At 41.1% G+C, this 114182-nt stretch overlaps 2 protein-coding genes across 2 annotated transcripts; one reads left to right on the top strand and one right to left on the bottom strand.

Moving 5' to 3' along the window:
• Nucleotides 1–64352: 64352 nt before the first annotated feature.
• On the bottom strand, nt 64353–85944 carry LOC119646312 (coiled-coil domain-containing protein 170). Its single transcript, XM_038046734.1, has 10 exons — nt 85921–85944; nt 80572–80694; nt 80099–80515; nt 79618–80016; nt 79141–79473; nt 78995–79087; nt 78795–78932; nt 78600–78734; nt 78369–78539; nt 64353–64850 (listed from the first exon to the last, which is right to left on the bottom strand). Exons 1-10 carry the CDS (start codon nt 85942–85944, stop codon nt 64413–64415), a joined length of 2271 nt encoding a protein of 756 aa, XP_037902662.1. The 3' UTR covers nt 64353–64412.
• Nucleotides 85945–102711: 16767 nt separating this feature from the next.
• Nucleotides 102712–109272, top strand: LOC119661791. Its single transcript, XM_038071275.1, has 7 exons — nt 102712–102846; nt 102907–103247; nt 107087–107250; nt 107317–107501; nt 108684–108789; nt 108844–108944; nt 109047–109272. Exons 1-7 carry the CDS (start codon nt 102811–102813, stop codon nt 109143–109145), a joined length of 1032 nt encoding a protein of 343 aa, XP_037927203.1. The 5' UTR covers nt 102712–102810; the 3' UTR covers nt 109146–109272.
• The last annotated feature ends 4910 nt before the right edge of the window (nt 109273–114182 follow it).

Below are 114182 nucleotides of genomic sequence, written 5' to 3'. Positions count from 1 at the left end.
ATCATAAATATCCCCACAAACATACTTTGCCCAGCCGCAAAAAAAGTCGGAACGGCTGGTTTGACGATGAATGTAAGCTAACAACGGAACGGAAGGATGCTGAGAATAGTGACGAACTCCGTCGAGCGGAGAAGCGACTTTACAGATAGAAAAAAGAAGCCTGGAAGAACCAATAGGTCTGTAAACTCGAAAAGTACTGGGAAGAGCCACACCAGGCGCGCAAGTTTTACCAACAAGCATCTTTACACACCTCGATGTTCATCCTTCCGAGACAAAGAGGCAAATCGGATTTCCTGAGATGGAGCGATGGCGTAGGTCAGGACGCCAGACAGCTGTTAGGGATATTGAATTGGTGGACCTCTGGAGTTCCTTATTAAGGCAGGCCTAGACCAGACACTGGTTGTTGCGCCGTTGATGATGATGATGAAGGTATGTATATATAAAGTGTATATATAGAACCTATTAAACAAAAAATTATCAAAATTATGCACCTCTATAAAATCTAGGCTTCAAAATACATTCCATACATGCCAGCTTGATGCTCTGTTCTCTGGTGAAAAGGGGCCAATGTGTAGACTATACGATCGATGTATCAAAACTTCTTAACTAAATTATGACTGGTCATTAAACTACTGTCTGATAGCACTTTTACTACTTTCACGAGGAGGCATCATAGTGGACAACTTCTTGCCAATATCATCGTATGCAGAGCATTACCTTCTTCGCGTTATTGCAATTTTCAAGAATACTTGCGAGATCGTACAATTTCTCAAACTTATCTCAACTATTTTTCACCCATCACTAATCACTGACTTTTCTCTAAACTCGAATGCTTCGCCAGGCTCGTGAATTTCACCTCGCTACCCACATAGGTAAGCAAGCCAGTCAGGCTGGTGAGTTTCACTCCGTAGTGAATTGCATCACTCCCGTACGGAGCCCGGACGAATCCTCGCTAATTAGCTTGTCCCTCTGCATTACTTCAGGCGGCTCATAAAGCAATCTCTTAGATTCAAACTATCACAAAAATAAATCTCCAAACCCACCAATTATCAAAGATTATCATCGATAGTACAGTTCCGTGTAAGGCGCAGTGTTTAACGTCTCTTGGGTCCACTTAAGAGAAACAACTGAGATTGGATTAACCCCGTATATATTATGCTACTCTTCACAACTGGAGTGCGTCAGTGTTTGCTGATAGTTTCTTTCGTCAGGGCAGCGGCAAAATCTTCAGTCACGGTCCCACTTCTTCCTTGCGGAGTAGCGTGATCGAAACCGACTACATATGTTGTTGGTTCCGAATATATAAATTGAAAAACCCAACAGGAGTATGAATTATAATGACGATAAACCGCCGATTTAAAACCTTGGCTAGTCTGAACCGAGACAATGACTCTATTCCTCTCTCAGTGGACCTAAGTCGCCATTAACTTGTTGGCGGACCGCACTAATTTTCTAGAGCAACTTACTGCTTCATTCTAGTGCGACTAGTCAATTTGTACAAAAAAAGGTTTACTGATAGTTTCGTTCTCCAGGGCACTAGACAGAAAGAGTAAGAAACTCATTGCTAAAGCATCCAAAATTTCATTTCCCTCTACGCCACAGTAATCCGATACCCAGGGTAGTTCCACCGTATTGGATCTAGATATAGAATTCAAACAAGGCTTTCATATTCCTTAATCCGTTCTTATGACTTTTCCGCAGCAGCACGCATGAAATCCCATAAGATTCTGTACAAAACTGGTCTTCTTTCCCTCAAAGAACGTATCCAGTATACGGAAAGTTATATAAAAAAAATCTCCTATGATCTACTAAAATTACACTTGGAACTGTCAAGCCAAATAAGCCGGATTTTGGAATACACTAGAGCAAATTTCACACGACAGATAGGTCAAGTTCATTTACAATCCACGGAAAGACAGAAAATTAGATTCGAAAAATTATCACCGTCACCAGGAGGAAAAAATCTAACGTTCACAGTGATAAATTTGTCTAATCAAAACATTGACGACACAGCCATAAGAGGTCCATCGAAAGGACACAACTTTGCCATCGCAACAACAAAAATTCCCGACGAAGAAAACAACAATATACTCCCTCCCGCCCGAAGAAGCTAATAATATATAGAGAAGAATCGCTAACATACTTTGCGAAACAACTTCGACTTTCCAAGACCCAACCTAACAAAACAAGAATTCCACGCATTCTTCTTTTTCTTCAGCCTTTGTCCCGTTCACAAGCGGGGTCGGCTCGTCGTGATCGGTTTCACCATTTGGCTCTATCGAATGCCTGATCTGGGTGCAATCTCGAGGCTTTCAAATCCCTATCTAGCGTATCAAGCCACCGTTGTTTAGGTCTGCCTTTTGGTCGTTTACCATCGACTTCGATGTTCAGACCAATCATGGCAAGTAAATTTTCGTTTGCACGAATTGCGTGACCATACCATCGAAGACGCCTCTCTCACAACTTTTCCACGATCGGTGCAATCCCAAAACGATCGCAGATATCCTCATTTCGGATGTGATCTAAACATGTGACGCCTCTAGTCCAACGTAGCATCTTCGTCTCCATTACCGCAAGACGCCGTTCATTGTCTTTCATAGTCGGCCAACACTCAGAACCATAGAGAGCGACTAGACGGACGACATTGCGGTAAATTTTAGATTTGAGGTATTAAACAGAATCCTCAACATCATCATCCGTCCAACCGACGGCCGACTACGACTCTTTTATCTCAGAACTCCTAACCGATGCTCCTACAGTAAGCTAAGAAAAGACCTCACCTACAAAATATCAAAATATCAACCACACGTCAATCTTACTGAAGAAGTTGCAATTACCAGAGGACACCAGCAAGAAACAGGAATATAATCCATAAACAAACGCCTCACTCAAACCGATTGTAAATGCCGTCGACTCTCCGACATATAAACTGACAACCTACTTAACAGAACGATTAACTCCATTCAGTGGCAACACCGACATACACGTCCAAAAATCATTTGACTTAATAAACAAAATCAAAAATTCAACGATTCAACCAACGGATATACCAGCCAGTTTAGCCGTCGAATCTTTATTTACGAAGGGGCTCATCCTGGAAACCATGGAAACCAAAAAGATATCGAACTTCCCGGTACATCTCATCTCCATTATAGGATATTGTCTTACCAGTACTTACTTCTCAATCAGCAACCAATTCTACGAACAAATATCGGGAACTGCTATACGATCCCTCATTTCGCCTATCATTGCCAATACCTTCATGTAACACTTTGAGTCCACAGCGCTGGCTTAGATATGTCGACGATGTTCTCTTAATCTGACCACATGAACCTCATGAATTCCTGGTAAACGGAAACAGGCTGCAAGCAAACATCAGATTTTCCATTGAGAAAAGAGAAGATGGAAAGTTCTTTATTTGGTGGTATACAGTAAATCAGACAAATCACTAGGCCGTAATGTATACAGGAAACCGACAAACACCAGTAGATATCTACATGCCACCTCACATCACCATCCATCGCAAAAACAATCGGTCATCAATTCTTTCATCCAAGGAGCTATAAACATAGCAAACAAGGAGCGTCTACACTAGAAATTGAAAACGGTGAGGAAAGCGTTCAGCCTCAACAAATATGCATCCAGGAAAATAAATTGGGCTATTAAGAAACAGAAGAGTCCCATAGAGAACACGGATTCACAGAACCAAGTCAAACCAAAAGCAGTCGTGGCACTACCCTACATAAAAGGCACGGCGAAGCAAATCGGAAGAATTCTTAGGAAATACAAAATCCGCCCCATTTCCAAACCCCCTACCAAAATAAGGTAAATGCTTCAAAGGGGCAGCCCTAGCGGAGCACAAATAGATATGGGGGCATCAATTCTCCTTCGGCAGGACCGCGGTACTGTCAAAACTGCTCACATTACCTCCGAAAACATTATGAGGTGATTGGATAAAAAAGCACTCAAACAATATCAACACGGACCAAGGTTATCCCATAAATTCATGATAAGATCGGAATTATAATTTAATTAATTGGGGAATGCATCTAATACAGGCTTGAGCGAAAAATGACAACGTGGCATTTTGTCTCTAGGAAAAATTACGCTTCTCATTTTTACCTGAAAGATAAACCCGTGCTTCAGAGCTTTGTTCTGTTAGTATACCCCGCCAAGCATTCTTCTATTCCGTCCCTTTTTTAAGGTTTTGTGAATTGCAAAGTGCGCGAGTAAGGATTCAAAATGTACGGATTTAAAGTGAGTCAGGACTCATTTTCGGAAACTAGCCAACCCAAAGATCAAAAAAAAAAATAGGATGGTGCGTTTAGATGAAATCTAGGCCTCAAAATATGTCCCATTTCGATATCTTCTCAAATAAATTTACTAACTACTACTAAAAGTTGGTAATATACTACCAGCTTTTAGAAATTTACTGAAATACCCCCCTATTTCATCCTAGGACTACCACACCGAAGACAGTCTCGTGCAGTCTCTGCAGTCTCGCTTTCTTCAACTTGAGCGATAATTCCAACGATATAAGCTGAACATTGTGGATCTAATTGAAGTAAGATAGTGAAACTCCCGAGAGAACTCCCCTTTCTCTTGCGGCAATGTGCATTTGTACTCTAAAAAGCCAAGTGGTAGCAGACGCGAATACGTAGTCAATGGTAGACGGTTTCTAACAGACTTCCGGTTCAGGTTAAGGAGCATCACAAGTGTACAGTGCTATACACCAACGAGAATTCCGATATAGTGGAGAAGGATGACTTCTACGAGTAATTACTAACAGTTCAGGGCAGGCTTCTTAAAGATGACATTGTGATCGTGATGGATGATCTCAACCTCAAAGGTAGTTCTGATAACACCTCGTTTAGACATGTGATGAAGAAACTCGGTTTTGGGAGCCGTAAAGATAATCATGCTAGATTTGTGAATTTCTACAGGTTCCACCGTCTCGCTAGATCAGCTGTTTTTCAAGTGACTGACACCGTACAAGAAATTAGATTGACCACTTTGCGATCAAGGGAGGCGCTGACATGGTCTCGAAAGGGATCATCATCTGATGGGGACTTACCTTCGCTTGATTGTTGTGTCTCCCACTTCTCGCAGGGTTTGCACCCGAAATGGTGTCATAAGATTTGCCTGCTTGCGGAATAATTGCGTGTGATGGTTCCAACACCGAAGGAAATCTTGGGAAGTTCATCATAATGTGCGACGTGACATTGGGCTAGAAAATAGTGCAGAACACAATGATTTCAGAAGTGTTTCCTGTATTACGAAATAACTTGCATGTGGTCGTAAATCTTTCGACGGTGCTAAGAAAAACGTTCACGGGCGGCTGGAAAAAACGCTTCACCACAATTCTTAAACGAATCACATGTGATGAGGTCCCCCTCTTGTAGATGAAATGGTTAGTCGCGGTAACTTCCAGATACGGACTGTATCCAAGCAAAAGAGCAATAATCTCGACCATAAATGCACTGCAACGAAGTAAAGCCGTAGGGTTCGACCTATCGCCGAAGAATTATTTATCGCTGCAACTGCAGTTACTGCAGATCTACTACTTCCAACCATGCGGACATTTTGGGAATCCGGGACTTCCCCAGAGAGTGAAAGGGAATAACTGTTAACATTCCAAAGAAGAGCAACCGTTTTGAGTGTAACAATTAGAGGGTTATTTACGTGCTCCCAGGCGTTGCAAAGATAACAGCTAAAATAATCCTGGAATATATCAAGGAACATCTCTAAATCGTTATCTGTTTCCGCTCCAGATCAGCCTGCATTGCCCACAACATCATCTTACGCATCATTTGGAACTGTGCGAGAAATACAGATGTTTGCTCCACCTGCTCTTCATCAACTTCGTGCGCTTTACGCAGGAAGGGCAGTTCGGATATCAAAGCAACATATGATTGCGCAAAATGTCATACGATGCACCGAGGCACCGACAAATTTAAGGTCGAAATCTGAGCCCGTCAGTGTTTCATCTTCTCACTGATATAATTTCTTCTTATTATTGGTGATTTTTTTCATGCTGCGTCGCGCAAATGGCATTAGGACACAGGGTCTCGGTCTTGTAAATCTTTCGTTGAAGATGATCCTAACCTCCTAACCTCCAAATCCAATAAGTACAAAAATTTTGTTAAACTCAAACAGAAGTAGGAAGATATAACAGCAATCTTGCTACTTTGCCGCTTGTTACCAGTAGAATGGAAAAGATGTTGGCATACTGTAGATTAATTTGACTAAACTTTATGTTTTTTGGCAGGATTGTCTTATATGTATTGAACAATTACCTCTGAATGAAGATTCTGCTACATCCAGTGTGGCTCCCACCAGGATGATCAGCTCCGCCGAGAGTTCTGCTTCTTTGTATCTAATTTGTTTAGATATCGCCACACTTGGTGGTGCGGCACTACTCATGTCCTAATTCACAAGAAGCTGCACCTTCCTCCGGAATATGAATTAAATAGAACGTTCAAAATTGAGGAATTACCCTGAATGGTCTATTGAACATATTTTACAGAGGCAGGATCCAAATTTTCTTGATTATAAATCGAATATTTAAAATTTTTAAGGAAACAGTGGAAGTCGCAGAAGCTACGTTAGAGGTAAAACGAATTTTTAACTTCTTAATCCTGCAGCGGAAGTATCTAATTGCAACTACCTTTATCTAATGTAGGGCACCCACACAGTCTCTTTGTTAATGTGATTTTCCCCTTGATTTTCACTGCTTCAGTTTCATTATCATCATCGTCCCCGATGCTGTCCAAGTGATAATCTCACAGCAGCGAGACAAACACAAACATCCAAGACGACTGGGGTTCAAACCTACGGCAAAGAAGTTGAGAAGCAAACGCTCTACCTTCTCAACCAACGCTCCGTCAATTTTAATCTTATTATTTAGTTATATTATCCTCGAATCATTTAGATATGAAGTTACGCTACTTCACCTGTATTCAGTTGCTGTCGAATCATTACTGTCCTGCGGAAATTAAAATCAACGGGACTAGTGACGAAAGTCAATAAATCCTTTAAAACTGGAGGGAACTTTGAAGGATATTTAGTGGTTCCACTTCGAAACATCTACAAATAGAATGAAGTAAAAAAATGCCAAGATAATCACATTTTTTCCAACATTCACTACCGAACCCTTTATCATCGTAAACAGTGCATAAAATCAATTCCGCTCTACCAGTATTTGACAAGGGTAGTGTCCAGATGTTATAAAAGCTTTCAACATGAATATATTACCCCAACACTGACACTTTGACACACTCAGACAATGTTTGTTAATAGACAAAATCTATTCAAATGATTCAAATGACGGTAAAATAAATTTTGGGTTACATGTAAAAAATATTTCAAAAGGACCTGACACGGTATTTTTTTTTTGGTCCTTTGGGGGCAAATGTCGGTGGTGTGTTTATCAATTGAGACAGGACAAGTGGCATCTTTTATTCATAAATCATATAATATCGCATAAAACATTTCGGAAACATCATTGGGGGCGTTTTGCGTCAGCATGGAAGGATCGGAGAGTTGTTGCACAACCCGTAAAATGAGAGATATTCGTAGGCTGAATGTTTCTGGAATTGAATTCAAGTGGACCAAAAAGGTATCATTATTTTCTTTTCATTACCATTTTATAATAATGTCAGACGTCCATCATTCAATTAGTTCGAAGAGATTCGACTAACCTACATTTGACCTCCTCGCTAGACTGGAAAAATAACTCTTGAGAAAACCCTGGGATTTCATTCAATTTGGCTATGTGTTGAGGTGCTTTGTTGGCAAATTAAAAAGTCTCAACAAGTCCAAATGTCGGCAGTATCAAACGACTGCATCCTACATACCTTAAACTTCTTAACGTTTAAATAAGACTGTGGACGAGGATCTGCCAACACGTCAATCACAATTACCATCATTAGGGACATAATAGTTGTCCACTTCGGCCAAGTTGATGTCGTCAGCACCCCCAATTCACTTCAGTGTCGCAACTAATTGTTTCAGCAACAGCAGGTTCGGAAGACACAACGCCTGAGTACTTGCTCTTATTTACCCTTCACCCTATTCTCAGATATCCGACGAAATCGAATGGGGACATTGCGATCTGAAGAAATTCCCTTTAAACACTTACTCATTGTTCTGGATGATCTTGCTAATATGTATATAACTTCGATGAAATGCTTCCTCCCACAATTGGTGACCAGAACACGATTATCGTAATCGGATGCATATTTCTCGTATCCAGAGAACACTTATCGAGTCATGTCGCTTTGAAGATAAACGAAGTACTTCCTGATAAGTTTGCTAACGTTCGCTTGAGGCAGTCATGGTCACGTTTCTAAGATCAACGAAGTCTGGGTGATTTTGCTTAAATACTTAAATTGAAACTAAAGACTTTGCCGACAGTCTACACAAATGAAAATAAATTATGTGTTCTAAAAATAAGATGCAGTAGAGGCGGAATGCCGTTTGGAAGTGGTCTCTTCCCAAGTAGAAACCAGCAAACTATAACATTACCATTATCAGAAGATACAACCGAATAAATCTGTATGTATGTATGATAGTATCCCATTCAAGACAATTGGACACTGTCTGCTACGGAGGCACATTTCATACTGGGAAGGATAAACTTAAGTACTGTCCGCACTAAGTAATAGAATCTATTCCTGAAAGGATGCCGGCAAAGGAAGAAGTTACGCATTTCGGGTAACATCTTGATTTTATGACTGGGTCACAATTTTATGCCTTCCTCTGCCTAAGTTAGTCTGCAGGCGTCTGATAAATATACAAATTAAGATGCGACATGGGCGTTGTTATTTGCTATTTTATTTATAGCTGTTTTTGTTTTCTAGATGGGATAGCAAAATCAATATGATCTGCACCTGCTGCCTGGTCGTAGGGAAATTTTCTGGGTAACATTAATTAATTTACGGGGAGAAATATTGCTTTGCAAACAATAGAAACGGTGGCGACATTAATTTAAATTTATTTGGAATAATAAAAAGGATTTTAAGTTTAATTTGAAACTGAGTTAAAATTTGTCCACACTGTTTATAAAAAAATTAAAATTGATGTTCTGCTAGTAAACGAATGTAAAGCCAATAGGTTTTAAATTCTGGTCTGGTTATGAATTGTTTTTTTTTTTTTGCCTGGAGCTCCATAACAGAGATGATTCACCTACTTATCGATCTATGTAGGTTTTGGATAAGCGAACGCCAATCTAAAACATGAACACTAATAGGCATGTTACCATTTTATATTAGATCACAAACTTACTGATAGTAAGCTGACATTCGTAGAGAACGGACGTGTCTACAAATTAATATTATTAATAAAAAAAATTTTAAATTGAAATTAGATTAACTTTTATCAAGAATATAAAAGACATTTATATTACTTAATTAATAATATATAATGTAAAACTTAATTGAAACTAATTTACTTTTGATTTGTTATCTAAGTTACTTTTTCCTTAAACAAATTTTGAGAAAAAAATCGTTTTTTGGCTTGGCGGGAATGAGCGGCGAGCCGCCGACGGGTGGCGGACCAGACCAGCCCCCCACCATTTGGCCTAGGGGCACTCGGATCGGTCGTGGAGTCCGCAACGAGGAGGATCCAGACTTGATGGATCCAGACTTGAAAAGGTAAGGATAGCCAATCTGGAAAGAAGAAATGGCGAAGACTCTCGAAGATTTGAAAAATCAAATGACAATATTGATCAAGAAAAATGGAAAGCTTACGGAGCAGCTAATGGCTGGGGAGGCGGGCCCGCCGTTTCCAAAGGTAGCCAGGAAAAAAGTGAAGCTTTCTTCGACGATATGAGAGACAGCGAGAACGGTGGCGATGGAAATGTCCCAGAAGAAGGTGCTAACCAGGCAAGTTGTAGTAGTGAAGAGGGAAAACTGGGTGAGTTTTTGCTCTATGTTTCTAAAAAATTAAAGAAGAAAAACAAAATTGAAGAAAAAATGTTAACTAATGCAAAAAATAATGCAAGTACGAGTGAAAATTTAAAAAATGGTCCGACCGGTGATGCAAGTAGCACCCGAAATAAAGAAAAGGGGAAAGGGTGCCCCACATTAATGTTTATGAATTAGGTGGTAGAGATTTAGCCACTCTACTTAATGGGAGCGCGGGGCTCTCGAATTTTGTTATTAAAAAGACGGGGGCGGAGAGAGTCCAAGTCAAATGTAACAAAATTGCAGATTACAAAAAAGCGCGGGAAGTCCTCGAGCGAGTGAAGGCTCCTCACTTCACCTACACGCCAAAGGAAGAGAAGGTGCAAACCCTCCTTCTGAAAGGCTTAGATGCGTAGGAAGAGCCCGATGATGTGCTCAAAATGCTCCGGGAGGCGGGAACTGAGGTCAAGTTCCTCTCAGTGTCACGCTGATCGGCATCAGGTCGCTTAATTATCAGGCCATTCATTTTGAGCGCCCGCTAAGGGGCGAAATAGTCCAGTGCGGAAGATGCCAGCACTATGGCCACTCGGCAGTGAACTGTCAAATGGCCTTACGATATGTAAAGTGCGGGAAAGACCATACCGCAACCGAATGTTCCCTGACTGAAGCAGAGGGCAAGGAAAAAACTTTCTGTGTCAACTGCGGAAGCGGAGGGTATCCGGCTTCATACCGTGAATGTCCTGCATACCGCATGGTCAAGGTTACAAGGCAGTAGGCACCGAGATCGGTCCAAAGAATGAAGGTGTCAGTGGCGTTGAGCGGTACCATCCCTTCGGCACCAATCGTCTCGGGGATTCCATTTGCAGAAGTAGTTCGACAAGAGGGAGCTAAGAAGCCCCAACAAGATGCAAGTGGCGGGATGAACACTATCCTCAATAAAATACTAACCATGTGTGAAAACATGCAGCATACGCTACACGTACACAAAACAAAAATAAATAGCATAACAGAATATTTACACAAACAGCATGCCAGCTGCTAGGTCTGCAGTCACAGCGGTACCACTGGATGGTCTCCGGATCATCGCGATTAATGTGAATTCCATCGTAGGAATCCATCGAAGAGCGGAGCTCCTTGATTTCGCTGTGAGGCAACAGCCTGACATAGTCTTGATTTCAAAAACCCACCTCAGTCCGAGGCATTCGATAACATTCAAATATTTTGAATTCGTGAGGAACGATAAAAGAAATTGTGATTGGGGAGGTGGTACCGGAATATTTGTGGGTCACCATTATCGTTTCAGGCATATTAATAGGCCTGAATTTGAAACCTTTGAATGTATCGAAGTCTCTTGTATTCTGTTTTCACTGCCTAGAGGAGGGAATTTATACATTCTGTCAGTCTATGCAGTGGGAAACAATCGAGCCAAGTTCAAGGAGAAATTCCATTTTGTGTTTACGATACTCGATCTGAATAGGCTGCATAATTACTATATTATAGCTGGCGACATGAACGCTAAGCATACCTCATGGCTAAACGCCACAAACAATCCCAGAGGGGTATTCCTCAAATTTTGGATAGAGCAATACGAGATAGAGTATAAATGCGAATTATATGGGTCAAAGAGTCCAACCTGGCCCAGGTCAAATTCCTATCTGGATTTGTGCATTGCTGGCGCGCGCTTGAACTTTAATTTTAGGAATCCTCAACGGAAACTACAGACTCTTCCTTACGATAGCGACCATAAGGCTATTCTTATTGAAGTTCTGTTTGATGGACGAAGAGTTCGCCTTCTGCCGATGGACAGTGACGTTCACAGGCTGAACTTTTAACAAACAGATTGGAAAAAATTCCAAAAGAGGTTTATTCGCGGATATCGAGAGGAATGCCCGCCTCTTGATGGGGAAAACGATAGTACAATTGCACCAGGTGACAGGAACTTGAGCAACGAGGAAATACTTCAGTATCTTCTCAAGCTGGAGAACTTGACGCTGAAAACAATTGAACAAGTCGTCCCTAAGATTAAACCTCGCAATAATATGGAAGGATATGAAACTGAAGCCATAAAACGGTTGAAAAAAGTGAAAAGCCTTCGCCATTACGTAAATGAAGTGAACTCCCAATGGCGGGAGAAATTAAAAGGTATTTCACAGATTCCATATTTACAAAGATAAATACGTTATTCCGGAAGAAGTCACGAGTAACGGTGACCAGAATTAAAGTCGGTGGTAGCGAGATACAACACCTTATTGACTCAGGTATAGACACCAATAGTGTAACTGCTGATGTGCAAGACATTTACATCGTGATGGATGATGCTCTGAAACTCGAACTTATACTGAACTTTGAATCGGTGCATCGGTCCAGAACGGACTTCGGAAATTGTAGAACGAGATGTCCACAATTTTAAATATAGCCTGAACGGCACCACAGTTCTCCACTTCAGCTCTGCATTGCAGTCTGATCTCATACCGAGTGATAACCTGCTTGATTATTTTGTCTCATGTGTTAACTTGCATATTCAGAAGAGTAAACAATAAGAGATCATCCGGTATGGATGGCGTTGCCATCCGTAATTATTGCATTTTGTTCGATAATTTATTGAATTGTTCTTTCCAGGACAATGGAAGAAAGCCCGAGTATTCCCGATTTTGAAGAGAGGGAAGGATTCATCCAATCCTCGAAGCTACCGCCCAATCAGTTTGCTGCCTAACATCAGCAAGGTGTTTGAGGTTTCGGTATTGAAAGCCTTGAACGGACATATCAAGAAGAAGCCATTATTGTCGAACGCGAAATTCTGATTTCGATCTGGACATTCAACAATACATGCAATAACGAAGGTAACGTCTGATATTTGCTGGTGGATTAACAATGGTGAGTGCGTAGGCGCTTGCCTTATAGACATGTATCATAGAAAGCCTTTGATACCGTCTGGTTGGATGGACTGATTTTCAGGCTCCTGAAGAATGAGTTTCACAGCCACCTCGTAGCGATGATGTGTGGTATGCTGTATGGCAAGAGCTTTGTCATTACGGACGGAAATCTCACCACTAGCAGAGAATTTCATGTTCTGAATGGATTACAGCAAGGGACAGTGACTGCGCCTACACTTTTGGCGGTATTTGCCGGCGAATTACTCAACTCTTTCGATTTTAATAAATCTCCTAAAAGATCGTTGGTTGCTTTTGCTGACGATCTGATAGCCTACACGGCAAGCAAGAAGATAACTGAGGTGCAAGTTGAATGATAATAAGTTCTTCAACAGTTAATAATAATAATAATAATCGTTGGCACAACAATCCATATTGGATCAGGGCCTTGAAGTGTGTTAGAGAACTTCATTCAAGACCGTAACGGTACACTACAGTAGACTGTAGGAGACAATGTGGTCAGCATTGCGCTCGCCCGAGATCATTACCCTGATTTGACTCAGGTACTTCATTCACAGCTGAGACGACTGGTATCCGACGTCAAATCACGATACAAATCCCTCTGCCACCAGCGAGATTTGAACCGCGACCTTCCGTACGACAGCCTTGCGCTCTAACCACTCAGCTATCCGGACACTTCAACAGTTGGCAGATAAAAATCAATGCGCAAAAGTGTGAAACGATTCTGTTTCGAAATTCCTTGGCGTATGCCAGTAGGATAGCTCTGAGCGCATTCTTCATAAGAAGTACGTTAGATACCTGGGTGTGCGTCTTGACGAGCGTCTCCAATTTAACGAGCACGTTAAAGTCGCACTAGAAAGCGCTCGCAGGGCATTCATGTCTCTTCGAAGACTCTTCTATGCTCCACATCTTAGCCGGAAGAGTAAGATTATTTGCTATCTTACTTTAGTTAGACCGGTGCTCACCTACAGGTGTGCTAATTTGAGTGCTGGCCAAATGGAGAAAATAAGAATCTTTGAAAGGAAATGTCTGCGTCCTTGCACCGTGCTCAAGAGGACTGCTTCGTCGAACTATGAGCACTATGGAACTAAGTAAGTGTTGTGTGCAGCTGCTGCTGTGCCAAGAATCGGCACAGTTATCGCCAGATTGATTCGGAATCATATAGTGCGATCTGCTTCGCATGGTGAGAACCCTTGGATTTCGCAGCCGTTCTACCCAAATTATGGGTATTTTGAAAAAACTCTCACGACAGGCTTCATTCCTCCCGAAGCGCTCGTGTATCTTGACAGGAATGGTCTAATTCTTGATTCTGCCGGTGATCCGGTTATGTATCATATACATAGACGGGCCACGGACAAAAGGATAGAATACCCCCCGAATTTGACAGTGGGGGCTCCGAGATTCGACTGGAGATACTCCAGAGCGAAAGCAATTGATATTAAGCGGGATGAAAAAGAGAAATCCTGGTACTGATGGCTGCGGGGTGCCGTGCGCAGTTCTACCATTTATTTCTTGGTGGGACTATGTAAATAATATAAATATTACACGGGTGTTACTTTCACCTCCGGTCGTTATGAATTATATAATATATTTTATTTCGTTTCGCTCATCAAAAAACAAAAAACGATTGTGAAATATAAAAATATCTTTAACTACTTATATCATTCATTTTTATTAGCTTTAAGATAAATGAATTGTATATATTTTTGTACTAGCCTCAAGAATAAATTTAAATTTCAGAAGTAGTTTTTTAAGATGTAAAGTGCAGAATTAGGTTAGGGAATTTTTTTGTTCGTCAATAAGACAAAGCTAACCTTGTCGGGTTTTTGACCATTTCGCGATAACTTACATATTATTTTTCAATGTAATGAATTTTGTTATATTAATTATAGTTATTTATTAAAAAAAACTTTGAGTGCCCACAGTGGCCATAATGTTTATTCCATTTTTCCTTGTTAGATTATAAGATTGTTTTTTCTTTCATTTTTGTCGATCTATATTATTAATGTTCAACATTTGGTTTAAATAAAAATCATTTTGAAAATGAAAAAAAATAACTTACTGACTAATTGCTACTTCATTACTTTTATTAAAGTAGCCCCTATTACCGGATGTAAGATGCGCCGGAATATAGGACGTGTCAACTTTATGAAATGATGTGCGAAGGTCCGAAGTATCAAGGATTGTATGCACCTTTTTGAATTGGCTGCTACTATGCAAACAAGCGCATGTCAAAAGTCATGCACTGTCCGCTAATCTCACTGCCAACTGAAGATACTCGTTCGCCTTTTGTTGGACTTTTACAATTGGAGCATAGTTAAAAGGAGCTCTAACAGCAAACGTTATCTCATTGATAATCGCTATTAAAGCGGCATTCACGGAAGTGAACAGAGATTTTGTGAAGAGGGCTTGTGGGCGTTTCATAAGAAAGGATAAGAATCATGTGACACCGCTTTTATGAGCAGAGTTGGTCATAAACATGTCGTTTTATTCGTCCAGATTTTAGTGATGCACCCCGTATATACTATCAAATGTTTTTTCCTCTAAACTACTCAGTTTGAAGTTAAATCTCTTTTGGCCTATCCGCATGGGTGTAATAAATCGTGTTTCTTCTTGTTTTGATTTTTTCGCTGTGAATCTGTTCCTGCTAAAAAAAAGGTAAGTGCTTAAGTTTGATTTCTGCTCTTGCATCCAATTAAACCTTGTAAGTAGAAATCTGTTTCTGTATTCTTTGGTGTGTATTTTCCCCTGTAAACAGGCATTTCTGCCTCAATCAAGATAGGCCATGGAAGTTAGGGAATGTGAACTCCCGGACAAGGGGTCTCCGTCTCCCAGATGCCAACATCTCCTCAGGCACCTGTAGGGCCACAGTTCAAAAGCCCAACAGAAATCGGTGGCTATGTCCTAACCAGGAAAGAGAGAAGGGCTTCGAGGAGCCTGTCAAGATCCCCAATTCAATCTCCCACGATTAGACAGCAAAAGGTTTCTGGAATTCTTTCCTGAGGTTACCCAGTCTCAGGACCTGAACAAAACCCTTTCTCCAATGGAGAAGCAAAATATAGTTCCTATGGAGCAAACAACCCTAGTGTACAAATACATCGAGAACGTTCAATGCGTATATGTGGAGAGAAGCAACCCCACGCCATACATAGATAAAATTAATGGACAAGAAATAATTAAGTCTTTCAAACTCATCAATTTCCATAAACTTACGAGGCGTCTTAATCTCAAAGAGCAGGTAATTATGGTCAAGGAAGATGGGCCTACGAGGATAAAAGTTTATTGTAAATCAGCGGTCATAAGAAAGTGGTCATAATTACGGACTCTTTACACGTGTGCCGTCTCCTGGGCAAAGAGTCTACCGCTCACTACATAATCAATGAAATCCACAACAACATCAAATGCATGAACTGCGAAGAAGTAGTCATAATGTGGTATCCGGCAAGGAGTCACAGCAAATTAAATGAAAGTGCACATCTGGCAGCTACTGAGGGCCAGAACAGCGCCGCGCTGATGAACTGTCACCTATCACCGATTGACATAAACCTTAAGGTGGCCAACCAAATAACAGAGGAGTGGGACTCAAGTTATCAAAATGACATTCGCTCCAAAGGGAAATTCTTTGCAAACATTTTCCTCCATGTACCTATAAAACCTCCGAAAGACCTATCCACGCAAAAGGTGTCGCGGATAAAAACTGCCAACAGAATCATATCAGGTCACTCCTATAATAAACCATGGCTCAAAAAAATGGAAATCATAAGAAATGACAGTTGCAATACATGCAACGCGCAGGAAACCTTAGATCACATCCTCTTCAAATGTACTAAGTATATCCAAATTAGAAATAATTTTAACTGGGATAGGTCCATCAACTCTGAAGAGCACCTGCTTGCAGATGACCTAAATAAACACCTACTAGAAATTATCTTTTTCTTGAACAAGCAGAAATAAAACTTTAGCGCTTAAATAAAGCCTAGGTAAAAGCCTACCGCTTTATGGTTATAAGTCAGATAATAAGCAAAAGGAATTTTACTTCTAACTACTCAATCACTTTTTAATATAATGAACATTTACAAAACAATATAAGGCCCAGTAGCCCATATTTTTCGTAGTCATGCTGGCAACATAGACAACAGTCTAGCCAACCGTGTCACGGAGTTATCGTAGGTGGTATCTTGTTTCGCAATTATGTGTGGTATATATTATAGTATGGGTGTATTATATGAGAACTTTCAGCCGTCTTTCTGCCTTATACTAATAATCTCGAATAAAGGAAATAATACCCCGTAAAGCGTTTCGCACAATTAACACATTTTTCGAAGCTTCCATGTTTTTGTCCATAATCGGGCCATCGATTCGGTCAAATAGAAGAAAGTTTCCATTTAAGACATTTCATTCTCCATTTCATCGTAAGATTTTCGGTTTCCTGAAATTCTGATTCTCACTCTTCTATAAACCCTACACCCACGCGCGGATGCCGGTCACGTGCGGGTTTGATCTATCTGCATCGTATGTATAAAAGTCGATCCAACCTACATAGAATAAAATACATGTTCGGCATGTAATGGCCTATAATTTTTTTGAGGAGATCACTGATTTTCCCTAATAGAGTCAATATTCAAGGAAATGTTAAGATAAGCTTAGAATTAAATATCTTTTTACCGTCTTTTATCACCGTTTTAGAGAGGGGCGTGTAAACCTCTCTGAGTGTCTTTCTTCGTTACGGAAAACATCTGAGGCATTGGAAACATGGATCGAGGATGTGATCTGTCGTGAATCCTCCTTTTCGATCACGGCATTCGAGTTGGGAGTTTAACGGCACATTCCTGAGCCTGGCTAACACAGAGACGTGCAAACAACTGTCCAAGGAGCACTTCGGTGGAGCTTTAAAATTTTCAGGCGGACCTCCACGGTCCATTTCGCAATTTTTAAGGTTTTTTGGGATAGCCCATCCCTTTTGATCGTCTCCGACCACTCAGGGTGGTCTTGCGACCTTCGAAAATTCCATGTTTACCATTACAAGAATTACTTTCTTCCTGCGCCCTCATGACTTTTGGGACAAGTTTCGAAAAAGATATTGACCGGAAAATACCACTCCACAATGAGGATCATCTCAATAGTACAGTGTTATACAATAACGGAGACTTCCAATGCAGATCAGAAGGAGGAGAGAAGAAATTGAATGCAGTGTGGGAGAGTTTTTCTGAAGATGACAGTTTAATCTTGATGGGATTTCTGAATTCCAAGGTTTCTTAAACATCTGATTGGGAAACAAGATCTTGGCGACTGTTGTTATGCGTAACAAGAGAAGCGACCTTGTCGTTTGTCTCCGCTTGCAACTCACGTCCGCTGCTTCACGCAGGACTAAAGAGCCCAAATCCAAATAATAATAATAATAATAGTTGGCCCAACAATTCATATTGGATCAGGGCCTTGAAGTGCGTTAGAGCACTTCATTCAAGACCGTAACGGTACACTACAGTACAGAGGGCAATGTGGTCAGCATTGCGCTCGCTCGAAATTATTACCCTGATTTGACTCAGGTATCCATTCACAGCTGAGTCCATTGGTATCCGACGTCAAATTACGATACAAAACCCACTGCTACCAGTGAAATTTGAACCGCGATCTTCCGTACGATAGCTTTGTGCTTTAACCACTCAGCTATCCGGAATCCAAAACCAATGACTTACATGATCCAGCTGATGCTCGACAGTGGGAGAATTATCTTACTAATCCCCTAAATCCCCTAAATTATTTGCAGAAGAGTATTGATGAGTACTGGACGGGCATTAAAAATGCTTCTTTTTTGGACGCTACTCAATTCGCCTGCTACATTCCGAAGGCCATCACAAAATTTGATTGGGTGATTGCTAAGCGGAACGGATTGAAAGTTCGATTGATCGCTGCGTATGACAAGCACAACGCGCTCGAGCTAGGATAGCATGTCAAATTCCTAGAACTTCAGTGAAGTGTGTGCCTACACAAAACAACGCAGACACTATCTTAGTATCTGGAAAGCCGATAGACAGCGATTTGAACGAGGAATTCGATACTGAAGAATAGTTTCCCAACATCTGAGGACAGTTGTCTTGCAAGGCCATCGAATATAAAATAGTTCTCTGTTTTTTTTACATCGAAAAATCTAAGTAAAAAACAAGCAATGGAAAATAAATTCATGAAGAAAACCCTAACAGTTAATACTTACAATTTTCCAAATTAAATTAACGGCTGTCCACACCAAACTCACGCCTTTCCAAATCAAGTTCATAAGTTTCTAGATGAAATTAACTTTCTCCAAATCAAATTAACGTTTTTCCAAACAAAATTAACGTTTTCACAAATCAAAATTACAGGATTAGATTGCGAAGTAATCTAAAAGAAAAATTAAGTGTGAAAAGTGGGAATACAGTCCTCTTCCACACATAGTATTTTTAGATAACGAAACAATTTCACCTTAAAAATTTAATTTGGAAAAATGTTAATTTTATTTGGGAAATCGTTAATTTGATTTGGACAAAAATTAATTTCATTTAGCAAATTGTAAATTTGGTGTAGAAAACCGTTAATTTGACTTGGAAAATTGTCAATTTCATTTGAAATATCGTTAACTAGAGGTGGACATGCTTTTCCTCAAATAGCATTAAATGTAAACCAGTTTTGAAAATTCAACCAGTAGAACCATTATATTAATGAAAAGTTTACAATTCTTCCCCCTTTAAATCTATGTCGTCATAAAAATACTATAAAGCAGATACCATTAAATGAAGTCAATTCTTTAGAAACTCTGTAAAGAGCTAGCAATGCTAGTTTCTTAAAATATCACCGTAAAGGATTTTCTCACTCCATTCAAAATCTGAAATGGGTTGAACACAACACAAGATAATTCCTCAAACTTTCACCATGATATCAACAACAATCCGCACTCTACGATATGTGTACATATGTAAGTACGTAAAAATCTTCTTCGTCTACACTCCGTCTGAGTTATCTGCTTTCATATATCTATGATAGTTCTTTGAATCAGGTCTAACCCCAACAAGATTACGACCATGTTTGAAGCTTTCTCGGTTCATTTATCGAAGGATATATCGTAGTTTCCCGTATTCGTCTATTGACTGGAAGTTCACTCTTTTGTGGACTTATCGTTTGAGTCACATAGTCGAAAGGATTCACCACACCAAGTAACTGACTATCTGTTTGAAAAAGGATGTTGCTTACAAAAACTCGTCCTTCCTGCTCCATTATGGCTTGCTAGCTTTTTAATGAAACTGTAAATAGTTCGATAGTTTGGTTTGCTACTCGTAGGGTAGATGTTTTTTGCACACCAGGCAAATGTTTGACTTTTGATTAGAAACGAGCGCCATTGGCTATTGTGTTCCTTTTGCTTGATTTACTGCTGCAATAACTTACATTGCCTAGCTTAATATCATTTGGACGGGGCAAAGTCAGGAGTTGGCTATGATGTGTTCAGTATATGATGGCACAGAAGCAACTCAAACGGTCCTCTATAGGCTACATTGTTGCACGGAGCCCACTTCTCTTAATGTTGAGGAAGATTGAATATTCCACAACAAGCAGAGTAGCCAGACAACACAGAAAATAAAGTTTCATTTCATATTAAGGACGAGCATTCAGTTAGACGCTCAATTGGCTTTTCCTGTGCAGTAGATTCATGTTGAATAGGAAATTATGGTAAAGACAGCAAATAGACAGACTCTGCAGCTTCTCATGTTCATATATGTATATACATATGTTTGGCGGAATATGTATGTAACAAAATAGGTATCTGCCTTGAATGGAAATGAGATGGTTTTCTTTTAGCGAAATTGGTCTTCATAGTCCAGGGTTTATCATTCTGTCATATGATTACAATATTTGTACGTCAAATGCTTTGCAATTATTCTGATGATAATCCATTTATGTCCTTAATTAAATTTGCGTATTTCCGGAACATGTGCCTTGCAGAAGATATTCCGCGTACATGTAGATATATTCGTGATTGTCTTTATTATATTGCTTACGGAAAACCCGATGTGCATATTTTATACCAATGACTATATTTGCTTGTTTACTCCGAGTTATAATGAAATATTCTGAGTAAATCACCACAGATACTGTACTGTTGATATTAATCAAGCTACATTGAAATAAACTGGAAACCACGAGCTGGAAGCTTCAGGTATGAATGAGTTTACGGTAGTCATCAACAAATTGCGCTCTGTTTGCCGTCCCATGGTTTTTTAGGAAGCGTAAATTGAGATTCAAAACGTCATTAACAAGAGAAGCGCACGAATCTAACTTTCCAGAATTATACCCCATTTTATAGTTTTGCAAAATTTAATGCTCCCCGAATGAACTTAGGAAGAGGTTCCCTGCAAACTTTAAATGTTTTAAAATACTGTTAATGACTTTATTATCTGCTTATTAGGAGGAGATATATAACATTATTAGGCGTCCATTCCATATAGTGGCATTTCTTCTTTTCAGTTGGACAAACTTTGACCGCGAACCTGCTACTGCTTAGAGTGCATCCATTTTGCCCGTATATTCTAATCGATATCAAACATAATACTTACTAGGTTGAGAAAATATTTTCTGGGTTCTTTCCTTTGTTATCCTATGTAAATTAAACCACAACAAGAGTAGAGAGAATGGAAGTCCAGGATCGGCAGTTTTAGAAGTGGACAAGAAAACTTGTAAATGTCTGCCTCCCTGTTGACTACTTTGTAGGGATAGTGTAATGACACTCATTGAGGGCTCTTCGCTCTAGAATTTGAGACTGCTTTTGACCCACGGGGTAGGTAGGTAAATAAGTTTCGACGATTACCTCTTCATCGGCCCTAAATTTTTTTCAAGCGAGCATTCTCTTGTGATCTGAGAACAGGAAAAAGTCGCTGGGGGCCAAATCTGGAAATTATGGTAGATACGGAAGCAATTCAAAGTTCAATTCATGTACTTTTGCCATCGTTTTCATTGATTTGTAACACAATGCATTGTCTTGATGAAGCAGCACTTTCTTTTTCTTCAAATAGGGTCGCCTTTCCGTGATTTCATCCTTCGAATGCTCCATTAAGGGGGTCATCCCGTGTTTCGGATCCGAGGAATCGATTTGTTTTTTGCATCAATTATATCTAGATATAGTGTAGAATATATGGGCAACGTGATTTTTTGATATTCGGAGTCGTTCGGAAATTATAATGTTAAACAGGTAAAATGTCACATGCCAGGTATATGTCAATCGCGGTAATAAAGCCCGTATTTATCGGTCCAAATGACATTCGGATTACTTCGCTAAAGAAGAAGAATTGAATTCAAGGCTTTACATGTGTTTCTTTAAGAAACCTAAGGTTTATGGACTAGGTATAGTAGATTAACGGTCAGTTAAGATTTTATGGTTGAAAATCCCATTCTACTTTTTAAATGCGTTTTTCTCGAAACTGCATGTTGAAAATCGACTGCCACCATAACCCAAAATCTACCCAACGATTATGTTACTTCAATCATGAAATTGATGCCGCCAAGAGTGCACTTACATCTGGCTTAAATTCAATTTTTATGAATGGAAGACTCGGAAATAATGCTAGTGACATTCTTAATTAACACGTACAATTCAATTAGTGCCTACACCGTTTCCCAAACGAATTCATGCTAATTAATCCCATTCAAATGTAACAGAAGAAAACGAAAAGTGCCGCCATATTGCAAATGACGCAACAAACTCTCTCTGACGCAACGCAAAAGTCCGATTTTTCAAACTTTTCTGCGTGCCGCATTGCGCACCGCACTTATTGGATATTGGCTCATACAAGTGAAATTAACTTCACTTGACGGCTCTCTCACTGCGAACGGACGCAGTCACTTCGCTATTGTATTTAGGCAATAAATTCGCTCAGAATCATCAACTCGTTGTTGTTGTTGGTGGATTGTGAGCTCACGCAGCAAATACTCTGAACTTTAACACACGAAATTCCTTTTTATCTATTTTCTTCCAACGAATAACAGTTGTTTCACTCAAAATTCTCTATCGCACAAACTAATATTCCGACAACTCTCAAATTTGTACACGTCTCTTTTGAAGGTTAGGTTTAACTAAAAATCATGTGAATTTAATACTACTGAAGAGATGCGCACGCTAGAAGCAAAAGAAACATTTCCGAGGATGAAGTTGAACAGCGAACTGATGGCTGAATTAGTAAATCTGATGTCTTCTACATTACAACCGAACGATACTAGTACTGCAATAAAGAACCTACGGAACAGAGAGTTATGTCGCGAACCGGGTCACCGGGTCAGCAACCAATCTCGCGCTTAGGAACATATCGGACCCAAAGAAAATCATTTTTATTACGCCTCAAGAAGTATTACTCTTCATGAGTTATTCAAAGATCCTCTATGGACGCAAAATTTTTCTGGTATTTCAAGCCTTTTGAATTAAAGCATACTATCTGAACCCGGTAAACCTTATTTTACCTGTATTTGCAAAAAATGCGGGCTTTCCTTAGGTGCTGGAAGAAGTGAACTAAACTGATGATACACTTGTCTGTTAACTTCGAATGCTAAGCTTACAATTACCATATTTCATAATATCCGTCGCTCCAGACGATGCCATTTGAAAGCAGGCATTGCATTTCCAAATATGCGGCAACAAGCTTCAGTACAATGAGGCAGAAGTAGTTGGCTCAGTCAGTGGCAGCGAGGTCACCTTGCCAGTGGAATAATAAATACCAGGCATTTATAACTGAAACTTCCTGGCGCGACAATATGAGCACAATAGGACCATTATATCAATGAGGACTTTTTTAGGAATTTTGTAATAGTAGTCTCCATTGTAATTGAATACTGATTTATAGAGATCAATTTTTAATATTGGTCGAACCTGTCGTGAGCGTTTAGCTTCACCACGTTGTATATCTTGCTCTGCGGAAGTAGCACCAACTTTGAAAACATATGCTTTTGCTCGAACAATTGTAATTCATACCCCAGGCGGTGATCTTTCGACACCTTTTAAAATGAACGCTGAAATTTGCAGGTTGTTAAGCTAGCATCTTGCTTTTCTTATATTTTAGAAACCCTTGAAATAGAGGCTATAATTCGCTCTGCTTCCAGTCACGAGTCCTGCCCTTCAGATATTTCAGCAGCTCTACTGTCTGACTGTTCCCGTTTATGCATTTTGATCTTCCAATGATCGATTTTTGGGTGGCATTTTTAATCATTTTCATGATTTCAGTCCTATCCCTGGACGGGGTTAAAACTTTGTGGTGGGGGAGATGACGGTTGAAAAATCTCGATGGCAAGTGCTGCAAATGGGGAATATTTTAATATCACCATGGTAAAGTTTGTTCGGAGTTGCACTCCGATACCGGTCGGAGAGGATATAAAGGTAGAAGGAATAAGAAAGTCGCCTCTTTCTCCCTCCGATAAAAACCCATAAAGGTCACTTCTTCCTAAAATGTGGAGGTGATCTGAAGAGAGGCTATTTTCGTTACATTAACAAGTTCATTGGTAGGGCAATCACCGTCGCGATGTGCAAGAGGGATTGCCCCCTGGTCTCTCCACTATTTTCCACACCTTAGCAGGTAAGAGGATGAAGAGGCGTGGGTTAGCCCCTTCTTTAACCTCTCTTGCAATCGCGATGGTGTTTGTCCTACCAATAAACTCATTAATGTTGCGAAAGTAACCGCTTTCGGGGCGCCATAACCTTTCCTCTTTTCACATGCCCTCCTTACCCTCTCTTTCTCCGAGGGTGGCACTCACAAACCAAACCTTGCCGTGATGACATCAAAATACCCCCCGTTTGAAGCGCCTTTACTTTTTAAGGGAGGTACTTACTGCGATTTTTCAACAGACTTTGGGAGAAAAGATCTAGTACTCCTCCATTCACGCTCACTTTTCCACCTGCAAGGATGGGGTTCAAAGTGAAACCTTACATGAAAATAGTCCCAATTTGGGGTTTCATAACATTTCAAGTGGGGATGGCCGTTGCAATTTTTAAAGGGGATAGGGAAAGAGTCTTTCCTCTTTCTCTTGCGTATTCCGACCATCCTTTCTTCTTAAGACGGTGCGGTTGAAAATTGAATTGAATTGAATACCATGACGACATAACAAAACCTACTTTGAAGTGTAGAAGTTGATCTGTCGCTGCGGCGAGCTACAATAACGTGGATGGGACCGAAATATTTTCCACGAAAAAATATGTATATAATATATGCCTATGTACAGGGAACGGCGTATAAGTTAAATCTTTGCAGCGCCATCTAACGGCGAGCTGCAGCAACAGATGTATAAACTTTCTCCATTAAAAAATACATTTATATTTCAATTTTCATAGCGATCGGTTGAAAGGTTTCCTTTTTATATAATAAATGCCTCCAGGTGGATAATACTGCCGTATTCGAGAAGCCGACTGAAGGTCTTTTGACTACTATAAAGTGCAGAAAGAAAGAAATCGACGGCATTAGAAAGGCTCAACCATTTCAGAAGAAGCTACATAGTTTGCATTTACTCTTTGATCACTAAAGTTTGGAGGATTAATGGATGTTACCATATCCAACAATGATAAATATATCCTTGCTAATCCGAGATCATTATGTCAGCCGTGTAATTATTCGAGAAGCATATAGGAATACCAAGCATTCGAAGTAATCACATAAAAATGTGACAATGTATCCTAAATGACCAAAATGTAATGCATGATAAATTGCATCGATATTTTATCCTAGGGGGCCGAATGGTTCTTTTACGAGGGCAGTGCAGCGTCCTTTCATGCCACACATTTTTCTATTGGCTGTAGGAATTCTCTGACTTAAAGGCTCTCTCAACTAAGCAGCGAGAGGGCTAGCCAGAAATAATTTAACAAACGGTTCCAGACTAGTTGTCTGATGATAGATCCCTAATCCAGTCTTCCAGTAGTCCTGAAAATATTAGTCCCACCTTCCAGTATTGCTGAGGGCATTGAATTATTGACTCGTAGCTACTTCCCGATACTAGAGTCAATGAACATATTCCCAGATGATGACCAAACGCAACAATATTAATATCGCCGATGGCACGAGTTGAACTTTTTACACAAGACCTTTTGATATAGATGGTCTCAAGATTATTTATACAACCTACAGACCGTAATTCATAATAGGAAAATGCCAACGGCAAAGTAGACTCTAATTTGTATCCAGAACGTCCATCCTGCACATGTTGGGAGATTTCGGACTGGCAGCGTCCAATAAGTAGGTTGGTATACTGAATTTGTGATCTACTGACTGAGGTCAAAAAAGTTCCTGAGCTGATATCTCAACGTAACAAAGTAATGAATAGTGCTTCTATCTCTAAACTCCGAAAGAGCAAAACCCTACAACGTGATCTTGCAGTTACCTTTAATGAGAATATATCGAAACCACCGTTATTGGCTCCTTGTACATACCAACGCTTTTTTTAATTCAATGATTTTTTACTCTTGATTGGGGCAACGTTAACACAAAATATAACATTGAAGGAGTATGAAGCATTGAAATTATGTTAAAAGCAATAACAGACCAAGATTATTCTAGAAAATTTATGGGTTGAACTAGGCAAACATGCCTGACCAAGCTCTCCTTATACACATTTTATTTAGATGCAAGATTTAGATTTAGATGAAAGATTGTTGAGGTTCTCCACCTACCGGCAATCAAATAATGAAGAAGTGGACTGCTCAAGAAACTGCAAACTACAGTTTCCAACTTTAACAGCGAAGTCTACTGATGATCAGAATATCAGGCAGAGTATCATGCTGAACAATCGAGCAAGGAGAAATCATGCTACCATCTTCTATTATTGAAGGGAATTTAGTGAAAACCTAAATACCGTAATCGAAAAAGATAAGCGGCTGGTTCAGTGAAGTCGGCACAAAAGTTTTGAGTACCGACTCAAAGATTTGAGTAGTGTCTACATAACTCACAGCCGTGGGTTACTAAAAGGAGCTGGATATAAAATATAACTTCCACCTTGTATGGGTCAGACGATTTCGTGCGGTTGGTATCCAGGGGTACTCTTCCCATTGCATGCATTGTAAACAGCAGCAGTAGCACGATACGATACCTTTTTAATCCTTAATTTACTAGCTTTCTAGAATTGAGCTTTGACGGTTTTCCTATGTGACGGTTATTAGAAGGCATTTTTCCTTTTATGTATTTACATTTTGAAAGTAGAATATGTCGAGAGTGTACTGCAGAAATGTTAGAGAGAAATTCTAAATATTTACCGAGTTGCTTACAAAACGAAGAATTTAAACGCATTTTTCTCCAAACTGCATTTTTTGCACCTTACGAGAAGCATAACTCAAATTCCGTTGAACCGATCAGCTGAAATTTGCGCGCATTATTTTGCAGGTCAACAGTCTAGCGCGAGCTACAATGAAGTATTTCATTAATAATAAAACGAGCCGTGGTACGCTCTTTCAACACCTGGTAATATACTGGTGCAGCTCGGTGAGTTCACCTGTAAACAAAACGTTAAAAATGAAAAAATTATTTTCTATGACATTGTATCTAAGTATAATTTCACAGTGTTTCTAGCGATTAAATTATTTGAAATAATAAAAACTTTTTTTTTCTCTTCACTAGTAATATTTGTTAATCTTGCAAATACCGATATTTCGGGAACCGCTTGTTTACTTCATTAGTGCTAATAAGTCTTAAGTCTTTGCCATTATAATTAATTTTCAAGGTTTTGTGTAAACAACACTTTTTTAAAATCGGATTACTCTCTGTCTGTCTGTCTGTCTGTCTTTTTTATAGCTGGAGGTGGAAATGTTAGAAGGACACCACCGCGCTAGATTCCATCAGTATGTAGGATTCTCACCCAGTAAAACCACCCCCACTTTCTCCTCCTTCCCTTCCCGCACAATTGCCGCAAACCATTTCTTCCCTGGGGCTGCGTTTTAAGCGACCAAGGCTTTTGCCATTCGCGTCGTCCTTACGCGCCCAGCTTTGCCAAGTTCGCTAACAATCAATTACAACTTTAGCATTTCGCCGAAGATTATCTGAGAGCTTATGCGCTGGACAAAATCAAAAACAGTAGAACGTGACATGATTCTAGTCCTCAGGTGTGCAACCGCATTCAGGGAAAAGGAGAGAATCTTCCGATCTTAATCGGGACAGATGCTTCTTGCACCCACTATAACCTGACAGGAATTGAGTGAGGTGGTAGACATTGCTGAGTCGAAGTCACAATACGGAGATCAAAGTCCAGCGAACGCTCTGCTGTCCCCAATGTTGCTGCCACTTTTCCAACGATTACCACCTTGTCGCCTTTCAGTATTCTGTATCCTATTCAAGTAGATTTACTCTCCTTTTCTCATCTAGACAGCGTGCCTCACTTACCACAACGCCCATCGAAACCAGTCCCGAAATAGCACACGCTGCCTTGATTGAAATTGTTCTGAAGATTCTCAACACTCTTACGCTGGTATTTGCCGGTATCTCGCAGGCATAGTCCAGGTACTTGAAATTGATCTTCGCGTCAATTACCACCTTCAGATATCTGATAACTGACTCTAAGGTGATGATAAGACCACCAACATGAATACTGATGGCATTCTTTTTCCTACGGTTGGTTATCAAGACCGCCTCCGACTTTCGCTTCCCAAGCTGAACCATATCCAGCCACGCTACACTTCAACATCTTTAGGTTGTTTCTGGACGACAATAAAGCTATCACTGCCATCCCTATATTCTAGGATAGGAGGAAGTCTATTGTAGATAACCCTTTGCAGAATTTTTCCTATGGTGTCTATGATGGTAATGTCCCGGTTGTTTATAAGACTTCGGGAGCAAAGGTAGTTTTTTCCTCTTCCACCGGGTGGGAAAACTCTTTCTCGATTTATTCGAGTACTTTTCGAAACGACTATTAGTTCTAGCATTAATTGTGAAAGGAAAGTGCGGGGCTAGAAAATGATCATTGTTCTCACAGACCCATTCTTCGAAGCTAACCAACCGAGAAAAAAAATGATGAAGCGGATACTATATGATGTCTAGGCTCCAAAATATGGAGTATGTACAACGATATTGGGGAGCAGACTACGACGTAGTAGAGTATCATGCTGAACGCTCGAGTAAAGGCATTCTGCAAAAAAATGAATTCCATAATCGAATCAGTTTACTAGATAAGAAGCTGGTTAAGTAAAGTCGGTACTGAAAGTTTGAGTGTACAACTAGTGTGACAGTCGTAGATTACTGTGAAGAGCTAAATATATAAAACAACTTCAGCCTCGTATGGGTCGGATGATCTCTAGCGATGGGTGTCCGAGGATACTTTATCTAAATCAATCGCATCATCATTGTAATCGTTACTCCACTAGCCTTCCAGAATTGAGCTTTGATAGTTTCCCTATGTAACAATTCCCGGAATATTTTTTTTCTTCTATGTTTATATATATTGAAAATAGACTATGTTGAGAATACTTTGCAGAAATTTTAGAGAGAAATTCAAAATAGTTAGAGGAAACAGAAGAACATGCGCCATGTTGTAGTGCCTACAAAACAAAAACTTTAAAAGCATTTTCTTCAAAACCAAATTTTCTCAAACGAAATTGGTACATATTATTCTACACATCAGTAGTTTTGGTCCGACCACAATTATGTATTTTCGTTAATAATTACTTATTTTTGCACAAATAAAGTTAATAATAGTATGTTACTATAATTTTTAACAGTTGATTTCAACCCCTATTAAGTTCAACCTAGAATCATAAAATGTTTCAGCAAATTAGGCTAAATATGGTGTAAACCACACTATTCTTAACAAAGTTATAATAGGTCAAAGTTGTCTCTGATTATCAATATCACACTAAAGTGAATAATTTGACAAAATACAGTACCAGCGAAAATTAGAAAAAAATGTTTGACCAATTCTAATTTCTTATAATTTCTAATTTAAAAGTATTTTTAATAACAACAAAAATAAGGTCCTTGATCACATTTCAAAATGATTGCTTATAAGATTAGTCGTGCATGCGTATTTATTCAAAGAATTTATAATGTATAAAATAATGTGCAACATATATCATATGGATTAAGAAATCAAGAAATCATTTATTTTAGATTTCCTTTGCCAGCTTTTATGGGCAAGCATAGACTTTGACGCTAACATTTGATAGGACAACAATTTCCGGTACTGATAAGTACCTCTGCTTAGTCTAGCTAAACGAACCGTTAGCAAAATGCATTGCCTTTGCATGAGAAACTCGTATGTTCAATTCCTCGTCCTCGGAACAGGAATATGCCCGCGCTGACATGATATACAGTTCGCTCTGGATATAAAAGCTGATCTAGTGCTAATCAAAAAGCACAGAGCCACATGACATCCCAACAGCCCCCATCTGGGTTCGGGATACCGGCCGACTTTGATTTCGGACCAAAAACTCGGCTTTGTCAGGATGTGCTCTTTGCGAATAACGCTTCACATATCTACCTAACACTGAATTAGACAATGTCAGATTTTCGACATACGCTTGTTGTTTTAAAGGCCAATGTCCTTAGCAAAAATTACGCCCCATAGTTTTGAACATGGGATTCACCCCAGCCTTTCAGCGCCCCGACAGCGAAGAAAGAATTTCTGACGAAACATTGGGGTCGGAATCAGTGGTGTCGTCCGAGGACATGTGGTGAATTCCTGGCAAGCGACCATCAATACATCGCGTTCGAAGTAGTTGACTATATTTCTCGATGTGTACCAGTCAAACGCTCGTCCAGCCCGTGGAATGTCGTAAAAATGAAAAACAGGATAATCGTCGAAGCCCTTCGAACAGACGGGATCGCGCTAAAAGACACATCAGAGCATGATGATACTATTGTAAATTCAGTATGAATCTGATAACGACGGACGGTTTCCATGTCCGGTCCCCCCCCCCCCCCCCCTTCCTTGACAAGCCTTCTATACATTGATGGACGGCGTAAATTGCCAACCAATGAGGGGAATCTCAACAGTTCCGCCATTTTTCGCAACGTTTAAGCAACCGCGAAGAGTTTAGAAAAAATAAGATCACCAGTGGATGCCATCGTAAAGGTTGTGAATGCCGTTCATCGAACAATAAGTAGTGCTCCTCAGCGCTTGATGCCAGAAATTGATTCGGTATGCTAGGCACATTAGAAAATTAATCCTACGTGCCAGCCCACCTCTTGTGGATATTGCGGAATTTTCTGAGGCTAAAGGACCACAAGAGGACGAAGCTTTCGTGGGGGTAATACATGGGTTCATCCTAGGGTCCGACCTCTGAAGGGCTTCTACCGATATTCTGAAAAGACTCGACATGCGAGAAGAATCGTACCTGGTCATTTATTCAAATGATGTTGCGGCACTTGCGTTGCACAAAATGTTGAATTGGCGCAAAGTAGAACTAGCATATTCAAGTAACAGATGGGCACTGCTCATGGTTTCAGGTAAATTGACTAAAGCAGCGAGGTGTTTATAGAGTCAAAACGGTGAAGTACCTTTGATTGACGCTCGAATAAAAGCAACAGCGGACAAGGCCGCAGCAAGAGGTTCCGCTTTAAGCCGACTAATGACAAACTTTGGGGATTCTACTTCTAACAGGAGACGTCTTCTTATGAGTGCAATTCAGTCCATTCTGCGTAGAGGTGTGGGCTGATAATCTTGACAAGGAGGTGAGCCAGTGCTTTGTGGGTTACGACAACGGGTTTATTGAAATAGCGATTCCCTTTTTCCTCTTCCTTCTCTTTAGTGAAGGGAATTCCCTGATTTGAGGGCTGCCTAAAGCGGTTCCAAGCTAGTTCTCTGATGATGATGAAAGTTTAGTTGGTAGTCGCACAACTTGCCATTCCGGCAGTCTAACATTCAGTTCATGGGCGTATTCACCTATCCTACCCAAAGAAACAAACGGGAATATGGTCACAAATGGAAAAAATAGGAAATAAAACATCAGAAAATACCTTCTAAACAAAAAGGAATGTCTAAGCTCAGAAATTAGAACCACTTATTTTAATTTCAGAGCGACATCATCATTAACAGCACAACAACCGGTATCCGGTCTAGGCCTGCCTTAATAAGGAACTCCAGACTTCCCGGTTTTGCGCCGAGGTCCACCAATTTGACATCCTTAAAAGCTGCCTGGCGTCCTGACCTATGCCATCGCTCCATCTTAGGCAGGGTCTACCTCGTCTTCATTTTGTACCATACATATTGCCCCTTATAGACTTTGCGGGTGGGATCATCCTCATCCATAGGGGTTAAGTGACCCACCCACCGTAACCTATTGAACCGGATTTTATCCACAACTTAACGATCATGGTGTCGCCATAGATTTTGTCGTTATGTAGGCTACGGAATCGTCCATCCTCATGTAGGGGGCCAAACATTCTTCGGAGGATTCTTCTCTCGAACGCGGCCAAGAGTTCGCATTTCTTCTTGCTAAGAACTCAAGTCTCCAAGGAATACATGAGGACTGCCAAGATCATTGTCTTGTACAGTAAAAGCTTTTACCCTATGGTGAGACGTTTCGAGCGAAAGTTTTTGTAAGCTGAAATAGGCTCTGTTGGCTGACAACAACCGTGCGCGGATTTCATCATCGTAGCTGTTACCGGTTGTGATTTTCGACCCTAGATAGGAGAAATTATCAACGGTCTCAAAATTGTATTCTCCCATTCTTATTCTTCCTGTTTGACCAGTGCGGGTTGATGTTGTTGGTTGGTTCGTCTTCGGTGCTGACGTTGCCACCATATATTTTGTCTTGCCTTCATTGATGTGCAGCCCAAGATCTCGCCTTAATTGCCGCCTGCTCGATCTGGATGAAGGCAGTTTGTACGTCTCGGGTCGTTCTTTCCATGATGTCGATATCGTCAGCATAGGCCAGTAGTTGGGTGGATTTGAAGAGAATCGTACCTCTTGCATTTACATCAGCATCACGGATCACTTTCTCGAGAACCAGGTTAAAGAGGACGCATGATAGGGCATCCCCTTGTCGTAGACCGTTGTTGATGTCGAATGGTCTTGAGAGTGATCCTGTTGCTTTTATCTGGCCTCGCACATTGGTCAGGGTCAGCCTAGTCAGTCATCAATTTCGTCGGGATACCGAATTCTCTCATGGCCGTGTACAGTTTTACCCTGGCTATGCTATCATAGGCGGCTTTGAAGTCGATGAATAGATGGCGCAACTGTTGTCCATATTCCAACAGTTTTGCCATCGCTTGCCGCAGAGAGAAAATCTGATCTGTTGCTGATTTGCCTGGAGAGAAGCCTCTTTGGTATGGGCCAATGATGTTCTGGGCGTATGGGGCTATCCGGCCTAGCAAGACAGAGGAGAATATCTTATAGATACTACTCAGCAACGTGATACCTCTATAATTGCTGCACTGTGCGATATCTCCCTTTTTATGTATGAGACAGATAATGCCTCATTGCCAATCGTCAGGCATTGATTCGATGTCCCATAACTTGAGCACAAGTTCATGAACCACTTGGTGTAACTGGTCGCCTCCATATTTAACCAATTTGGCTGTAATTCCATCGGCTCCTGGCGACTTATGATTTTTTAGCCGATGAATTGCACGGACTGTTTCTCCTAAACTTGGTGGTGGCAGTATTTGTCCGTCGTCTTCAGTTGGCGGGACCTCCAACTCGCCGATGTTCTGGTCGTTCAGTAGCTCATCAAAGTACTCAACTCATCGCTCCAATATGCCCATTCTGTCGGAAATCAGATTTCCCTCTTTGTCTCGGCAGGATGAGCATCGAGGTGTATAAGGCTTCATTCTGCTGACTTGTTGGTAAAACTTCCACGCCTGCTGCGGTTGCTCCCTGTACTTATCTATTATAGTTCACAGTCTTGTTGGTTCTCCCAGGCTTCCTTTTTCCGTCTGTGAAGTCACTTCTCCGCTCGACGGAGTTCGTGATAAGTCTCCGCGCGTGCCCGCGTCCTTTGAGAATGCAACATTACTCGGTATGCGGCATTCTTCCGTTCCGTTGTTAGCTTACATTCATCGTCAAAGCAGCCGTTCCGACTCCTTTCGCAGCTGGGGCCAAGTATCATTGTAGCCATATCAATGATAACGTTCTTCAGGTGGTTGTGAAGATCATTTGTAGATGCTTCATCTCCAGGACGGCATCCATTTCCCTCTTACATGGCTTCTTGGATGGCTTCAGTGTTCACTCTCACCTGATTGTCAGAGGGGATTGTAGGTGCGTAGGTAGCGGCACATATAAATTAATTGCTTGCTCTAATTTCCAAGATTTTATAATTTTTGCGAGTTCTATATATGCATGTTATGCATTTTTCATACCTGCAACTTTAGATTTACCGACTTGTTTTGCAGGTGATAATCTTATCATGTTTTCCGCCTTAATTTTTTATTTTAATCATTTATCTATTTACTATCGGAGAACAGACAATCAACAGCAATGTTCAATAATCCCCACTATGAACTGCTATTTTAAAGTGAATAACACGAAAGATTTATACAGACATATCTCACTAAAGAAAGATTCCACAAATTGTTAATTAAATTTTACCCCGCAGCAGAATGCGCACGTGCACACATTAATATTACATGAATCAAACCTTGCTAAAATGAAATTCACCAATTTGTTCTGAGTTTACAACACCCGAATATATTTAAAATGTAAATATGTTACTAGTATTTTCTGTAGTTGGAAGAGAAGTGTCCTGGACAAAGTATCGACCAACCAGAGCACCACAGAACACTAACTCCTATGGTGCGTTTTAATGGAAAGATTTTGAGTGAGTAGCTTTCTTGTTAATAAAAGATGGGACTGTGAAAATTCAGGTTCTTTGAATTGAAAAAAACATTGTCTGGAGTATATCAAAGTAAAGTGCCCTTTTTACCACTGCAATAATAAATACTTAAAATAAATCAACAGATCTCAACATATAATAATTGAGTAGAGTATCCTTTTTGGACGGATATTCACCACTGTCCAACAACTTGCATAAGACCAAACAAATCCTTCAAAAGTCCCATCGAATTAAAACTGGCATTAAAAAATAATTAATGAAGCATAATGAGATGGTCATCATTTCATCTTGAGCGGATTATGTACTAAATGCAGTTTCAAAGAGTCTTTTCATGTTGATTCAAATTTGTACAACAGCTAATGCAACATCATTTTCCCAGAACGGATGATAAGCTCCCCATACCTCGCATGTCCTTTCGTAACGCTCTATAAACTTTTTCGTATATAAAATATGCATATCTGGATATGTAGCAATTTAAACTTTATAAGCTTAACCGGATATTGACCTAGTTTATATCTCTAATCATGTATGAAGGTTCCTCTGAAGTGCATAGTAGTATGTACAATGTCCCGTGGTTGTGGCATCCATTCAACCCCAAGCAAATCTTGTCTGGGTTTCATTTATCGGATGACAATGTAATTAAATCCTCGTTTATTTTGATTATGGAGTTATCGTTAGTTGTATTTACCGGATGAATTGTTTTGTACTACGGAGTTGATTTTGAAGCAGGAAAGGTGAACGACATTGTCTTATTCTATATAAAATCTTCAAACTTGACCATTTTCTGCATGGATATAAAACAGATGTTTATATTGCAAATATTCTACTTCAATCCCTTCAACGAAGCTGACATTTAATTCAGGTATTAGTAAAAAGGTTAAGCAATGGAGTGGATGCAGCCTGAAAGGACCACTAAAAGAATAAGAAATCCCATAGCGTCCGAAACTCATATCAAAAATCACAAGCTTCCTTTGTGTGATAACTAATCAAGGTGAGACAGGAGTTTGAATTGACCACTTTTCCAAATGTACAGAAAGGTAATCTCCTAAAACATCCCACTACAGCACAGCAGATAACGGCATCAGTCAAAATAGTCAAGGAAACTAGCCCTCCCTTCCTTATTTGCAAAAAACTCAGACAAGCCTCTTTTGAGGCGAACTTGGTAGCACCAAGAGCGTTTGGCATGGACCAAAAGAGATGGTAATCACTTGATACCAGGTCCAGACTATGTGGTGGGTGCGATGGGACATCTCATCCGAGCTCCCGTAGCTTCTGGCGGGTCATCAAAAATGTGTGAGGCTGAGCGTTGTCCTGGTGGAACACATTCTGGCCGCTTCTGGTCAATCGCCTGCTTCAAATGGTCAGCTCATAGTGGATGACTCCCTTCCAATCCCACCAAATACACAACAAAACCTTCCTGGCCTTGACGAGCTTGGCGATGGAATTCGTTCCGTTTCAGCAGCGCATCGCAGGCGTTGATTTGGTCCAAAAGATTTTTTTGCGTCAACTTGTGTGACACCCAAACCTACAGCTTTTTTGGAATCCAATCTTCTGCAAATGGTTCCAAACGGTTTTATGGTCTCTACCCAGTTCCTGGCCAATCGAGTGAATGCTCACTTGTCGGTCTACTTGGACGATTTCAACGATTTTATCGGTTTCTACGACGATTGGCCTACAAGTACCAGGGTTGTATTTTCGACATCCACTCCACCAGAACGAAATCGATCGAACCAACGCTGTGTCGTGCGAATGGTTACAGAATCGGGCCCATAAACTTCACAAATTTTTTCGGCCGCCTTCGTTGCATTTTTACCTCTCAGTTAGTAAAAACATAAAATATGACGAATTTCTTGCTCGGTGAACTCCATCTTTGACGCGCTATAACTTGAGACTAAAACGTACGATCACAACACTGTCAAAGAGACACTTGTAGCAATCGCCCTTGCAAATACCGGCGGGGTTAATATTTTTCGAAGACCGGATGCGGGATCGGTGATAGACTTTACGTTTGTTGGCGACACGCTATCCAAGAATCTGAATTGGTGGATGAGTGAGGAATACACAGATAGCGCCCATAAGGTTATTATCTTCCAGGTACAGCGGAGGACATGAGCAAAATATACTAAGAAAACTGTAATAATGAATTCATCCCAAGAAACTCAATAAGCAAATGTTCGAAGGAATACTATTGCAGGAGACTATGCCAGTGGCAAATGCAGAAGAAAAGGTGATGCAGATTGATCGGAAAACACAGCACACACTTTGGAATTCCGAAACTGATGAATGTCGTAAAGTCGGCCTTAAAGCCAGAAGACATATTCAATGTAGCAGGAACCCACCTGAGTCTGAAGAGTTGCACAACCGATATAGAAAGCCGAGAAAAGAACTACAAGCAGCCATTTCTAGAAGTACAACCCAACACTTCCGACCCATGGGGAGGTGCATACAAAGCAGTCAGGGCATCAATCAAAGACAAACGTTCACTGCCGATCTCGAACCCTGATTTCCTGCAAGATATCACCACAAGTCCTAAGTGAATCAAACCTGTCCACCACAAAAGAGTTTCTTGATGCCGCGAAGTAGATTGTCGAAAATAAAACTCCATTCTTAGATGGCATCCCGGATAAGACGCTGTTAGTGACAATAAAGACAATTCCAGATTCTCCCAGAAACAATACAATACAAAAAAAGTTAGTGCTAATTCCGAAACCAAATAAATCATTGTGCGATCCTTCGTCTTATAGATCTGCATGTCAATTTAACGGCTACGGTGAAGAAAATTACGGGAACAGCAATGGATGCCAACAAATCCTGTGTGGTAGTTACTCTTGATGTGAAAAATCCTTTAAATTTTGCAAACTAGTGTAGCCAAATTAGACACTACCAAACACCTCGTGCACATAGTCAGTGAACTTTTCCGCGAGAGGCTATTCTGTTACGTTTCGGACTGTGACTAAGACACATCAAACAATTGGTGGGATAATAACGTACGATAGAATGGAATGGAATGGAATGGAAAGTTGTGACCGTTGTCGGTTTCGTTGATGATATCGGTGTGGCTATCGTGGCACAAGACATCAAGGAGGTCGGGGTTTTGACAAGCGAGGCAATTTGGGAAATCAGATACTAGCTATAAGGTGCTCGTCCGACGCTCGTAGAGCATAAAACAGAGGTAGTTCTAATCACCAAATGAAGCAAGCAAACTCGCAATCAGCTCTTATATATATGGGAGTCATGATCGACCACATCTTAAAAGTTTAGCAACAAAAGCAACGCCTCTATGACCCCACTTACGCAATCGGCGAATCTTACACCTCTCGTCGCCAGATGGCACGAACTTAAGCAATACAGGAGTGGCGGAAGAGATGAGACGATTCTCTTAAAAGACGCTGGATTTACAGAGTAATCTGAAATATCTCAAACTGAATTAAACGACGCCATGGATAGGTTAACTGCGACCTAACTCCAATTTCTAAGTGGACACGAAGGGTATCGCACATATTTTTACCGCTTTGAGTGTCACATTGCCTGCTGATATGATTTATGACCATGTGAACAAGTTGTTTTTAACTGACCGAGATTCGCCACACACAGGATGGAAGGTGAAAGGGGGCGGATCCTGCCCCGTAACTTAATACTGAAATGGCAGTCCCGAGGGGTATCCGAAAGAGAAGGAGGTGGTTTTAGTGAGTAAAGTCTCACATAATCGTATAGCAGGCGCTGGGCTAACTATTGGAAGGTCAAAAATCTGTGAGAAAAAATCGCAACAAATAAGTTTCGTGTTCAGAAAGCGGACCAACAGACTCATAAATAAAAACAAAAACAGTCCCAGAAAGCCAGCTACCCTGCTCTCAAATGTCTTCAAAAAACTTCTAGATAGTTTTAGAAATCACACCATGTCTAGTGAAAAACAATTATGATTTCTCAGCGTCAATTCAACTTTCAAGAGAAGCACAGTCTTCTTTTTAGTTTTCATTTTCTTCTTTTGTCCCGTTCAGAAGCGTGGAAGGGAAGCACAGTGCAATCGAGCAAGTTCACAGCATTTTCTGAGGCAATGCGGCAAGGAGTGCACTAGAACATGTAAAATATTCTAATCGATCTTCTTAGAAGTAGCGTAAAGCTTCGATCCAGTGTGGTCTGATTTCTAAAATAACGAAGTTGCCTCTAGTACAGTTGCATTGTATTTTGGAATCTTTTTTCTCTCTTTTACGATTGCATCAAAAAATCTACGAACCCACCAAGGACGAATTGAAAACTGGCTTATAAAATCAAGAATTCATGTTAGCGAAACCAAGTGCCTACAGAATGGACCATTATAAACTATTAATTTAGCAAAAGTATATAGCAGCATACTTTGGAGCTGCACCCAAATCCCATTTATTGGTTTCTATTATAAACAAAAACTCTAAACTAAGACTCGGGTCTAAACCCCAGCTGTACGAAGGATCGTAATGGCGATCAAGATTTACAAAATTCAGCTCAGGTGTTAAACGTACATCTAACCTCGAGTGGTTATCGAGGGCCCAATTCCGGATGCTGCAAATGATCACCAGTAACCTTGGTGTACCAAACACGTTAATGTCCATTGAAACTCCAAAATTGCGACAATAAGAAACCTTATTCTAAACAATACAGTCTAATGGAAGCGTAGTTTCCCACCCTAACCCCTAAGGTAGAGGCCTCCTTTATAAGCCTAGTGCCTGCCAGTTGAAAAAATTAAAATTTTTGGAAAATAAATCAAAGACTAAACAAAATGTCAACACACCATAATTATACTTTGTTAAACATGTAGTTTTTAGGTTTGACGAGGAGTACAAACTTGCACTTAGAATATGCAGTTACAAGAAAAGTAATAATGCCATTTGGGTCCATATCCATTCTCCTAGAAATTTAATCAATCCTTAGCAAAGAAGCTTCACTCCAGGCAAATAAACAACACGTCATATTATTTTTCTTAGCAGTTTTTTCTTTGAAGTCGCCCATGATAACATAGACTCGATAAAACGCCTACGAAGGACTTTGGCGCTCCAAAGCAACGAAGAAGACTAACTAGGCTGACCCTGAGCAATGATTAACACCAAATAAAAGCACCAGGACTGGTTGGCAAAACTTTTACTATCTATAACAGCCTAGGGCAGAGACCTGTCCTTAGAAACTGTGGTTTGTAGCTGGTAAATGAGTGCCAGAGGCATAGTGCTTTTTAAGTTCACCCAACTCGAGAACTATGCTAGCTATATAGATATAATGAGAAGAACAGCCCATTCAAAACAAGCAGTTGGTCTTTGACCTTGAAATATACATTAGCCTGTCGTATGAAAGGTCGCGGTTCAAATCTCACTGGTGGCAATGAGATTTGTATCGTAGTCGAATACCCGTCGACCCACCTGAGTCAACTGATTGTAATAATTATGGGCGAGCGCAATGTTTACGACATTGATTACCACAGGGTACTGTAATCCTGTAGTATACAGCTACAGTCTTGAATGGAGTGCTCAAACACACTTCATGGCCCTGATCTAATTAGATTGTAACACCAACAATTATTATTATTATTATTAATTGAAAACAAGGATAGTGGGACTTTGAAGCCATTCAAAAATCCTCCAATCTACAAACCATTTCACCAGAAGATCGAGACCATCACAATACTGCTTTTACCAGTTCTGCATTCCTGGGAGACTTACCTTGTTAGCAAACTAAATTAAAACTGCTAAACCGCATTCCAGAGAGGAATCCTAAACAGATTACAGGAGGATGGATGATAGCCTATATGAAGCTTAGATGGAACGATAGCGTAGACGAGGACGCCAGATATCTGCTAGCTATATCGAATTGGAGGGCCTTAGTACAAAACCGGAATGTTTGGAATTCTCTAATAAATCAGGCCAAAAGCCAACAGGGAATGTTGCCTCAGCGATTATAATGATGAATTGCAAGGTCTACCCACGGACCCACCAATCATCTTAAAGTTTGACATCAGATTCCTAACAAGGTACTGACATTTGTTTAAGATGTATGTATTGAGAATTGAGGAGGCCTTGCTTAATCTTTAACAAATTAAGACCAAACAGGCAGAACAACGAAAGCGTCGAACCATTTGCATTTCTAGCAAGTATCAAATCCGCTTTCGGTGTTTTGTCCATAATTTGGAAATGCAACTATCTCCACGCCAACATCAGAGTGAGGCTTTTCTGTACCAATGTTCTTTCTGCAGTACATAGAAAGCGACTACCACTCTTACTCAAAACCTGCCAGTTTTCATCAACTCGTGTCTAGGTTAAGTCATTGGAACACTCTGGCTTGATGTGATAACAAACGAATCATTCCTATGGTCCATGAGAAGACAAAAGTGGCAGTGGATAGACGACACATTGACAAAGAGCAACAAGTGCATTGCGGGTTATGCCATTCATTGAAATCTACTACTCCAGAACGGCCGGCAAGCGGGATCGCTCTAGAAGTGCATGGCGCAGAGCAGTGCCGTAAAAATTGTGGGAAAGTCTTAGGGAAAGCAGATGTGGTTGACGCGCTATATGCGGCATGGCATATAAGTGTAGGCCTGAACTGCTTGGATTTTGTCTTGGTTATAATTCGCATTCATGTTGCACTTTCAAATGCATGTAATAGATGGACCAGCATCTAGGAAACAATTTCGGCCACGTTAGTACCAATACAGAAGGCAGACAAAATCGCATGAGTTGCCTATGCCCTGGACGATATCGCAAACTGTCTTTTCCCGGGATGCTGCGGCTTTCGCTTATGCTATTTGGTCCGAAACTTGGAGTCCAATAAGAAAAAAATTTTTGAAAGATGCTCTGCGGGTGAATCTTTTGTTGTTTAATTGTTCATTGGGAAGTTGTTTGCTGTTTCCTGGGGAAAAATTAAAAATAATGATTGGTTTTACTCAATATTCGTTGCTGTTCCCTCACTAGCTATCGTGAGTCAATTGATATTCGACATCCAACTTGCAATACTCAACCGTCTACCAACCAATGAACTTAGTATTTTTGGGCTTCCGTTGTGATAGCTTAGTGCTCTAGAGACTAAGCCTTGCCAACATAAATATTATGCAAAATATCGGCTTCAAAAGAAATTGTCAATACAGAGGTTATTCAGAAACTCATTTTCCACCCAACCTCTGATTTGGTATTCGTTTCACCAATTAAATTACAATATGTATTAAGGAATATCTCCTAGAGTTGCCATTCATCCCCTATTTAGCGGACTTCTCTGCAGATATATGCATACATATATAGTACAACAGTACACTACTCTCTGAAGGTCAAGTTACAAACGATCGAAAATTAACTCCAATCCCTTGACAACTACTTCTGCTATCTATTATGAGCTGACGTCAGGTAGAAAGGTCATCGGATAAGTTAATCTGTACAGGTGCGATTTCCTTGCGAAAATCGTCGAGTAAATTGTGTTCATAACTTATCGTTTATCAATTTCCTGAAGGCATTCTTAGAATTTCTTCCCTTTTCGGACCTATCGTTCAAACTCGAGCGGATATCAACACTGTCGGAAATAACAAGGCAACCTTGAACTTAACTCAACGTCAATCTCACTTTCTTCCTCCTGCATTTCTCCGAACTGCCAGTTCTACGTGTTTTCATTTCATCCTCTTGATTTTCCTATAATTGGAAAACGTAACATTGACTATAGGTGTGTCATCAGAAAAAAAGGTCCGCCACATGCTTCATTTTCCAGCTATTTTCCTGACAACGCTAATGCGAAATGGAACATGACCTATTCAACTGCTTCCTAAGGACAACAACAATGTGGAAAAACGTGGAGAATAAAACTTTCTAATATTAGCAATTTCACATATAAAGTCTGCGTAGATATGTATGTTATGTGTAATATGTAGGATAGCATAGATACTCTGTTAGGAACTGTGAAAGGTATGGAAATTGCTCGCAAAAACGGAAATAACATGTTCAAGAGTATCAGCATGAGTATCTTCTACAAAGTATCTTAAATTGAAAGGAATGCAATTAACTGACGAAAATAAGATCAAATTTTACATGAATGATTATAATTCGAAAAAATATAGCAAGGAGCAGAAAATTAAATTCACAAAGAGGAGTAGAGTAGAACCCACTTCCTAGACTTTCATGTTTTCAATTCAAATTTTCCTGAGTATATTCTACCCGAATTTCTGTCTAAATTGAGTAGATAATGATTCCTTTCCGTGCTCTTTCAAGGAAGTATTTAGGATCTTTTGAACTATTCAAAAGTCCAATATTAAAATGAGAAGTAATAAGTCGTTTCCATGCGAGTCACACAAGGCTGCCGTACGGAAGGTCGCGGTTCAAATCCCACTGGTGGCAGTAGAATTTGTAACATGATTTGACGTCGGATACCAGTCGACTCAGCTGTGAATGAGTACCTATTCAAATTAGGCTAATAATCTCAGGCGAGCGCAATGCTGACCACATTGCCACCTATATGGTATCCTGTAGTGTACCGTTACGGTCTTGAATGAAGTGCTGTAACACACTTCAAGGCCCTGATCCAATATGGATTGTTGCGCCAACGATTATCATTATATATGCAAGTCAAAGACAACTGAAAATCTGTGTAACGAATGCCGATGTTGGGGTGATCAGAATGCAGGTCCGCTTGCAAACCTTTGCGACAGCGAGGCTCAGGCGTTAACTTCTATGCGGTATGCCCTTCTGTAGGAATTGATTTACCAATGGTATTGTGTAAGAATATACTGCGGATGGCAAGCAGACGACCGGGAAGCAGGAAGAGGCTCTTTCGATAATATCACCCGATATTGTGTAGGTTTTTAGGTCCTTCGCATGTTCAACACCTAGAGAGCAATCATTCCGGTGTGGACCCACGTATCGGTTAAAGGACACGTATTTGCGGGCGGACCTTCACGGTCAGTTCTGATATTTTTCTTTTTTTCTGGGTCTTAGGATATCTCTACCCTCTTGGTCGTCTCGGGCCACATAGGATGTTCTTTTGACCATCGACATGCCGCAATTATGTCATTACAAAGATTGGTAAAAACGATCGCATTACCGATGATATATATCATCAGGCCAAAATGAGTTGTGTCACTTCTAACTTCTTTGCTTTTTACCACTCATTCCCTGACTTGGCGATTTCTTAAAATAAAAATAAAAATAATTAATTTGGAGCCGCACGAAGCTATTTTTGACAAGAAAAAGGTACACCCCCTCTTGGCTTCTATGGCGTCTCAAATTGCACATAAAATTAAGTCATTTACTGTAAATGCAGGGTTTTATTGTTTCCATGTGCTGTGAGTGTGTTTTTATGCAACATATTCATATCCGTATGTAGGTTTTTATGCAACCAGGCGGGCCTGGGTGATATTACCATATCATTCACCTCCCTAAAAGGCATTGGCATTCTAGGTAGATCCACTTCGACCCTGAGCCGATGAAGCTAAAGGAGCCCCTCCATTCCCCAACTATGGAGGACATCTTCGAGGTACCAGAAAAAATAATTTGAATCACTAGCTTTGGACCAGCCGATCATTGAAGGACTTGGAAAGGGGTATGGAGGTATATCAGCTAAAGGTTAATCGCCATACAATGCAAGAACAAATGACTAGAGTTGCTAGAGCTGATGGCTAAAGGGTTCAAAAGTGGTATCAAGGTACGTAAGCGGCTACCATCAATTTTACAGCAGGAGCTTTGAACCTGCTAGCGGCAGGCAAGGTAAAAGTGACTTCGGTAATTTGCTCGCTCAAAAACTAAGTGTCGCAAGCGAGAGAATGGTCCGGTGAGTAAGTGATCAACATGCACACAATGATCAACGCGCTTTTCCTTCCAAATTGAAAGTAGGTAGAGGCTTTTCACGGAAAGGGTTCTGGAATTTAAGGTTGGGCAGTGAAATTATTTAACGAGGATTCTTTCACAGAGGTGCTGTTTGGAGTCCACCATTTTTAAACCCGCACAGGAAACGCAACACAAACGCCAAACACATAATCTAGGAATGCAACATCACATGCTAAGATGGCTAAAATTAGCGTTAACATCCAAAACAAGTCGGGAAACCGGAAGCTTGACGCTTCAGGTATAAAAGGTTTTGTGTTTCCCTATGTGAGGAGCATAACGTAGTTCTCCATTGGCTTATAGCATTGACCCGAAGTATTTAAATCGCTCAGTTCTGGCAGGTTACCACCATTGCCAGAGCTCAGCGATTTAAATATCTGGAGGGGCAGATTACTGCCATTGAAAGAACTGAGCGATTGAAATATCTCGAGTCAATGCTACCAACCAATGGAGAACTGCGTAATGAAATGTTTCAAGCATTAACGCCACCTGGATGAAGTGACATTTCGCAACTTTGTGATCGACGTATCAGCGCGCGTCCCAAATGAAAAATTTACTGCAATGTCGTCCGTCTGTCGCTCTCTATAGTTTGAGTGTTGACTATAAAGGACAATGAACGGCGTCTTGCGGTAATGGGGACGAAGATGTTGCATTGCACTGGTGGCGTGAAACGTTTTGATCACGTCTGAAATGAGAATATTCGCGATCGATATGGGTTTGCACCGATCATGGAAAAACTGGAAGAGAGGCGTTTTCGATAATGTGGTCACGTAATTCACGCTAACTAGAATTCAACAACCAGTATTGGTCAGAACATCGAAGTCAATGGTAAGCAACCAAAAAGCCGGCCAAAACAATGGTCGCATGATACACTGGATAGGGATTTGAAGGTCTCGCGATTACATCCTGATCAGGCATTTGATAAAATAAAATGACGAAGCCGATCACGACGAGCCGACCCCACTTGTGAACTGAAGGCTGAAGAAAATGAAGAAGATGTGAGGAGCGGTGAGCCTGACAATTCCGTGTCACATAGTTAAAAATTCTATTGGCATCTATTTTTTAGAAAGTAATTTAAATAAATCATTTGATGGAAAGCCCTGTATTGAAATAGTCAACCTCATACGCTCCACACTCTGAGTTTAATATTATTAGCAAATGCCAACAATTTAACCAACATCAAATATAAACAAGTCGGGAAACCGGAAGCTAGACGCTTCAGGTATGAAAGGTTTTGTTAATTTCTTTTATAAAGAGATTTGGGTTTGCATTTGTCCCATTAGCATGTAGCACGTAAAATATGCATATATTATGTGAAAATAGCCACTTTCGAGTGATATTGACATTCATAGCCTTGAATTTGAAGAGGAGCGCAGATTTGACCTAGTATAACTTTGTTAGTAATAGTGCCATTTTCACCAAATCATGGCAGGATCATGATCTATGCTGTAGCCTACATTGCTGCAAAATTTTGTGATTCTAGGGTGAACTTAAGGGGGGTTTTCCTGTCAATTACTAAAAATTATAGTAATACACTATTATTAACTTTATTTGAACAGGTATCGATGTGGAGGGTATTTCGGAACCTAGGCACCATGTAGTGACAGCCCCCTGATTTTTTCCAGATTTTTCGGTTGAGTAGTTCCTGAGAATGAGTTCGTTAAAAAAATTACCACTTTCAACCCCCCGCACTCCTCACCTTTTCAGAAAAAATCAAAACTAATACCAGCTTCGAAAAGTACTAACCGAGACCTTTAATTTGATACCCCACATGACTATATTTGATGAAAAAAAAATTTACACCCCCCTTTTGCATGTATGGGGACCCCCCCTTAAATTCGTTGTAAGAGGATGTAACTCACTATACGCGTGAGCGTTCATAGTTCCCACCTTTCTACCAAATTTGGTGTCAATCGCTATAACCGTCTCCGAGAAAAATGCGTGTGACGGACAGACAGACAGATAGACAGACAGACAGACAGACAGACAGACGGACAGACAGACAGACAGTAAACCGATTTTAATAAGGTTTTGTTTGTAAAACAAAGGGTTAGGGAGAATTAGATTCTTCTTGAATGGAATTTTAATATTTTACTCGATTTTCAATTATTCTCGTTAATTATGACGTCAGCATCTTATTTGTATGGCTTAGGATGCTGTTTATTAGCACGAAATTGATAAGTTTGAACTGCTATAACTTTCCCAATAATAGTTGGATTTTCATGAAACTTGGCATGTGTATGCACGAGGCTGTCCTCTATGTCGGTGCAGTCACTTAGTAGTACACTTAGGAGTAACTTAATGGGAGTTTTTTAGTAAATTTCTAAAAGTTGATAATATACTATTAGTAAATTTTTTGAGCAGATACCGGAATAGGACATCTCTCAAAGATTAGATTTCACATAAGTGTTTTACACAAAATCTTAAAAAGTGCTGCAGATAAGTAGATTCTTCATAAATGCGACTTTAATATTTCACGCGAATGTCAATTATTCCGGGTAATTATGACGTCCGTGTCCGGATAGCTGAGTGGTTAGAGCGCAAGGCTGTCGTACGGAAGGTCGCGGTTCAAATCTCACTGGTGGCAGTGGAATTTGTATCGTGATTTGACGTCGGATACCAGTCGACTCAGCTGTGAATGAGTACCTGAGTCAAATCAGGGTATAATAATCTCGGGCGAGCGCAATGCTGACCACATTGCCTCCTAGTGTACCGTTACGGTCTTGAATGAAGTGCTCTAACACACTTCAAGGCCCTGATCCAACATGGATTGTTGCGCCAACGATTATTATTATTTCCGAGTTATCACAATCTCGGCAGATGCCGGATTTTACCTAATACTAGCACTAAGTGCCAAGCATTTAGGCTCGGACGATCCTACCTACTTAAAAACTAAAGGGGCACTGGTGGTGGTGGCCGGTGGTAGGTCAGTGGGAGAATCCGTCGAGTACCCCCCGCAACATCGAGCACGTATGCAGAATGGTGTACTTCTGCATGGTTTGAACCAGACTGTGCGAAAGTCCCAGGACATCAAGGGAAGCCGTCAGGGATTTAGGTACAATACCTGTAGCTGACAATATTATGGGAACTACGACCACCCGCTCGAGACGCCAAATTTCTTTGATTTCCCGAGCCAATGGCTCATAGTTCACCTTCTTCTCCACGTATTTCCGTTCAATGTTGCTATTATGGGGGATAGCAACATCAATAATATACGCAGAGCCACCCGTCTTGTCAACTAACAGTACGTCAGGCTTGTTGTGTGCGGTATGGCGATCAGTCAGAACTTGCCGGTCCCAATACACGCTGCAAGCAGAACTATCAAGTAATGCTTTCGGCTCATATCGGCGAACCGGACATGTTCCCGTGATCAGCCCATGCTTATATGCACGGTTTTGATGGATAACCTTACATACAGCATTATGCCTGGTGATGTATTGCACCGGTGCCATAACAGTACAGCCAGAAATGAGATGGTCCAACGTCTCTAACGCCGAACCACACATTCTGCACTGGTCGTTCTCCACCCGTTCTTTCATGATGAGCTTTTTATAAGCTCGGGTGGCGACCACGCCATCCTGAATGGCACACATGAACCCCTCCGTCTCAGCAAAGAGCTCCTTAGCACACAGCCACCTGTTCGACAGATGCAAATCGACAAATGGCTGCCAAAGACAATTCACGTGTTTACCGTGCATTGCCTTCGACTTCCATTCCTCGATCCGCTCCTGGTCCGATTTCACCCCACTCAGAGGATTATTATTATTATTATTATTAATTATGACGTCAGCATCTGATTTGCATGGCTTTGGAAGCGGTAAATTCGCGCGAAATTGCTAAGTTTGAACTGCTATAACTTTGGCGTTAATTGCCAGATTGCTACGAAATTTTGCATGTATATACGAAATATTGTCCTCTATGCTGATACAAAATTCGGAAGTCCTAGGATGAATTTAAGGGGGGCTTTTCAGTAAATTTCTAAAAAGTAGTAATATCCTATTAGTAAGTTTATTTGAGCAGATATCGGAATGGGACATATTTTGAGGCCTAGATTTCATCTAGGCGCACCACTCCGATTTTTTCCGGATTTTTAGGTTGGGTAGTTTCCGAAAATGAGTCCTGTCTCACTTCAAGTACGTACATTTTGACTCATTACTCACGCACTTTGCAATTTATGCCAAAACCAATATCAGTTTCGCAAAGTACAAATCGAGACCTTTCATTTGATACCCTACACAACTATATCCGGTGAAAACAGTTTTTGAATCCCCCCTTTGTATGTATGGGGAGCCCCCCTTTAAACTCCACCTAAATTTATGCCACTCACTGTATGCGTGGGATTTCATAGTTCCCATCTGTCCACCGAATTTCGTTCGGATCGGTTTAGCCGTTTTGGAGAAAAATGCGTGTGACAGACAGACAGACATTGAATCGATTTTAATAAGGTTTTGTTTTACACAAAACCTTAAAAAACGATATAATGGCCGACCGAAATAACCGTGGCTTATGACACTAACTGATTATTCGAGAACCTCTCAACTACGTTCGAAACAAACTTACTTTACTGCGGAACGGGTCAAAAGGAGGCGAAAATTATATAAATCTGGAATTGTGAAATTGGAAGAAGCAGGAAATGAAAATAAATTTACAGGTTGTGATGGAAAAGGCTAGCGGGCGACACTACAGGTAAAGTGTACACACCTACTTATCAACGTAGCGATGGTACATAGAAGATAGATGAGACAGAGGCTGGGGGGAACTCAATGAATAAGTGCATGAAGTGAGGAGAAACACAAACGACCGTGTGTCGTAGATTATAAGCGCGCTTTTTCCCAAAAAAAAACCTTGAAGCCACGAAATTACTGGAAGTAAAGGCCAGGCTTGGAAGGCATCCCGAATAAGGCTCTGTAAGTGGTTGCCAATACAAAACTGATCACTGAAGCATTTACGTCATGTTAGGGCTGAGTTTTCCCCGCAGAGTAGAGAAGTAGAAGCTGATACTAATTTCAAAACCAAGCAAGCCTCTGGCGATCCTTATCCTTATTTGCTTAAATGTGTTTTCAGAACCATGAATAAGTTGGTCGAACGGATAATCAACAGTAGACCTACGAAAATCCGGAAAAAGGGGGAGACAAGCAATTCGGAAAGATGCATTCGGCGCATCAATATGGCATCAACAAATTTCAAAGTCCGCAATTGAGGCAGATAATTCCTCTGTGATAATAATCTTCCATGTGAGAATCATCGCTCCCAAATGACTTGCGCATATCATCAAACAATTCCTCTTGCAAAAGCTGATATGCTATAAAGTAGACAACGGACTAAAAGCATGCCGGGCAACATATATTTTTCCACAAATATCTAACCTCAGTCTTCTGTGAATAATAATCGATAGAGGCATACTGACCATAAACCTTTTTGCAAGTATGGCAAAATCTTGGTAAATAAAATGAACTTGGAGATAAGACCATTATCGGAAAAAGCTTGCGTAGCACTCGTGGAACTTAAAGTTGAAGAAGTTTCAATCACCTGACGGAGAACGGAAATTCGAAAATTGACGATCAAATCGTTAATTTACAATTATCATCATCAACGGCGTACCAACCGGCATCCGGTCTAGGCATGCCTTAATAAGAAATTCCATACATCCCAGTTTTCTGCCGAGGTCCACAAATTCCCTAAAAGCTCTTCGGTGTCATCCACACTCATACGGATTCAGTGACCCGGCCACCGCAAATTATTGAGCCGGATTTTACCCATAATCAGACGGCCGTGGTTTAGCTTATAATCGTTCATCATCATATAAGCTACGGAATCGTCCATTGTCACGTAGGGGACCACAAACCAAGATCTCCAAGAGATTTATGACGGCCGGTTATAATCGTCTTCTCCTTCTTTTTCTTCTTTGACCCGTTTACAAGCGGGGTCGGTTCATCGTGATCGATTATGACATTTGACTCTATCAAATACCTGATCAGAATGCAATCGTCAGACTTTTAGCCACCGTTGTTTCGGCCGACCTTTTGGTCGCTTACCATCAACTTCGATGTTCAGACAAATCTTGCCAAGTGAATGCTTGTTGGCGCGAATTACGTGACCATTTTATCGAATACGCCTCTCTCGCAGTTTTTCCACGATCGGTGCAACCCCATATCGATCGCGGATATCCTTATTTCGGATGTGATCAAAACGTGTCACACCACTAGTCCAACGCAACATCTTCGTCTCCATTACCACAAGACATAGTTCATTGTCTTTTACAGTCGGCCACCACTCAGAACTATAATTGTCTTGCATATATAATATATATAATATAATTGTCCTGTACAATAAGCTGAAATAGGGTCGGTTTTTGCCAACAACCACAAGCGGATTTATTCGTCGTAATTTAATCAGTGCTATTTGATGCTGTTGGTTCTTTCATTTTTGGTACCGACTTTGCCACCATGTACTTCATCATCATCATCAACGGCGTAAGAACCGGTATCCGGTCTAGGCCTGACTCCAGACATCCCGGTTTTGCACCGAGGTTCACCAATTCGATATCCCTAAAAGCTGTCTAGCATCCTTACCTACGCCATCGCTCCATCTCAGGCAGGGTCTGCCTCGTCTTTTTTTCTGCCATAGATATTGCCCTTATAGACTTTCCAAGCTGGATCATCCTCATCCATGCGGATTATGTAACCCGCCCACCGTAACCTGTTGAATTTTATCCACAACCTGACGGTCATGGTATCGCTCATAGATTTCGTCGTCATGTAGGCTACGGAATCGTCTATCCTCATGTAGGAGCCAAAAATTCTTCCGAGGGTCCTTCTCTCGAAGGCGGCCAAGAGTTCGCATTTTTTTTTTGCTAAGAACCCTCCGAGTCTCCGAGGAATACATAAATACTAGCACAATCATGGTCTTGTACAGTAAGAGCTTTGACGCTATAGTGAGACGTTTCGAGCGGAACAGCGTTTGTAAGCTGAAATAGGCTACGTTAGCAGCCAACAACCGTGCGCGGATTTCATCGTCATAGCATATCGATAGTGATTTTCAACCCTAGATGGGAGAAATTTTCAACGATCTCAAACTTGTAGTCTCCTATCTTCATTGGTTTCGTTTGACCAGTGCAATTCGATGTTGTTCGTTCTTTCGGTTTTTGTTTTGATGCTGACGTTACCAACATGCACTTCGTCTTGCCTTCATTAATGTGCAGCCCAAGATCTCGCGCCACCTGCTCGATCTGGATGAAGGTAGGCTGTACATATCGGGTTGTTCTTCCCATGATGTCAATATTGTCAGCGCAGGCCAATAGTTGGGTGGACTTGAAGAGGACCTTACCCCTCGCATTTACATCGGCATCGCGAATAACTTTCTCCAGGGCCAGGTTAAGGAGGATGCATAATAGGGCATCCCCTTGTCTTAGACCGTTATTGATGTCGAATGGTCTCGAGAGTAATCCTGCTGCTTTTATCTGACCTCGCACATTGGTCAGAGTCAGCCTAGTCAGTCTTATCAATTTCGTTGGGATACCGAATTTCCTCATGACCGTGTACAGTTTTACCTTGGCTATGCTATCACACGCAGCTTTAAAATTGATAAAAATATGGTGCGACTGATGGCCATATTCCAACAGTTTTTCCATCGCTTTTCTCAGAGAGAAAATCTGATCTGTTGCTGATTTACCCTGGAGTGAAGCATCCTTGGTATGGACCAATGATGTTCTGGGCATATATGGCTATCCTGCCTAGCAAAATAGAGGAGAATGTCTTATAGATGGTACTCAGCAACGTGATACCTCTATAATGTACTGCATCTAGCCTTAATGTTCAGCTCAAGCTCTCGCTCAAGCCACCAACTGCTTGATCTGGATGATAGTAGATTGTACATCTCGTTGTTCTCCTATATCGTCACACAGATTTAAAGAAGATGGTGCCAATTGCATTAAAATATTATTATCTTATATCAGTGTACAGTTTTACCTTGAGTATGCTTTCATACACGATCTTGAATTCGATGAAGAGAGGGTGCAACCGATAGTCATATTCCAACAGTTTTTCTATCACTTGCCGCAGAAAGAAAATCTAATCTGTTGCTGATTTACCTTTAGTATGAGCCGATGATGTTCCATATGGGTGTAGCCAGCCTAGCAAGATAGTAAAGAATATACACCACTTGATGCGGTTGGCGACTTACAGTATTTCAGCCGATGAATGGAACGGACTGTTTCTTCCATACTTAGTGGTAGTAGGATTTGTCCGTCGTCAGACCTCCAACCCCTCCACACCCCTTGGTAAAACTTCCGCCTGATGCGGTTACTCCCTGCACTTCTCGTGTTTGCTTATGTGTTGGTTCTCCTAGGCTTTCCTTTCTGTCTCTGGAGTCGCTTCTCCAGTCAACGAAGTAGGTCTCTTTCCGTGTCCGCGTTCTTTGAAAGTGTAGCGTTCCGCTTCATTGCTAGCTCCGACTTTCTTTGACGATCGGGGCCACATATGTTTGCGGCCGCATCAATGATAACGTTCTTCAGGTGATTATGAAGATCATTTGTAGATGCTTCATCTGCAGTTGACCCTCAGTCATATCTTGAGAATATAGCATCAAAAGTGTCTGCCATCAGTACATAGCTTGTAGTGATATCAAAAGACAATCCAGGGTGGGCAGAGTTGACAAACAAGTTAGTAGCTCTAACTTGTTTGTCAGAAACCTAAAAAAGTTAGCTAAATTGACCGTGATGTGCTGGCTTGCCTCTTTACTAGCCTGTCTTGAGACTGTGGAAGGTTCCTTTGAACTCTTCGGTCCGTCACTTGTAATTTAACAAAACTCCGAACGGGACTGTCATGGTCGAGAGGGAAGATCCACGACAGATCACAGCCGCAGTAGATGCTCCCTCTATTATATATTCGTTCCTATAGCTTTTCCGTATTTCTGATTCGTACCGTAGCGACCGAGCCATTTCTATTTATTGACGCAATTTCAAAATAAAATTTAACAGAATGCTGTAGCATCATCACTTTACCAAATATTCAGTAAAAACTGAATTCTAATTTGGTTTACATAATGTATGAGATGAGGGAGTGTCAGACCGTAGTGGTCCATTGTACTCGAGGTTTTTGCAGATATACATACATATATGAGCGCAATCCCACCGTTATGAGGATATGTCCAAACTCAGAAAAATCTAAATTAGCATGCGTAACTACTTCACTTTTCTTCTATACAATTGAATCACTTCCTGCTAAGGGTGTTATTGGTACCAAAAAGCACACCGTTGCACTGACCTGTACCATCTATCTGAGTAAGCCTCTATCCGGCTGTTTAGCATTTTCGAATCTCTGTATTATTGCTGTTGCTCAAAATTGAAATTTTTTACTATTATTCTTCATGATACTTTTCTTCCACGAAAACTGGTCACAATAAAAAAGTAGATGAAGTGCGACCAACTTATTTTAACCAACCCACTTCCTCAATTCAATGGCCCAGCACCGACTCAGCCCTCGAGCCGGTATCTAGCGACAGCGGTAAGTAGAATTCGAAATAAAAATTAGCATATTAAAGTTAATATTTTTATAATAAATGGATGCTGCGAGAAGAAATAAGAAATGGAAAGCAGCGCAATGGAGGTGTTGAAGGTATATAAGTAGGAGAAACAAAAAATGCTGGACACAAGGAAGTGAACCTCTTATCCACTCGTCACAGGATAAAGAGAGCGAAATGATGCGGATGAGAAGCCACGAAAATTACACACCTGTGAAAATGTAGCCATATATGTGAGCATATAGCCCCAAGGCAAAGAAATCCTTTATGGGTCGTCAGCCCGGCCTTACTATATGCGTCTGGACAACTGACTTAACGCGATTCATTAGCCGTCAGGAAGGGTATCAGGAATATTTTTATGGTTTCATTCATGACATAATGCTATTCTAGCAGTTTCCTAAAGTCCACAAAAAATTGGGAGATGACTTTAGTAAGTAAGAGTCTCTCGTGACCTCATGTGCCAGCGATAGTGAACCATTCTACCAAAAAAGGCGACTAGTAAATCAATCTAAATAAGGCTTTGTTGTACTCAAAACTTCAAAATCTTCTTCTAATTCAGTCATTTCCTGAATATTTAATAAATCCGATGGCGTGCTTCACTCATTACAGAAGTATGCAGTCATTCTGTTCATATTGTCGCTGCATTGCTCATCTTTTCTTCCCATAATTCCATCACGCACGATTTCCAATCACCATTACAAACCATTACAAAACATCAACAGATAACTTCACGAACGGAGCAACAATGACAAAGCCGAGCTTACTTTTGTCGCGATTAATCATAATTTGATCATAATCTCCATGGAGCTCGGCGGCAAGTTTAGGGTTACAACACCGTGCTCAGTGTAAGGTATTCCTTCTCTGATGATAATTGAATCAGATTCCATTCTGTTACAATCCAGAGTAAAACGTTGATGTTTTCTTACATCACCTCGTGGGTTACTGTGCCTCTTTTTCAGCACCCATGGCGATAGTTGGTGCATGTGTCACATGGTATCCACATTATCGTTTCTGGATTACCTGGTGATCCAGCAAATAATGTTTCCTACAGTCTTTGAGGAAGAATAGACTATTAACCAGTTCATCCGGAAACTTGGGAATTCCCGATAAACTTGCCAGAGTTTTATTTAAATTGAGATATAAATATTTCATTCAGTGGTAAAATTCAAAATATGGCACTGAAAAACACATCTCATAATGAAGACTATCTAGCTTCACTCTACTTATAATTCTGGCGTTTCTATAATTTAGTGGTAATCAAAATTTCTTTAGGCCATGAACTGTAATGAGGTACCCCAGCCACACCATTGCATTTGAAGACGATTTGAAGTAATCATAGAGAATTATTCACTTCGTTGCATGATTGCGTGGGCTAAAGACTAGCGGCAAACTTTATCGTCGCCTGTTAACTAACTCCACAATTTTAACACGCAATAAATAGCTCCTCAGACCAACAACTACAATTTCTGATGACCGCTCGGAGCAACTCCTTCACTGGACAGACAAATGGACGGGCGATCTCATTAAGTTGACAACATCTTGATGGTATGACAAAAGCATTCAACTAACCCACGAATGGTTCACTTTGAACCCATATGGGATCAACTCTTGTGAGTGATGGACAGACCCAGCTTGGTCCACACTCAAGAATGCTGAATGGAAAGATGTTGACCTCTCTGGATTCAATTCTCTTCCTATTTTCAAGTTGAATGGCTCAAGTGGTACTGCCTTCAGGGCTTCGCTAAGAATGTTCTTTTCAAAGTCTTCATTGTCGCTATTGCTTTTAATAGAAACACATAAATGTATAATGTTTGTTAATATGACTAACGGAATATTAATCGGACAAGATCATTATATTTGATTTTTTTACAATTACAATAAGTTGGCGTAGATGAATAGGAAATTATTATAAATTACGTTGTAACTGTGAAGAGCCGCTTTGGCGAAAAGTTCTAATTTAATTTTTGTAATAAATAACATTATTTTTCAAGTGGTGGTAACTGACAGTTACTGGGTGAACCTAATATGCACTTCTCAATATCAACCTTATTAATTCTCGGATATACGCTTCAACCTCTTCTACTTTTCTGGCCCATATACCGTTAAGGCAACTTTTCCTAAAAGCTCATAGCAAAGCGCAGCATAGGCTAACCAGCTTCTATATATATTTAGAATGACCATCTTCATCAACGGCGCAACAACCATGACGTGATATCGTGAGCATAGGCCAGTCGTTGGGTGAACTTAAAGGGGATCGTACCCCTTGCATTTACCTCAGCATCACGAAAGCCAGGGCATCCCGTTTTCGTAGACCGTTGTTGATGTCCAATGGTCTTGAGAGTGATCCTGCTGGTTTTATCTGGCCACACACATTGATCAGGGTCAGCCTAGTCACTCTTATTAATTTCGTCGGGATACCGAAGTCTCTCATGGCCGTGTACAGTTTTTCCCTGGCTGTGCTATAATAGGCGGTTTAAAGTCGATAAAAAGATGGTGCAACTGATGCTCATACTCCAACAATTTGTCCATCGCTTGCCGCAGAGAGAAAATCTGATCTGTTGCTGATTTGCCTGTAGTGAAGCCTCTTTGGTATGGGCCAAATGATGTTCTGACCATATGGGACTATCCGGCCTAGCAAAATAGTGGAGAATATCTTATAGATACTCAGCAACGTGATACCTCTAGAATTGCTGTACTGTGTGATACCTCCCTTTTTATGTATGAGGCAGATAATGCGTCTTTGACTGTGGACAGGCATTGATTCGCTATCCCACCTCTTGAGCATAAGTTGATGAACCACTTGGTGTAATTGGTCGCCTCCATATTTAACCAATTCGGCTGTAATTCCATCGGCTCCTGACGACCTACGATTTTTAAGTTGATGAATTTCACGGACTGTTTCTTCTATACTTGGTGGTGGCAGTATTTGTCCGTCGTCTTCAGTTGATGGGACCTCAAACTCGGCAGGATGAATATCGAGGTGTGTAAGGTTTCATCCTGCTGACTTGCCGGTAAAACTTGCCCGCCTGGTGCGGTTGCTCCCTGCACTTTTCGAGTTCACAGACCTGTCGGTTCTCCCAAAGTTCCTTTTTCCGTCTGGGAAGTCGCTTCTCCGCTAGAACGATTCAACCCCTTAACCTAGGAGGGCTTAGATTGTCAAATTGAGCAATTCCTGGCATTTTAACGTATTTCCTATCATTCGAATGTAAAGTCGTGTAATGCAACATCCCATAATACAGGGTGCAACGATACAAAACAGAGACCTGCACGCTTGAACGGCTAAGGCTAAGGTTTCGCTCAAGGATCCAATATATGGTTGTCATAATCAACGCGTCAAGGACACCTCCCCGTTGCCTCGCCTATTTACGAAAAGCTTGCAGTCCTCCTCGTCTTGGGTTAGGAGTATAATTGCATGGCATAACCCGCAACGAAGTTGTTGTCCTCCCTCAATGTGTAACCTATCCAATGCAACTTCCGCTTTTTATCTACGCGCCCATTGTATCTGACCCGTACGCCGGCGAGGTTCCTCATTGAGATAATAATATATCAGTACGGAATATCCCAATGACACAATCCAAGCATACAGAAGAGGAAATTTGATGTTGGTATTAAGACAGTTGCATGCGACGATTGGTATCAAATTTCGTGCAGCCGCCACGAGAAATAAATATATAAACTATCCGACACTTTAATTGGTTAGTGTTGTCCGATTCTGATTGCTTCTTTCTTCAAATGTAAAGCCTAAGCACCCGAAAAAAAAGTCTCTTTTGTTCGGTGTACGCATTTTACGGTGGCTAGCCATTTTGTCTATGGTACAAGGTGAAAAACTTCTCCAAATGCAATACGATTAAGAACTGTGGTGAAGTGTTCTTTCTATCTGTTCAGTTGCTCGTCGTCGTGGATGAGGAGTTGGCTGTTAACGCCCTTTACAGGACCATTGGAATGCAAATTGTTTCATTATACTTCTGAAATTATTGCAGCAGTCAATAGAGCGTTCAAACCCTTCTGTTCATCGATTCGCTTCTATAATTCCGCAGTCCGATCAGCAAGATAGCTTCCCCCCTATCGAGCTACAACTGGGTCATACAGGTAATCGATACTAAGCTTGGAGGGTCCGAACTCTCCAACCGTACAAAAAGTGGTTGATGCAACTCACAAGCGAACGTAAGCGACCATCAGATAGTCATTCTTTCCGAGGCCGATATCAGCGCTTCTCTTGTTACGTATATTCAGAAGACACCTCCTAAATCGACTACTGTTCGCAAAGTGATGAATCTGATTGATCATAGGATGTCGGCCAGTTGAAGCTCAACTGACTTTACCGCAGGCTTTTTGCTTGAGCAATGTGTGACCAACGACTAGGCGATAAAAGTTATAGAAATCAAAAAACCTGTCACCGTTATCGTTACGGGTGCCAAAACCATTTCCATCGCATTCAGATCACTCATCCCGATCACAATATCACATTTAGAAAGCCTCTCCCAAAGTGCGTATAATGGCTCGTAGAAAGCATCCTTCTCCACTTTGTAGGAAGTCCTCGTTAGTGCATAGTGCTGTATAAGTGTGATCTTACTTCATCTAAACTGTAATTTTGCAGCTAGGATTCTGTCAGAAACCGGTCCCAAATCAAAAGAGCGTGCCTTGCGGACGGCTCAGATGTAACCCGACTTCAGATTCGCGTAGCAGTCACGGCTTTCCAGAGTACAAACTCAAATTTCCGTCAGTGGAAGGGAAAGATTACCTCTCCAGAACCCCACCCTCTAACTTCTATGAAAAATGATAATTGACCTTGTTTCCTTCTCTAGGAAACAAGCGATATTGAGATGCAGTCCATTGAGGAGGTCAAGCGTGCCTTTGACTTCGTCTTTTCCGATGATTGTGCAGATGCTATCCACATATCCCTTCCAAAACCTTGTCATCGGACCGGCCGAAATTAATTTCGTTTTCAGGTTAGCCATGAACATCTCGCTGATGAATGTGAAGAAGTGATTCCCATCGGGGCTCGAGGACCTTGTTTTTATTGGTGTAGCCATTCTTCTACTAGAGCGGTCACTTCTTTGACCGGAAGAAAGCTTTAATGTCAGAGGACACCCACACTTCGTTTTTCTAGATTTCTCTTATTAATTTTAAAGGCTTGGAAAGCTCGCTGAATTAGTCTTAGTCTTAAACTGTTTTGTTATAAACAGCTCCATCTGTCTTACGAGTTGTGTTAGAAGATCAGTCCTGAGTCTTCTGTAAAGTACATTCCCGAGATTGTCAAGATCCTGTTTTAGTAGTCCTCTTTATCCAATGTGATTTGTGCATTTCCTTTGTCCGCTTTAATGGAGTAAACGGACTTCTCTCTAAGCTCCTTGATTATCATCCTTTCTTGTGTATTGTTGATGTTATTAATCTTGTCAATATAATTTTCTTTGATGGGTCCACTTTTGCTGTCGTAATGCGTTCTTTTGATTCTGGGATAATTGGTGCTGTCGAGAAGAACGAATTGATTTCTGCCTCTGTGTCGATTATGAGAAGTAGAGTATTTGCTCGACCACGGACGGCAAAAACAGTTTCAATTGTTGCTGGGTAAAGGACTGCGAGTAGTGGTCTACCAAGAAGTTGTTGATTTCGTACGCATAAGGTTCAGGGACTGTTCTCGACTTCTGATCCCTGTGTAAGGCTCCACATCTTTCTACTATTTTTACTTGGTGTGAAATAACGGAAATGTTTCGGGGTTAGACGGATCAATTTCAGATGAAAATAAGATGCCTCCAGGGTTTTCTGTCCAGTTTTAATCTAAGATGTGTGATGCCCCGGGTTAAAGCTTTTCAGATTTTCATCTACTAAGAAAGGCGATGTTCTAACTGAGTAATTCTGGTGCTGACGGTCTTCCTAATTTTTTTAAAGAAATGCAAATAACATATTTCTCTTCCCCATTTTAAGATAAGTTTATCTGAAGGTAATTTGCCAGACAAGTCCAAGTAGGCTGAGAACTGCAGGTCCATATCACTTCTTTGCTCTTCTGTCTAACATTCTGGAGAAATATGGGAAAACTGTCTTTCGTCTCGTTTCGGAGATCCCATTAATTACTTCACAGTTTTACTTGAAAGATTATTTATTTGCTTACGCTGGACATCGCCCCAAGATGTATATAGAGGTTCCCATCCGCACAACATTTGCAAATGAATTCGTTGGAGTTCCTTAGTTTCAATAGAGAACAATTCAGCCTAAAGTGATCTGTGACTGTGACTATGATACTAAGACACTTTTTTTGGTGGTAGCTAGAGCTAGAGATAGCTAGCCTGGAACCGTTTGTCACATTACTTCGGGCTAGTTCCCGAACTCTCCCGCCTTGCGTAGCCTTCAAATCAGGGAATTCCTTTCACCAACGGGAGGGAAGAGGAGAAGGGAACTGTCAGTTCAAGGAACCCCCTGCCATCCGGCTCATCCACCGGCCGAGCTCTATCTTCTTAGCAATGAGAAGGGCCCGAACGTAATGGGCTACACGACTCCCCCTGTCAGTACTCCTCAGCATCTCTTCGACAAGACACTTGGCAAGGTTAAACAATACCACAAGGACTTAGTGCATGTGTTCCCAGGAAAGTTTTAGAATATTCCAACTATAATAGGCTTGTCCAAAATACAATAGTTACTTCAACTCTTCTTCCGCATTTAACACTCTCGTGGTTATGAGTCTCCCCCCAATTTAATAGAAAGGCCCTAGTTAATAAAGTGGCATTTCTGCTCTGCTGTTGAATATCTTAAGCCACTTAAGTTCATGATATCACCTTGTTCATTTTTGGTTGAATCAGAATACTATTAAATACCTTCCTGCGTTTTTCAACTAGGCGTGTGTTTCAAGTTAGGGTGGGCCAATCTGATTTTCCATTTATTTTTGTACCACGAAAGACGCTTCATGTATAAAAGGTTTTGTGTATTTCTTATATATGCATATATATAGATTTAGCATGTTAGGCTACTCACTTTAGAATGATATTAATATTCAGTGTTTTGAGTTGCAGTTAATTTACATAAAAGAAGCAAAAGTTATAGTAGTAGTAGTAAATAACTCCATTAGTAACAGTGGAATTTCCACCAAGCTCCGTAGTATCATGCTTGCTTGCATTCTTAGGATCCTTCCTACCGTTGGTTGGTTGTGTAGGAGCGTGCATACATTTCAGAAATCCATCGTTAACCTTTTTGGGTAGCTAAAGGGCGTAATAGTAAGGTCAGTCGCTATCCGAGATGTTGCTAACATTTTGGTAACAATAAAATTTCAAAATTTGTAAGTTGCTAACCCACAAATTTCTATTTCTTTTAATCGTCCCTTGCGACAAGCACTAAGGGTGTTCAAAAACACATAAAGAAGGAAACAAATGATTGTAACTCTCCAAGTGATAAGAATTCACAAACTTTGAATCCACCCGCACCGTTGAGAAATCAGGTCGTGGCCGAGGCACGAATTTTGGAGGCTGCACCTAATTCATGTTCCCCTACGGAGAAATCTGTGGAAGATAGGCTCTCCATTTCAATGGAAAATCTACACCCGGTCTACGGCACGGTCAGCGGAAAAGGATATTACAGCAACTCTCTTAATGAGAGGAACTGGAACTGGAAATCTTCTAAAATACGAGGGAGAAGGACTCGGCAGAAGGAAGAACTTTAACCGCAAAGGAGAAGGGGCTACAGGCTTGCCAGTTAGAGCCTTCTCCTCCGCCTGCACCCGGAAAAACGGAAGAAAGGCAAACTGGTAATGTGGACACAACTGGTCTAACGGGCCAACGATGCTAAAGGAGGATATAGAGCACTTAGAGCAACTTCAAAGGAATATTTTTCGAGGATGTCTTGCTCTGGACTACGTGCCTTCCTCTTGGCAAAAGATGAAGGTAGTCTCCATACCAAAGCCTGGGAAAAATGACTATTCAAATCCAAAGAACTTCAGGCAAATCAGTTTAACATCATTTTCGCTAAAATGTCTGGAGAGACTGGTAGAGCGTCACATTCGCGAGAAGTCGCTAAGGTCGCACCCACTGAATAAAAACCAACATGCTTACCAACGTGGAGAGTTTTGTGAGTCTGCTCTTCATTATTTTAAAAATAGAGGATGCAACTATGAAAGGTGAGTACGCGAGGGGGGTCTTCGTGGACATTGAAGGGGCTTTTGACTATGCGCCCTTCCAAAAGTTCTGTGATGCCGCAACAGATCATGGTATTGACGAAACTCTAATAAAGTGGATCTACGCTATGTTAACGCAGAGATTGCTGTGTGCTGAAGTGGATGTTGATCGCTACCTAACTACGGAAGCGGGGAAAGACTGCCTTCAAAGAGGTTTATTATCGCCACTTCTGTGGAGTATGCTGATCAACTCACTACTCACTCACTTTCAAGCTTATGCGGATGACGTGGCACAACACGCCGTTGATTTGATTGACAGTTGGTATCTCAGGCATGAGCTTTCAGTAAATTTAAATAAAACCACAATGGTATTATTTACAAAAAGGAGGAAACTGAATGGTCATTGCCTTCCAGAGATGAGGGGTGCAACCCTTCAACTCTCCGAAGAAGCGGAATATCTGGGAGTTATTCTAGACAAGAAGCTTCTTTGGAACAAACTTGTAGAGGTAAAGATGAAACGAGCTCTCACAGATGGGCTGTGTATGCAGACATTTGCCTCGACGTGGGGACATCAGCCTGAGGTAATAACGTGGATAGATGTTGCCATCATTAGGCCGATGTTCGCTTATGCATCCGCAGTGTAGTGGGTTAAGGTGAAACAAAAGAATATTCGCTGTAAATTACCCACACTGCAAAGAGCTGTGCGTTTGGGTATCACCGGTGCCATGAGCACCACATCCACAGAGAAAACTGGGACGAACCAGAAGAATGCGGGTCAGGATACATTGACGCCTTCTACACCGATGGCTTAAAAACAGAACATGGTTCTGGAGCAGGAGAAGGAATAAAAACAAGAAGTGGCACAATACACAACAGTCTTTTAGGCTGAAGTGTATGTGATCCTAAGAGCAGCGACCTGGATGATTGACGAGCGGTTGAAGGGCAGGAGCATCGCAATCTGTAACGATAATCATGGAGGGCGTTTAGTAGTACTTTGATCACTTCGAAAATCGTTCAGAAATGTGGAAACTGATTCAAGTCTGTTTGTAGATTCAATACGTTGGAATTACTCTGGGTACCTGGTGGTGTAGAGGGAAATGAAACCTCGGATGCCTTAGCAACAGAATCTTCAACTTTCCCCATGCCCGGACCGGAACCAGCAATTGGGGTGCCAGTAGCATTGGCCGATGCTGCTATCAAAAACTGGGAACAAGCTGCCATAATGACAAGTGGCGAATCCTTAATGCTGCTAGACAGACCAAACTCTTCCTGTCACAACCAAACAAACATACTATAAAGTTTATCCTGTCGAAAAGCAGGAACACTTGCAGAAGTATTGTGGGCATTCTGACTGACTATAATTCACTAGCTGGGCAAATGTTCAGAATAGGAATTATTCAAGATGATACCTGTCCATTTTCTATGTGCATCAGACATCAGATTTTTGGTGCTGATATGCTCCAACTGCAGCGGGTAGCATCACATTCACTAACGGAAATCCTGCGAGTTTTGCTCTTGACATTTTTCTAGCGTATGAAAGCATTATTTATTCCTTTCGGCTTCAATGCGCCTTGAGGAAGTATCATCTGCGATTTTCAGGTGACTTTTCCATTTTGTTCTCCAATTTCACACCTCCTGTCAAGATCTTAATATTTTAGTGGATATTCTGTCGCAATTTCAGCATTTCGGAATATTCATTAATCCACTAAGGAACTGAAAGAAATATAACTTCTAGAGGGACAATAGAATAGAAACATTTCTCTTATAAACCATTAGAACTCAAATAAACTAAACAAAAAAAATGAATCTGAAACTGAAATAATAAAAAACTCTGGAGAACTCTCTGGCACTGATGAAAGGACCAAGTGGTTCCCGAAATATCGGTATTTGCAAGAATAAATATCCACACTAACGAAAAAGGAACAACAAATTTTTTAGTATTTCAGATAATTAATCGTTGGAAACACCGCAATATTACACTCAGATTACACTCAGACACTCTGAAACGTTTTTCAACTCATCAATCAAATTTCAAATTGAAAGGAATCAAAACTATTTGAAACTTTGTAGGTCATGGCATTTTGAACAGTTTGAAACGATAATGATGGTTTGAAACCCAGTCTCTCCTTAAATTAAAACTAAATACTAACCCCTACTTCGTTCAAAATCTGATGTGCGGCTATATTGATCCAAACTATCATATCAATACCAATTTGAAGATTTTCCCCACACGAAACACTACTGGGACACTTACTTTAAATGAGAAAATAGAGTTCTTTAAAGAACGCGACTATATAAAAGTACATCTATTCGCCGATAGATGGCAGGGCAATTAGTTAAAAGATTGTTCGCATAATATGTGTCGTATATATTTCATTACACTTCGGAAAGAACAAAGAACCCATGATAGGGCCATTTTGATACGAAATCACTTCTCTAATATTTCTTGTAATCAAAATCCTCCTCGTAATGCAGATGAGTGTGATGGTCGTCTTCATCGTATCTGCGTGTGGCCGAATGGTGGCGGTGATGGTGTGGATGCTGATGATGGGATTTGTGGTCATGGCGCGGGCTGGAGCTCAACGGCCGACAAGGATTCGCCACGTTTGTCGGTGCCGTCGCCACTGCGAGGTCATCAAAGCGTGAACATGGATGCTCACCGCTCGGCGAGGCTGATTCGTATCGGCGCGAAAGCATCGTGAATTCCTGATGAGCATTGCACAAAGTCTGCAAACGATGCAACAAGTCCGTTTCAGGGAGGTCACGTAGATGCAACGTACGTGCCACCGAAGTGCGGAATGCCTGCAGGTGCGATAAACGATGGTTGGCGTCGGTAAGTTGTGTCTTCAAATGGGACAAATCGTCGCGAAGTGACTGAAATGATAGTAAAAGGTATCAGATTGATTAGTATTCAATTAAAAGTGAAATATTTTATTATAGAGTAACACAGAAATGCTTTTTCCATTCCCAATTACAGGCCATCCCAACAAATAACAATCGCAGTGTGTCCATCCGTACGCACATAATACACTATTATGTAGAAAGTAATAAAGATTAGGTTTGAGCTGCATATGCACTGCCAATGGAGAAGATAAAGATAAAAGAAAAGCGTATCCTATAGTGCTTAGCAGACATTTCTGCAGAAGCAACACTTGAATTACTTAAAGTGTAATTTCACCTGGTGGAAGGGGTATTTTCCGCAATTCGCGAAAAATCCGGAAAATGAAAAAACCCATTTATTTATTCGGGTTTACACATCTTAGGCAAAATGAAAAGGAATGGATTTTTTGCAAAAAAATATGGCAGTACAACAGCGAAACTATTCCCTCTTTTTGCTGACCTGACTGAACGAACCGCTTGAGATTTCCTCATGGTGGGGGAGAAGCTTCAGCTGCTGGGCACTCAGGCCGTGTTGGCCCATTGTACTCGCCTCCCCTGTCTAACGGAAAATTCCGGATTCGTTAACGTATCGCAGGATTTCCGTTAGTGGATGTGATGCTACCCGTCGCAATTGGAGAACATCGGCACCAAAGATCTGATGCCTGATGCGTCCATAGGCGGGGCATTCACATAGGAAATGCTCCGTGGATTCTGCTTCCTCATTACAGAATGGACACGTATCATCTTGGATAATTCCTATTCTGAACATATGCCCAACTAGTGAATTATGGCCTGTCAGAATGCCCACAATACACCTGCAAGTCCTCCTGCTTTTCGACAGGATAAACTTTGCGGTACGTATGTGCGGTTCTGGCAGAATTCCTCATAGATACAAACAATGGTTTTGAACAACGGTCAAACGCTTCTTTAAGGTGCTCGTACCGTGAAAAGTAGAAAAAATTACACAAAATTCAAATCTTGTTCGCCGCTCTTTTAATAAATAAGACAATGAAACTTTTTACAGGGTGCGGCAGCATAACTTCCTTTTTTCAAAACTAAATAAAAACTATTGTATGCATCGGAAAATATTTATTTTTTATAATGTAGGTACATGTCTTAAGTTTTTATTTACATTGTTTTGAAGATCAAACCTGTTAGGTGACGTCCCCCAATCTCCATACATTGCGTAACCCGATTTCTGGCGTTTGTCATGACTCTTGTTAGCATAGCAGGTGTTATGTTGGCAATTTCTTCTTGGATGTTGGTTTTCAAATCTTGTACGGTTCTTGGACGGTTCACATAAACAAATGAAAATGGGCTTGATCGCTAAAAAAAACAATAGCACCCTCGGGAACGACATCAAGAACAAGCTCACACGCGTTCATCCGAGAATTGAAGTCACGTTCTGGAAGTTCCTGCACTATCGCCATCTTATAGGGATGAAAATGAAGATCATCACGAAGAATTCTTCTCACAGAACGATAGGATAGTCCAAGGGCAGATGCGTGTTTGCGCGCAGAACGCCGTGGCGATCGCAACATTGACGCTCTCACTGCTTCAATGTTCTCAGGTGATCTAACGGGCCGAGGGACTCTACTTCTTCCTTTTGTCGCACTTGCAGTTTGTCTGAATGTAGTGACCCATGTAACAATTGATTTGCGGTCTGGGACGGGAGCCAACGGGGCTAAATTAAAGCGATTCCGAAATGCACGCTGTGTTGCAATAACCGAACATCCGCTTGAAAAGTAAACCTCAACGGCAAAGGTACGCTCCTCACTATTCCAACGCATGAGGGCGACTGAACCGTGTCGGGACAAAACTTTACAGTATCCCCTCTTGAACGAGACCACTAGCGCTCCGCTATGACATCAACTAACTGAGTGGCGCGCATTTTAAAAAAGGAAGTTATGCTGCCGCATCCTGTACCAAACATTAGTTTAGCCTTCAAGAGTACCTACAAATTTGTTTTTTTTTTTATTATTATTTTTCAAAATATTATAGAGAGCCCTGAACTCATTGCTGCACATAATCTCAGAAATGGCACGTCTGAAACAAAGAAGACAAAGAGCATTTCAAAAAGAAGATTTCTTTCATGACAATTTCCAATATTTTGTAAAAAAATCAGTAAAATATAAATAAGTCGGAATACAGATATAAAGGTTTTGTATTCATCTTATGTAGGAACTTTTTTGCGCACATTTTTCCATTCGTATATAACTAAAAACCCAAAATATTCCTTCATATTTTTTTTTTTTCAAAGTGGAATGTATATAGTCAACCACCGCTATAACTTTAATGAGCATTTTAAATTTTTAAAGTAAATCCCTTTTCCGAGTAGATTTAATGGAAATTCCTTTTCTGGGCAAATTCCTTCTTTTAAAATTGTTTGTCCATATCAAGATTAAGCATGAACACAATTATTACAATACTGCAGTTACTTTCAATTACGAAAATCCTTATCAAATTAACTTCTCTAGAAAAATGCAACAAATTAATTAAAATAATTATACAATTGTTTTCTGACTCAACACACAGAGGCGACTCATTCGCAAATTCATTTCATATCACATGTTTTCAACTTCACTACGCGGGAGTGCGTGTGATCACGCGAGCGGTTGAAGCAGAAGAGAGATGCGGACTCCTTCACTGCTGGCTCTCCACTCTCGTGGCGAGTTCTAGAAAAGCCGCAGAGAGCGGCGGCGGCGTCCTCCACCCGCTCGTATCCTGCTGCGCCACATAACTCCGTCCTCAGATGAAACCTAGGGGGTTTCTGCGAGAGAAAACGAGGAACTGTGTTCTCCATCATACCGCGAAGCAAACGCGACGTTGTTTTGGGGCGCACACGGGCTTCAGCCTAGATAGGGAGACTGCCTCTTTGTATCCTCCAATCTCGAGCTGGAAGAAATGCTCTCCTCGCTCGAGAACCCGGTGCGGACCTTCATATAGAGGCTGCAGCGGCTTCCGGACGGCATCCGCCATGACTAGGACATGCGTGCACGTGTCCAGCTCCCTGGACGCACAAACAGGTGCGAACGAGTGTCGGGTGGGAGCTGTGGCTTTGATGTGTCGAAGCTTAGTCCTCAGCAGACGCAGCAATCCCGACTATGCGAGACCCGATCTCTTGTCGACGACCGGATCAATTGGGAGTCTTGGGTTCTCCCCGTATACCAGCTCCGCGGGGCTGGCAGCAAATTCCTCTCGGCGGCTCGTTCGTAGGCCGAGTAAGACGAGAGGCAAGACTTGGGTCCAGGACGGATCGTCGCGTGCCATAATGGCGGCTTTCAGCGTCCGGTGCCAACGTTCTAGCATCCCATTAGTTTGCGGGTGGTATGCCGTAGTCCGCGTTTGAACCCCGGAAGTGTGCCTAACTCCGAGAAAAGGGTGGACTCAAATTGCATTCCCTGGTCAGTGATGATCACTGCAGGGACGCCAAAGCGAGGGATCCACTCTCGACAGAGAGCTTCAGCACAAGATTGCGCCGTAATGTCTTTCAGAGGTATTGCCTCAGGCCACCGTGTAAACCTGTCGATGATTGTAGGACAATACTTGTATCCGTGCGAGTCTCACAAAGGTCCTACTATGTCGAAGTGTATGGTGTGGAACCGCTTGGTAGAGCGGGGAATGAGCCCACCTCTTTCCTTACATACCTGATCACCTTACACTTCTGGCATGCGATTCATTCTCTGGCCCACGAGTTGACATCCTGTGTGAAATGTTTCTCGGTGACTGACCGATTTGTTCTCCTGATGCCTGAATGCGCTAAGTCGTGAACCGCGTGGAACACTTCCTTGCGAAAGGTGGCCGAAGTCTCTTTTCCGAATCTTCGCAGCAGAGAAAGATGTTCGAACCGAAGATAGGCACCTCCCGAAATTTGTATTTGGGATTGGATTTGAGGCTCTAAAATACTGCGTCATCCTCCTGCGCATTGGCAATAGCCAAGAAGTCGAGTGCGGCGGGGATGTTAACCTCGGAGACACGTGACAAAGCGTCAGCAACTATGTTGTCCTTGCCGGACACGTGCTGGATGTCTGACGTAAACTGGCTTATAAAGCTCAGGTGTCGAAGCTGACGAGGGAACGCTTTGTCGGGCTTTTGTTTCAAAGCATATGTGAAAGGCTTGCACTTTGTCTGGGTCGGGCTGTATTCCGTCTTGGGAAATGAAGTGGCCAAGGAATCTCACCTGTGTCTAGAGGAACTTGAATTTCTCAACGTTTAGGACTAACCCGCCCTGAAGGAGACGTTGAAAAATGCACTCGAGATGGGCTAGGTGCTCAGACTCAGTGGAAGAAGCAACCAAAACATCATCCAAGTACACGAAACAGAAATTGAGGTTTCGCAGGACCGAGTGAATGAACCTTTGAAAGGTTTGCGCCGCATTGCACAACCCGTTAGTTTTTTAACTCATAACGCAGAGGCGACTCATTCGCAAATTCGCTTCATATCACATGTTTTCAACTTCACTACCCGAAATGGGTATGATCACGCCAGCGGTTGGAGCAGAAGAGAGATGCGGACTCCTTCACCGCTGGCTCTCCACTCTCGTGGCGAGTTTTAGAAAAGCCGCGGAGAGCGGCGGCGGCGTCCTCCACCCACTAGTATCAACAACATTCGAAATCAATTTCGAATGTTGCTAATCCTGCTGCGTCACATAATAAACATTCACGACAAACCAAGCTCACAGTCCCGTCACACGTCAACGTCAATGATCGACGGCCCTTAGTCAAGTGGGTAATAATCGACTGACTATTGTTTGTTGGTTCGGTATTAAGCAAGCCCACACACTTTTGCAGCATCCGAGGATTAACTGATTGTCCAAATTAGCCACTTAAACAAAATTATCCCTTCTACAAGTTTGAAAAAAACTGTTGCTCTGGACTAGTAGCCACCGTTATCTCTTAAAAACCTTGTATACAGTAACTCACACCAAAACTATTTTCAGCTAACCTTATGTCTTTTGTAGGAATATTTATAGTCCCGAGAGAGAAAGAGAGGATGGCTCAAATGCCGATAAATCTACTCTAAATTTTTCGGTGAAGTTCCTAATTTCAATCACTTTTTGTTGTCTTTGCAGCTGTGTTTGTGCAAAATGTTTATTTAGCGTTTCCCAATTGGAATACGTTAGATCATTCAATTCTCTCGCTTTCTCGTAAATCGATTGAAGCTTATTTACTAATAATCCCCCTAAGCTGGTACCGCTGCGTAGTCGTCCGGCTGAATACTCCTCCTTGATATTGGTAGCTGTGGTTGACATAAGGGTCGGTTTTTATTTAAATATTGGTCTAAGAGTTCTAGAAGTTAAAGTTTTTGAAGATTATGGCTTTACGTATCCATCCTCCCAATGGTGTTCAATAATGTGTTCTCTGACATGTGCGGTTCTCGAAACAAATTGTTAAACAAATACCCCAAGCACAAAAGTGATGGAGTTAAACTATGCCAGCTGTCCAACTAACTTGTGAGTAAGGTGGCAATGGTTCGTGTTTAAGATTTCCAAGCTCTTATATGTTAGAATATGGCTTTCACAATCCTACCGGATTCGTAATGCGCAAAGCACCACCATTAATGTACCGCCACCGTGCACCTTGGAACCTCTTTCCCAAAGACCAGCAGTACATTTAAGATTTTGCGAGCTTCTCTAGCTTATATATGGTTTTACGGGTGGCCCCCAAACTCATCAGGGTTCTACTACGTACGTTGTCTCATTGCTCCTAGGCCGAATTAAAAGAAGAACTTCATCTATTATATCATAGATAGTTCTTTATTGAACCTTTCTATTAATTCTAATTTAACTATGCAATGTCCTAGAACTCCCGGCTGATGAGCACAAAAGTTCCATTGGACGAAATCGCAGCAATTACCCTCGGCTCAGAGCCAACTGGAGTTACTACGTTTATCCATCCTAATGTACAGGGTGCGGCAGCATAACTTCCTTTTTTAAAATGCGCGCCACTCAGTTAGTTGATATCATAGCGGAGCGCTAGTGGACTCGTTCAAGAGGGGATACTCTAAAATTTTGTCCCGACACGGTTCAGTCGCCATCATGCGTTAGAATAATGAGGAGCGTACCTTTGTCGTTGAGGTTTACTTTTCAAGCGGATGTTCGGTTATTGCAACACAGCGTGCATTTCGGAGTCGCTTTAATTTAGTCCCAGACCGCAAATCAATTGTTACATGGGTCACTACATTCAGACAAACTGCAAGTGCGACAAAAGGAAGAACTGGAGTCCCTCGGCCCGTTAGATCACCTGAGAACATTGAAGCAGTGAGAGCGTCAATGTTGCGATCGCCACGGCGTTCTGCGCGCAAACACGCATCTGCCCTTGGACTATCCGATCGTTCTGTGAGAAGACTTCTTCGTGATGATCTTCATTTTCATCCCTATAAGATGGCGATAGTGCAGGAACTTTCAGACCGTGACTTCAATTCTCGGATGAACGCGTGTGAGCTTGTTCTTGATGTCGTTCCCGAGGGTGCTATTGTTTTTTAGCGATGAAGCCCATTTTCATTTGTGTGGGTCGGTTAACAAACAAAACATGCGCTACTGGGCTGACACCAACCATCGAGAATTGCATCAAAAGCCTTTGCATTCACCCAAAGTCACAGTGTGGTGTGCAATTTCCTCAGCTGCAATTATTGGTCCTTGGTTTTTTGAGGAAAATGAGGTTACAGTGACAGTGAATTCAGACCGGTATGTAAACATGCTACAGAATTTTTTTTCCCACGGCTAGAAAATTTGTTTTTGAGGGACACTTGGTTCCAACAAGACGGTGCAACAGCACACACTTCGAGAGCACCGATGGCTGTTTTGAGGGAACACTTTCCAGAGCGCCTTATCTCAATTAGAGGCGATTTGGAATGGCCGGCACGCTCTCCCGATCTGTCCCCTTGTGATTTTTTTCTATGGGGTTTTTTGAAATCCCGTGTTTATGTGAAACGTCTAAGAACCCCACAAGATTTGAAGACCAACATCCAAGAAGAAATTACCAGCATAAAACCTGCTATGCTAACAAGAGTCATGACAAACGCCAGAAATCGGTTTACGCAATGTATGGAGAATGGGGGCGTCACCTAACAGATTTGATCTTCAAAACAATGTAAATAAAAACTTTAGACATGTACCTACATTATAAAAAATAAATAAATATTTTCCGATGCATACAATAGTTTTTATTGAGTTTTGAAAAAAGGAAGTTATGCTGCCGCACCCTGTAGAATCACCGGCATGACGCCAGCAGAACTCTACCCTAAAGAGGGTAAGAATCGACTCGGAGCCAATTAGTAGCCTACATATCTACCGTAGAAACTAACACAGGCAATTTTCCGGCAAAAATCCATAATTGCCGATTCTGCAATTGAGTATGAAAAGTTCAGACATCAATCTTCCGTAGCAATAAAAAAATGTAATCCATCAATATGCGTCAAGTGCATAAAAATGTATAGATAAAACGCAGTGATTACTTGAAGCACATAGTGAGAACCGGTGGGTGTGGTTTGGCTGGGCGTGCGAGTACTGAGAGCGAAGCAACGTGTAAGATACATTCGCTCTCTATATTAGAACGCTTCGAGATAGTACCACTGCTACGTACCAAAAGTGTCTGACGCTTTTGGTGTGGACTTTTCATATCATACCATAGAGTTCAATCAGTTTCTACCTTCTTGAACGATTTTCGATAACGGGCTGCTCAATGCCCTCAATACAGATGGTTATCACTGCAAATTGCGAGGAGGCTGCACTTCAACCACTCATCAATCATTCACGTCGCTGGCCTTAGGATCATATACACTTGAGCCTAAAAAAACGTTGGGAAAAGCCCATTTTACGAACGTGTAGAAGTTTGGGGATAACTTCATTCCTTCTACCAAACAGATGTATGGAGACCCGCGAATCAAAAGGCATTGTAAGAACTGGATTCAATTTTCCCAATAACTCTTACAATGCTCTGTGATCCTCAACTCCATTGTATCCCTATTGATTTAAACGAATTATTCTATGAGCTGCTCTCATTTCGGCGCTTTTTATGTATATCCAACGGATCCAAATTGAGTAATGCATTCAAAGCTGAGCAATTTGTTGTGCTTATGTCACCGCTAGTAACCAAACACACGGTTGTTTGCAGTGCAGTTAGTTTACAGCGAAAATTCTTTGTCTCACTTTATCCCACCACACACGGATGCATAAGGGAACATCAGCCTAACGATAGCAACGTGTATTTACATTATTTCAAGAGGCCTAAGTGAAACAAAAGTCCGTCTGCACAGCCCATAGGGTGTGAGACCTCGTTTCATCCTGTCGTCTATGCATTTGTTCCAAAGCAGCTTCTAATCTAGAATGACCCCCAGATATTTCATTTGCTCAGAGAGCTGAGGGTATGTACCCCTCATCTCTGGAAGGCAAAAACCATTCAGTTTCTCTCCTTTTTGTAAATAATACCATTGTAGTTTTATTTGAATTTACTGAAAGTCCATGCCTGAGGCACCAACTGTCTATCAAATTAACGGCACGTTTGTATATTTATATGAGCAAATTTTGCTTCCATTGTTAGGTAAAGATAAACGCCTACTTCATCACACAGCAATCTTTGTGTTAGCATAGGCTAGATCCACTAAATTAAAATATCATCGACACCATGCTCTCTAGCGGCTTCACAAAATTTTTGGAAAGGCCCGCAGTCAAACGTCCCTTCAATGTTCACGAGCACGGCCATCGCGTGCTGATGTCAAGCTGATTCTTTTGGGTTTGAATAGGCTTTTTCAAGCTCCGATATGAAGGCTACCTCAACCCCCTGTCAAAAGATAGGCACGTAGCCTAAAGCAACACATGCTAGAAAGATATTTCTTAGCTGTCGTTCTAAATGTTCCGTATTCCTCTTTACGATTGCTGGCTAGATGCCATCTATGCCAGTTTCTTTGAAGTATTCAAAGGACAATACGGCATACGTTCTCGCTGTATTCCAATTCAACTTGCATCACTTACGTGAAGGGATTAAAGAAACCGTCAACTCGTCACCTTCCAACTCTCTCACCAGTTCTCTTGAATGGTGTATTTCCTATAGGGTCTGTACTGATTCCAGTCTGGAGTTCGGGAAAATACCATCCGGTTTTCTAAGGGGATTCAACTTTGCCGACTCATTCCTTTGAATCACAGTCTTAAAGTTTCTCCTTCACCTTCCATTTCGTTGCAGTACGCTCTTGAGGAATCTCGTTTCGAACACTTAATAACTCTCTCATATGCACACTATAAGTTCTGGAAGTTTAACCAGTCTTCATTCTTATTGCATTCTTATTCTTAAGCACGATTCAGTGAAGGCGTGTGCAGGCCGTTTTTTTCGCTTTGTTTACAATTTTTTTGTGAAGAACTGGATATAGATACAAATGCAAATTTTTCACCATCTATTTGTTAATATTCTGAGCATGCGTAGTAATTTTTCCAGCTCCATAGCATAGTTCATTATTGACATACAGAGCAATTTATACACCCATCTCCAAAAAAAAACGTGTTTTTCTACTGCCACGCTAGAGGGCACTGTGATCACCTTAAAGAAAAAGGTAAACGGAATTGTAACGTGCGGACTTAACCACAGTTCGCAAACTAGGATTATTAAAAAATATTGAAAGCTAAATTTTTGGTGCTTTTTTAAACTTTTTTTTTTTTGTAAATTGTGGTGTTTTTTCAAGGCTTCTTTAATGAATAAAAAAAGCTACCGAATGAATCCCAGTTTGCGGACCGTAAAAATATGTTCTGAATATGTCATGAAAATTTCAAAGAATTTCGTTGGATAGATTGTGGGCTATGGTGGTAGCAGATTTTCAACTTGCAGTTTCGAGAAGAACGCATTTAAAAAGTAGGGGGCGAACCAGAAGAATCCGTGGGAAGATAGACTGAGGTCTTCTACACCGATGGCTCAAAAACAGAATAATAAGATAACAGAAAATGATTTTGGAGTAGAATTCTTTTCGAATAAACACGAGAAGTTGGCGGGAACAAAATACAACCGTTTTTCAAGCTCAATTGTGGGATCCTAAGAAAATTTGCCTGTGGCGACAGTCAGGTTGTCTAGATTTAATACGATGAAACTATTCTGGGTACCTGGTGACTCAGGTGAAATCTCGGATGACTAGCGAAAGGGAGTTCCATTTCCCCCATATCCGGATCGGATCCAGCAATTGGAGTGCCGGTAGCATTGGCTAATGTTACCCGTAATGGTAGGCAGAGTCTTGATGTTACTAAACACACCAAACTTTTCCTGCCAGAACCAAGCAAACTTAGGGCAAAGTTTATCCTGTCGAAAAGCTGGAAAACTTGCAGAAGTATTGTGAACATTCTGGTTGGACATTTGTTGAGAATAGGGGTTCTTCAAAATGATCCTGTCCATCCTGTAAAGAGGAAAAGGGATCCAAGAAACATTGGCTATGTAATTGCCACGCCTATGGGCGGCGCATTAGGCATCAGGTTTTTGTGCTGATGTGCTCCAGCTGCAGTCCAGACTTAACTTAGACTGGGTTAGGTTCATGACTCAATGAGAGAAGAAGCAGATGTCCTCAGCATAGTCATGGTGTTGGCGTTATGAAATTCATCGTCCCTCACTAAGTTGAAGTGGTGGAAGTGTATAATACGTCCCAATGCAGTTTCCTTTGGCAATAATCACGTTTAATGGGCCTTTTGTCTCCAGGGGAAAAGGGTCCATATACGGTCATTTGTCGTTGAATTACATATTCTCCTTCCGTTATTAGGTCAATTACAAACCAACCATATTCCCCTTGAAAGCTGCACTACTCACGAAAAAAAATTCGAAAAACTATAAATTTAATTTGGGCTATACCCAGAATTTATGAATTGCAAAAAAAATTACAAGCCCGATTGTTGATTTCGAAATGCATGGCAAACTTGCTTGGCAACCTCTACTGTCCAAACTCGCTGAATTTTTCGCGATCAGTGTCAATACAGCACAACATTTGTCGGAGGCCACCGCCATTTAAACTAAGTCCAATATCACGTCTATGCCGTTGATCGGGGCCTAGACTTTGCCTAGGAATCGAAAAATTAATTATAAACGACCCTCGTTAGCATTCTCATGGTTGTGTCAGTAAGGCAGGAAGGTCGGTATGATCATAATTCTCACAATTGTTTATTCGGCTTCAGCAACATAACCTTCCCTTTTCACAAATAAAGAGCACCGTGAATAAATTTGAAGGAAAACACGGACATAACAGCTATACTATCCGCCGCCTCGACTTCTCCATTGCAGTGCACAAACATCCAAATATAAGTTCCATCAATAGTTTGGTTGCCTGTTGGTGAATATTTACCAGAGCCCTGGGCACACCCCCAAATGATTGCACGGACCAACTTGACATTCCAGCACATGTTCTGCTACAACGCTCTCTTATACTTGGAGGAAGCAATCTTCCTAGTTATTATGAGTTCAATGTTTGCTGACCCACCAAATATCTGCCTCACTAATGCAATACTCACACTGCTAAGTCTAGATCCGCAAAAGTCTCAATCTCAAGCGGCACACGACTCCTGGCATTTGCGTTCAACGGTTCAATTCACCAAATATAATGTTGGGCTTTGTCTTGTGGAAAACCGCGTACGTGTTATGCTTCATTTGCGCTATATATTTCTGGCCTAACTAATCCGACATCATTTCCTAAATGGCATGGTTCCCACAAGCCCATATTACTATTTGATCATGCTTTACCCAGAAAGATGCTTTGTGAGGTATGTTGGCCTCTACCACATTTTCTACACCTTTAGGACATGTTATAGTCAAAATCGACTCAGTCTATTTTAATTTCAGCAGCAACCAACCATTCGAGAACTGCTTGTACCGATAAATTGATAATTAAAGTTAGCATGCCTGCATTCTCCCTTGAATCCCTTAATTTCCAACCATTTAATATCAGAGCAACTAAAAATGTGGCGTGAATACCTCCACTGTAACGTCCGGTCGTCTGTACCTTTATATATCGCATCTCCCGCCTTTGTGCCTTTGCTTCAGTCTATTCCTCTGAAGGCTAGCTTGCAACGGTAATTTGCACTGTTTTACCAGAAGACGAACTAACAATATTAGAATACAAATCGTGGGTTACGCTGACGACATTGTTTTAATCTGTAGGGGCAAATATGGGGATACCCTATGTGATAGAAACTAAACTGAATTAAGTGTTACTAGTGCCTCATGCAAGAGGGCGAATGCCACAAGTTACATGGCATGGAAGTCAAACGAGAAACGGAGGTCAAATATTTGGGAATTAAGTTAGACCAAAAATTACTCTGGACCACGCATGTCGGAAAGCCACGAAGGCTCTGATGACTTACAAGTCCATTGCAGGAAAACAATGGAGTTGCACCCCGAAGATACTATTTTGGATATACACTGCAATAGGTAAGGCCAATGATTACCTATGGGCGGTAATTTGGGCAGAAAGAACTGAACTTAGCACACAAGCCAGGGAGTTACACAAACTCCAAAGACTGGCTTGCTTGTACATCAGTGGGGCAATGAAGACATGCTAGGTTATCTGGGTCTTCTGGGGTCAACCCCTCTCTATCTGCACATACAGGAATAGGCTAGAAAAGCAATCTTCACAATGGCCGGAAGTATCAGCGAGGTATGGAGCTGCCTAAATTGAAGGAAGATTGATATTATTTCTAGGCGAAACCCAAATTATTAATACCAACGGATAATATGACAACAAGATTTCACTTCGATAAGAAGTTTAAAACACGTTAGAGTAAGAAGGCAAACTTGGAGAGCGTGGTTGTGACATACGGTTTAAACCAGAAAATGATTGCCTGCTTCACTGACGGATCCCTCACAGCAGAGATCGTGGGTGCGGGATCATTCGTAAAAGGAAAATGTACTTTTAGTCAATAGGTAAGCAAGTCCTCCTTTAATCTCCAACTACCGAAGAACCGAAGCGCACAGAGGATTGCTTAAACCTCACCAAGAAGAACCTCCGAAACATAGAGGGTATCCTCACCGGTCACTGCCGACTAAATTATCACTTAGGGAAGCTAGGAGTATCTATGGACACTGCTTGCAGGTTCTGCGCAGAGTGTGTCGAAACCTCTTATTCAAAGTAGGTCGCGGTACCTGGGGGAATACTTAATACTAGATGCAAAGTTTGAATATGTTGAAGTAGGGAATTTACTAGAATTCCTATCGGTTATAAGCTTGCTTGACATACTGTAGTAATTGTCTTTTGCTTCATAATTACATCTCTCTTTCAGGCACCCGGATTCAATTGATATTTTCTCCAAGGTCCATAAGCGGCGAGTTGGATTTAACTTTTCGAAAAATATCGTCGTATGTGACTTTTTAGACATCAATATCAGGAAGGTTGACTTTGTTTGGGGGCTCTTGAATGGTAAATCAACCTTTAGATGTCCGAAGCAACTGGCCGCAAGCTTATTTATTTCTTATCTATATTATATTTATATTTGTAAAATACAGTTGCACTGAACACACACATTTTTTAAATTAAAAAAAATAATAATGCGGCACTTACCTGTATAAGTGCCTCATCCCTGCGTCTCCTATCCTGCGAAGAGTCCTCCATAGAGCGAATACGTTCTTTCAAGGCGTGCAATTGTGTTTGAAGTCGGGTACGTTCATTTTCCAGGTCACAAGCCTTTGCAGATAATTCATCAATTTTTCGTGCTCGCTCCAGTGAAGTAATCTAGAATGAATGTGAAAACGGAACCCCGAAGGTACTACTGAGAGTTATTGGATGATTTACCTTATGTTCAGCTGCTTCCACTAACTGCGCTTTGACTTCGGTTAACTGGCTTTTGGTTTCCATCAATTGCTGAGTCAGCTTCTCAACTTGCTTCGTCAAACGACGAATACGGTTGAGAGCGTCATCACGTTCAGCCTAGAAATAGAACAACCGGAGAGGAAGGGGAATCATATAAGTCTACTTGCTTTCAAGTACCATCAGCATGCTCTTTCCTCTAGCTCCATCATCCAGAAGTGCCAATTTCCGTCTAAGTAGCTCCAAATGGAGGTCCCGCCTCTGCACTTGCTCTCTTAGAACTCGCACTCGTCTCTGAAGAGCATACACCGCCGAAGTCTGGAATTGCCTTTTATTGTATTCACTATTTCTATAAATGGAAACTTTCAAACAAAACGCACCTCCTTCATAGGTATATCATGGCAAGATGTCCCACGTCGAAGCTTAGTAGAACCACTGCTATGATGCCGGTGATGATGATTTTCAATACAGTCCTATAATCGAAGTAGACTTATAAAATTGATAGTCATGACAGTAACAAAATTACCTTTTCACAAGTATGTGCATGGTGGTCGTGATGACCCGACAAACGCTCAGCCCGTTCCAATAAACTTTCAGCAAGGATTGTCGTGTCCGTTCCAGGAGCAGGAGGAGATGTACACTCACTCCAGCATAAGGCCCGGGAAAGCCGAACTAAGTAATCACTTAGCTTAATATGTTCGTTCCTGAGGTCATGTATTTCTACATTCGCTTTCTCCAAACGTTCCTCTAATGCACACTTTTGAGCCTCTTCAGCTCGAATTCTGCAATTTGAAGTTTCATGAATCTCACGATGGCGTGACTGCTCATCCGCCAATTGATCACGAAGATTATGAAGTTGCTTCAAGGAGAAGAAAATTAGGCAATGAATTTCTCAAATAAATCTTCACTAACATAATCGATTCACAAGATAAATTGAATCCTAAATTCGGATTCGACTACACTACAATGGGGCCAGTACCAATAATCAACGAAATTCACTTACGCTATGCATAGTTTGATTTTCATTCACAATCTCGCGAACCTTATCCTTAATAAGTGTTTCACAAGGTTCAGGTACGTTGATTACCGTAGCCAACCCACGAAGAAATTGCAAGCGATCACTTTGGAAACGGTCGATATTAGTCTGTAACCGATGACATCGGGACTCAAATCCGCGCAGCTCCTCGCGCAATTTCTCATTGCAAATATCACTTTCAGTAAGGCGATCTCGTGCTACTTGTAAATCTCTATCGAGTTGTCTATTTCTTGTTTCCAACTCATGATTATGTCCTTCCAATGCTTCCACTTGACTCGTTAGACGTTGTTTGTCGGCATTTGAAATTGTCTTTAAGTTCATAAGCTCAGACTCGCAACCATTGAGAGTTTCACAAGTTGCGGTTATCTAAAGAAATGAAGAAATCAAACTTTGCAGGTACGGATAATAATAACAGGTTAGACACATATAAAGTGCTGCTAAATGTTACCTTCGTCCTCAACCTCTGCAACTCCGAAACAACTTCACCAGTTTTACCCAGAATACATTCAGGATTCAAATGAGTTGACTCACATAAATCTATCCCCAGACAGACACATAGCTTCCTCAGCAACTCCTGAAAATTAACTTTTGCTTGATCCTTTTGACCCTCCTCGTTCGTTAAATCGACTTCCAGTCGTCGAATCCTGCTTAATAATTCTTTGATCTTATCCTCTGCGCTGCGTTTCTCCCGTTGTAAAGTTTGAATAGAGGTTTCGGATCTAGTCTGGAGATTTCGTTCTCTGGTTTCAATCGCTTGAATGCGGCTCTGCAGAGATCCTATCAATGCTGATTGTCGGGCCGTTTGGGCACGTAAGGCTTCACATTCAGTCTCCTTGGCACATAGAGAACTTTTCACTTCAGTTATCTGTGGAAATAAGTAGTCTGGTCGAGTTTGTCCAGGGAGTTTCAGAGCCTACCTACCTCTGCCATTAAGCGATCACGTTTGTAAGATGAGGCGGCTAACTCGCTTTTTAGTGTAGTGACCAAGTCTAAAGAATGACCAAAATGGTCGCCGGGTAAATTTGTGCTGCATGGCGGATCAACCTGAAATGATGCCAAGAACAAATCAAGAAAAGATTATGCTTAATCTGAAGAGTACTTATAACTTTTAAGCCAATACTCATTTAGGGTAAATAAGTTGTATCAGTAGAAGGTAATTAATCATAATGTATTGAATGTTTGAACCGTTCATATGCCAACCCAGTAAAATAAAGGAAATAAGTAAGACCATAGGAAACAACAGAAAGAAGGATCAAAATGAGGACACTAAACTCTAAAAGAAAAAGTAGACAGGCTTCCACCCTAATACAAATGCAGAGAATGTAGTTGTCATCACGGACCCCTGCCCTGTGAGTTGGGGCTTAAGAGTTCACTCAAAGTATTCCTAGCTTATCGCAAAGGCGACTGAAAGGGAGAGAAATTAGAACCTGTACTGCTACCGACACATCATCAACAACTAGGATAGGAACAGAACTCACAATTGGCTTCTAGAATGTGTGCAGGCTTTTCGACAATGGTAGCAAGTATCCTCAAAATGCTCGTTTTCCCCAACTCGAGCGAGAATTCCAACGATATCACCTGGACATTTTGGGTCTAAGCGGAATCTTCTTTTGTGCTTTGGAAAGGCAAGTGGTAGCACCCGCGAATCTAGTATCAGGCTGTTTCTGACGACTATCGCAAAGCCGACTCTCTTCACCTGGAGGCCGTTGTCTAATAAGATTCTCACTTCAAGATGTCAGTTCAGGTTAAGGAACGTCACAATTATACAGTGTTTGGCAACAATGGAGATTACCAATCTTTCTATGATCATAGGCAGAGTTCACGAAAGGCTTCCTGAAGGTGACAATGTGATGATGGTGGGTAATACCAAGGTGGGCTCTGACGACACCTTGCTCGAACAGACACAATCTTGACGATCGTAACGATAATAATGAAAGGTTTGTGGATTTCTACAACTTTCACTGCCTAGTCATTGATGGCGTATTGCGCAATTAAATTGACCACTTCGCAACCAACAGTAGATTTATGAATTGTCTTCTAGGTGTCCGTAGCAAGAGAGGTGCTAATATCGGCCCCGAAAAAGGTAACCATCTGACGGTCGGTTACGTTCACTTGAGTGTTGCGCCCGCTCCTGCTCGCATAGTTGGAGAGCTGCAACCGACCAACTTGAATATCGACAGATTACTAGATCCAACAGTCGCTCCACAATGGGCGACGTATTTCGCTAAACAGATGGCAGATACCCTGAGTAACGCGCCTGAGAATATCGATAACCACTGCGCCATTCGCTAAGCAGGTCGTCGGCCAAGATCTGGCTGACAACGGAAGCGGATCGATGCATAGAAGTGATTGAATACTCTCTCTATGTTCTGCAGCCACTGCAAGTGATAGGGAGCTTAGTGCGGGGAAATTTGCAATTGCGCTGGGCAGGAAAGTCGAAGATGTCGCAGATGGCAATGATTTTAGAAGGCATACCGCATCACGAATGAGCTTGCATGCGGTCGCTAACCCTTCGGTGGTCCTTCGAAGGACGTTAACGGACGACCCCCATCCACGATGACGATCAGCTCAAGACTTGGAAGGAAGACTTTACCACGGTACTTAACCATGTCACATCCAGTGAAGTTCCACCCTTTGTGGATGCAATGGCTGTAACATGGGGATACGGACTGCTCTCACCATCTCAGCCATCAATGCATTCAACCGAAGTAAACCGGCTAAGCTGGACAGAGTCTCCCAAAAATTAGTTTCTCCAGACGTCGGAATCTGCCACCTTTCCCAAAGTGGAAGGAAGGGGTGATCATTAAAATTCATTGAGTGCGACAATTGGTGGGGTAGCTGCGTGCTCCCTGCCCGCGCAAAAATAATACCTAAAATAATGCTGAACCGCACGAAAGAACAACTCGAGACCTTAATCGACAGGGCTGGTTGATTATCGCTCTGAATCTTCCTCATCAAGATCCTAGAGATCATTTTGGCGCGGAGTTTAGATCTCCGCTTCGCCTACTCTTCATCATCATTTCTAGAAAGTTTTCGGCAGCGTGAACACGGAGTGCATCTGAAGAGCTTTGCGCATAAGCTGCTTTCCAAAAAAAACGCATAACTAGTATCAGAGCTACATATAATTTGTCACGTTCATAAGCGGGGTCGGCTCGTCGTGATCGGTTTCGCCATTTGGCTCTCTCAAATGCCTGATCTGGATGCAAAGACGAGGCTTTTAAATGCCCATCAGCGTATCGAACCACCTTTGTTTCGGCCGGCCTTTTGGTCGTTTACCATCGACTTCGATGTTCAGACCAATCTTTGCAAGTGAATTCTCGTTAGCGCGAATTGTGTGAACATACCATCGAAGACGCCTCTCTCGCAAATTTTTCCACGATCGTTGCAACTCCATATCGATCGCGGATATCCTCATTTCGGATGTGATCAAAACGTGTCAGACCATTAGTCCAACGCAACATCTTCGCCTCCATTACCGCAAGACTCCGTTCATTGTCTTTTATAGTCGACCAACACTCAGAACCATAGAGGTAAAATCTCATAGGAATTCGAAATGAGAAGCAGAGTCTACCAGGGTTGAATCATATCTCTGATATTATTTCTTGTTGTTACCGGTAATGTTATTCATTCTGCCTTTTCCGGGGTACGTGGAGGGGTTTATTGGACTATTACATCTTTCCCCAAACACCTCGGCTACGCTCATGACATCTGTTTGCTTTTTCACCGGGTTAAGGATCTTGACCAAATGACTCTGAATTTGGAAAGAGGGGCAGGTACAGTCGGACTGAAAATAAACACCAAAAAAGTCAAGGTTCTGCGTCTGATAGTTCTTTCCACTCTCCCTGACTACATTAATGGGCAAATCATTGGAGATATTGATCATTTAGTAGCGTGGTTTCTGCCGACGGTGGCACCGAGTGGATGTTGCTCGATGTATTAACACGACCGGATCCTTCTTCGATGCTATGTTAAAAATCAGGAAATACAGATACCCCGACTTTAATTTATTTTCTTCGAATGTATAATATATATACTACATGTAAGTCGCATGTCATAAAATGAGGCCAAACATGTATATCCTCATGAGGCATTACCAAGAGGACTTTGCGCAGAGTGAAAGACGGACGATATGGTGTAACGTATTGACAGCTTATTTTTCCCGAATGGATTAAAAATGAGCTGTGGAGTTGAAGTAAGATCTCCTTCGGATACACGCAATATATGTGAATCAAACAGTCTTAGAGGCAAAATTACTGGCAATACGCGCACGTTGTCTGTTAATGAAGTATGATCCGGCCCGAAATGTAGCTATTTCGACTGACAGTTAAACGGTCATCAAAACTTTGGAGACGACTCTGATGAGTTTGCTCAGAAACCAATTCAGCAGTCTGGACGGTTCGCTCAAAGTGTCTCAGAACAGAACAGAAAATCTCGTCATTATTCCCAGAACGAGAAGGAAGAAGAAAGCTTAGCCTTCACCTAAGACTATGTTATAAGTGCGAGTCTAACGGGCCAAGCTAGTAGTCTGTAAATCAAGCTTCGGTTTTTCAACAGTTCCAACGATGCGCGTGCTATATGAAGCCGTGCGGTAGGTTATGTCAGTGGAGAAGGAGCAATTCATCAGACCAATAGAAACTAGAAAAGAAAGGACAAGGAGGAAGAAAACATCGTTTTAAAGTCGAGAAATCAGGTGGATTGCGTTTAACTTTTGCTAGGATAAGACAGTGACAGTTGCGGGTAGCGGACAATATCACAGAGTAATATTCAAACATGTTGCGAACGAAGGAGGTGGAAAGTTTTAACCAATATTAGACCAAGTCAAAGTCAGAGAAGGTCCCAAGATGTAGCCTAACATTCTAGAACCGCGTTTGCTGACATCCAGCCGGTGACTGTCGAAGTAAAACTTATTCTCGAAAGTTATCAGCGAACCAGAGTGTCTAAGTTCGACTAATAGGGATAGTATACAGGAGGAGCTAACATATAGATGAAAAAAACTTAAGGTCATTGCCGCAAAGCAAACAAGGGACCGTGATGAGAAAGAAACAATCGTTGATGAAGAAGAGAAATAGTATTGGAACCCATAGAGACGCGAGTTCAGACGTGTCGTTAACAAAGTCAGAGGCATTAGAAAAATGCCTTTCTGCCAAAAATGTTGACAAAGTTTGTGAAGTTTAGTAGATTAGTAGTAATGGACCGACGTTTCACAAAACCATGCTACTCTTCTTCCCACAGGTTAGAACAAGTCGGGAAACCGGAAGCTAAACGCTTCTGGTATGAAAGATTTTGTGTATTACTTTTGTAAAGAGATTTGAGTGTGCATGTACCCCGTTAATATGTAGCACGTAATATATGCATATATTATGTAAGACTACCCACTTTCTAGTGATATTGACATTCAAAGTCTTGAATTTGCACAGAAGCGACAGCTTTGACCTATCATAACTTTGTTAATAATAGTTTGATTTCCATCAAATTTGGTAGGATTATGGTCTATGCTGTCGCCTACATTACTGCATTCGTTATTCTAGGAGGAATTTAAGGGGGGTTTTTCTGCCAATTACTAAAAAATTTTGTAATGTACTATTATTAACTTTATTTGAGCAGGTATCGATATGGAGGGTATTTTGGGGCCTAAGAACCATACAGTGGCAGCATCTTGCCTTTTCTCAGATTTTTCCGTTAAGCAGTTTCTGAGAATGGGTCCGTTAAAGAAATGATCACTTTCAACCCTCCGCACTTCCCACCTTTCCAACAAATGACAAAACTAAGACCGGCTTCGAAAAGTACTAACCGAAACCTTTAATTTGGTATCTCACATGAAAAAAAATGTACACCCCCTTTGAAACTCACTGTATGTGTGAACGTTCACAGTTCCCACCTTTCTACCAAATTTGGTGTCAATCGATACAGCCGTCTCCGAGAAAAATGCATGTGACGGACAGACAGACAGTAAACCGATTTTAATAAGGTTTTGTGTTTGCACAAGACCTTACAAAATGACAACCTTCAAGGCTTTTGTTACAAATCATACAGGGAGGGATAGAATTACACTAGTTGGTTTTAAGCAAAAAAGGTTAGAAAGGCGGGCGGGACAGGAACTCAACTAAGGGAGGGTTATTGCAAGAGTCATTAAATATTGTTTAAACATTGATCAAACTTGCAGGATTATTTACCAAATTTTCAAAGTTCTCCCTTCGCCTGACCAATTTGTCGTTTCGTGCGACCACTATTCGTCACATTTGCTCAAAACGCAAGTTGCAGGTCATTTACCAATTTTATGATTGATGTCGACATAGCGGCACAAAATAATGAATATTGGGATGGATGAATGTTCAAATGATAGAAGTATATTTGGAAATGAGGTGTTAAGGTGAAAGCATAAATGCTTGAAATGCACGTCCCAATTGTGCAGGCACAGGGGAATTCATAATGGAAAACTTTTTTCAAGATTCGAAAAGGGTAGGGTAGGATTAGTTATAAAGTGACGGGCGTGCCAGCAATGGATACACGACTGAAATGAGATCGGAGAACTCTTCGATTACATTTCTTGTATTGTTTTGTGCGTAATAACAATTGGAGGCGCTTTCAGAAAACAAGGTTACTTCATTGTTCATGAAAGTAACGGCGATCTTGTTGGACGAAAAAGTCATGGTTTCGAATATAAAATATTTCAAACACGCTTCCCGGTCCACTCTAGACGACCAACCATTACAAACTCCTTCGAAATTCACTCTTCACAACCTACTAAAATATTTTGCAGAAGTAGATTTTTTTTACTCAGCATCAACAGACATATTGTACGTTACATATGTATATATTTCGTCAACGACACGAACCAGAACCAACAAATCTACTATCTTCTTTTCTCTAATAATTTCAAAATAGTTTATTATTATAAATTATACATGATGCCGTGTATATGAACTGTATATCGTTTAAGGTATAAATCCTCCGTTAAATCCCAGTTTCGTGAATTTGCTTTCGCGACATACTTTCAACATTACCTCAACCCAAATACCATCTTGCGAAGTAATTTTCAAAATTCTTAGAAAGTTTACTAGAACACATATTTTCACTTAATTTCATAGAAGTTGAAAGGACTAAGCAAACACAATACCTACAGGGTGATGCAAATGAGGAGAGTGAGGATATCGCGAATGACCATGTTCGTGTCCGCTGTGACCGTGTCCGGAGTGGTGATGAAGGTGATGTCTAGTAGACATTTTCTTGACAGGAATTCCAAAACTGCACTTTCTTTTCGTTTAATATAAAGGGAACGCTAGCAATTAAATTTTAATATGGACGACACAAAATTAGATTGTAAATTTCTCACGTGCAATACTACTCGCTTGAATGCAATCCGCCCAAAGTCCAAAGGTAGACTGAGAAATTCCTTCACTTCTGCTTTAGTTATTTCAAATTATATCCGTTACTTTTACAATAACCAGGCAAAGGGGATGATATATATTTATGCATTTGTACGTACCAGCCGATTCCTGGATTAGAATAGGTTTTTCCCTGCTTCCTATACAAAAAATATACACGCGAAAGCTCACAACCCTTAAGGTCGGGAATAACCAGGAAAGATATGTAAATATGACGGAATTTTGCATGGCAATTATTTATGCATAAAATCGTGCTTGAGTAGTAAATACTTGTATACATGACTATGTAAGATAGTAAACAAATCAAGTGTCCCTGGAAACAGATAAGAGGCTCGCCTATTTTTAGGGATCAAAAAAGGGAATTAGAGTTATTTATAGCATGTTTTCTAGACATTCATAGATAGACGATGACGAATTTATTTTTGTTTTGCCTTTACGATAATAAATAAAAATTAATATATATATAGATTCTAAAATGACGAAAAAGGGATTAAAACGGTTGCAACGAAATCTATGGAAAATTCTATATTCTCTGCCATTTGTCTTAAGGGATTATGCTAATGTTAAAAAAAGCTGTTTTTTTGATAGATAATAACAATAATATTCAAAAGTGAATATCTAGAACATTATGCCGATATGTAGTCTCTTTGTAATTCTACCATACAAACATATTTAGAAACGCGGGTCGAATGGTGGGGTTGTGGGAGATAGAACCGACAAACATTTAATGAATCAAGCAGCGATGGTGTTTTTCGACGCCGAATAATTCACACTTTATCCTTTATAATACCATATAAAGATGAACTTAAAAGTGTAATTTCTGAGGTTTTGTGTGTAACAATGAATTATGAAATTCGGCTACCGTTTTTTTCCGGAGGTGGAAATCTTCAAAAGACACTGGTACATATATATGTTTCAAAGTGTTTGATTTTTACCCATTAAAACCACACCCTAACTCCTGTCCTCGTATCAGCGGAACCACTGTAAAGTATTACGTCGAAGGGGCCCTAGCTTCTCCCTACGCCCATCAATTGTATTCACAACTGACCCCTTTCTCGCCCTCTCCGTCTCTCTCACCTACAACGAGTCTGCCCCACCATGTTGTTAACTGCAGTTCAGTTCTCCAGGAATGGAAGTACTTTCCCAATTAAACTTTCCGATGATACTATTCCTCCGAATGTCTCCTTTAAACTCTTCCTTTCCTCTGAAAATCTAAAGCAATGAACGAAGACATACTCCCCGTGCTCCAGAAAACCGTCGCAGCTGGGACAGATAAGTGAGCTTTTCAGTTTAATGCTATAGGGATATTTACGGTATCCGCCATGCCCCGTGAGAAACTGTGTAAGATCATAGTTTATCTCTTCATGTTCACATTCTCTGCGTCTGCACCTTGATCTAGGGAATCAATCTACGCAACAATTGGTATCCAGTTTAGACCTCCCTTAATAAGAAACTCCAGTCATCCCGGTTTTGTGCCGAGGTCCACCAATTATAATATCCCCAAAAGCTATCTTGTGTCCTGGCCTACGCCATCGCTCCATCTTAGACAGGATCTGCCTCGTCTTCTTTTTCTACCATAGAAATTGGCCTTATAGACTTTCCGGGTTGGAACATCCTCATTCATACAGATTGACCCGGATTTTATCCGTAACCAGGCCTGTCCAGTACATCTCTTGTAATGCGGTTACAACAGTCTTATATTGGGCCAGGGCATCGGCTACCTGCACACTCTCATGGCGATGTTCATATAAACCGCGGTCGTCTTTTAAACATTGTGTGGTATGTAGGGCAGTTGCCCAAACTGACGCTGCTTAGTGCAATATAGAACTCACCACTCTACAGTCAACTACCATTGAATTATGAATACTAAGAAAATTTTTACATATTGCCCTTTGAACTGTGAAACAGAATAAATTATGCTCCAAAAAAGTAATGAATTTTTTAAATAAAATGTACTTATTTTCATAATTTGAAACAAAGGTGGGTGCACAAAATATTCATCATCATCAACGGCGCAACAACCGGTATCCGGTCTAGGCCTGCCTTAATAAGGAACTCCAGACATCCCGGTTTTGCGCTGAAGTCCACCAATTCGATATCCCTAAAAGCTGTCTGGCGTCCTGGCCTACGCCATCGCTCCATCTTAGGCAGGGTCCGCCTCGTCTTCTTTTTCTACCATAGATATTGCCCTTATAGACATTCCGGGTGGGATCATCCACATCCATACGGATTAAGTGACCCGCCCACTGTAACCTATTGAACCAGATTTTAGCCACAACCAGACAGTCGCAGTATCGCTCATAGAATTCGTCATTGTGCAGGCTACGGAATCATCCATCCTCATGTAGGGAGCCAAATATTCTTCGGAGGATTCTTCTCTCGAACGCGGACAAGATTTCGTAATTTTTCTTGCTAAGAATCCAAGTCTCCGAGGAATACATGCGGACTGGCAAGATCATAGTCTTGCACAGTAGGAGCTTTGACCCTATGGTGAGATGTTTCGATCGGAACAGTTTCTGTAAGCTGAAATAGGCTCTGTTGGCTGACAACAACCGTGCGCGGATTTCATCATCATTCACAAAATATTAATAACTTTTAATATTTTGTGCATCCACCTTTGTTTCAAATTATGCTTCCAATTCTGCGAATCATACTATGAACAGAAACTTCAGTGCATTAAGTATCCATGATACTTGGCGATTATTTTGGGTTTTGCGCTCATAAACATTTTGTTTTAAAACACTCCAATCATTTTTAATTGGGTTTACATCAGGAGACTTGGGTGACCAAGGAAAAGTGGCGATTTTTGCACTGGACCAAAACCCCTAGAGGGATTTAACGATATGACAAGAGGCATGGCCTTGCATAAACGATGTAGAATCTTCATTTGTTTCCATACGTTTTTTATATGGCAGAAGACCATCGTTTAGAATTTTTAAATATTGTTGTTGGTTCCTACAATCTGTGGAAGGTACTAAATCCTTTCACAAAATGCAAGAATCACTGAAAGAGGATGTTTAACAGTTGTTCGGACGCAGGAACGGAAACAAACTCGTCTGTCGGTGCCTTCAAAGTGGATTCGCCACTAAAAGTTAGCCGCAGTTAGTTTTTGCAACAGCAAATACCCTGAAATTACTTTTAATTCAAGTCCTACCTTTTCCCAGCCAGATGCCATGAATGTTTTACCCTGATTTGCCAAATTCCAACGATTTTTTTTTATTGTCTCTGATGAATCTTGGCCTTTTTATGGGACGATATAATTTCAGACCAGTTTCAGCACATCGATACTTCAATGTTCGAAAGGACGAAGAGCTCCAACAGTCTGCAATTTTATTCGGACTTTCTGAAAAATTGCTCTGCTGGGGTTGTCCAACAATTTTTGAACCACAGTCCAGTCCATTCTCTGCGGGGGTTTTCGTTTGTGTTACAGTTCGATCATGGACTTGGCTTGTTAGTTTTTCCTTCATGGACTTTTTACCATATCTAAAAGCTGTACTCACACTTACCCCTTCTAATTGGTCAATTTTTCGGCAACAATGCCATTTACCATGAATGAATGCTAAAATGGCCCCTTTTTTCCTGCTGGAATATCAGCTTCTGTGCCCTTACTATTAATTACACGGTTTTACTACAACTTGAAGAAAACGCACACTTTTCAGGCTTATGGGTGCATCGCAAGCAACATTTGGCCATTGGACGCTTTAGTGAAAATATGTTGTAAATGATGCATGAAATTCAGCCTCGCATCTATCATCACTCCAAGATATTTGATTGCTGGTTTTGGAATGATGATATGCTTCCCCATTCTAATACCATCAGTGGTTTCCTTATACCGTCGGGGGGTGCTTCCCCTGTTTTGTCCTCCGCGAGTGCAAGACCTACATTTTTCAACCACTTCTTTATAGCAGTGATTGCTTCGGATGAAAATAATACAACATCGGTGAGGTGTTTTGCAACAACAATCAAAGCTGTGTCATCGGAGTAACCCACTAACGTGGGCACGCTAACAGCTGGAATTTTAACGGCATCATGGAACGTAATGTTTCACAACAACACTCAATAGCTAGCTTGAGGTTTCTTCGAACTCCCTTGTAGGCAAGCTGCTTCATCTCCTAGTCAATTCTCCTCTGGTAAGAAGAAACGCCAACCGAAGATCACACAGTTCATTATACACCAGCAGTTGGGTCTTCTACCAAGGAAGGTATAACATTTCGGAATCGATGAGTTCCATACCGTCGAGATGCACTCCATAATATGAAGGACTCTCCTCGAGGTTGTGCCTGCTATAGTATGCTGGTCCAACCACGCATCTATGAATTTTTGCTCGTCAATTACTCTCGCAGACTAACCTGAGGTTCTCATCATTCTTGGGCGAGCAGGTTTCCAAGCGCTTCGGATTAAAGAAGATTGCATGGTGATCACTATAGGTGCAGTGTTCACTGACGTTCAAGGATATATCGCTACCTAGTAAAGAACTAAAAAAACTCAGATCACACCCGAACTGACCCCTCTTTCCAACTTGACCGTTGTTAGCCTATATGATACCTAACTGCGCAAAAGCCTCCAAAAATCTGCCTGTCTGCCGGCAACATCCGGTTTAGTCGGATACAGTTGAGCCTATTGTCACGAAATTTGGTGAGAACGTGTAGTCTGTGAATCCCTTTACTTGTAGCAAGTGGCATGTTTTGTGTTGAGTTTAAGGGGGCTCACCATACATGCGAAAGATAGGTACAAGATTCTCTTTCTCAGAATATGGCCATTTGGAATATCGAATGAGGTAGGATAATATTTTCCAAAACTGGTCCTATTTTCGATACTGGGTGAAACATAAAGAAGCAAGGGTTCAAAAAGTGAAACATGTTTCGTTCTCAAATCCTACCCAGCCGAAAAATCTGAAAAAATCACGGTGTTGTATCTGTATAAAATCCTCAAAATACATAATTTATTGCATTCTAATTCGTGTATGACATTATCATCATATATCGATTCATCAATACCATAACAAAGTGAGGCCATATGAATGGGGTTCCAAAACGGTTGTGTCATTTATAATGGGAACAAAAATGCACTAAATTCTCATAAAACGCCGACATTTTACCCCCGTCACTGCAAAGCCGTTTCCTATAAGACCATCACACCTCGAAATCGACCGTTGATTGCTGTCTTGCAAATCAAACCACCGATAAATACCTTGCTTTACCCATTGGCCTGCCGCGCATTAAATGGTAACGATTTCCAGAGGAAAAAGAAGAAATGATCGCACTTACGCGTATACCAACCATTACGAATACGGAAAAATCGTTAAATTAGGTTATCCATAAAGCGGCCTATGCAACCTTCGGGGTCCCCATGGTAAGCTTTCATCAACCAAAATAGGCATTGGAATGATGATGTTCAAATGAAGGTCCGTGAAAAAACTTCTACCACAAGTTTCTCGATGATGAAATACTGACCAATTGGCAAATTTGCAAGAATGCCAACCGAGAAGCAAAGGAAGCGATCGCTGTTACCCGAGCGGTCCATTACAAAAATCTGACTCACTCGTGACACCCGGGATGGCGAGAAAGATCTGTATGTTAATGATACGAACGGTACTTTGCTTACCGACCGACACGGATGGCAGAAATATTTCGATCAGATTTCAATGGTAGAATTTGTTCCTCCACGTCCATAAGCCTTGCCGACATTTAGAAAACGAATGAAATCGGGGAAAGGAATAGGACCTGATGACATTGTATCTGAGCTCTAAAAATCGAAGCACTGGGATCCAACACTATGGTTCAAAAAGTTCTTCAATCGGGTTATTGAGGAAGGTAGAATATCATCTGACTGGCAAGAAAGTTCCAATCTGCAAAAGGAAAGATAGTCCAGCAAAATGTTAAAACTACCTTCCGATCCGATTGTATTCGCATACCATCAATATTTTTTAACATATTCTTAACAATCATATTCGCGACATCATTCAAATATACGCGATTCAAACTTAGTACCAGAAAGGCGCTAAGTTAGATTGCTCAACCACGAAATCGCTTCGTGTCTCTGTCGGCTATCATCGAGAAAGCGCCGACTCAACAATACGCTTTGTTCTTGTGATGGCCATTATCACACAGGACATCCAACGTCACTTGCCTTGTGCAGGTGATATTTTCCTAACGTCTAATAGCAAAAAAGATCTCGAGCAACTTGTCGAAAAATGGAATGACCGCCTCATGCAACACGGTCTCAGATTGAATCGGAATAAAACAGGATTTTTTCAACTGATCCCAATTAAACAGGCACTAGCACTGTGACTTGCCCAGAAATGCGATTTAAATATTTCGGATCAATGTACAGTAAATGGAGGATTGCTTGCTTCACGCATTAGCGCAACCTAGATGAAGTAGCATTCCACAGCTGGTGTTTTTGTGGTAGACATATCCATGAACGTCTCGAATCTGATATTTACCGAAGTGCCGTCCGGCCTTGGACCCTCTGATGACGAAGATGCTAGTGGCATAAGACGCCTTGATCACTTCCGAAATGTGGAATATCCGCGATCAATATGAAGTTCCACAGATCGAAGAGAGGCGTTTTCCATGGTATGGTCTTCCTAAGATTAGTCTGAACATCTAATTCGATGGGAATTGTGAACGGAGCAAAGGCTAAAGAAAAATAAGAAGTAACAATATTGGCGGTAATTTGTGACACTGAAGAAACACCTTTGGTTTTATTCGAAGTGAGTGTCGAAATAAAAAATATTAATTACCAGCAGTGCGCACCTCGAAACTACCCTGTATTTCGGTAAGGATGGTTTCATTTCACAAAAAGATTAAATGCCCGTTCAAACGCAAATACGGTTTGAACACAATGAAATGTAAGCAAGCAATTTAAAGATTCCAATCTTCACTGTTGTATCGGGATCTCCAAATTTCTTCATCTATATTTTAAAGAACCCTCGCTAACAAATCGTCAAATTCACGCATAGATCAAAGTCTCGAGCTGAGTATACTGTTACACTAAGCTCTTAGTCCTTACCAAAAACCCAGCGAATCGTTATCGATACCGAAAAACTGACTTTATCAAAATTTAGCAGGTCATTCTATGGAGATTGTATAGTACTGAATAGAAAGTTCCATAGGGAACACATATACAAAAGGAAAAATAGCAACCCTACCAAATATATAACACGACATGCCCCAGGAAAATGATTGAAGCTTGAAGGCAGTCCCGGGGGTGGGCGTCCTTGGTGTACTCAAGCATCAAACTCTTCTAATAAAGTATGACTAACACAGTGCCGAAGTAGCCGATTTAAAAAGCCAGAGCAATACTACAATTTTTCTATTTTTACTATATCCTTGCATTAGAATATGTTCACACGCCATTAACAAATAAATTTCTTTAAACTTACCAAATCCTTGCATAATATATCAAAAATTAACCAATCTTCTTCTGAGTTGCCAGTACAGTTTGCTTCTTCCGAGCTCATTATTATACACTTATTTATTTGATTCACCTAAATTAACACTTAAAAATAAATCAGTCTCGTTGTAGATCTTAACAGATAAATTCTATAAACACTGGAGAGTAATCTAGAAGAAATATGTGTTGATGTAACGAACCTAGCAACCAAAATAAGCCATCCACAGGTGTAAACAAAACCTCTGGAGACCAAATGGAATATCCCAGATATATAACAGGAATACACATTGCTTTTGTACTTAGACTTGTGTATCTCCGTGAAAGTATAATAACCGGAATATAGAATTAATCAATGAATCCTTTTAGCCGTTGGGGTGTCTCTTAGCAAACTATCTGTTAGAATTTTCAAACAGTTTTTGATTTCATTTTGTGCAGATATACTACATATATATCTACCTGAATATTTATATAAAAATATTTGAGAAGCCTCCCAATCAATAGATTGAATAAGACCCTAATCAATATTCTAGCGTCAATAAAAATATTCCCTAAAAAGTGGTGAAACTTGCAAACCAATTCCCCATAAGCTATAGTATTATGGTAAAAATCTATGTTTATGTTATTAATATACTTAAGCAAGAAGAGTGTGTAATACAAGAGTGTAAGCCCGAATTGAAAAGAAAGAATTGCAATGGGAGATCATCCTAACTCAATCCCAAAATTTAACGTGGGTATCTGCCCTGTAGGCATAATTCCACGATTGGTTTATGCTGGGTGTAGGCTAAATGCACCTGTGGATGCGGTGGCTATCTAATACCTCTGCCGCAACTAAGGAGTACGGCGCAGGAATTACACAGCACAACTCCACGCGCTTGAGCCGACAAAGGGCTCTGCCCTCGATATTTGCACAACAATAGCTACCATCAAACTCCGCAGGGGGCCAGCCAAAGATCCACGATGGATCATATCCTCAATCGATGCTTTTCTCGCCTCAGAACTTCATGAGGCGCGGCCTTTGTGATTTCCACCCTTGAAGGATGCCTCTAGCCAACGTGAGTTCGGGGAGTTGGCGGCGCGACGGAGCCCTTAAAAACAATAATAAACAATTCGGGAAACCGGAAGCTAGACGTTTTTGGCATGAAAGGTTTTGTGTATTTCTTTTATAAAACCATTTCAGTGAACATTTGTCCCATTAGCACCTAAGATGTTATATACTTGCACATAGTATGTGAGAATATCCACTTTCGCGTGAGACTGACATTCAAAGTCTTAAATTTCCACAGAAGCTGCTATTTTGTTCTATTATAACCTCGTTAGTAATAGTACAATTCTCACGGTAGGATCATATTCTATATTATAGCCTACTTTGCTGCAAAATTTCATGATTTTAGGAAGAACTTAAGCGGGTTTTACAGTCAATTACTAAAAATTACACTAATATACTATCATTAACTTTAACTGAACAGATATCACTGTGGAGGGCATTTCGAAGCCTAAGCACCATATAGTGGCAGCCCCCTGATTTTCAGATTTTTGGGTTGGGTAGTTTCTGAGAATGGGTCCGTAAAAGAAATGATCACTTTTGACCCGCGGTCAGCCCACCTTTCCAACAAATGTGAAAACTAAGACCGGCTTCGCAAAGTACTAACCAAGTCCTTTCATTTAATACACCACATGGCTATACTTTTTGAAAAAAATTACACCCCCCTTTTGCATGTATGGGACCTCCCCCCTTAAATTCGACGTAGAATGATATAACTCACTGTATGCGAAAGTGTTCACAGTTCCCACCTTTTCACCAAATTTGGTGTCAATCGCTATAACCGTTTCCGAGCAAAATGCGTATGGCTGGCATACAGCAAACCGATTTTAATAAGGTTTGGTTTTATACAAAACCTTAAGAGGGCCATCCCGTGTGCAGGCCGTTTTTTGGCTTTTTTCAGAAATTTTTTGTGAAGAACTGGAGAAAGATGCAAATACGAATTTTTCACCATATATTTATTAATATCTTGAGTGTGCATAGTAATTTTTGAAGCCCCATCACATAGTTGCGCTATTGAAATACAGAGCAATTTATACACCCATCTGTAAAAAAAGGTGTTTTTCTGCTGCCACGCTAGAAGGCACTGTGATCATCTTAGAGAAAAAAAAAGTAAACAGTATTTTAAGGTACAGACTCAAATACAGTCCGCAAACAAGGATTATTAAAAAATAGTAAAAACTAAATTTTTGGTGCGGACCGTAGAAATATGTTCTGAGTAAGTCCTAAAAATTTCAAAGAATTTCGTTTGATAGATTTTGAGCTATTGTGGCAGCTGATTTTCAACATGCGGTTTCGAGAAAAACGCATTTGAAAAGTAGAATGCGATTTTTAGCCATAAAATCTTAACTGACCAACAATCTGTTATACCTAGTCCATAAGCCTTAGGTTTCTTCAAGAAACTCATGTAAGGCCTTGGCTTCAAGTCTTGTGCTTTTAGCGAAGTCATTCGAACGTCATTCGGATCGATAAATACGAGCTTTATTGCGGCGATTGTCATAAATCTAGCATGTGACTTATTATGTGTTTAACACTATAATTTCCGAATGACTCCGAATATCAAAAAATCCATATGTCCATATATTCTACACTGCAAAAAAGATAAATTTCGATTCCGCCGATCCGCCACACGGGATGACCCCCTTAACAATAACTAAAATAATAAAGAAAGGGGAGAAAGCAAAGTTCACAAAATAAAAAAAAAAACATAGAGAAAAAATAAATGCTAGTATTAGGTAAAATCAATACGGAAACACAAATGCCAGCAATCATAAATATCACAATCGATCGATTAATCAATCGTCCATCTACCAAAGCTCTAGGATAAGTGGAGCGTTTGAGAATAAGTGTAATCTTGTAATCTTGTAATCCGACCTGGCATGCTAGCAGAGAGCAGAGAGCTAGAGTTTCTTCTAAATTTCTCTCCAGCCACTCCATCATCACAGGGATCAACCTGGGTCTCCAACGACCGCTTTTTCAGTGGTCTCATCGCAGATACCATCTACTTACATATCTCTGCCTTTCAGCTGTTTTCACCTGCTATAGAGAAGAGATAGACTGGACGTTATATGTTCCTGATCTTGTCTGTCAAGATGTCAATCAACACCATTCCCGAAATGATGAAAGTCGTATCACCTAAGATCGTCTTGAAGGCAGAACATAGCCTTAGGGCTATTCTTCTATAGATTGCGCGCAGTTTATGTGCGTTACATAAAACTTGCAGCCCTCCTCCACAAACTGGCGCTGCATACATCAAGATGGAGCTCACATTCCTAGTTATAGACAGTCTGCAAGTCTTACATTCGTCACCGTGCTTGGTAAAGCCGTACTGGTGGTGCTACTACTGCTCTAATTCGAGTGTAATTTTATTTACAATGCTTGATAATGAGAACCCTTTTTTGCACCTGATCGATCCTACCTACCCCCTTTTGAACTGTTCGTCTGGCTTGGTGCCGGGCATATCGAAAACTGGCCAGCTCACTATTACACCAGCAATTGGGTCTTTTAATGAGAGTTGTGTATTTCCAAAGCATGGATGCGTCAGGGTAAAACTGAACACGGCCTTGAGAGAATTCGGTATCCCGATGAAATTGATAAGACTGACTAGGCTGACCCTGACCAATGTGCGAGGCCAAATAAAAGCAACAGAATCACTCTCAAGACCATTCGACATCAACAACGGTCTACGACAAGGGGATGCGCTACCATGCGTCCTCTTTAACCTGGCCCTCGAGAAAGTGATCCGTGATGCTGAGGTAAATGCAAAAGGTACGATCCTCTTCAAGTCCACCCAACTACTGGCATATGCTGACGATATCGACATCATGGGAAGAACCACCCGAGACGTGCAAACCGCCTTCATCCAAATCGAGCAGGTGGCGCGAGATCTTGGGCTGCACATCAATGAAGGCAAGACAAAATATATGGTGGCAACGTCAGCACCAAAGACGAATCAACCAACAACATCAAACCGCACTGGTCAAACGGGAAGAATAAAGATAGGAGAATACAACTTTGAGACCGTCAACAATTTCTCCTATCTTGGGTCGAAAATCACAACCGATAACAACTACGATGATGAAATCCGCGCACTGTTGTTGTCAGCCAACAGAGCCTATTTCAGCTTACAAAAACTGTTCCGCTCGAAACGTCTCATCATAGGGTCAAAGCTCTGACTGTACAATACTATGATCTTCCCAGTCCTCAAGTCCTCATGTACTCCTTGGAAACTTGGGTTCTTAGCAAGAAAAATTGCGAACTCTTGGCCACGTTCGAGAGAAGAATCCTACGAAGAATTTTTGGCTCGCTGCAAGAGGATGGACGATTCCGTAGCCTACACAATGACAAAATCTATGAGCGATGCCATGACCCTCCGGTTGTGGATAAAATCCGGCTCAATAGGTTACAGTGGGTGGGTCACTTAATCCGTATGGATAAGGATGATCCCACCCAGAAAGTCTATATCTAATTGGTGGACATCGGCGCAAAACCGGGATGTCTGGAGTTCCTTATTAAGGCAGGCCTAGACCGGATACCGGTTGTTATGCCGTTGGTGATGATGATGTATTGTTGTATTGTTTCGCATGGAAAGCTTTTTGAGGTAGTAGTAGGTAGTAGGTTTGTCTAGCCACAGTTCCACGAAAGTTAGCTCGTCCAACACTTTCGTAAACCAGCCTGATATACTTCTCCGCTTTGGGTATGCTGCTTCCCTGCCCAGATTAAAGTCAGGTCTACGATTGAGTTAGATCCCCTTTTCCGAAAGGTGTTTACATTAGCTTAGCTGGCCAAAGCTATATCTAACTGCTCAAACGCCTCTAAAAGTTTTTGGCTCTTTGTGTTGTTCTTTCTCCTTTCCCATTCGAGGCCCACGCATTAAAATCACCAGCAACCACTTTTGGACTTTGTTCCCTTGCGTCGGGAACAAGGTTATCTAACATTTCTTCAAACATCGAGAATGTGAGACTAGGTGAAGCGTGGCAATGGTAGGTGGGTTGTAGGCAGTCTACTCAAATAAATTCTGAGCGAGCGAGTTTCCGTGAAAGTCTTCCGGAATTTTGGAGACTTACCACTTCCGGCAATATTCCCATTATCCCATTTCGCCTTTCCTTCGCACAAAAGGCGTTATTGCATTCCTTGGTTGCCGAGTTGGTTAAGCGTTAGCCTCTAGAAAACACTACCCCGGATCCGCATTGAGGTTCATCAGCGATGTTCATGTTGGCATTATGTTCCCTCGTCATAAATTTGTGACTTGCACAGCATTAAGTGCGATAGTAATACAACAGTCTCACTGAATTTTTAAATAGGGAGAAAGCGATGTTGTGTGCCTTATAAGGGAGTCAACACGAACCATACAAACACTGTTTACGGGCTCATGAAGCGTGGTTTACCAGACGCCTTGTTGTTTCTTGACATTTGAGGTGCACCCTTGACTTCGACCAGTGTAGATGGCGAGACAACCTGCAAAACCTTTGCTCCTTCCATATGCAGACATTGTGCTGTGGCATTGATCATCTCCTCGAAATATTGTACCCCTCAATTTTTCATCTGCTTTGTGTCTCCAATATGAATCACGTCTGCGTCATTGCAAAATCTATATAGTTCTGGGCTGAAATATTGTTGTCATTCATTTCGTCATTTTGTAAGGAATCTCAAATCATATCCTTAAGGTTTTCGTTCTGTCTCCATGTCTCGTCTTTTATGAGCTTCCTTTTCCTCTTTCTACAGATTTTCTTCATGGTAGGCCTGAATTCGACTTATCGCTCTTGACAAACTTTATATGCATTATTTTTCTCATAGATAATCTGCTGATTGACGTCGAATACCAGTCGACTCAGCTGTAGCTGAGTACCTGAGTCAAATCAGGGTAATAATCTCGGGCGAGCGCAATGCTGACCACATTGCCTGCTGTAGTGTACTGTAGTGTACCGTTACGGTCCTGAATGAAGTGCTCTAACACACTTCAAGGCTCTGATCCAATTGGATTGTTGCGCCAACGATTATTATTAATATTATAATCTGTTGATACTCCCCGTAAAAAACTCATCCCTTTTAGGTTGGCTGGTATCCGATGGTTTTCTTTGTGGTAGCGTAGATTGCATCTTTCTGTCAGTTTCCTGCTGACTGGTTAACGCCTGTACGATTTATTCTTCTAATGTTGTCACATTTCGAAGCCATTTCCTCGTTCAGAAGCTTTTCAATATCGAACCTGATACATGGGCTGAACCTACTACTGTCATTATTTGCAATTCGCAAATCACTGTCACAGTTTACCCACCGCGTGAACAGACATAAAGAATGTTACATGCAGCTAATTTCTCAATAAGAACGTGATCAATCTAATTGAAAGTCATCCGATTTGGTGAGGTCTACGTTTTCTTGTAAATTTTGCGGTGTTTCCATCGTCTAGTAGTTCTGCGGTGGACCAGCGAGGCAATGTTATATAATTAAAGATATGAGGCCAAATTCTGATACGTTTCTCCATCTTCAATGGCTCAATAGGCCAAGTCCATACTTGGCACCCAAGGTAGATTGCTTGGTACCCATATACCCCATATGAGCATGACAATGAATGTTCCATTCGGCTTCAAATCTAACCAAATTATAAATTTATAAATTATTTATAACCGAATATCCTAGTTTTTGCATTTTAAAGATCATCATTTTGGATCGTTTTGAAATTCCGTAATCTGACTTTTATTGCTTATAACTAATGTAAACCTCCTCAGTTTCCACTGGCATCTCTCTAAGATTACACTTTGTATTAGTATCAAACCATACAATATCAGCTAGAAATTGAGGATGTTTAGTGGTACCCAATGCCATTATCGAAAATTTTATTCCACTAATGAAATGTAAGTACCCCTCCAATCGCCAAAGTAGTAAGCGAAATATCTACCACCTACAAAATATGATCACATAGGGTATCAAACGAAATGCACAATGAGTACTTTTCAACATTGGGTGAAACAGGGGGGAGTGAAAACTCAAACGACATGCCCCAAAAAGTGAAACAGTCTCGTTCTCAAAATCTATCCAACCGAACAATTTGAAAAATATCACACTGATGCATCTATACAAAATGTCAGCCCCGAAATACACCCCATTACGATATCTGCTCAAATAAAGTTGATAATAGCATATTACCATTCATTCTAGAAGTATGAAATTTGGCATCAGTATAAGTGGTAATATAAGACACAATTCTGGAAGGCAATCCAACTGTTACTAACAGAGTTTTAAAAGGTCAAGGTTGTGTATTCCACATGAACGCATTGTACTTCGACATGTGTGACGTCATCATCTCACAAAATTAACTCACATCACACGCATCTATTGAATGGCGGCCGCACTAATTTGACAAGGAACTCGCTCCGTTCCGTCTTCAGTAGGCGGATGACGGCCACTCATCAGCTCAAACCAGTCTAGATGCAAACGTGGCGCTTTCGAAAAATAAGTCATATCCTTGTCCAGTTTTGAATTAAACAATCTGGAGCATAATTTCATCTGCAGCGGGTTTCGGTCATGGTGTTCCTCAGGGTGGAGGCGCAAAGCAGCGTCTGATGAGATCGCCTCCAGGTGCAAATATTAAAGGGGAAATATTCAATGTAGGTTCATATATATAATAATAATAATAATAATAATGCGGTAATAGACAATGTTTATTTAGAACGAGCATAACATTTATCTGTCCGGATAGCTGAGTGGTTAGAGCACAAGACTGTCGTACGGAAGGTTGCAGTTCAAATCTCACTGGTGGCTGTGAAATTTGTATCGTGATTTGACGTCGGATGCCAATCGATTCAGCTGTAAATGAGTACCTGAGTCAAATCAAGGAAATAATCTCGGGCGAGCACAATGCTGACCACATTGCCTCCCACATTGTACTGTGGTGTACCGTTACGGTCTTGAATGAAGTGCTCTAACAAATTTCAAGGCCCTGGTCCAATTGGATTCTTGCGCCAACGATTATTATTATAATATTTATGTCTTTAATATGTACATATATCTGAAAGTTTGGAAATACATACATAAAGGAATATTTTGAATTTGCAGCTATCTGCGAATAGTTTCTCACATAAGATGAACGCAAAACCTTTATATCTGAAGGGCCCAGCTTGCGGCATTCCGACTTGTTTCAATGAGCTTCATTGAACGCGTAGTGTAACAGCCACTTTGATATCTGAATTTGAATAACTACAAACTGTCATGTCCGAATGAGTGAAGTTAATCTAAATAAATGCCAGTTACACTTGCATTTTGCAAGGGTAAGACGGAAATATAGCGGCTGCACCGCGTCCGGCGCAAAAAGCTGAAACACTACAAGAGTCGTCCAAGATAATGAGCTTTAGACATAGTAGGGTCACAAACTCTCAGGTAACAAACACATTCCTAATTGAAAATCTCAAATTCATATAATTCTCTTCTCGTTTGTAGAGCGAATTCGAATCCTACCACATCCACCACATCGTGCTTCAAGATGCATTGCTATTCAGAGTTATTTTTGATGTGCGCAATATGTTCAAAATACTTTTTTGTTCAACCCCATGTCAGACTTTGCCACCATGGACGCTATTCAGTTGGCATTTGTACGATTTCGGAAACAGAATGCAAACAGACAATCAACTATACATGCGAAGTTTCCTGGACCTCCCGGAGAGAACCCAAAATTTAGCAAAGCTCAAATTTGAAGTTAAGATGCTTACCGATACTATGGAACATATTCTGCATGATATTTTACATGTGGGGAATTTCACAGACTCCTTAAACTTGATAAGGTACGTTAAGACTAATAATTGGTATCATAATAACTGGTCTCCAGATAGTTTGGTGTGTCTAGTGTCATATAGGCAATGCGATTTGTCTTTATGGAACGAAACGCCTTTTTCTCCTGTTCCGAGAATCGGGACGTATTACAACAACCAGATTCAGTTTTTGCAATAGTTCTTCCCCATTGGCCTAAATGAATGAAAGTGCTCTATCTCAACGTTACCCAGATATGTCTTAAGTACAATAAGGGTAGCTTACAGTCAAAAAGGTTTTCTCCAACGACACTACGATAAGCATAGGTCGACTGGTGTAGCAAAAGTTACACTGTGAATAAACGACACCGCGCTGTTGAGGCTGCCTTTCGAAAACGGACACCCACCGTGGCTCACGATTTGAGACAATTCCCAGCCGTCGTCTTTGATCTCGTCGCAAAATCAAGCTATTGTTTTTTCTGACCTTTAGAAATATTTCTCAACATTAAAACCAAGCAGCTTGAACTAATAATGAAACACAGTCTTGAGAACTCCAGTTAAGCAGTTTTTATAAATGAAAGAAAAAAATGATAAGTCATTTGAAAATCAAGGTGTCCCAAAATAAATCTTCTCCTAAATGAAAGAGTGGAAGAGAATTTAATTTTTTTCTTTTTATTTTTTGTGTTGCTGGTTATCACAATCTCGGCAGATGCCGAATTTTACCTAATAATAGCAGTGAGTGCCGCGCATTTAGACTCAGATGAACCTACCTATTTCAAACATCTACGACCGTTGAGAACTCTCCGCAACATTGCCGAATAGTGCACTTTTGTATTGTTTCAACCAGACTGTGTGTCTGTGAGTGTCAGAACATCTAGGTAACTGAGTGTAAGAATATCTAGGTAAGCCCAAAGGTGTAGTACCTGTAGCTGATAACATTATACTTTCTCGTGACGCTAAATTTCTTCGATTTTCCAAGCCAGTGGTTCATAGTTCACCTTCTTCTCCACGTCAAATGTTCCTATTATAGAGGATAACAACATCAACAACATACGCGGAGCGATAAGTCTTCTCAACTCGCAGCACGTCAGTCTTGTTCTTCGATATGTGGCAGTCAGTTATAACTTGCCAGTCCCGGAAGCAGAACTCTTTAGTACTACTTGCGGCTCATATCGGTAAAGCGGGCATGTTTCCCAATCAGTCCATGCTCCTATACAAAGTTTTTGGAACACACCAACCCGGAACCGTTTGGCACATTACCTCAAGCCAGGCTTATTCAACGTAGGAGCACAACCCCGTAGTTCAGGGAACCTCAGCTAACCTGGGGTCTCCCATATCCATCTCCCACTTTTTCCGCCTTCAGTATGGCTTTAGTGTAATGTGCCACTTTGTTCTAGATGTTCTCACTCCGCAGCATGACCGCTGACAATAAGGACTCCGTGGCAGAGCTCATGTGAAGGAAGTGTTCTAGCAACCAGACGTCGTATTATTAGAGTCCTCCCGTATTTATGACAGTAAGTCCCTGCGGTAATCTCCAAAGTTTTGTATGCTTTGAGAATATGATTGAGGCATGCACTGGAGTTAAAGCCTCCTCCGAATAGAACTCTCGCTTTTGTGTTTAAAATCTCGTCTTCCAACTCCGAAATGGTTGAAAAAAGTGACCTCCACACAACCAACACAAACAAAACATCTCCTCGATCATGGACTTGCACACGCAAGCTAATCGTATCTCTCACCCAGATGGCAGCAATGCCGAAAATATGGGCATACCACGATGGTGAGCTCCTATCTCGGTACTGCTCGATGTGGAGCAACAAGTCAGCTCTTCTTCCTTACACCGTCTAGCCCATCAGGTCGTGAGTCCTATGCATATTCTCTTGCAGGATATGGATCATGGTGTTTGACTTTTCCCTATCTGCAACTCTTCTTTAAAAGCCAAGATCCGTCCGGAACCAGGAAGATTAGCCATATCTTCTTTTCGCAAACCGAAGTTCTTACAACATAGCACTTTTCCTACTCGCAAGTGTTCGCTCTGTGTGGTTCGCACACTTGTAACATAAAGGGCTATCCTGCCCTTTGCAAACCTTAGCTATGTGCTCGTAGCACCTAAAGCAGTGGGCTGGTGCTGACCTTTGCCTGCAAAGGATCCACCTTTGTTTTTTGGCAATTAAGGAGTTAGCTCGCTATCTACCCAGGAACCGTGATAAAGACCCACCTTGGTTTGGTTTGATAAGAATGACCTCTAACTGTAGTTTCCCCTTTTCTTTTTTTGAATACCTATTTCTCCTGCTCCGAGAATCAGAATGCACTACGAAGACCGGATCCCGTGTCTGCAATATTTCTTTCAATGCCTTATGTACCTCAAGCCCTATATCTCACAAAAATCAACAAGTGTATTGCCGGTTCGAATCTGGCAGATGTAACGCCTACGACCAGTGTTCTTCCGGCTTTTTCGAAGGAATTCCGCGAAAGTGACTCTCACTGGTGGCAGAGGGATTTGTCATCGTCCCTGGATGTCGGATATCAGTCGACTCAACTGTGAATGAGTACCTAAGTCAAATCAGGGTAATAATCTCGTGTGAGCGCAATGCTGACCACGTTGCCTCTTACAGTGTACGGTATTGTATCGTTGCGCCTTTGAATGAAGTGCTCTAACATACTTCAAGGCCCTAATCCAATATAGATTATTACGCCAACGATTATTATTTAAACACCTCCCTCCGTTTGGTTTGATAAGAATGGTCTCTAACTGCAGTTTCCCCCTTTTCTTTTCCTTTAGCACGAATGTTGTCATCGTTGTTCACCTAGACTTTACGGTAGAGCCACTGCCTCAGTACACAACTTACGTTGTTGTTTTTGAATTTTCTCTTTTTTTTATCGTGCTAGGCACCTCGCGAAATTCCTCTTACTACGTCCTTACTAGCGGATCCACACTGTTTTCGGCTCGTTCGCTTTTATCAATTATGTGTACCCTTCTGGCGAGCTGAGGTCACTACATTTTGTCGAACTAAGGGCAGCTCTGTCGATGCGTTTTCCAATCAGTTCCTGTTCGGCTGTCTTGCTGAAATTTCGTGAGGTTTAATAAAGTTCAGGAGTTCCTCGATCTTCATTATACAATTTTTGACATCCCAAGAGATGTTTCGCTGGACAATGGTAGAAGCCTTTCTTCCTTTACCCTCGTCTTTGAGATGAGCTCCATCCTCTTTCGTCTGGTTCGCGGTGTCATTCTATTCCTTATTACTAGTCCTCTTGACCACTGGGACCGTGGACAGTTCTTGCAAAGGATTTATTTTAGAAGTAGTAAGCGATTTACTGCCGCTCCTTATAAAAACTGCAGTCTTTGACGGTTTTGTCGTCGTATTGTTGGTATTGTTTTTGTTGTTGGTGTTGTCGTTAAATTATAGCTCGCAGCTGCAAGCCGCAATCTCCGCTAAAAAGTGCCTTAAATGATCCCCGTAGCTGTCTATGCAAGTCTGGGTTGACACAAATCCTTATGGAGGTTTATGTTCGTAGCCGGGATGAGACGCTTGTCAGGAATCCATTCCAACACTGCCAACTTAATGAGGTTATAGATTTAGAGAGAAGGACGAAACTGTAATGTTATCCTCAAAGTCGCTTCTACGCGACGTCACGCTCTTTAAGGTTGCCAATCGCTCACGCTAATTGACCTTATCCTGATTATCCTGGACTACCAACTGAGGGGTGTGAGTTGTTTTGATTTGAAAACACCAAACATCATTGCCATGCGGCTGTTTTCCCTGACTACAGAGCCCATTGGCTCCACATTTAGATGTTCGGAACAAAGGGCAGCTATTGATTAAATTCAAAACCCATACGCATTGTGTAAATCAATTCAATGTAAATCGTAATTTCAGTAACATGAAAAAGTTGCAAGAAATTCAAAATATGACCATGAATAATAGCCGAGAACGTAAATGGCTGTTCGAATCTATGCTAAAACAATTGAAAACTAGAGACGGGGAGGACATATATCCAGGTGACGTTGCAGATTACGTCGACGAAGTATTGTATGAGAAAAGTATGAATACTCAACCGTGTTTGTTCATTTGGTTAATTTATTCATTCATCGGTGTAATTACATAAGTGAACCGTAAATTGGAAAAACGCTATCACAAATCTGTTATAAACAGTAAAATGGACCAGACTTGGCAGAGAGTTTACCTAAACGAGACTCAACTGCTGGAGATAATAAACGATTATCGTTCAAAATATCAATATGAAATAGCCGCATCCATGAGCATAAAGGATGCAAACGAACAGTTGATACACGTAAGTAATATATATAATTTTTGTAATTAACCAGACCAGATAACGTAAAAAATTTAATCAAAAAAACAACCAAAAGGCATGTTTATTTCAAATCTACACGACTGGTTGCTGATGGAAACATCGCTGTTGGCTTGAGACTATATTCTCTACCTCTACATTTCCTGGGGAGTTTCCAACACTCTATAACTTATCTATTCAATCTCCTTGCACAACCCACTCCTGCGACCACGATTAGCTAGCCAGAAAGGCGCTATTTTCAAATGATGGTAAAGGTAAGGATTAAGCCTGTTCAAAATGGCTGACATTTGTCAACCACGAAGACAAAGCTATCGATCAGTCTAGAAAAATAGCAAATTTTCGTCATTCAAATCCACCAGCACCTAAATATGGTACAGCTTCACCCCCCCCCCCCCCCCTCACAATTTGAATTGTAGCTAGAACGTGAAAACGACTCATTAGACTTGGCGAAAACCAAACTGTTACACCTGCGCGCCACCTTTATAGGTACCTCCCAATGAGCCTGAGCTCCCCCTTTTCCTCCAGGACTTTCCGAAAAGCTTGTGGCTATCCTGTGATAGTGGGTGCGATTGCATAGCATAACTCATTACCCCAGGTCGACAATCAATAAGAATAGAGGAAGGAGTAAAATCATCCTCGTTAGCATCCCCCTTGCCTTGTCTAGAAGATAGAACAGGTGATGTGATCATGGGTCTTCCGGCGAGGTAGAATCTTTTTCGCCAAAGAAGAACACCTTCGCTGCGTTTATAATATGTTAATAGCTGCGGCTGTTTTTTTTGCACCGAAATCAATGCAACTCTGTACGCTATCTTCGTAAAATTCAGATTTAACTTTCGTCAGTTTTTGGATCGCCTGTTGGCGAGTATCACCACCTCGAGCAGCGTTCCATACGTCCTATTTTGCAATTTGCTAACCACGCCTCAAATACTTTCATGAACTAACCCAACATTTTGATCTGGTTGAAGGCAATCTTCCATAAACTATTCACCTCACTAATGAAATATTCACCTGACGTATGTGTATCGACAATTGAGGCTGAACCTCTTCCACTGAAAGTGAATGTGCTTCACCGATAGGTGTTTTAACTTCAAAATCCTCAAAAAATCGTAATTAAAATTTAATGAATACTCTTAAAAATCTTTAATTCAATTTGTATCTTGCCAGAGATTGCAGGATGAAATTCTTATCATCAGTTCAAAGCATGATATTGACCTTGAAAACTTAGAATTGAGTTGCAGCAGGAAGAAAAACGAACTTCTAAGCTTGAAAGGTACCCTCTACACAACTTACCTCAAAAAGTTTTGAACCACCAAAAAACTTTTAGATAAACAGCGTAGACAAAATGAGAGATACAAAGAACTAAAACGCTATATAGGCAATGATGTTCTCAGGGAGGTTAAAACACCAACCGTATGGACCATGTTGGTGAGTATCTATAGGCAAAATTCAATAATTTTAATAAATTACTTTACATTTAATTCGTGGTGCTATTTATGCCATTTTTTAACGTTACCTTTTCCATTAAAGGAAATGATCATCCAGGCCAATGCCGATAAAAAGTTAGTCAACTCGGTGCATAAACAAGAAAAGAAAAAACCAAAAAAAGTGAAGAAGAAAAGGAAGTAACCGTATCAACAGTATTCTTATTTTTACATCCTTTTTATACCAAATGTACATCAATTGCTATATCTTTAGCTATTTCTTTTATAGCCTTTCATAAAATAAATAAAAATAAACGAAAATATTCAATCTATATTTCTATCGAAAATAAATCCTAACTAAGAGATTAGTCTACTGTTCGAGAGTGTTTTTCGACTTTCGACTTTTTACAGATTTCATACAAGGCAGCGAAAGGGAATCTAGCGCTGTTAATGCGTCGGGCAACATCCAGTTCGGTGCCACCCTCAAAAAACAGATGTCGTCAGCGCAGTCGCTCCTCCACGCCTCCGGACAAGTTAGCATGTACAACGTCACCAATAACAATAAAAAATAATATGGGCGGCAATATGCAACCCTAGCGGGTGACGAGATGCAACCCCGTTTAGCAATTTTTTTTTGTCACGCCGCACACAATGCTGAATGACACCCTTTCGGAATTTGACCGACGACCTGCATAGCACCCGAGGAAAGAGCACCATTTTTTATAGTAGCCCAATGCTAATCAGTATACTCAGCCGTCTTACTCAATATATCTATAGCTCTATAGCTCTCCTATTGTCGAGCTACAGCTGGATTATCCAAGCGGTCAATGTTGAACTTTGAGGGATCCCAGCTCTTCAAACTGGGGAGAAGTGGTTGACGCAACACTCAAGCAAATCTAAGCACCCATCATACGGTGGTCCCACTCGTATCCAACGTCAGCGCCTCTCTACTTACGCACTTCCAAGGAATAACTCCCAAATCTACTGCTGATCACGAAATGATCGATCTGATTGTTTGTACGATGTCGATCAGTGGAAACCCAATTGACCTTACGGCAGGCTCTGTGGTCGAATAATGTGCCACCAATAACAAGGCAGTGGAAGCTCTCCCAAGATCGTGTTTTCCTACCACATGTCCGGGCAAGGTTACAATTTCACCTTTAGGAAGCCTCCCCCGAACTGCATGTAATTGCTGGTAGAAATTATCGTTCTCCACCATATCGGAAGTCTATATTGGTGCATAGCACTGTACAATTGTGATATTCCCTAACCTCTGTCAGAAGCCGGCTCCCAGGTCAAAATAGCGCGTATTTGGTTTTCCGGAGTAAAAAAGCACATTGTCACATTAGGCAGAAAAGTACTCTCCAGAGACCCACCATCTTATTTTGCTTCGGTCCTAAATAACCAGCTTATATCGTTGGATAGCTGAGTGATTAGAGCACAAGGCTGTCATACGGAAGGTCGCGGTTCAAATCTGACTGGTTTCAGTGGGATTTATATCGTGATTTGACGTCGAATACCAGTCGACTCAGCTGTGAATGAGTACCTGAGTCAAATCAAGGTAATAATCTCGGGCGAGCGCAATGCTGCTCACATTGTCTCCTGTAGTGTACCATTACGGTCTTGAATGAAGTGCTCTAACACACTTCAAGGCTGATTCAGTTGGATTGTGGCGTATCCTCGGGTTCAAATAAGCTCTACTATGGGCTTCCCGATTGCTGAAGCGATAGATTTTCCAGTTGAATGAAATTTTACATAAACTTCAAGTCGTCCATTCGTTGAATGTAGCGGGTCTATTAGAGCTTTTGTAATTTTACCGTGGCGGAGACATCCAAGTCATTATATACCCTATGATCAAAAAGTACCGGTCATTTTTATTTTTAACGAAACGCTAATGGCAGTAGCGGATGTTTTCGACCATTTCAAGTTCGTACCTCCCTGACTGCCACACAGCAGAAGCGGGTGTTCTCGACCCTTTCAAGTTCATACCACCTTGACCGACATACACGTCAATATTTTAGCGCAAATGCTTCATTAGTATCTGCTTGGCGTCTGTTCTCTATTTTAATATGGATAATTTTGTTAAGCAGTTATTTGAAATTTTGTGTTGCTGACGAAAGTTTGTGTGCTGATGTATTGAAAGTAGTACAAAATGCCTTTGGGGACTCTGCTCTGTTGAAAACTTAGACATACGAGTGGAATTAAAACTTTAAAAATGGCCGTACAGTGGTAGAAGATTTGCCTCTTTCTTGGCGTCCATCCATGTCAAACACCAACGAAAACGTTAAAATTCAGAAAAAAATGGTGGTCGAAAATCACCGAACCGCTTAGCACATGATGATGTAAATTTCTTGGGAAAACAACATCGAAAGACGATTGCTGAGGAAATGCATAAAATCTAGCAACTTGCAGACGAGCCGAAGCTAAAAAAAACAGAATGCAACGCGGGAGCTAAAGGCCATCCCTTTGACGGGCTACCAACGGCCAACACAAGCAGGTGAAACTTTTTTACTTTGAAGAAATTAATTTTAAATTAAGTCGTTTTCCCGGGGCTTTTTAATCATAAAGTATGTATACCGTATATCTTCCTGTTGTATCTGGTGCGACATCCACCGCCCTTCCATCAAAAAGCGTTTTGTAAATTTTTCGCATGCCTTCCTGCTTTTCAGTCATAAATACGTCTAATAATAATAACAACTCTGTTTCCAAATATGTAAAGTTCCCAAAATATAGTCAACAAATTTAATGTTTTCTCTAGTTAGTATCTGTTTTCCGATTTAACCATAATCTTGGTTTTTCTACTCATTGATCCGTAATCATACTTCCTTCCGTACAGGTACACTGGTACTGAAGCGCTGAAGTGATGAACCAATCTTTTACTGAATGTCCTGCTCTGAAGTCACTATAATACTTCCGGATGACGCTTACCACATGCTATTCTAGCCTGCTTTCACAGATGTCAACGCCTATGGCATGAGTGTCCCAATAACTTTCTCCGCGGGATTACCAACTAACCTACTAGTGTTATGTTGGAAGCTTTTGTCACCTCCTTTCCCCCCGATAATGTTGTCATTTTTATGTCTACAAGTACTATTTTTTTTGGAATCCACCATGCAATTTCAATACTTGGCAGGCTTTTCCCTTTTTGTTAGCCGCAAAATTGCAATTAAAGCTCCCTAACGCGTTGTCAAAATGGAGTCTTTCTGTTCTTCCTAGGTTTCAATTGGCTTTTCTGTCTGTCATTAGATAGTGGTGCTCAGAGGTGGCGGCGAGGAAGATGGGGCGGCAACCCTATCGGCCAAACCAAAACCAAGTGGTCGAGGAGAACATCCATAGTAGTGGTACCGGGAGACGCTGTAATCACTTTGGTTTGCCGGCCGTGATTCAGTAGGCGAATGCTCCAAAGACTTAATCAGGGCAATCAGACCCGAGTCTGCACGGGGACTCATCTGAAGTGGCAAATTGGTCACGAAACCTTACCAGGGGTATACTGGTACCATGGGAACCGGGAAAGTCCCTGGACTCACATACTTCGGGTGAACTCCTGTTGTATGTGAGGACAGCTCGGTTATTTGCGGTTGGCCCCCCTAGTGGGAGTTTCATGGTGGCTGTGGTTATGCTCAAGCGAGAAGAGACCTTCGGGCCTCGACGTGGTGTTGCGTATCAACACGGGTACCGTACTCCATAGTTCGGTAGAGATTTAGGTAATTCTTGCATCCACCAGTATGAATGCTAAGCCATGCACTTGGTATAGACTGGTACCGTTGTTGCTTGTCTCAGCGGGGCTCTGATTGTGGTCACAAAATCGATCCGTGTCTGAAGAGGACCGTAGGATTAAGTCTCACGACAGGTGCCTACGTAAAACACTATGGGCTTCACTGTCATTAGATAGTCATTAGAAACACAGTTCGTTCCTTAATATATATAATAATCGAAAAGGATGAATTGGGACTTGATCAATCTTGTTGAAAGTCTTGCCATCTGAAGTTGTTCCTTTTTGCGGTGAAGGTCCTCATTTCCAATCTGCCAATATTTCATCCTTAGTTACCACATCGCCTTCAGTATAAATATGCAAGTTGACTAGCCATAATTTGAAAACTTCGATCATATTCGAAACGCACTTGGCTTCAGTATTTAGTTTGAAGTCTGCAACATGTGGCTTAAAGGTTTCCCAATTCCCAATTACCTCATTTTCGCGGCTTTTAAATATTCACCATTGTCCAGCAATTTCGTTTTCTGGACTTCTATGATATTCATTTTGCATGTCCAGTGTGTCCTTAGTGCTCCTCAGGATCCAGTAGAGTGGTCTGATTCATTAATCCAATTTAAGCTGGAACTCGTCTTCGGATTTCGCGACAATATGGTAATGTCAACAAGGATTGCTAGTTCTCCACTAGTAAGAGAATACAGCGTCTCATGTTTGCCATCGTAAGCGATATCCAGCGGGAACACCGAAGAGATAAAACCTTTATGAAAACGCCGGATCCTGAAAACGAAGTAATCGTATTCCACGACGAACCCAAATTACGTACAGTGTGCTCATCAATTCAGCTTTTCTGGTCTTCGATTGTTCATTTCACTCTCTTTTCACAACGGACATGATCTCCAAAACAAGTTCTAAAAATACTTTGACTTGAAACCGGGCGATTCCTCGCTAAATGAGACAAACAGATTAACGAACTGCGGGGAAAGTGATAGGAAATAGTAAATAATAATAATGAGTAGACTGTGACAATGGAGTTGGCGGTTGACTCCTCATCCACGATGACAAGCAGCTGCAGAAGTGAAATGAACACTTTACCATGGTTCTTAACCGTATCACATCCAGTGACAATTCCTTTCTCATGAATGAAATGGCCTCGCTGCACCTGCAGTTACTGCATCTTACGAATACTAGACCTTTCCGAAAGAGTGGAAGAAAGGAATAATCGGTAAAATTTCAAAGGAGGGCACCCGTTTTGATTGTGACAATTGAAAGTGTACCTGCCTGCTCCTTGTCACCGCAAAGATAACAGCTAACGAACGAAAGGAAAAAGAATACAAATTCAAGTACGAGCAAAGGATGTATTCTGACTTAGTGACACAATGTTTTTTTAGCTAGCACCACGGGAGAATGGAAGGAGAATGAGGTGGTTTTCATAGATAAGAGTGCTACATAACACTCTGACAAGAATTAATAGTAGCTTTTGGAACTTTCCAACTCCCATATAAAAAACAAACTATTTGTTCCGGGCGTCCTTTA

The sequence above is a fragment of the Hermetia illucens genome, chromosome 1 (genome assembly GCF_905115235.1).
Source record: "Hermetia illucens chromosome 1, iHerIll2.2.curated.20191125, whole genome shotgun sequence".
In the NCBI taxonomy this organism is placed as follows: domain Eukaryota; kingdom Metazoa; phylum Arthropoda; class Insecta; order Diptera; family Stratiomyidae; genus Hermetia; species Hermetia illucens.
The sequence above is the reverse complement of the archived record's forward strand: the minus strand, read 5'-3'. Positions and strand labels throughout refer to the sequence as shown.

Excerpts from the sequence above, each read along its gene's own strand:
- LOC119646312 (XM_038046734.1), bottom strand. The coding sequence starts at position 85,944 with ATGTCGACATCAATCATAAAATTG. Across the intron at positions 79,474-79,617 it reads AAAATCAAACTATGCATAGC|CAACTTCATAATCTTCGTGA; the intron begins GTAAGTGAATTT and ends TTCTCCTTGAAG. Across the intron at positions 78,933-78,994 it reads ATGATATACCTATGAAGGAG|ACTTCGGCGGTGTATGCTCT; the intron begins GTGCGTTTTGTT and ends AGGCAATTCCAG.
- LOC119661791 (XM_038071275.1), top strand. The coding sequence starts at position 102,811 with ATGAGCTTTAGACATAGTAGGGTCACAAACTCTCAG. Across the intron at positions 108,790-108,843 it reads CGAACTTCTAAGCTTGAAAG|ATAAACAGCGTAGACAAAAT; the intron begins GTACCCTCTACA and ends AAAAACTTTTAG. Across the intron at positions 108,945-109,046 it reads CAACCGTATGGACCATGTTG|GAAATGATCATCCAGGCCAA; the intron begins GTGAGTATCTAT and ends TTTCCATTAAAG.